Source organism: Capra hircus, chromosome 22 (genome assembly GCF_001704415.2).
Source record: "Capra hircus breed San Clemente chromosome 22, ASM170441v1, whole genome shotgun sequence".
Classification (NCBI taxonomy): Eukaryota; Metazoa; Chordata; class Mammalia; order Artiodactyla; family Bovidae; genus Capra; species Capra hircus.
Window position 1 is genome coordinate 12,071,521 of NC_030829.1, and position 144,179 is coordinate 12,215,699.

The 144,179-nt window shown below is 43.3% G+C and overlaps 1 protein-coding gene, 1 non-coding gene and 1 pseudogene across 2 annotated transcripts; 2 read left to right on the plus strand and 1 right to left on the minus strand.

Annotated features, from left to right (window-relative positions):
- SCN11A (sodium voltage-gated channel alpha subunit 11) lies at nt 23,218-101,246 on the minus strand. Its single transcript, XM_018038483.1, has 26 exons — nt 100,980-101,246; nt 97,892-98,010; nt 96,822-96,923; nt 93,990-94,118; nt 92,284-92,387; nt 87,907-88,074; nt 87,057-87,120; nt 82,410-82,551; nt 81,435-81,632; nt 80,383-80,556; nt 76,571-76,700; nt 75,336-75,574; nt 71,020-71,202; nt 67,885-68,253; nt 65,046-65,468; nt 62,634-62,747; nt 61,806-61,920; nt 59,135-59,289; nt 53,189-53,362; nt 47,012-47,113; nt 46,273-46,542; nt 45,546-45,599; nt 44,105-44,246; nt 38,399-38,499; nt 31,161-31,431; nt 23,218-24,708 (listed from the first exon to the last, which is right to left on the minus strand). The coding sequence occupies exons 1-26, from the start codon at nt 101,244-101,246 to the stop codon at nt 23,681-23,683; spliced, it is 5,337 nt and encodes a 1,778-aa protein (XP_017893972.1). The 3' UTR covers nt 23,218-23,680.
- TRNAC-ACA lies at nt 52,230-52,301 on the plus strand. The gene has a single exon. It is a non-coding gene; the product is annotated as a tRNA-Cys (tRNA).
- Nucleotides 126,537-127,093, plus strand: LOC102177385 (annotated as a pseudogene).

Below are 144,179 nucleotides of genomic sequence, written 5' to 3' on the forward strand. Positions count from 1 at the left end.
GCAAAGTGATTCAGTTACAAATATATATTCTTTTCCATCTTAGATTATTCCGAGTTACTGAGTATAGTTCCCAGTGACAATCAGTAGATCCTTGTTGTTTATCTTCTGTATATGTAATAGTGTATATATGTAATCCCAAATTCCCAGTTTATCCCCTCCTCATACATTTCCCCCCCAAATTCCCAGTTTATCCCCTCCTCATACACTTCCCCTTTGGTAACCATAAGTTTGTTTTCTATGTCTGTGAATCTGTTTCTGTTTTGTAAACAAGTGATTTATAATAAAAATAGATATTTGATTTTCATCCCCCTGTTTCTGGCACAGAGCTCATAAAATCCTTGGCATTTCCTAAGTGATGACAGCCATAAAGGGGTCTCCTGTTATGTTAATGAGGTGACTTTTGGGATGGGACTGGTTGCAGGGAGAACCATCTGTGGATTAGAGGATTGGACCTTTTGGTCTCACTCCTAACCTCTGGGGAGGAAAGAGGGCTAAAGGTTGAATCAGTCCCCAATGGCCAACAATTTAATCAGTCATGCCTCTGTAATGAAGCCTTGATAAAAATAAAAATAAACTCAAAAGGATGGGAACTGGGGAGGTTCTTTACTGTTGAACACATGGAGATTCAAGAGAGTCGGGCTGGGAGAGGGCATGGAATCTCTGTGTCCCTTCCTCATATCCTGACCTGGGTATCTCTTCCATCTGGCTGTTCCTGAGTTATATCCTTTCATAATAACTGGCAATCTAGTGAGCAAATGGGTTCCCTAAGTTCTGTGAGTCATTCTAGAAAATTAATTGAACCCAAGGATGAGGGTGGTAGGAACCTCTGCCTGTTGGTCAGGAGGGCAAGTGACAACCTGGGCTTGCAATTGGCCTCTGAAGGAGAGGGCACTCTTGCAGTTCTGAGCCCTTAGCTTGCAGAATCTGATGCTATCTCTGAGTAAATGGTGTCAGAGTTGAGTTGAATTTTGAGACACCCAGTTTATTGGGTGTCAAACACAGACTTGCTTGTTGAATGTGAGGGAAAATTCCGCCCCCCTCCACACACACACACACACATTGGACCTGGGTGCTCATTTGTAGCATATCAAAGGAGAAGAATTATTTTCCAGGAAGCAGCATATTTTGCAAAGATTTCTTTTGCTCTAGACAAACAGAGAATTTTCACCCCCTCTAACGCAATTTCCCCTTCATCTCAGGAACCTTCCTGTACTGAGTAGACACCTACAAAGGTCTTCTTCCCAAATCCATTACTACCTTCCTTCTGTGTTTCATATAGCTTGTGCTCATCTCCCTAAGAAGTTTTATTTGTGCTCCTTGAGAAAAGTGGGACTGTCTCTTCTGGCATGCTTCACAGCGCTGACAGCACAAGTAGGTCAACAAAGACCCTTCCTTTGAGGCTGGGAGTCCCTCCAGGGCAAGGTCCAAGGACTTACGCCGGGTCTCCAGCTTCCAGCACCCTGCCAGTGGATAGAGAGGTGCTAAGCTCAGACTAACTGACGGAACAGAGGAACTGCTCCTTTTAATCCATCGGTGAGCTGTCATGCTTTCATTTATCTAATTGTTTTGAATACAGGTGATGTGTTTAGCCCGCTATTGCACCAACTCCTTACATGTACAAGGGCTTTGTCGCTCGCCCTTACTTTGAATAATGATACTTGATAGGTCACTGGTGGATCAAATGGTCCTTGTTTTACATGTGAGGAGACTGGGTGTGGAGAGCTTGACTCCCAGCTCTGCAGTCTGAGGACAAGGATGGGAACTCAAGGTCTCCCACTCCAAGGCTCTTGACACCACAAGTTCTTCGGATGTGACTCTTGCTTCCTTCCGTGACTGTTGCGTAGACAAACCAACTCCTTCCAGGCAGTAACCATCCCTGGGAATCATGGCAGCGGCGAGACGCAGTGGAAGAATCACTGCTAGCTTCTTGGTTCATCTGCTCTTCCTTCTCCTCCAAGTCCCCACCATCCATCTCTGTGCCCGTGAAGTGCCCTGGACACAGGCTGAGAGGGTGAGGAGGAGCCCAGGGGCGAGGGCGCTCTGTGGAGTCTGGCCTCCCTGTCAGAACTCCAAGCACCAGGGAAGGGAGAACAGCTTGGTTTCCATGGCGACCTCCCACCCGGTCCCTGCAGCTGCAGCCCCTCTCTGGCCCTCTGAGGAGGGGGGCTGCGGGTGACCTGAGCCAGGCCTGTGCCCATGTCGGCCCCCGCCGGGTTCAGGCCCAAGGCAGGCTGTTCATTCTGAGCTGGAGTTTTGCCTGACATGGTTCCCATGGGGACGGCTGTGGGCACACGCTGCCTGCGGTCAGATCATCAGGTCAGAACTGCCTTGCAATTCAGGCAGCTCTTCTTCAGGCTCAGAGACTTTGAAAGAAAGAATGAGTTTCAGATGCCTTGGTCCTTTAACCCACCCCTCTCCAAAGATAGACTAAAGAACTTGGCACTGTGGGGCTGTGCCAGGTACAGGGCATTCCCTCGGCGCCAGGGCCTGGGGACACCAAGATGACTGAGGCACTGTCCCCACCCTCAAGAGGAACAAGGAAGACAGTCCATCAAGCTAGTAATCACAGGGCAGTGGGGGCCAGCAAAGTGGGACTAAGAACAAGAAACCAGAAGAATTGCTCAACTCTGGGGAAAATTTAAGAAGGGGAGTGGGAGGTATTCCAAACAGAGGCAGGAGCTCCTGCAAAAATGTAAGAGGAAAGAATATGCTGTGTGAAATACCAAAGTTCCACGTGCTGGGAAAAGAGGGACTTGGCTTTTTCCTACAGGGACGGGGTGTGTGTGCTCAGTTGTGCCCGACTGTTTGCAATCCCAAGGATGGTAGCCTGCCAGGCTCCTCTGTCCATGGGATTTTTCCAGACAAGAATACTAGAGTGGATTGCCATTTCCTCCTCCAGAGAATCTTCCTGACTCAGCTCTCTTGTGTCTCCCGCACTAGCAGGTAGATTCTTTACTACTGTGCCACCTGGGAAACCCCTTCCAACAAAGAGGAGTCATTTTACACAGGAAAGCAGGGTGACTGGATTTAGAATGGTCACCAAGGACGCCATGAAAGGACAGATTTAAGGAGGAGAAGATTAGCGGTGGGGAGGACAATGAGGTGACTGCAGAAATCCTGGTGAGGTCGCAGAAGCTAGTGACTAATCTCTTAGTGTCAGGGGCCTCCTGCCCCACTGGTGTGTCCAAGGGCATCAATTCTATACCTTCATGTGGAGATGGCGGGAACCTGAAGCCTGGAGATCTGGCTGTCAGCTGACAGATGCCTCGCTCACATCCTGCCACAGGTCAGGAGGACTCAGAGAGGGAGGTCAGCCTGCAGAGGAGAGCACCTGGGTCAGCACCTGTGAGGGAAGGGGCGGTGGCAGGAGTGGGCAGGAGGAGAGGTCAGCTGTGACTGACCCATGGGCAGCTCAGGAGTCCAGATGCTCTTTGGAGTCATCCTGCATGGGGCACACGGCTGTGCCTTTGTCCCCCCGCCTCAGTGGGTTGCTGGAGGTGGGCCATCCTCAGGACACAGGACCTGGAAGCAGCTGCCTGCTGCCAAGACGTCCCAAGAGCTGACGGCTGCATCCGCCTCCAGGGCTGCTGGAGCTGGGCAGTGGGTTCTCACTGAAGGGGATTTGTGCCCTCTTCAGACCTCATCCACATTCAAGGCTTCTCCCTGGGTAGCTCTCCCAGCTGGAAAATGGACAGGCCTGGACTAGGAGGTCTAGAAAGTCCTCTTGTTCTTGGTACCTCCCGAGTCAGGGAGATGTTAATATCAGTAAAAAATAACCATCATTATTGAGTGCCGATAGCACTAGAGCAGACTCCAGGCCTTCACACTCTACTTACATCATCTCATTTCATCCTGTGAGACAGGCAAACCTACTGTCCCACTCTGAAGAGGAGATTACAGGGGTCAGAGAGGTCTGCAGCCAGGTCTGCAGCCCCTAAGTGGCAGAGTCTGGCCCTTGTGCACAGTGTCTCACCTCCAGGAGGAATGCTCTCCTTCCTCATAGCTGCTCCCAAGTTGCACGCGAAGATTAGGGGATGATGATGTGACCATCATACAAGTGCTCGCCAGTCGGCAAGGTGCTGCTCTCTGCCAGGAGCCACAGGTATCAGGGTGAGGCTTACAGCACTGCCTCCTCACCCGCCTATGGCCAACTCAAGCTTTCACGGCAAGGGCCTGGGACAGTGACATATAAAAAAAAGGATACCTCCCTCACTGATAAATGCACTCGTTGGGTTTATAAGCAGAGATCTACTCTGTCAGAGCCGGGGAGGAGTCAGGAGCCAAGTATTAAGAACCTGAGATGTAATTCACTAGGTAATCTTCCTCCAGTGTCTGCATTCCCTTTCTCTTCCCTTGCAAGCACCGTCCATGGGGCAGACTCTGTTCCTCCCCCTCCACCTCCTGACAGCTGATTCCTTAGCAAGATGGCCCCATTTACTGGCAGCCAGGACAGGCCAGGCTTATGCCCCGACATCATCTCACTTTCACAGCAGCCATGGGAGATGGACGCTATCTTCCCCATTTCACAGAGGGGTAACTCGAGCCCCAATGCATTTAGTCACTCATCTGAGTCACACAGCCATGGTGAGACAGGACTTGAATCTAACCGGTCTGTCTGCCCACCCATGGTGCTGAGGGGATCGAGACGGGGTTCAGGTAAAGGGGCCTTCTCTAATGAGAAGGATGTAGTCTTGTGGGCCACAGCAGGAAGGAGAGGAGAGGCACGCAGAGCCACTGGAATGTTGGGACTGGTTGTTCCAGAAACCACAGCAAGGGGAGCTTCAGAAGCAGGATCTTGAGAAGGGGATCTGCAGGAGTGGGCAAAGGGCCATCCAGATGAGCGGCCTGGTGACCCATTCAGGGGGTCTTAGAGCGGGTTTAGAAGGCACTGCTGAATGACACCCCACTGGGGACTCAGGGAACCTGGTCTCCTGTGGCTGAGTCTCTTTGGTATAAAATGGCCAAGGAGGCGGTGTAGGGGAAAGATGAGATGAGATGGTCTAGAACATGGTTCTCAAACTGCAGTGTGCATTACAATCACCTGGAGAGCATGTCTCACTTGATTCCTGGGCTCCACCCGAGAGGTTCTGACTCTGGAGGGGAGATCAGGGGCAGGTCATATTCTCCATTTCTAATAATCACAGGGGATGCTGATGCTGCAGACCCCAAGCCTAGCATAAGGAGCACTGGTTTGCCTTTCTGAGACTCCGAGACTGGTTTCCCCAGCAGGGCACCCTCCCTGGGGCTGACCACTGCTGATTCAGGCAGGGGAGAAACGACCCTCTTGCTCCAGGGGCCATAACTGGGAGTGGCTGCCATGTTCAATATGCTTTTTGCACCAACTTTAATACAGAGAATGAGCTTGGATATCAGAGACATGGTCTGAGAGTTTACACAGCTAAAAAGTGTTAGAGCTCAGATGAAATTTTGGAGCTCAGCTGAGATCCAAGAGGAGAAGGCATGGGCACTAAGGAGGCCCTTCAGGACCTGGAATGCCCACTGCTCTGTGGGAAGGTATAACAGGATATTTGTTTGGGAGGTCTGGAGCTCTGCAGCCCTGAGATCCATTGAATCACTTCCCAACCAAATTCCTGAGACAGGAAGGTCAATGGGATGAAAGAAGGACACTTTGCCCAGGGTTTAGGAGTTGTCTGGAGAGAAAAGGATTGATACCAAGACTTTCCCCCTGGGGTTCCAAGTTGATTGAGGGACTAAGTACAGTGAAAGCACCATTGAGATTCTTGAACTCTGCATGAGCCAGTGGCACTAGAGAAGAAAGACACCCTCCCTGGGAACAGAACAGAGCTTGGAGTTATGTGAATCTGAATACTAAAGGAGGTGTGATTTTATTTTGTACCCAAGCTCCTCGCTACAATAGGTTGGATGGGGGCGGTGCTGGCAGGAAAGGCATGCTCCTGCTCACATTGTCTCTGAAATAGAGGCACATTCATTAAAATGACAATTGTCTTAGAGTCATAATTGATACCTGCTTTCATAATTTTAAAGTAAGAGAAAAAAAACAGGTAGAAGAAAAGATGCCTATAACAGTGAGGGCAGTGAAATCAGAAGGCACCAGCCTGGGACAATGGCATTTCACTTCACGAAACTCTGTTTAGAGGAAAAGGCATCGCCTGATGTGGATTCAGTAGAAGTCTGCCAGAGAAATTCTTATAAGAAAAGAAAACATTTGGGATCTCGAACCTCTTAGCCCTGGGCTGGAAGGAAGACTTGAGAGCTGGGTTGGAAGAAACAGGGTGTGCTCTAAGAGCTATGTCATGCCCTGGAGAATTGGGAGCTCGGAATACGACTTAATCTAAATGGACAAAGGAAATACAGAATGGATGTTAATGGATATTTCAATCCAAGATGAAATATGACTCCAAGGAGCATTTCAATATAATATATATTTAATTGAAATGAACTACAAATCTTAAATCAAAACTGATGTTAGTGATTCCATGCAGAATGAGAATTGCTCTGTGACCTTCATTTTCTCCCTCTTTAATGCATATTTGGGGAGAGAACTGCTGGCTCAAGTATTTGCTGAATGAATGAGTGAATGAATGAAGTTGCATTGGCAGAAGCGTTAGTCATTCAGTCGTGTCTGACTCTGTGAACCCACGGACTGTAGCTCACCAGGCTCATCTGTCCATGGAATTCTCCAGGCAAGAATACTGGAGTGGGTTGCCATTTCCTTCTCCAGGGGATCTTCCTGACCCGGGGATTGAACCTGGCTCTCTTGCATTGCAGGCAGACTCTTTACTGACTGAGCCTCCAGGGAAGCATTGGCAGAGGAGGTTTCTGAAACTATACTTTTAATAATGCAATTAATTTCCTGTGCTTTCCAAGTTTTCTACAGTGAAAATAAATCACTTCGATAGAATAAGATTGGAATTGACTTGGGGACTCGTTAGGAATCTGTCCTCTTGGGGGAAAACTTCCTGAGGGGCCAGTGAGATACTCACTCTCCCAGGCCAGAGATGGTGCCCTTCTGACCTTTGACCCAACTACGGATGAAGACAGACGCTGGTCAGCAAGGCTGGAGTGGTGAACCATCTGGGACTGAGTTTCTCTGTGTTAGGGGTTGTACGTGGAGCTGGTGTTCCAGGGGAGGCACTCAGGTGGCCTCTCCCTGAACACACAGTTTTGGCTGTGAAGGTTCATGCACTTGTCACATGTAATTCTAGAACAATCTGTCTGGATCTGTGGCCAATAAAACAGCAGAGCTGCAGCTAAGCTAAAGAAGAATGGCTGGCAGATGGGTGGGAACTGTGTTGAGAAACAGCTGTTAGTGCAAAGGAGAAAGGTGCGTCCAGGCCCACAGCTCCTCTCACTGGTTAGAAATGACTGGAATGTGACAAACCAGCTCAAACCTCCCTAGAGTAAGTCCCTCAGATCTTCCTGGAACTCACAGCAGAACATTCATCGAAGGACTTCACTGGAGTGGAGGTCACAGTAGGCTGGAGCTTTCCTGGAAGGCGCAGGACTGTATCTGAGGGTCCTCTGGATGGGGAGGGTGGAGAGCAGGGATGGATGGAGACCCAGCAATGGACCAGCGGAGTGGCCGCCAACTGTCATTGGCAGTATCCTGTCCAGCAGCCCCGGAGTGATCCTAAAATGCGTAGTCCAGAGCCCTATTCCTAGAGATTTCTTCCTCTCCTTTTGTAGATTTGGAGTTGTTTCCAAGAATCTGCATTTTTCACAAGTACTCTGGATGATTCCAGGGCAGCATGTCAAACATTAGACTTTGGCTACTATGTTAGCGTGGGCTGTCATGACAAAATACCAAAAGCTGGGTGGCTTAAACAACAGCAGTTTATTTTCTCACAGTTCTGAAGGCTGGGAAGTTTCAGACGGAACCTGGCAGCGTTGTTTCTGGTGAGAGCTCTCCTCCAGGTTGTCAACGGTCACCTTCCCGCAGTGCTCCCACCCGGCCTTCTTCTGTGCGCTTGCCATCTCGGGGGTCTCCTCTTCTAAGAAGCCCAGTCCTATCAGGTTAGGGCCTCATCCTGTGGCCTCATGTAACTTTGGTCATCTTCTTAATTATCTTCCATCTCCAAATACAGTCACATTGAGAGTTTCAAACTATGAATTTGCATGGGTTCATGCTCAGTAGCTAAGTCATGTCAGGCTCTTTGCAGTCCCTGACAGACTCCTCCGCCCATGGGATATTCCAGGCAAGAATACTGAAGTAGGTTAGCCATTTCTTCCTCCGAGGGATCTTCCCGACCCAGGGATTGAACCTGCATCTCCTACACTGGCAGGCAGGTTCTTTGCCTCTGAGCCACCTGGGAAGCCCTAATTATGAATTTCAGGGGACACAAACCAGTCACAGAGGGTACCGACTCCTATGGGAAGAGGAGTGGGTCCTGGTTACCTGGCTGATGATGGTGGAGGATGTTCAGTGAGGCGGGCCAAGATTCTGGCAAAGGATCCTTTGCAGGGAGGTGACTGATATCAGATCTGTCTCCTCTTTCAGACCATTTGATGATCAGCACATAGCAAGCAGGGGTTTTACTACACTATGACACAAGTAATGTTTTATGACTTTATTTTTCTAATATTAAATGGCATATGTCTGTGAGCCTCCAGCCCTCCAGGAATAAGAACTTTCAGTCATCCCTGGGTGATTCTTCTCTCTCCCTCCTCCCAGGGGTGAGTGATCTCTCTAGGCTTCCTTACAAGGTCTGGAGCACCTAGAGAAGGTGCCCTGGTCTCGCACCACACCAGTGACCATGGCTGTGCTGTTTAAACCTGCATGGTCTCTTGAAGGTGGCAAGTGACTCCTTGGTGTCCTGCTTCGTAAGACATCTTTTGCCAGGGCTGGGACACCCAGGACCTGGAATGCAACTTCCCTTTAACATGACAAGGTGATTTTCCTCTGGTTCTGCCCTGACTCCTGAACAGCCTCATTACTCCTCTAGCTCAAAATTTCTCCCCAGACAAACTGAAGAAGCTGAACAAAAGACTGATGTCTCTAACATGCAAAATCCCCTTCGTGGTCCCAGGGAACTTCATTCTTAGTCCCAGGTCATTGATCCTACACCACTCCATGCCTTCCGCTCTGGGACTCACGAACTTCCATGATCTGTGCCCAGTAGGTCTGTGATGGAACAATGCTGTCCCTCGTTCTTGGTTGGGGCTTGGGAGGAACAGGGGAAAGCTGGGGATCTGGTGGAAGCTGAGAGCTTGCCTTCCAGAGTTTAATGGCCTATCCCAATCAGCTCCCTTGGAGTATTCAGGTCTCCAGAACATGATGCTTAATATGCAGGCTCTCCCAACCCTGGAAAGCAGGAAAGGGCCAGAGGGTATATTTCCTGTCTGAAAGCAATGGGGTCAAAAGAGATGGATAGCATGTCCATCAGAATGAGAGGATTCTAGAATGTCAATGCCGAAGAGAACTGAGAGCTCATCGAGTCAGTTTCCTTCTTTTACAGATGAGGAAACAGAGCCCAGAGAGGGGAAGGGACTTGCCCAAAGTCTCACAGCAGGCTGGTTCCAGGGCAGGAACAGATCCCCCGGACCCATGAGTCCCACACTGGCTCTGCTTTTCTCCTTCTCAGTGGATGCGGGCCTGGTTCTTCTGCTCCAACTGTATCTTATTATTTACCTGGTTCTACTAACCATACAATCACTATGTACTTCATCAGAAAATGTGTAATAGATCCTAAAGCCCTAGGGAAACTACATATATCCATATACATACACATATGTGCACACACTTCCAGACTTCAAGGTAACCCCTGTCAGCACTGGGAAATACGTTCTCCCAGGACAGGGGGAAAATCCCCAGTTCAGGGGCCTGGTGCCCAGCCCGTGGGACTGGCACCTAATGACAAGTGTGGACCACAGCAGCCAGCCCTCACCATCAAGCTCAGAATGGGAATGGGTGGCCACCAGAAGACAGTGGAGAAGATCCATAGATCCCTCCGTTAGCAGTGTTAAACCCACAGCGCTTAGCTGAGACCTCATCTGTGAGCCATTAGGAAAGTGGGGAGCATACTTGGGTATTTCTTTGAGACCCGGAAGCCATGTGTCCTGCCCTTGGCATGAACATAGTCGGCACTGACCTCTGCAGTGAGCTGTTCAGACCCAACGAGGAAGGCTGAGGCCATGACGGTCAGTGAGAACAGAGAGAACAGCACCAGCGTTAATAGCGACAATAGCCAACACTGCTCATTATGTGCCAAGAGCCTTACATGGTTACTCCACTTCATTCCCAGAATGAAGCGAGGACAAAGGTGGTGGAGCTGCAGTAGGGAGAAGGGGGCTGCGAGTGACATGGGGGTGGGGTGGGGCTGGGAGGGCAAGGAGGAGCATGAGCGGCCCCTGCGTTCCTCTGATGAAATGTTCCAAGCAAGTTCTGGCCCTCCCCTGAACTCACCCCCAAAACCCTTCAGCCATCATCTCTGAGCCTCTACTGGTTGGGAAAGCAAGTGTGTGAATGTGTCCTTCTGGCCACAGCTCTATAACCAGGGTGGAGAGACAGCAAGGGAAGGAGGTTGATTCTGGCCCCCAAATCATGCTCTCCTCTCCTTCTGATACCCAGGGGCTCTTCCTGACCTGGCTGGTGCCAGGACAGGTCCCACCAGGCATCGGGGGCACAGCAGGGCTTCCCTTATATGCCTTTCCAGGTGGTGCAGTGGTAAGAATCTTCCTGCTAATGCAGGAGATGTGGGAGACCCAGGTTTGATCCCTGGGTCGGGAAGATGCCTTGGAGAAGGAAACAGCAACCCACTCCAGTGTTCTTGTTTGGAAAACCCCAAGGACAGAGGAGACTGGTGGGCTACAGTTCATGGGCTTGCAAAGAGGGGGACATGACTTAGTGATTGAACAGCAACAACAAAGGTTCCCTTGTGCAGGTATTTCTGTGGGAAGAAGCGCTGAGGCGCTGCCTTCACTGCCTTGTCAGGGAGTGACTCATTCACTTGGGTGTCAGTTTGCCATAATTATTCATGTGACCCGCCTTCTTCCTGCTCCTCTAGGCCCGGCACCAAGGCGGGTACTGGATTTCTCCATGACCAACCTTCTGAGCAGCAGCAGGGGGCCAGGCAAGTGGACTCTCAGCCAGAGAAGAAGGGCCATGTGAGAGCCGCACCCACAAGTACACTCACCGAAAGCAGGGTGGACACTGACTGTCCCCGAATGAAGGGCAGCACGCTCAGCCTCTCACCTGCAAAGCTCCGGAAGCTGCTGCAGCAACCCCAAGTCACTAGTGGTTTTATCTTTCTCATTCTAACACCAAGCAAACTGACTTAGGGACAAAATTTTCTAAGTCAAAATGGAAAGACCAGGTGAAACACTGAGGTGACCAGTTCCTTAAAGACCTCTGCGTCATTCAGGACACTAGAGATACCCATTCAGAACTCACCTTGGAGAGTCCCCAGGGACCCTGGGAAATGGACTCCCAGGAGAATGTCCATCCAGAGGCTTGCGGGGCTGGGTCCCAGGATACAGGCCCACACACAGAGTTGTTTCTTTGGCAGCATCCAAATGATTTCCTAATAATGAAAGGCAAGCCACAGGAGCCAAAGAATGAGGAGTAAAGGAATAAGATTGGGGTTCCTTGAAGGAATAGGACTACTCTTTTATCATCTTTGTACCCCTATCCTGATCCTTCAAAATCTAACAATACACATTCAATAAATACTTAATACATAGTGATGTCAATACTAATTGAACTGTATCTCACTTAAGTTTCATAGTTGCCTCATGAAATAGGCATGGTCATTACTTTCCTCATTTTCAAAATGATTAAAGCTCAGAGAGACTGAGGGCTGGCTCCAAGGTCACCCCACTGCTATTGGATAACATGGATGTGAGATCCATGCAGCTGCCGTTGTGTGACATGTTTTTGGCCCAGAGAGAGCAACAGAGTCCTTGCAATGAGGATGGTACAGAGTTGGGAGCAGATTGTAATCACAGAACCAGTGGCACCCTCTCTGGCTCACCCTGCTCAAATTTATCTATTTCTGGTCATTTTAAATCCAATTTGAATTCCATTATTTCATTCTGGGAATGGAATACATAGGAAATGTTGTGTCACCCTTCAAGGTTGTTGACAGAACCATTGCATCAATTAGAAATTCCCCACAATTGCTTGAAACAGAGGCTTAAAGATTGGCTTAGAGAGTCCGCATCTCTCTTTCTCTAATGTACTTGGGATGCAGCAGTGGGTGGTTCAGCGCTAGCGCAGCACAGCCACTGTCCTGTCAGGTCGCACACTCTTCTCTTCCTCCCCTGCCATCCTGAGGATGTAGCTGCTATTCTTTAGTGCGCCCCGTGGTCACATCATGGCTATTAAAGCCCCACTATCACATCTGTATTCCAGGCAGAAAGGCAGAGGAGGTGGTAAAGGAAAAAAAGGGCATATATCAACTGATTTAGCCCCCTCTTTTAAGGAATTTGTCTAGAAGACTCTTTCAGCAATGCCCACCATAACTTATTGGCCAGAACTTACAGCAAGTCTATTCCTAGCTTCAAGGGAGAAATAAAACTGTGTATTTTTAAGGTGAGCACTTTGACACCTCTAATATAATCAGATTTCTTTTACTAACAAAAGAGGAGAGAGGGTTTTGGGTGAGCCCCTCACCAGTTCTGCTGCAACTTTGCCTTCATTACTTTGGTCTCGGTAGTTAAGGACAGCCCTGGGGCACACCTCATAGCGACTAAGCTGTAAGTGACTTGACCTTGAGAAACCTGGGGTGAGCCTGGCCCTGCTCTAAACTCTTCCCAGCAGCAGCCTCAGTAGCACAGCCTGTCTGGACTGGCCTCAGGTAGGAAAGCACCTGTGTTGGGGGAGAATAAATACCTTTGGCTTGACTATGTCCTGTGGCTGCTGTGAGCTCAGGGGAGCCTATGAATGTGATACTACCTCAGAGATTGTGATGGCCAAGATCTCACCACTAAGAACCAGCAGTACTGGCATCATCGGAGAGCTTGCTAGAAATGAAACTCCTCAGTCCACCCCACTCCCCACCCCCACCCCCCGCCCTGCAGCCCTACTGCATCTGTATTTTCATCAGGCTGCAGGTGATTCAGGTACTAAAGTTTCCGAAGCATTTTCCTCTAGCAGCTGTCCCCAACCTTTTGGGCACCACAGACCGGTTTCGTGGAAGACAATTTTACCATGGTTTCAGGATGATTCAAGCATATTACATTTATTGTGCACTTTATTTCTATTTTTATTACATCAGCTCCACCTCAGATCATCAGACAATAGATCCTGGAGGTTGGGGACCCCTGCTCTAAAGCAGTAGGCCTGAATCATAAGGGAGTCCAGGAGACAGGTGAGCTCACCTAAGACACTTCCTCCAGCATGATGAAGTATCTTGGGAAAGTCACTCTCCCTCTCTGAGCTCAGTCTTCCCACTGTTAGAGAAGGGGTCTGCACCAGACCCTTGCTCCACAAAGTGTGGTCTTGGATCAACTGCATCAGCATCGCCCTGGTAGACATGCAGAAATTCAGCCCAAGCAGAGTGACTAAAGAAGAGTCTGCATTTTGACAGCTTCCCCAGCTGAGGCATCTGTACATTACAGTTGGAGAAACCCTGCCCTAGATGCCCTCTGTGCTCTAAAATGAGAATTCAAAGTCATTTTAGGCAACTGGTCCCAGGGTCCCAGTCTATAATGTGAATGATGGGAGACCACTGATTCCTGAAGCTTCTTAGGTTGGGCTGAGTGGAGACAAATTCCCTTTGAGAGTGCAGTGGCTGGCAGAGCACAGGGTGGCAAGCCATGAGGCTGGCACTAAGGGTACCTGGGCTAGGTCTAGAGCTGGGATCAGGCTGGGGCTTCCTTATCAGGGATTTCTCCTTTGGAGATGGATGGGTACCTGGATCCAGAGGTGAAGCTGCAGAGAGTGCTCTGGGGATGACTCCGGACCACACCTCCTTCCTCCCCTTCTCCCTCTCCAGGGCAGAGGTGGGCACACCTGAGGTACACAGGTGAGCAGAGAATGTACCATGAGTCAATGCTGCCAGCTTTCAGCAAGAGGGGGAGGCAGGGCCCTACCTCACCAATCTTCTTGCCGCTGGGCGCTGCGTTATTAAAAAGAATCCTTTAAAACTGCTGGATGTTTTAGACTAAATAAAGCTGTGCTCCCACTCGGACTGAGCTTATAATGGAGTCTAATTTTATAAAGAAACCAATTAATGGCTTTGTAAATATAAAAGAAAGGATCCCTGCTTTTTTTCTCGACCAAAAGGCCCCAGAAGCTGGTCCTGTAAAAACGTCAAATCTTGCTTTAAAGAATGGCAGGACTTCTCCGAGGAGAATAACAGGAAATGACTCACAGAGGGTGCCCCGAGGCCACTCAGCTGTACAAAGGGGCCCCCTGCGCAGTAATGCGAAGCTGCTGACCCACCGACTGCCGGGAGGAGAGTGCCCCGCCCACGGGAGAGGTGGGGGGTGGATGTCTTCTTTAGGCTGGGGCTCTCTGAAGGGCCCGGGGATGCTGGAGCGCTGGTGGTGAGGCTGAGAGTCTTCTACAAGATCTGGCACCTTGAGGAAAACTCACCTAGAAATAATGCTAAGTTAACCACACACAACTGCCAGTCCAGGAGCTCTTACCTTTGCTGGACTTGCTCTGGCTCTTATCTTGGTCTCATTTGATGAGCTGGTGGAAACCCAAAAGATGTCTTCCTGGTTTCTTGTGGATTGACTCAGGCCTTAATCTTCTGTTCTGCCATCTAGCTCCCTATCTGTTTCTTTTTCATTTCCTTTCTCCTCTTTCCTCTTCTCCCCTGTTCCCCGGGCCCTTTCCCTTCTCAATCCATAGGCTTGCCTGATCCAAGGCCCTTACTAAGGACAGCAGCTCTGCTCCAGATGCCCAGATCTTCCGGGGATGCACAAATCAGAAGATATTCAGATGGAACACATCAGTATAGCCACAGCAGCCGGGGCCTGGAGCAAATAGAAGGCCTGTGTTATTTTTTGTTGTTCTTAAAAAATAGAAGCCATCAGTTTTGAATATTTTCTATGCCAGTTGTTGAGTGGCTGCTGCCTTGAGCCCCTGTACTAGTCAGAAAGCAGAATCTACCTCAGATGGTTCAGGAAACATGAATGAAGGACTGTCTACGGAGGTGTGGATGCAATTGCTTTACTTACCTATTGCTGTGTCCCAAATTGTTGTTGTTGTTTAGCTGCTGAGCTGTACCTGGCTCTTTGCGACCCCCATGGACTGTAGCTGCCAGGTTCCATTGTCCATGGGATTTTGCAGGCAAGAATACTGGAGTGGATTGCCATTTCCTTCTCCAGGGGATCTTCCCGACCCAGGGACTGAACCCACAACTCCTGCATTGGCAGGCAGATTCTTTACCACTAAAATTACCTTAACATTTTACATAAACCAATATACATTTGTGTTTTCATGTAGTTTTTCAGGGATGAAAATCTGCGAGCTCCTTAGCTGGGTGCCTCTCACTAATTCTGACTCTGATGAGGTTGCCACCCAGCTGTTCATAGGGGCCACAGTCATCTCAAGACTTGGCTAAGGCTTCATGGCCCATTTCAGAGCCCATTTAGGGGATTTGGGGCATTTTGCAGAACTCCTGAAGACCATCTACAGACCTCCAATCTTGAATGTGTCTCCCTGTTCTTTCTCTGCTCACTCAGAGATGAGGGGCTGCAAGGGTAAACACAATGAGCATACATCTCAGAGCATCCAAAGTTAGGGCTCATAGAGGGCATCGGTGTTGCTCAAGGTCACAGCAATTTGGTGGCAAAGCAGAGCGCAGTCGCCGGCTGCACTGTGAGGAAGGGCAGTGAAGTTTTCTCAGCATCTCGTCTAGGGAGCGGGAAGGCAGCTGCAGGCCCCAAAGGCTCTGAGCAAAGGCTGTTGTGGGGCTCCATAGAGCGTTCTTAAGTGTAATTGACTTTTAGGCATTAAACTTTTACCAGGATGAGCTCACAAGGTCTGTAGGGAGAAGGAGAGTGCCTGGCATTTCCTGCCTCTTGGGGCAGCGTCTTGGTGCAGAAAAGCCCATCCTCCAGGCTGCAGGATGGAGCCCTCCACTGGGAAACAGAAGAAGGGTGAAGCCCCTGAAGAGACTGAAGGCCAGGACACTGAGTGTTCAGTGGCCAATGGGTTCTAACTAAATCTGGGGGGTAGGGGGCTGGGGATAAGATCACCCACTCAGTAGCCCTCCTGTGCAATGTGTCTACTGTAGGGGTGGGGAGAAGAGACAGAGGACTCAGTCCCCTCTCACAGGGAACGCCCCCTTCTCACACAGCCCCCTGACCATGTCCACTCACATTTTTTTCCCTAAGTCTGCCCCATGATGGACCTGGTTTAAATCACGACCAGTCTCTGGTAATCAGTTTTCTCATCTGTATAATGAGGAGTTGGAAGGATGATGTCCTGAAATGTTTCACCCTAATGAAGGAGTTGTTGTTCAGTCACTAAGTCATGCCTGGTCCATTTGCCACCGCATGGACATAGCCCTCCAGCCTCCTCTGTCCCTGGGATTTCCCAGTCAAGAATATTGCAGTGGGTTGACATTTCCTTCTCCAGGGCATCTTCCCTACCCAGGGATCAAAACTGCCTCTCCTGGATTGCAGGTGGATTCTTTACCCTGAGCCAACAGGGAAGCCCCAGTGGCGGTGCTAGTGGTAAAGACCCCACCTACCAATGCAGGAGATAAGAGATGCAGATTCAGTCCCTGGGTTGGGAAAATTCCCTAGAGGAGGGAAGGGCTACCCACTCCAGTATTCTTGCCTGGAGAATCCCACGGACAGAGGAGCCTAGCAGGCTACAGTCCATAGGAATGCAAAGAGTTGGAAACAACTGAAATGACTTAGCACATCCCGATTCTTATCCCAAGGTTTCTTTCCAAATACACTGAGGCAGCCACTCTGAATCCCCAGGCAAAATATCACCTTTGTTTGATGTGTCTTCCCAGCAGCCTCCTCCTTTAGTTTCAGGACTAAAATAATAGTTCCAGAGGCTTATTGAGATTTCTATTAGAATTCAAAAACTCAAGGGTTTTATTTTAACAGGCTTATTAAAGTATAATTGACATACCACAAACTGCAGATATTTGAAGAGTACAATTTGATAAATTTTGACACAAACTATTCATTTGTAAAACCATCAAGTTTCACAAGTGAAAACCACCACTATCAAGATGGTAAACAAATCCGTCATCCCCCAAAATTTCTTCATGCCCCTTTATCCTCCCTTTTTACCAACTCTTCCCCACCCCCAGGTTACCAGTGACTTACTTTCTGTCGTAACAGTTCACGAAGTTACATTTTCTTCTTTCAAAAGGAAAAGGCAACCTCCAGAATGGTAGAAAATATTTGCAAACCATGTATCAGGTAAGGCGCTAATGTCCAAAACAGATAAAGAACTCACACAACCCAATAGCCAAAAACCCAAACAACCCATTGAGAAATGGACCAAAAAACGTGAGTAGACGTTTTCCAAAGAAGACATATATATGCCCAGCAGGTACATGAAAAAGTGCTCATCATCCCTAACCATCAGGGAAATACAGTGAGATATCACTTCATACCTATTGGAATGACTATTATAAAAAAGACAAGACATAGCAAATGTTGGTGAGGGTAAGGAGAAAAGGGAACCCTTGTATACTGTTCGTGGGAACAAAACGGTACAGCTAAGATGGAAAACTATATGGACGTCCCTCAATTTCAAAACAGATAACCATGTGATACAGCAAACCCTCTATAGATTATATATCCAAAGGAAATGAAATCACAATCTCAAAGACATATCTGTACTCCAGAGTTCATTGCAGCATTATTAACAATTGCCAAAGCAAAGAAACAACCTCAACGTCCATAAAGGATGAAGAGATAAAGAAACCGCCATGTATATATGTGCAGTGGAATGCCATTTAGCCATGAAAAAGAAGGAAATCCTGTCCTTTGCAACATGATTGAATCTGGAGGACATTTTGCTAAGTGAAATATGCCAGACACAGAAAGCCAAATGCTGCGTGATCACACTTATACGTGGAATCTAAAAAAGTCAAACCCTTAGAACCAGAGAGCATAAGAGTGGTTACCAGCAGCTGGCAGTGGGGATGGGGTGGGAAAATTAGAGAGATGTTGGTCCAGGGGTACAAACTTTCATTATAAGATGAATAAGTTCTGGTAAGTCTAACATACAGTATAGCGAATGTGGTTAATACTGTCCTGTACACTAGAAATGAGCTAAGAGAGTAGATCTTAAGTTTTCTCAGCACAGCAGAAGGAAAAAAAAAGGGTAACTATGTGAGGTGATCAATATGAGAATTAACTTGACTGTGGGAATCATTTCACAGTGTATATGTAGTTCAAACCATCATGCTGTACACCGTAAATATATACAACTTTCATGTGTCAATTATACCTCAGTAAAGCTAGGAAAAAAATAGAGTTTAAGCTATCATTGTGATTTGGCTCCAAAAGTGATTTTAAAATACAGAAAGAGCTTAGAACATGGGAAGGAGGAGGGACTTGAAGCTGTAACTGCAGCTAAAAATGCAGAAGACATAGTGCTTTTAGTTGGACTGTATGCTTACTCAGGGTGGCTTGGGATGGGGGACTGATGGAGATTAAGGAAAACTAAATCAGCACCATCACACCTCTTGATATCACCATTGTCTGACTAGCACACCTGAAGTTTACATTAATAGAAGTATATTGTCCAAAAGCGGGGAATAGGTTCCTTCTGGCCCTCTGGGTGCCAGGGGCTAGAGGAGATAGATTACCTGGTTTGCCTGGAAAAAGAGGGAGAAAATGATAAAAGGATTGAAGTGAAATCCAAGTATTAGGAAATGGAGTACATCGACAGAACTGAGGATGCTGACTTTTGAGACAGAACATAGCCTCTCCCATGCAGAGCATGTTTCCACAATGTAAGAACTTTGAATACATGCATTGCCTCCAGAGGCCAAGAAACGGATGGTGAAAGATCCACAGATATTGTTGTTCAGTCGCTAAGTTCTGTCTGACTCTTTGAGGCCCCGTGAACTATAGCACGCCAGGCTTCCCTGTCCTTCACTATCTCCCAGAGTTCTCGCAAATTCATGTCCATGATGCTATCTAACCATCTCATCCTCTGCCACCTCCTTCTCCTTTTGCCTTCAATCTTTCCCAGAATCAGGGGCTTATTCCAATGAGTTGGCTCTTCACATCAGGTTGTCAAAGTATTGGAGCTTCAGCATCAGTCCTTCCAAAGAATACTCAGGGTTGATTTCCTTTAGGACTGACTGGTTCCATCTCCTTGCTGTCCAAGGGACTCTCAAGAGTCGTCTCCAGTTCAAAAGCATCAATTCTTTGGTACTCAGTCTTCGTTATGGTCCAACTCTCACATCTGTACATGACTACTGGAAAAACCAAAGCTTTGACTAAATGGACCTAAGCACAGACATAACCAGGAAAATTCTGCACTCTCCCTTCACTTTCAACCACATCATCTCAGTGTGGTACGGTAGTGATAGCTTAAGCGCTGGAGCCAGATTGCCTGGGCTTAAATTCTGTCAGGGCCACTTATTGGCTATGTGGCCTTGAAAAAGCCTGTTATTTCCCCCACATGCCTCAGTTTTCTCATCAGAATAATGAAGATCAAAAATAGTTTCTCTTTAATGAGCTATTGTGAAGATTAAACAAGGTAATACTGGGAAAGTGGCTACTGAGTCCAGAATAAATGTTCAGTAAATGTCAGCATTTGTTTTCTCACTGCCTCTTTGATGACTCCTGGGCAGGGAAGGACAGGATTGCCCACTGAATGAACCTGGAGGTTCTATCTGAGTTGCCAGGCAACAACCTTCAGGGACCAGCGGCTCCCTCTCCTAGAGCAGGAGGAGCAGTATAGGCTTTCAGCTTCCCTAAGGGCATTGGGCGCCAGAAGCTGACATTCCAAAACAGCTCCCCGGAAGAGCTGACTCCTGAGTCTGGATTATTTATAAGGCAAGCTCTCACACTTGTTCCATGAAAGGGTAGGGATCCCTTCCTGGAACACCATGGCTCTGTGCCGTGGCTTCTTGCACGCTTCCTGGTGGGAGAGATGTTAGGACCAGGTAGCTCATCTTGTCATCCGTAACTTTCCTGTGAAGCCTGCTCTGTGCCCACATTGTGCGTCGTGGTATGACCTTCACCTATCTCCCCACACCCTTCTTTGAACCATCTCACTCCTCACCTTTATTCTCTGAAAGCACGACCCCCAGGGTGAGTCCTCTGCCTCCTTCTAGAGCTGGATATGCTCACTCCTCCGTGATTTCTTCTGCTCCCAGGTTTTCAAATATCACCCTTGTTCTGAGGGTTCCTGTCCAGGCCATGTCCCCAAGTTTCAGGCCTGGCCAAACACTGCCACTTGGACCTGGCATCCTTAAAATCTTCAAAATGTTCAAAACTGCACTGGCTTTTAGATTTCTTCTTCCTTCATGACAACAAACAAAAACAAGTGAGAACAAGTCTTGTCCCTCCTGGGCATTAATTTGGTAGCTTGTGCTGCCACATTGTCACCCTGGCCCCAAATCTTAAGGTTCCTCCCTAGACACTTCGCCCCATGGACAGGCACTCAGCGCAAGAATCTGATCTCACTGCACCCCTCCGACCTCAGTGCCTCCTCCACACCAGGAACAGCATTCTGGTCTCCTTCTCCCGCATTCCACCTGAACACTCAGTCCAGCTAATTTTCTCCCCTGCTCAAACACCACCAGTGCTTCCTTCTTTCTGATACGTTAGAACTCTTCACTGCGGCATTGGAGGCTCTCCACAAAACTGTCCACTTCTAGATTCAGTTGCTGCTGCTCCACTATCTATACTCTGAGCCCAGTCAATGGGGGAGCTCACGCTCCCTTCCACTTCTGACACTCCTTACCCTCCAGGATGTGGCCGCTATTGTCTCCTCCCCTTTAAAACACCCTCCTGAACCACCTCTACCCATCACAGTCCCACGCATTACCCAGCTCATCTCAGATGCTCCCTTCTATCTTATGAAGTCTTCTTGTGAGCCTGTCTCCACTCAGCTTTGAGAAGAGAGCTGTGTCCATGCTCTTGTTATTTTGCATTCTGTTTATCATCACACAAACACCTATCTAATGCTCCTCCCAATTAGCACATATGCCCTTGAAGACATGTGGTGAAGACCCATTGGTTAGAAGCAGTCTGCACAAGGCAGTGTTGCACTGGCCCTCCAGAACTTGTCTGTTGACTGAACTGAGCAGGGACTGATTTGCCTGGGGAAAAGAAGTCTCAGAAGACAGGGGGCTGGCTTCCTGTGTCTGCAGGATTGTCTACCATGAACAGTCTCAGGAGAGCTGAGCTCAGACCAACATCTCTGCCTCTTGTGGGTATCCTGGATCCTTGCACAGTGACAGCCATCTCTGTGAGTTTTCTAGCACCCATCCAGGGTTAATTCACCACTTCCTTCACCCCTCTTTAACCTTCTGGCTCTTTGAGCGGCAGGCTCATACCGAGAGATGCTGTGCTACTTTTAGAAAAGAGCGTGTCGGGCATTTGCTGCCATCTAGTGAGGAGGTGAGGCTCAGCCTCTTGCAGAAGCCAGAGGGATCCTGTGCTCTCCCCCAGGAGCAGGCTCCAGGAATCCAGCACCAGTGACATGGACCATGTGGGGATGGACAGGTGTGTGTGCCAAGGGCACAAGTCATTGCACAGAACAGATAATATTCAAGCCCCTAAATTGTAATCTGGAATAGGCAAGACCATATCCTTCCAGACCCTCCCTTACCTCCAGCCAGGTGGTGTCCCTATTAGAATCATGACCAACTATCTTTTCCAGAAAACTTGGTAGGAATCTGTAAACACCGAGAGTTCGTAATTGGAGGCCTCTTCAGGAAGCTGTAGATAATCCCCAGGGCCTCAAGCAGGACTGGTTGTGGCTTTAGAACTGGTGATTTCCACACAGCTCTTGCAGTCCTGCCTGGGAGTCCCTCTGGCCCTGTCTCAAAAGTGCCCTAGTTCTGGGAACAAGCACTCCTCTGCCCCAGTATGGCACAGATGCCAGGGCTCCACCTGGTGAGTGACTGCACACACCCTGGGTTATTGTAGGGAACAGATGAGATTATGCATGGCAAATGCTTAGCCAGTGTCTGACCTGCAGCAAAGGCTAAGTCTATTAGATATTGATAATGATTAGATAATGATGTTACTACTTGTACCAGTGCTCCAGAGCACAAGGCTGCCTACAAAACTCACAAAATTTAGGCCCTGGACATGAATACATTGAGTCATGGTTAGATCTTGTGTACACTGAAAATAAGTTCCCTCTTAATATGCCACAGCATCCAGCTTTGGCCTTACCTCCACTGGACAGTGAGGGGCAGGGCAGAGGCTCAGGGCTCAGACTCCAGGCTGCCGACAGGCACATCACCTCCTCCAGCCTGTCAGAGATACAGGATTCCAGGGCTATTTCTGCGGGATTTTCCTGAGCCTAGATTATTACACTGTAGTTCTTTGCCCCCAGTCCAGCTAATGTCTTGCTTGGCCTCTGGGAATCTCCAGTTTTTAGGGAGGTCCTGGGCTACTCCTGGGGCCAGGCCCTTCTGATTGACTTGGTTGTTCTCTGGGCTGTGTTTCATGCATATATTCAGCCAGAACTGAATGTAGGGCTCATCAAATGACTGAGGTCTCTGGCTAACCATTATGTCTTATGGCTCCCCTGCCCTGGGGTCCAGGTGTTGTGCTAAGTGGGGTGCACTCTCCATCCAAGGTGCCCACTGCAGATATTTCACCGGAAGTGAGACTGTCTTACTGGTTCCAGTCAATGGTGTGCTCAGCCAGCTCTAGGCAGCTCACGAGAACTGGCTGTGGACATCTTCCCCAACTCTACATTCAGAAACATCATGTTGGTAGCTTGAAATTGGTCATGAAGGGAGTACTCACCACAGAAATCAGTAAACACTACAAATCACGGCTTGTTTCTTTTTTCCTGAAGAGCAGTTATTATGCACTTATCAGCACACCACTGGCGATCGCCTTTAATTCCAACTTAGGTACCGCATTTAAACCACTACTCACACAAGCACCAAACAAAAGGATTTTTAGTGTATTATCCGAATGAAATGCAAACTGAAAGCTTCATTTATTTATTTTTTCCCCACATATATATAACAGGTATTGCAGCTAGTGAAAGATAGGGTAGTAACTGACACAAATCATGATCATGCTTTTAGGTTTGAAATAAACTCAAAATATTCAACATTGGCTAAAAAAATCTGCAATAAGTATTTATTGGCAGGTTTTGAATTCTCACTTAGCATGCGAAAGAGCTATATGTGATAAGCCACATACTTTTACTGGGGAAAACATCCAACAAAGGTATTGGACACAGTACTCAGGAACACATGGGAAACATAATTTAAAACTTTAATGTGTTTTTTTGTTTCTTATTCTTTTGACATAATTCGAACTGTGCTTCGATCCTCACATTAGTATGTCTTCTATAGACCTTTCTAATGTCTTTTTCTTTGTTAAAACTGTACTGGTAGTAATAGTCAGGCACCCTTATCTCGATAAGAATCCTTTGATGTGAGCTTTAAAATATTTTCTTTCAGCCAGGAAAAAAAAACAAACAAAAAAAGGAATGGCTAGTTCGAAGAGCTCTAGTTTTGAGTACTTGTTTGTACACAGAGCTGTGGATGGCTTGGAGCTCAAGAGGCCGGAGGCAAGGCTTGGAGGCTGTGAGGTATGGGTGGAGGTGTGGGGCTCAGTCATAATGGACCTTGCCCTCGGCCACCCCAGAGCTGGGTAAGTCTCCATTGGAGAGTGTCTGGAGGGTTGAATGAGGCCTGTCTTTCAAGGTACACTTGGTCTTCATCATGTACTTTCGAAAGGCCTTTTGAATAACAGCAGCACATCTTTCCTCTTCCTTCCTTTTGGTGGTGGTGACTATGGGTTCATATAACTTCTTGAAAGGGTTTGCCTCCATGAATTTCTCCTCTATCGCTGCTTTCATGCTATCCAGGCCACTGGACTCACCAAGTACCCTCGTGGTGAAAGCGAAGAGAATATCCAAGCAATGGAGACGATCTCCACTCACCATTGGCAAGTCCATGACTAAAAATTGGTATTTATTTGGCTTTGCCACACGCAGAGGCTCAGGAAGGGCATCAGCAAAGTCAGAAAGGGCAGAATATTTGATAAACTGTGTTGCTTCTGGGTCAAACTTTTCCCAGACTTCATAGAACATTTCAAAGTCATCTTCACCCAAAGGGTCCTCACTTTCTTCAGTGGCTACATTGAAGTTTTCTAAAATCACAGCAATATACATGTTGACCACAATGAGAGAGGAGATGATGATGTAAGTGACGAAGTAGATTATGGCTATGGTAGAGAGGTGACAGCTCTCTGTCTTGGGGTCACAGGAATTATTTGATTTTAACATGGGGCTGAGGAGGGCATCCCAGCCTGCCGTCGTGGTTATCTGGAAGAGGCAGAGCATGCTGCTTATAAAAGTTTGGAAGTTGAAGATGTCATCAATTCCAGAATCTTCCTTCACTTTGCGAAAAGAGTTCATACCAAAAATGGCATAAATAAACATAACCAGAAAGAGGAGAAGACCAATATTAAATAGAGAGGGCAGGGACATCATCAGAGCGAAAAGCAGAGTTCTGATTCTTCGTGCCGCTCGAACAAGTCTCAGGATTCGGCCAATCCGAACCAAGCGAACCATTCTGAACAGTGTTGGAGGGAAAGGAATCTCGGCCTGGGTTTCCAAGGCAGAAACCACGGTACCTAAAGACAAGGAGGAGGGTCAATGAATTTCCAGCAGACAGATTGATTTTAGACATATCCTGTCTCTCCTGCTTTCAATCTGAGTGAGACCAACTTTTTACCATTACTTTTCAGCTTATGTACAAAATTAAGAAGTTTTTTACCCATATCAGGGAAAAAATATATATGTGCCTTAAACTGGAGAGCAATCTTCAAGGTTCATACAATTTAGATAGGAATTTAGATGGGTCAGGACATCTAAAAAGACCCTTCAAAGAAAAGAAATAAAATGCAGTTTATTACTATTTTGTAAGTTACCTAATGGACTTGAAATACGTTATCATCTATGTTGGTCATTTAAAATTACTCATGGGGTAGCAAATATAACAGTTTTCCATACTTATTATATACATAGAATGGAAAACATATAAACTATTGATGGAGTCATTTAGATTACAATGCAAAGAGAAATTTCTGCTACTGAAGGTTGGCTTGAGTGTGAGCTATCAGTGGAAGTTGTACACCCCTAACCCCAAGGTTTCTTAAACAAACAGGTTCTCACTGTAAAGAAATTTGAACACAGCCTGCTGTAGGCAAGGACAGAGCTAGAGAAAGAAGGTAGTGTTGCGTGGCTTGTCTTTGGGCTAAAACCGCCAGAGATTTCTCATCTTTGTCAATACGCTCATTCCAAGGACTTCTGGAAGTCCAAACTCAAAAAGCTACAGGAATAAATTGGAGACAGTTTCTCTGTTATTGTAAATATCCCAGAAGTGGCATCTCAAGCAGAAGTTTCTGCAGACTGCTGAACATTTGGCCTAAAACATCATCCTGTTTTCTCATTGCTTGCTTGCAAGCAAGCGATACAAGGATTTAAAACAACACACATTTTGACCCAAATATTACAGAATGGCTTGAGCATGCTTGCCTCATAGACACAGGGCCTTGTTCTTCCTCTGAGGATCCTCCAAGGTCGTTAGGTATGATGGACAGCCACTTTTTTTGAGATGTGGAATTTTTACCATTTCAGCAACAACTGGAGGAGGTCCCTCCTTTAAGGTCCGCTTCCTCTGTGAATATTTCTTTGAGTCATCAAGCTCACAGTCATTTGTCTTTCCTGTGAGCTCAGTTCTTTCGCGCAGCAAGTGATTTGGGGTTCAATTAATTTCTCTGTCTTTTTCTGATTCCTTAATGTGGTAGGTCTTAATTTTGTTGTTGTTCAGTCACTCAGTTGTGTCCAATTCTTTGTGACTCCATAGACTGCAGCATGCCAGGCCTCCCTGTCCTTTACCATCTCCCAGAGTTTGCTCAAACTCATTCCATTGAGTTGGTGATGTCATCCAACCATCTCATCCTGTGTCACCCGCTTCTCCTCCTGCCTTCAATCTTTCCCAGCATGAGGGTCTTTTCCAGAGTCAGCTCTTTGAATCAGGTGGCCAAAGTACTGGAGCTTCAGCTTCAGCGTCAGTCCTTCCAATGAATGTTCAGGGTTGATTTCCTTTAGGATTGACTGGTTTGATCTCCTGGCTGTCCAAGAGACTCTCTAGAGTCTTCTCCAGCACCATAGTTCAAAAGCATCAGTTCTTCAGCACTCGGCTTTCTTTATGGTCCAACTCTCATATGCGTACATGACTACTGGAAAAACCATAGTTTTGACTATGACCTTTGTCAGCAAAGTGATGTCTCTGCTTTTTAATATGCTGTCTAGTTTTGTCATAGTTTTTCTTCCAAGGAGCAAGCATCTTGTAATTTCATGGTAGCAGTCACTATCTGCAGTGATTTGTGAGCCCAAGAAAATAAAGTCTGTCATTGTTTTCATTTTCCCCCCATCCATTTGGCATGAAGTTACGGGACTGGATGCCATGATCTTCATTCTTTGAATGCTGAATTCTTAAGTCAACTTTTTCACTCTCTTCTTTCACCTCCAAGGGGCTCTTTAGTTTCTATTCACTTTCTGCCATTAGGGTGGTATTATTTGCATATCTGAAGTTATAGATATTTCTCCTGGCAATTTTGATTCCAGCTGTGCTTCACAGCCCAGCATTTCACATGATGTACTCTGCATATAAGTTAAATAAGCAGGATGACAATGTATAGCCTTGACGCATTCCTTTTGAAGCAGTCAGTTGTTCTGTGTCCGGTTCTAACTGTTGCTTCTTGACCTGCATACAGGTTTCCCAGGAGGCAGGTGAGGTGGTCTGGTACTCCTATCTCTTGTAGAGTTGTCCACAATTTGTTGTGATCCTCAGAGTCAAAGGTTTTAGCGTAGTCAGTAAAGCAGAAGTAGATATTTTTCCAGAATTCACCTGCTTTTTCTATGATTCAATAGATGTTGGTAATTTGATCTCTGATTCCTCTGATGTTTTTAAACCCAGTTTGTACACCTAGAAGTTCTCAGTTCATGTACTGCTGGAGCCTAGCTTGAAGGATTTTAAATATAACCTTGCTAACATGTAAAATGAGTGTAATTGTATGGTAGTTTGAATGTTCTTTGACATTGCCCTTCTTCGGGATTGGAATGAAAACTGACCTTTTCCAGTCCTGGGGCCACAGTTGAGTTTTCCAAATTTGCTGACACATTGAGTGCAGCACCTTCATAGCATCATCTTTTAGGATTTTAAATAGCTCAGACAGAATTCCATCACCCCTATTAGCTTTCTTTGTAGTAATGCTTCCTAAGGCCTATTTGATTTCAGACTCCAGGATGTCTGACGCTAGATGATGATCACACCATCATGGTTATCTGTGCCAAGAAGATCTTTTTTGTATAGTTCTTCTGTGTATTCTTGCCACCTCTTCCTAATATCTTCTGCTTCTATTAGGTCCATGCCATTTCTTTCCTTTATTGTGCCTATCTTTGCATGAAATGTTCCCTTGGTATGTCTAATTTTCTTAAAGAGATCTCTAGTCTTTCCCATTCTGTTGTTTTCCTCTATTTCTTTGCATTGATCACTTAGGAAGTCTTTCTTATCTCTCCTTGCTATTCTTTGGAACTCTGAATTCAGATGGATATATCTTTCCATTTCTCCTTTGTCTTTCGCTTCTCTTCTCAACTATTTATAAAGCTTCCTCAGACAACTGTTTTGCCTTTTTGCATTTCTTTTTCTTGGGGATGGTTTTGATCACTGCCTCCTGTGCAATGTTACAAATCTCTGTCCATAGTTCTTCAGGCATTCTGTCAGATCTAATCCCTTGAATCTCACTTTCACTGTTTAATCATAGGGATTTGATTTAGGTCATACCTGAATGGTCTAGTAGTTTTCCCTACTTACTTCAATTTAAGCCTGAATTTTACAATAAGGAGCTCATGATCTGAGCCACAGTTAGCTCCCTGTCTTGTTTTTGCTGATGATACAGAGCTCCATCTTCAGCTACAAAGAATATAATCAACCTAATCTCAGTATTGACCATCTGGTGATGTCCATGTGTACAATCATCTCTTGTGTTGTTGGAAAAGGGTGTTTGCAATGACCAGAGCATTCTCTTGGAAAAACTCTGTTAGTCTTTTCCCTGCTTCATTTTGTACTCTGAGGTCAAACTTGCCTGTCACTCCAGGTATCTCTTGACTTCCTACTTTTGCATTCCAGTCCCCTATGATGAAAAGGACATCTTTTTTGGTGTTAGTTCTAGAAGGTCTAGAGAAGGTCTTGGAGAAGGAAATGGCACCCCACTCCAGTGCTCTTGCCTGGAGAATCCCATGGATGGAGGAGCCTGGTGGGCTAAAGTCCATGGGGTCGCAAAGAGTCGGACACGACTGAGCAACTTCACTTTCACTTTCTAGAAGGTCTTGTAGGTCTTCATAGAAGCATTCAACTTTATACTCTTCAGCATAGTGGTTAGGGCACAGACTTGGATTACTGTCATGTTGAACAGTTTGCCTTGGAAACGAACAGAGATTATTCTGTCATTTTTGAGATTGCACGCAAGTAGTGTAATGCATTTCAGACACTTTTGTTGACTTTGAGGGCTACCCCATTTCATCTAAGGGATTCTTGCCCACAGTAGCAGATATAATGGTCATCTGAATTAAATTCACCAACTCTGGTCCATTTTAGTTCATTTATTCCTAAAATTTCAATGTTGACTCTTGCCATCTCGTTTGACCACTTCCAATTTACCTTGATTCATGGACCTAATGTTCCAGGTTCCTATGCAACATTGTTCTTTATAGCACCAGACTTTACTTTCACCACCAGACACATCCATAACTGGGCATCATTTCTGCTCTGGCTAAGCCTCTTCATTCCTTCTGGAGCTATTTCTCCACTTCTCTCCAGTAGCATATTGGACACCTACTGGCCTGGGGGTGGGGTGGGTGTTTACTCTCTCAATGTCGTATCTTTTTGTCTTTTCATACTGTTTATGGGGTTCTCAAGGCAAGAATGCTGAAGTGATTTGCCATTCCCTTCTCCAGTGGACCACATTTTATTAGAACACACCATGACTCATTCATCTTGGGTGGCCCTACACAGCATGGCTCACAGTTTCATTGAGTTATACAAGGCTATGATCCATGTGATCATTTTGGTTAGTTTTCTGTAACTGCGGGTTTCATTCTGTCTGCCCTCAGAGGGATGAGGGTAAGAGTTTGTGCAAGTTTCCTGATAGGAGGGACTGGCTGCAGGGAAAACTTGCCCTGCTCTGGAGGGCTGTACCTTGCTCAGTTAATCTTTAATCCAATTTTCTGCTGATGTGAGGGGCTATGCCTGTAGTTTGGCCTGAGGTGGCCCAGTCCTAGAGTCTTCAGTCTCTATGGTAGGCTATAGGCTGTATGCTGCTGCCGCTAAGTCACTTCAGTTGTGTCTGACTCTGTGCAACCCTAGAGAAGGCAGCCCACTAGGCTCCCCTGTCCCTGGGATTCTCCAGGCAAGAACACTGGAGTGGGTTGCCATTTCCTTCTCCAATGCATGAAAGTGAAAAGTGAAAGTGAAGTCACTATATGCTGCTGCTGATGCTGCTAAGTCACTTCAGTCGTGTCCGACTCCTAGCGACCCCATGGACTGCAACCTACCAGGCTCCTCCGTCCATGGGATTTGCCAGGCAAGAGTACTGGAGTGGGTTGCTACTGCCTTCTCTGATAGGCTGTATGGTAGGGATAATGGTGACCTCCTTCAGTTACTGTGAGCTCTACGATGCCTGGCACTGCCTGGAAAAAGTTCAGCAAATAGTGGAATGAATGAGCTGCTCTCTGCATATTGGAGGAAGAGCTCTTTAAGTGCTCAGATGGTTGCCAGACTCATCATCATTTTCTAACTTTATTGTTGCTGTCAATTTCACCAGGACTTGTGCTTGAAACTGACTAATAAAGATTAACAGTCTATTTAACCATAAGCATGTTGAAAGATCTATTACTAAACCTTATCTACATAAGTTTCCATGGCTAAAAAGTAGAACAGACTATGAACTGTACCATTTCCTTGGTCCCTGAAACATCTGCATTGTTGCTATCATGTTAAGAACCAAAATATTTTGATCCAGCATATCTGTTTATTGCACCCTTTCTGAGATAAAACAGAAGCTTCCGCTTGTGAAATCCGTTTCACTGCCTTCATGCTCTTTGAACAATGAGAAGAATCCGTAGGCAGTTTTACACAATTATGGTTAAATTATCAGTTTAATTAAAGCAGACTTCAAAAACCCAGAGTAAAATCTTATAGCTTAGTCATGAAGAATTTACCTTCAAAGTTAATGTATGTGCATGTGTGTGTATATGTTTCATGAAAAGGTGTATGGCAATAACCCTCTTTTTCTCCCTATTCTTCTGCTATAAACCTTAAGGTTAATTTCTGTCCACAGTTAAGAAAAATATAGTGATTATAGAGTGAAGCTAGTTGGTGAGTGAAACCCAAGCAGTTGACACACTATGTAGTTTCCACTATAATTTAAGTTAACATGAGACACAGAATAAAGAAAAAGCACTGTTTGTCCTTATGACACACTCTTGCAAGCCCCATCCAGGCTTAGCCATGGAGGCCCTCTATAAAGAAGAGGTACGGGAGGGCCCAGCAATGTCACTGGGGCACAGTAATTGTGATCTGACATCCAAAAGGATTTTGAACTAGGGAAAAAATGGAAACTAAATGCCAAATCCTTAAAACAAGAAATGTTCTTTAGGCCTCATAGTTGTAGAAGAAAATGGAACTTTGACTCAGTTCCCTGGATAAAGCAGGTAGCCCCACAAAAACTTCTAAGTCATCTTAGTTTCATCTATCCCCATTGAATAAATGATCCACATAATTACTTAACTCTATTTCAATTGTGTAGATAGTCAAGGGAGTAGAAATTACTCTGTATTTTCTAGCAACTCCCCAAAGAGAATGGCATTCATTCATCTTTTTTTTTTTTTTTCCCCAAAAACCACATTAACTTTAATTTTCTGCTCTGTGGCTACTCTGGACAAAATTCCAAAAGATAAGACTTACAAGTTTACTTCTTGCTCTCATACTAAAGCCCCTCTGGTTGCCAGTTTTACTTACTAACAATAGAAAGGACCACGATCACACAATCAAATAAATTCCAGCCATTGGTGAAGTAGTATTGCCTCAAAGCAAAGATTTTGATGAGACACTCAATTGCAAAGATGACCACAAAGGCCAGGTTGAGACACTCAAGTAAATGTTTCATGGTGTCCGATTGGTCATGTGATTCAGCCATCATGCTCAGCATGTTGAGGAGAATGAGGATGATGATAATGATATCAAAGACCTGGTGTGTGACGAGGTCAAACACAAAGCCTTGGCATTTGTTCTGAGGAAAAAGAAAAAGGAATCATAAACCATTTGGAGTTGTAGGAATGAAATCACATACATTAAGAGGCACATACAGTAGCATTTGTCCTCTCTTACATTTAAAGTAGTTTCTTGGAAAATGCACACTTTTATAGGGCAAGAAATTCTTCTAATAGATATTTTTAATTTCATTTTATTAAATTTAATTAGAAACTGGTTTTAAAATGTAGGCATACAGCTTTAATTCCATTTTGAAACTAAATAAATATGTAAATTTTTAGTAACAACATAACTTTGATGTGGTGGATGATTTGTTTTTGTTGAAATAAAACAGCTCATGTTGGGTTTAATCATTAAAAAATGAACTTTGGTCTGTATATTTCACCTACGTCTGTATTTTGACTTTAATAATGTTAATGCAGAGGATACTTGCTCACATAATTTTGTTGGACAAGACAGAATTAACATCTCCAAGGCTCCATTTGTTAGTTTAGAATAATCAGACCTTATACTTAACCAAAACTCTGTATTCAAGCAATTCTTGAAAGCCAATTTCCTAATTCTTGTTCACTTGACGATAAGGCTAGATAAATGGGATTCTGATCCGATGATTACTAAAACTGGAAACAGAAAAACTGATTATTTCACATGAGTACTGGTGGTGACCTTGCATACTGTTTCGTATATGGCTGACCTGCTCCCAGGGAAAGATGTGCTGGGTGCTCTAGTACAGCTTCTAACTCAAGTTTGCATGCCTTGTCTACCATGTGCAGTGCAATGCCTCAACTATCCCACTATTTCCTTTAATCTCTATAAGGCACAGCTTTGTTGTTTGCTTAAGTGGAAACTGTTCTTTAGCACAAACTCAGACACTGATATTGTATGGCATTCTTGACTATACATTGGTTGTTTATGTGTAATATATATATATATATATACCATATGTATATATTAGATTATTTCATATTATATATCATCTAATCAAAGTATGCACATAGTGTTCTATTTAGAAAATGCACAGACCCCTACCAATTCATCTTTATAGTCCCAGGCATCTGTTAGGGTAATCCGGGCAAAAGATGATGTTTTGTGGTGGTAACAGTACAGAAAGACATGAGTTTTTAGGTTTAAGAACTAATATGGAAGTAGAAGCAGGAGTCCAAGAGTGTTCTAATGGAGTAGGTTATGGGAAAGTTAAGGCTGAGGTTCTAATTTCTGCTTGGTGGTGCATTCAATCAACTGGAGAACAGCGATGAGAAGTTTGGGGGAGAGATGATGGATGTATCCTGGGCACACTGGGATTTGAGGTGCCCAGTGGGACATCCAAGGGACATGGGCAGGTAGAGGTATGGGTCTGGAGCTCAGGCAGAGAGCTGGAAAGCAAATGTGGGGTTCTATGGCCTCAGAACTGATATGAACTAACATCAAGAGAATGAATGCTGTCACTATGGGAGCAAGGGCAATGAGAAGAAAAAGGGTTGGAATAGCAGCAGAAGGGTATTACATGTAAGTTGATGTCTTTGAAACGTTGCTCCAGGAGCTCTAAAACTTTTATCAAGGAGTCTGGAGAGGAAACTTGAAAGTCAAATGCATTTCCTATGTGAGAATGCATCGTGGAAGTCAGAAAGGACCTGGAGAAAAGATACTTTTAAGGATGCTCTCCAAGAAAGCAGAATAAAGGCTGAGAATAAATGTAAGGGCATGGTAAGCACTGGCCTTACAGTTCAACTCTAATATTGAGAAAATGGAGAAGATTAAAAATATAAGCTACCAAATGTGATAGAGGATCAAAAAAACACTATGTTATTTTAAGATACATTCTATGTATTTTAATGTATTATACATACATTCTATGTCATTTTACAGTGACTTCTATACCTCAGGATAATTCTTAAAGCCTGTAATGAAGCTACCTTGTGGGAATGCTTTAGGTAGAAATGATTGCAGATCCCTTGGTCTTACTGCTGGAAAGAATATCCATCACTTCTCAGGTTAAAACAGCTGTACTTCCCTCTCTATGCAGTTGCTACTCCAAGGCTCAAAAGATAATATGTAGATTTTAGAAGTTAAAAAAAAAAATCTATGAGGAGTTAAGGGCTAGCGTGTCTAGACTATAACATGCTCAGTCGTGTCTGACTCTTTGTGATCCTGTGGACTGGGGCCTACCAGGCTCCTCTGGCCCTAGGCTTTCACAGGCAAGAATACTGGAGCAGAGGACCATTTCCTTCTCCAGGGTATCTTCTTGACCCAGGGACTGGACTCATGTCTGTTGTGTTTCCTTCATTGGCAGGTGAATTTTTTACCATTTGCACCACCTTGGAAGCCCAGTTAAGGGCTAACAGCTGATTCAAAGTCTAAGCTCAAATTCAGACACCAGGGGACAGGGTTTTGTGTTTACCTCATGCAACACTGCTCTCTGGAATATAGAGTTTAAGATAAATGCTGGGCATTAACTGAGCTGCACTTGGTTGTCGGAATCACTCACTGTGAAGCCATGATTGGAGAGCCACGCAGGAACGTCTCTGGGGTCACACCTACTCCCCGATGAGACATGCAACTAACAAGCTGTAACAGAGTCAGGAGTGGAGGCGGCAGCACCCCTGTGGGAGCGCAGTCCATGCCCACTTCAAGTCCACCTCTTGCCTTCTGACACGTCCAGCGCAGCATGTGTGTTGGGTGCTCAGTCACGCCCAACTCTTTGCAGCCCCATGGACTGCAGCCTCCAGGCTCCTCTGTCCATGGGATTTTCCCCGCCAGGCAAGAATACTGCAACAGGTTGTCATGTCCTCCTCCAGGGGATCTTTCCAATCCAGGGATAGAACCTGCATTGGCAGGTGGATCCTTTTACCACTGAGCCACCTGGGAAGCCCAGGGCAGTGGAGAGGCCTAGAAGCTGCATTATGTGCCCCTGCAACTTCTGTTCAGCTGTGTGCAGCACTGCCAGCTTCACATCCTTCATGAAACAAACTAGTAAATGTGTGTCTCATGAGTCTTTTAGTTAACTCCAAATCTGGGACCAACTGGTACTGAATCAATGGCTGCATATCAGGCACATATAAATAAAAATTCTCTTTGCCTTTCTTGTTGGCTCGAGTTTAAATAAGAACTGCAAAGTGTTTGCTGTTGTTCAGTCACTAACTCATGTCTGACTCTTTGTGACCCCATGAACTGTAGCATGCCAGGCTCTTTCCGTCCTTCACTATCTCCTGGAATTTGCTCAAATTCATCTCCATTGACTCACTGATGCCATCCAACCATCTCGTTCTCTGCCATCCCTTTCTCCTTTTGCTTTCAATATTTCCCAGGATCAGGTTCATTTCCAATGAGTCAGATCTTTGCATCAGGTGGTCAAAGTTTTGGAGTTTCAATTTCATCATCAGTCCTTCCAATGAGTATTCAGGGTTGATTTCCCTTAGGATTGACTGGTTTGATCTCCTTGCAGTCAAAGGGACTCTCAAGAGTCTTCTCTAGCAATACACTTTGAAAGTATCAATTCTTCAGCACTTAGTCTTCTTTATGGTCCAGCTCTCACATCCGCGTATGACTCCTGGAAAAACCATAGCTTTGACTATAGAGACCTTGTTGGCCAAGTGATGTCTCTGCTTTTTAATACCCTGTCTAGGTTTGTCATAGCTTTCCTTCCAAGGAGCAAGCGTCTTTTAACTTCATGGCTACAGTCTCTGTCCATGGTGATTTGAGAGCCCAAGAAAATAAAATCTGTCACTGCTTCCACTTATTCCCCTTCTATTTTCCAAGAAATGATGGGGCTGGATGTCATGATTTTTTCAGTGTTGAGTTTCAAGTCAACTTTTTCACGCTCCTCTTGTACCCTCATCAAAAGGCTCTTTAGTTCCTCTTCACTTTCTGCCATTAGAGCGGTATCATCTGCATACCTGAGGTTGTTGATATTTCTCCCAGTAATTCTGATTCCAGTTTGTGATTCATCCAGCCTGACATTTTGCATGATGTACTCTGTGCTGTGGGCTTCCCTAATAGCTTAGTTGGTAAAGAATCTGCCGAGAATGCAGGATATCCTGGTTCAATTCCTGGGATGGGAAGATCTGCTGGAGAAGGGATAGGCTATCACCTCCAGTATTCCTGGGCTTCCCTTGTGGCTCAGCTGGTGAAGAATCCACCTGTAATGCAGGAGACCAGGGTTCGATTCCTGGGTTGGGAAGATCCCCTGGAGAAGGGAAAGGCTACCCACTCCAGTATTCTGGCCTGGAGAATTCCATGGACTGTATAGTCCATGGGGTCATGAAGAGTTGGACACACCTGAGCAACTTTCAGTTTCATTCTGTGCTGTGCTTAGTTGCTCAGTCATGCCCAACTCTGTGGGCCCATGGACTGTAGCCTCCACATCAAAGTTAAATAAGCAGGGTGACCATATACAGCTTTGTCATACTTCTTTCCCACTTGGAACCAGTCAGTCATTCCATGTCCAGTTCTAACTGTTGCTTCTTTCTTGACCTGGTTTCTCAGGAGACAGGTAAGGTGGTCTGGTACTCCCATCTCTGTCAAAGGCTTTAGCATAGTCAGTGAAGCAGAAGTAGATGTTTTTCTGGAATTCCTTTGCTTTCTCCCTAGTCCAGCGAATGTTGGCAATTTGATCCCTGGTTCCTCTGCCTTTTCTAAATCCAGCTTGAACATCTGGAAGTTCTTGGTTCACAAACTGCTAAAGCCTAGCTTGAAGGATTCTGAGCATAACCTTGCTAGCATGTGAAATAAGCACAACTGGAACATTCTTTGGGATTTCCGTTCTTTGGGATTGGAATGAAAACTGACTTTTCCAGTCCTGCGGCCATGGATGAGCTTTCCAAATTTGCTAGCATATTGAGTGCAACACTTTAACAGTATCATCTTTTAGGATCTGAAATAGCTCAGCTGAAATTCTATCACCTCCACTAGCTTTGTTTGTAGTAATGCTTTCTAAGGCCCACATGACCTCACATTCTATGAAGTCTGGCTCTAGGTGAGTGACCACACCATCATGGTTATCTGGGTCATTAAGACCTTTTTTGTATAGTTCTTCTAGGTACTCTTCCCACTTTTCTTAATCTCCTCTGCTTCTGTTAGGTCCTTACCATTTCTGTCCTTGTGAAGTCACTTCAAAGTGAAATTAGTACTTGAAAATGAGTATGGTACTTAAAAGCTAGATTTGACTTAGATAAATTGAAGTTCCACACACTGTTGTCAGATGAAAACTCTACAAATATAATTTTATCATTAAACTTATGGTAAAAATTTTTCACTGTATAAATTCTAAACAGTTGTCCTGACATTTATAGACATTTTTAGTGCAACACAAATGTTTAAACCTAGGGGGATGGATTTTGTGCCCTAAAACATACTTCTTTATTCAACAAATCATTGAAAACATACTTAATGCCTGGCTCTATTCTGATTGCTGGGAATAGCAGGAAATTAAACATACCTTTGATAATTTAGGGCTTCGCTCATAGCTCAATTGGGAAAGAATCCACCTGCAATGCAGGAGACCGCAGTTCAATTCCTAGGTCAGGAAGGCCCGGCTGGAGAAGGGATAGGCTACCCATTCCAGTATTCTTGGGCTTCCCTGGTGGCTCAGCTGGTAAAGAATCTGCCTGCAATGTGGGAGACCTGGGTTCGATCCCTGGGTTGGGAAGATCCCCTGGAGAAGGGAAAGGTTACCTACTGCAGTATTCTGGCCTGGAGAATTCCATGGGATCACAAAGAGTTGGACATGACTAAGCAACTTTCACTTTCACTTTGATAATTTGGGACCTCATGTTTGAATGAAAATCTCCAGGTCCTCTACATGCATCAGATATCAAGCCCCTCTTCCATACTGCTCTCTCAGACTTTTCAGTGCCCCTGACCCTCCTTGTCTTGAAAGCCTCCAAACTCACTTCTCAGAACTACCAACAATGCCTGTTGTATGCCTTCATGATCTAATGTTCTCAAATTCCAGCTCCTCAATGGACTGTAAGCACAGAGTAGTCCTGCAAGTACCTCGTAAGGCAGGATTCAGCAAACGGTGGCCCGTAGGCCAAATCTGGCCCATCACCTATTTTAGTATAGCCCATGAGCTCAGAATAGGTTTTACTCAGAATGAGTTTTGGGGGAAAAAACTCAAAAAGAATACAATTTTGACACATGAAAATTACATGAAATCCAAATTTTGGTGTTTATAAATCAAGTCATACTGGAGCACAGCCAAGAACATTTGTTCTCTATCTATAATGATTGCTTTTGTGCTACAACATCAAAGTTGAGTAGTAACAGCAGAAACCACATGGCCTGCAAAGCTTAAAATATTTACTGTCTGGCCTTTTACAGAAAAAGTGTGTCCGCTCCTAAGATGGAAAGTTTATCATAAATACTTGTGAAGTGGAAGTGAAGTATGCATGACCTCAATTTCACACCAGAGAAAGGTGGTAAAATATATTATAAATACATTTTAAATTGGCCAAGATTACATTCAAACAAGCTGCTAAATTCACATCACTGTAATGAGTATATACTGAGCAGCTCCTATGCATGCATGCATGATAAGTTGCTTCAGTAATGTCTGACTCTTTGCGACCCTATGGACTGTAGCCTGCCAGGCTCCTCTGGCCATGGGATTCTCCAGGCAGGAATACCGGAGTGAGTTGCCACGACCTCCTCCAGGGGATCTTCCGGACCCCAGGATCAAACCCGCATCTCTTACATTTCCTGCATTGCCAGGAGGGTTCTTTACCACTAATGCCACCTGGGAAGCCCGAGCAGCTCTCAGGTGCTCACGAAAAAGTAAATTTAAGCTGTTGCCCAGGCATTTATTATTGAATCTGAATGTCTGATTTTCCTAAGAACTTGAGTCATATACCAGTGTACCTCGGTTCATATTGAGTTCTTAGGTCAAGTCTATAAATTTAAAAATTAAAGGAGAATGGCACTACAGATATCTGAGTTCCTCATCACCACTTCATGCATCTATGTATTTAGAATCAATCAAGTGCTCTCACCTGAGGCCTTGGAATGGGCCTTTGAGGTTTTTTGGATCCTAATTTTTTCATTGCATTATAATATTTCTTCTGTTCTTCTGTCAGAAAGACGTCTTGGCCACCTAAGTATGTCGAGAAAATGAGAGCTAATTATCATTAACAGATCTTTGGAAATGAATTCTGAATTTTCAGAAATAGTTTTAAAGTTATATTGCATTTCTATCAACAATTCCTAAAATTCCATTTGAAGCAGAATGAGACTATAAGGAAAGGCCTAAAGGAAACAGGGTTTAAATTAAGGAATAAGGGAGAAATGTTACTTTTATCAGTTATATTTCTCTTTTTATAATATAAATAAGACTACAAATTCTTTGCAAACATCCACAGAAGCTTTACAAAAACTGAACATACTTCAAGTTGTGTAAATCAAACTACAGTGAAACAAACATAGAAATTAGTAATAAAAATCTAAATGAAAAGTCCTAAAAAGTGACAATTAAAATTCTCCTAAATATACACTGCATATATTACTAATAAAATTTCCAAAAGCATCTGTCTAGAGCCATCCTTACCAAAAAAAAAAAAAAATAGAGAGCTTTAAGTGTCTTCACCACTGAGTAATAAAGAACAGAAAAATGAAGTAGGATTTTCATGAAATTGGGTGAGAGAAGTGGTAAAACATCTAGAAATGCTGGATAAAATAGAACAGAATTACTTTTAAAAGATATAGCTGAACTTGCCCAAAAAGTAAGGAAAATTTCCATCATCTGAAAATCAAGAGAGAGAAAAAAGAGAAGTAAATTAGTCCTGAAGTCATGGCTTGCCTAAGGGCATTTGCTAATTTCTGCAAAAATGAGAATCTTAGGATTTAATAACTACAAGTGGGTCATGGGGAAAAGACAGTAGGGTTAGTCTAAGAACCCTGTGTGTTGGTAATGGAATTCTCCAAGTGCTGCCATTAAAGAGTGAAGAAGAAAACCAAACATATCTGTTGGGGAGAGAAAACAACCAGGACATTGTCTTAGTCTATACTCCTCACTGATAATTTGTGAATCTAAGCCTGCCTTGATGAGGGTGTGGGGTTTAAATTTACACCACAGTATGGACCAAAAAATACAGTCCTAGAACAGTCTTTCCAACAAATAGCGCCAGGAAAACTGGATATCAACATACAAAAGAATGAAGCTGAATCATTACTTAACACTATATACAAAAATTAACTCAAAATGGATCAAAGACATAAATGTAATATCTAGAACAATAAAATTCTCAGAATAAAACACGGAACAGAAGCATTAGATTTGGTAATGATTTCTTGGATATGACACAAAAGGCAAAAGAAAAAACAGACCAATTGGACTTCATAATTTTAAATTTGGGGGCATCAGAGACACTCTCAATGAAGTAAAAAGACAACACACAGAGTGGGGAAATATTTGAAAATCATATATCTGACAAGGGATTAATATTATATAGAGGACTCTGAAAATATAAAAACAAAAAGACAAACAACCTGATTTTTCAAAGAGCAAAAGGTTTGAATAGATATTTCTCTAAAGAAGATATATGAATGGCCAATAAGCACATGAAAAAATGTTCAGTGTCACTAATCATTAGGGAAATGCAAATCAAAATCAAAATGAGATACCACCTCACATCCATTAGAATGGCTACTATCAATAAAACAGCAAACAAGTGTCTGTGAGGATGTAGAGAAATTAGAAACTTTGTATACTGTACATATCACCACATGATACAACAATGCCACTTCTATATAGACCTAAATGAATTGAAGCAGGGTCTCAAAGAGATGTTTGCACACCCATGTTCATAGGACCTTTATTCACAATAACTAAAACATGGAAGAAACCCAACTGCCCATCAATACATGGTTGAAAGAGCAAAACATGATATATACATAGCCTTAAACAAGAAGGAAATTCTGCAATATGCAACAACATGCATGAACCTTAAGGACATTATGCTAAATGAAATAAGCTACTCACAGAAAGACAAGCACTGCATGATTCCACTTACATGAAATGCTTAGAATAGTCAAAATCATGAAGACAGAAAGTGGAATGGGAGCTGCCAGGGGCTGGTGGGAAGTACAGGGAGTTATTGCTTAATGGGTGTAGAGTTTCAATTTTACAAGATGAAGAGTTATACAGATGGATGATGATGATGGTTGCACAACATTATGAATGTATTTAACACCACTGAGCTGTAACATTAAAAATGGATAAGATGATAAATCTGATGTTATGACCATTTTGTTACAGTAAAAATAAAGAAAGAAAGAAAGAAACCAACCCAGCCCTAGAAGTTAACCAGGTTTTTTCACGATGCCTGGCAGATATTAACTATCTTCAATAATCACATGCATCATGATAGTATTAATACTGTTATTATGAGACTGTCCTTTGTGTGTTGTGAGATAAATAAAATGAGCAGCTTTGGAAATTTTAAAGGCTATCATCTTCTGTATCCACAAGAACCAGCTTTCTTAGTGTGGAAAAGAGGAGATACAGATGTACTAGTTAAGTGAAAACTTTGTCGTCCTAAACTTGAAGTATCTCTGCCCACTGCAAAAGTCTCAAAATAATCACAATGAGCATTCTAGATTGCGGTCTTAGAACACTACCTCCCAGAACTCCCTAGAGAAATGGCTGTTTCCAGATCTGGAGCAAAAAGTGTACAAACAATGCCTAGAACATACTGTGAATCCAGAGAGCAAGGAAGTCATCCAGTGCAAGGACCTGATTTGAATCTTAATTTGAAAAGAAGCAAACTTTAATATAATCAATCAACTAATCAGTTAAAGAATGAATAAATATTTTGAGAATATAAGAGACTGGAGGAAATTTGAACATTTGACTGGATTTTTGATGAATTTAAAGAACTCATATTAAACTTTTTAGATATGATCATGAAATTGTAGTTATGTTTAAAAAGAGATATGTTCTGAAAAACTGGTGGATGAAATAATGTGATGTATATGATGCTCTATAAAAAAATCCAGTGGAAGGATCCAGTGGGGAAAGACACTGAAGGTATAAGGATGTTCTTAAATCAATAAATGTTGTGCTGGGTGCTGGGTATTTTAGGTTCATTTTACCATATTCTTGTGAGTGTTTGAAATTTTCTATTATAAAAAGTAAAACAAAATAGAACAAAAATGCTATGGACTGATCAAAACAGCGATTTCAAATGCAAGCTTAAATCTAAAATCGCAAGGCCTGACATTCAGATTGTAGGTATTGGTTGCAATCAAGCTGCATATTACAGAGGTGACTCCACATAGCACACTCCTGAGTAACAGCAGCCACGTAGTTGCCTGGGACTGTGAATGACTCTCCCAGCAGACACTAAGAAAGCTCAGCAGTATCAGGACACATTTTAGATGGATTTAAAAAAGCTCAACAGAAAAATAAAGAAGGTCACAAAACAACAAGGGAAAAACCAAAATGTTTAGCCAGCTGATTTTAGGATTGAGAAATGCCTTCAGTATATAAATTCAAGAAAAGAGGGCAAAAGGACAAGATTGAAAGCTTGACTTCATACATGTCTATAAATTTAAAATGTCATTACAAAAATGTAAGAGGTAAGTCAAATTGAACATACTATATAAAACCATAAGAAAAAATGATGATATCAATTTTAAGAAGAGACAAAGAGCATATAAACAGAAAACGCAAGGAAGAAATAGTTATGGCCATCAACCTGTGAGAAAGTGTTTGACTTCAGAAATGGTCAAATGAATGAATGTAAAACTGCGAGATAACACTTTTACCCATCAAGCTAGAAAAAATAATTTAAAATTACAAAAGTCAGAATGATGAGAACAGAATAAACAAGCACTTCATGTCTTACAAAAGGAGGGTACCCAGCCAGCATAGCATTTCTGAAAGGTAATTTCACAGTCTGTCTTTAATGCCTTAAATTCTAGGAACTTATCCTGAGGAAATAATCAGAGATATACAGAGAGTATTTCAAGAATCTTCATGATTATTTTAGAAGAGCAAGAAATTTGGAAATGACCCAGATGTCCTTAAAAGGGGGAGTGGGGGGAATGGTTGTAACAAATTATGATCTATCCATAATATGGGATGTAATTCATCCATGAAAATTCTTATAATAAAGATGATCTCATGACATGAACTCATAACTAATGGAGAAGACAGTTTAAAATATTATATAATCTCAACAGTATAAAAGAAACATTTAGTATTATTTAAAAGTGACTTAGCAGCAGCAGCAGCAGTTCAGTTCAGTTCAGTTCCTGGAAAAGATGGTACCAAAATGATGAGGCTTAATCTAAAATAGTTATCATTTGGTGGTCACCTTATGGATGATTTAAATTATCTTTTTGTCTTCATCTTTTTTCCACATTTACTACAATGCTCCTATGGATTATTGAATCAGAAAAATAAATATGTGTTTGTCACAACACACGAGGGAAAAAAACCTGTCTCTTCCCCACCATCTTCTTTCCAAGTAAGTTCAGTAAATCTGCTGAGACTTGGGTTTTGAGAGGCAGGATGCAAGTTTATGGAAAGAGGAGAGTTTGTAGATTTTTCCTGCACTTACAATGGTTATACATCCTGATAAACCCATGTTAAGTTGAAAATATTGCATGTAACTTGAAATGCATTTAATACACTTAACCTGCTTAACATCACAGGTTAGCCTTGCCTACCTTAAACATGCTCAGAACACTTAGAAATTAGCTTTCACATGTGTGTGAAAGTTGCTCAGTCATGTCTGACTCTTTGTGACCCCATGGACTATACAGTCCTTGGAATTCTCCAAGCCAGAATGCTGAGGTGGGTAGCCTTTCCCTTCTCCAGGGGATCTTCCCAACCCAGGGATTGAACCCAGGTCTCTAGCATTGCAGGTAGATTCTTTACCAGCTGAGCCACCAGGGAAGCCCAAGAATACTGGAGGGGATAGCCTATCCCTTCTCCAGGAGATCTTATTCGATTCCAACCCAGGAATCAAATTGGAGTCTCCTGCATTGCAAGCTATCAGGGAAGCCCAGAAATTAGATTACAGTTGGGCAAAATCATGGAACACAAACGCTATTTGAAAATAAAGTGTTGAATATCTCATTTAGTTTATCAAATACTGTACTGAAAGTGAAAAACAGAACGGTTGTATGGATACAGAATGTTGTAAATATATATCTACTGCTTATCCTCAGTGAGCGTATGGATGATTGGGAGCTGTGGCTGCTGCTACGCAGTGTCACAGGAAAGTATTGTACTATATATCTCTAGCACAGGACAAGATCACAGTTCAAAACCTGTAGTAAAGTTTCTACTCAATGCATATCACTTCTGCCTCATCGAAAAGTTGAAAAGTCATGTAAATTGAACTATCCTAAGTCAGGGATTGTACTCTTTTTATCCTGAATAACAAGATACACTCGCAAGGTTACTAAAATTTGACGTAAATACTAATCCCGATATTTGTTTTTCTATTAGAGTTCAACCATGTCCTTTGTTTAAGAGGGTAGAGTGAAGAATAAAAACGATTAATAAAACCCAGCTGATGCAGTCCCTTTTCAGCCATAGCCTCAAGACTCTTTTCTAAGAGGCTCCCTCTCCATTCTCATGCAGATGATAAAGGCTACTTTGCACAACAATCTAGAACTGATTTATGCTCCATCCAAGCTCTTTGGAGAAATGAGGAGGTAAAAATACCAAACAAGGACAATCCCCATACTTATCTTTTTCTGCTGTTGGTTGAAGTTGTCAATAATAACACCAGTAAAGAGATTCAGAGTGAAGAATGAGCCAAAGATGATAAAAACTACGAAGTAAAGGTACATGCAAGAACGTGCCTCAAACTTTGGCTGTTGTCCTTCCTGTTAGGGATTGTTTTAATGAAAGAAGAAAACGGTTACTGGAGAAAAATATGAGCCATCCTAACTGCTTGGTAGCAGCACCATTAACCACTCAGCCTCCTCCAGTGAGCCATGGCCCTGCAGGGAGCCCCTTTCCCCTCTTTCAGTTTCCCCCAGCGCAGCTTGAGTGCTGCCATACAGTGGGGAGGGGGTGGGGTGGAGTATCTGGACTTTTCTTTGAAGCGATGGAGAATCACTGAAGGGCTGTGAGGCAGGAGAGCAGCACGATTGCGTATGTCCTTTGAAAACGTCTCGAGGATGTCCATATAGACACATAACTGGAGGGAGCCAAACTGAAGAGGGCCACCAGAGAAGGGACATGTCCATTTCACGCAAAGGAGCTTAACTACCAGTCCTTGCTGAACATCTACACCGTCCCCACAGAGCCCGCTACACGATGGTATTTAGTCTGTGCTTGTGTTCTGTCACTCTTGAATCCCCAGTGCCTGGCATAGCTTGTGGTGTGAGGTTCTCCACACACATTGAATCAGTGTATGAATGAATGATCAAGCTCTGGAATGGACAAAAATGGACTACAACCAAGCTGGCCTAGCTCGAGGTATGACCAAAAGCATCCAAGACCCCTTCTGCCCAAGTTCTTCACAAGGCTCCGGTTTTATTCATTTTGGGGATAGGGGTAGGAGCGCCTCTCTTTTCTTTCCTCTAATCATATTCAAAGATAGAGATGAGTGTTGATAGCTCTATTATCTGCTCAAAGTACTTATGATATTTGTTATTGAACACCCGCCATAGAAACCACTGTATTGGACATAAGTATTTGAAACAATTATTTTTTTCTTTTGCCTTGAAGAATACCTAACCTTAGTCCCACTTGGCTTCAGGCATCTACTTGTTTGAATTAAGGGTAGGCACTAGTCTGGAAACAATATAATAGAAAGAATTAATATTCAGTTAATTTAACTGATAATTTAACATAAGATTATGCAGCAAGCTGATAATCTTACAAAGGGAGGTTCAGATAGAAAGAGGAACAGAGAAAAGCTCAGCTCACTTGTACCCAGGAAATTGTCAGAAAGAGATACAGAACATCAGAGCTGTGAGCATGCTAGGATGTAATACGCAGAGGAAGATGAATAAGAACCCTTTTAATCCCTGTTTCATAGTGTTTGTCTTAATGTAAAAAAGGTAGAGAACCCTGGCCACTGGAACTATGATGAGGGAAGTTCTGGGCTGGCCATGAAGTCATGGTTCTCTTGATTTGATCCTAGTACTCTACAGCATGGTAGAACACAAGCTCACCTCCGTGGAATCAACAGCTGCATACATAATATCCATCCAGCCCTTAAATGTTGCCTGCAATGAAGGAAGGGAAACGTGAACACCATTATTGACTTGTCATCAACATACAAAAGCCAGCAAGTCCAGCGGGCAGATGTATATAAGATGATGGTCCACCCCTCCTGGACAGAATGCCTACATAAAGGAACAGCTGAAAAAAGTTCATGGGCATGTGTTTTGTATTATTTTTTCTTCATTTTCACAAGATAAAAAGTTTAAAAACAAGAGAAATTTCTGCCTTAAAAATTCCTAGAGAAGTTATGGACCAGCTGATGCAAAGAACCTGATTAAGGTTCTTTCCTGATGCCACATCTATTTGCACTATCTGTCCAAGACCTTGCAACCACAGTTTGACACGGGACTGTTCCCACAGGGAACTGTTACTACAGGTGTGGCTTGGCATCTGAGGCTCCACGTCTCTCTGGCTGGAGCTAAGGAGAACAAGGCACCACAGGACAGAGTGCAAGGTCCAAACCCTTACAGGGTCTTGGAGGTTGAAGCTCAGTAGACAATCAAGTTGGCGATGCTCAGTGGGGAACAATTCCAGAGGGCATTAGCTCCCATGAGGAAACTGGGGTTTGATTCCATTATTTCAATGGGGTCATTATATTTTTATTAGCTGAGAAACAGTTTATGATTCTTTTCAGGGTTCTTTCCCCAGAGTGAAAAACAAACCGACACCACTTACCACTTGCAGTAGCGCAAGGTAAGCCATTAACACATTGTCAAAGTTGACATGCGGGGTGTGCCAATAGAAATTTCCACTTTCACATTGACTCCGGTTTGCAACAATGTTATGATCTATGACTGATTTTACATCTGTTGCATTAACACATCTTCCAAATCTTCCAGAAAACAGACTTACTCCCAGGATACAAAATATGAGCCAGAAAATGAGGCAGACAAGCAAAACATTCAGAATAGCAGGTATGGCACCTATGAGAGCATAAACCACCACCTTAAGGAAACAAAGCAGAAGAAAAACATAATAGATGTGTGAGACTCACCAAGCTCTTAATCTTCCCAGGATGGGTCTGATGTGTGGGGCTGCATTTCTTGAAATCTCATCTTTACATTCCAACCCTGAACCCCAACCCCATGGCAAGCCCTGCTCTCAGCTCCCTACATTACGGGTCCTTTCGGTTGCTACAGGATCGCTTGAGAAGTGTCTTCTGATGATGGTGTTTGAGACACCTGCCCTAGGACTGAAGGGAAGCCAGAGCCCAGCTCGACTGTCACAGAAGTGCTTTTAGGTGAAGACTATATCTTAGACTTTTCTCTACCTCTGAATTCTAAGCAGTGGGCCAGATGGGAAGGAGTCCAGGAAAAGTCTGACAATTTAAGGGATGTCCAGCCCAAGAAGAGCAGATGGCTTCTCTATCTTTCCCTGCTAGCTGACTTTCCTCCATTCCGCCTAAAGAACATACCTTCATTCCTTCAAACTGGGACAATGCTCGCAGGGGCCTCAGTGCTCGAAGAATCCGGAAGGACTTCAAGCCCATTAAGTCAATGAGACTGGTCACAGAGACCTGGTGGGAAAAGAAGCTTTGGGTAGTACATCCAGCTTGGTGACCAGAGAACCCAGTGGGTGTTAAGAGGCATCTTTCTGAGAGGCAAAGGCATGCCCACAGCAGATTATCCAGACACAGAAACCAACAAGACCCAGCTGGAAGGGCGGGGAGGGGGAGCAGGTTAGAGGCAAGTTTTCTTGCCTGGCAAAGCTCCAGCCCAAATGGGTGAGAACAGTGCGTTTACATTTGTTTAATGAAAGACAAAAAAAAAAAAAAAAAAAAAGCTGAGAAACTGTTGTGAATTCAAGGAAACCAGAGAGACATGGAAATGACTGTCATGTGGGATCCTGAATGGGATCCTAGATTGCGGGGGAAAGGCGGTGGTAGGCAGGTAGGGTAAATTAGCCATAAAGGACCTTGTGACAACTGAGAACATTTGAAAATGGATGTGGGTTTTAGTACTGCTAAGTTGCTTCAGTCGTGTCCAACTCTGTGCAACCCCAGAGACGGCAGCCCACCAGGCTCCCCCGTCCCTGGGATTCTCCAGGCAAGAACACTGGAGTGGGTTGCCATTTCCTTCTCCAATGCATGAAAGTGAAAAGTCAAAGTGAAGTTGCTCAGTCGTGTCCGACTCTTTGCAACCCCATGGACTGCAGCCTACCAGGCTCCTCCATCATGGGATTTTCCAGGCAAGAGTACTAGAGTGGGGTGCCATTGCCTTCTCCAAGGGTTTTAGTACTGGATCATGTTAAATTTCCTAAGCTTGATTATTGCTTTGTGACTGTGGGAGATAATATGCTTGTTCTTTGGAAAAACACCCTGAAATGTTGAGGGCTAATGTAGTGTGATCCCTACAACTTAATCTCAAGCAGTTTAGGGGAAAAAATACAGGAAAAACTGATATGGCAGATGGGCTTAAATATTAATAATGGGTGAATCTGGGGAAAGAGTACAAGGGATTCTTTTGCAACTTCTTGTAACTTTTCCATAAGCTTCAAATATTAAAATAAAAAGTTACAAAGAAATAATTCTAAAAAAACAAGAATGAATGAATGAATGAATTCCTTTTGGCTAATATGTTCCCTCATAAGAACAGCTCCTTTTTGGAGAATTAAATCCAATTTTCTCTCCTAACATGCTTCTTTACAGCAGGATATGACAGAGGATTGGAAAACTCTATAAACACACTAAAATAAAACTCAACAAACTGGGACTTCCCTAGTGGTCCAGTGGTTAAGACTCTGTGCTCCCAATGCAGTGAGCATGGGTTCAATCCCTGCCCAGGGAACTAGATCCCACTGCCACAACTAAGACCTGGCACAGCCAAATAAATAAATAATAATTTTTTTAAAAAGCTCAATAAAGATGCTGAGCTTAAGTTGAAGACACTACTTGCAGATTTTCAGCCGTTCTTATTGATTATACAGAGCCTTCAGAGGCTCAACTTAGATGGGGAGTGCTCAGCAGGACAGGAAGTGAATTGTTGATACTCCTGACTTAGATGATGGCAAAGTTCACTGGTATCTAAAAACACCTCCCACTAGCCAATCTCATTGCAGTAGTAACACATTTGCAGAGTAGGAGAAATTGAAGGACTATGGCAGAATGACCAGATTCTTAAATTCATAATCAATTTTTAAAAATCACCATCGATTCAAAATGTGCTTATTTATAATGGCTTTTTCCAATAAGCTGTTTTGTTCTTCTGCGTGTGACAGCATTGCCTGTTGGGAGAGTTATTGAATCAGCTTTTGCACAAATACGCCTACCTTGTTCCTGTGGTGGTGGTTTAGTCACGAAGTTGTGTCTGACCCTAGCGACCCCATGGACTGTTGACCTTGTTCCTAACCAAAGGGAGAAGGGTTGTAAAGCTTAGCAGTTCTGGCTTTACTAAGTGACTGTTAGTGTAAATGGAGAGGATATTCCTGGAGGGACATTGTACAGCTTTTCACCTGGAACCTCACCCCTAACTGAAACATCCATGAGAAACGCTGACAAGAACATATCCCCGTTCTTCTCTACTCTACGGCATTCTTCCATAGAAGTTTTCCCTAGTTTTATTTTATTCCCACCTAATTTGCATTAATCTCCCTGTACTATGTTTTTGAGATTCCTATCATGTTATATATATTCTTATGATTTTCTCCTTTTGACTGTTATGGAATATTACAGCATATATTTATATTTTATGAATTCATTTCCCCTTGGTGAATACCTAAGTTGCTTCCATTTCTTTGTTGCTATGAACAATAGCAAACTAGACAGACGTGCATTTTTCCTGGGTACATACACAAGAGTTTTCCTTAAATGTATAAAAGAAGTGGTATTTCTGGATTTGTAAATTGGGTTCATTTGTAATTTTAACTTAATGGTGCAAAAGTTTCTCCAAATGTCTTGTATAGCAGTTAGCAGTGATTAGAAATTCCATTTTCCTAAATCCTTCTCATGTTAGATATTATCCAACTTAAAAATTTTTGTCTGTCTGATAAGTAAAAAGAAGTCTCATTTTAATACGTATGTCTGTGCTAACTGGTGATATAACTAGTGTGTATTTCTTCGTACATTTATTAGCAACTCAAGATCCTGCTGTGAGTTGCCTGTTTGCATCCTTCTCCTGTTCTTACACTGGGTTGTCTTTTTCTTGTTGATCTGTTGAGGGTATTTATTTACAGTGGATCATAACTATCTGTTATGTATGCACGTGAGCTCAGTTACTTCAGTCGGGTCTGACTCTTTGAGACCCTATGGACAGTAGCCCACCAGGTTCCTCTGTCCATGGTATTCTCCAGGCAAGAATACTGGAGTAGGTTACCAGCCCTGCCTCCAGACACAAAACCTGTGCCGACCCAGGGACCAAACCTGTGTCTCCTGCGTCTCCTGCACTGCAGGTGGCTTCCTTACCCCTGAGCCACCCGGTAACCTCAACTCTCTGTTTTATATGTGGTATATACTGTCTCGAGGGTCTAGCCTGTCTTTTATAATCATGGTGTTGTTGAACAAAAAAAAGGAAGTCTTATATTTTGATATATATTTGTGGTTGTGTTTGCACTTTCTATTCCAAAATTATAAAGATCATTTTATTTAATCTTGAGTAACAAGCAACATAAAAATATTATTCACATAACTCATTTAATTCATACAATAATGTTCTGAATGATGCAGTGGTGTACATCACTGCTGGGCGTCCCATATGGTCCTAGTGGTAAAGAACCTGTCTGACAATGCAGGGGACTTAAGAGACATGGGTCCAATCCCTGTTGGGAAGATCCCCTGGAGGAGAACATGGCAATGCACTCCACTATTCTTGCCTGGAGAAACTCCTGGACAGAGGAGCCTGTAGGCTCCAGTCCATAGGGTCTCAAAGAGTCAGACACGACTAAACTGACTTAGCACACACACACATAATGTCACTACCACATAACATCTCAACCACGTTACAGACATGAACTCTGAAGCTCAGTGGAGCAGCATCTTGTTTCAGATGGAACTGGGTCTGCGTAGTGCTAAGGCTGGTTAACAGTAATAGTGGACCACACTTGGTACTTTCTCTGGGATTCATAAAGCTATATAGTTAAAAGATTATATCTTCTCTTGCTCTACTCATTCTTGTTCCATTCAGATTGTTATCAAGGTTATGTTTGTCTCATTAAATAAGTTTGCATGCCTCCCCTCCTTTTCTGTTCCTTGTCTTAATCTGAGTAAGGTTGGGATGCACTGCTTGTCTTAGTTCAGGCTGCTATATCAGAATACCATACCATAGCCTGGATATATAAACAACAGAAATTTCTTACAGTCTGAAGGCTGGAGATTCCAAGATTAAGACGCTGGCAGAGTCAGTGTCTGGTTGAGGACCTATTTCCTGGTTCATAGGCAGTCATCTTCTCCCTGTCTTCACAGAAGGAGTGAGGAAACTGTGGAGTCTCTTTTATAAGATCATTAATCCTATTTATGAGGGCTCTGGAGTCAATGCTCTTATGTCCTAGTTGCCTCCCAAAGGCCCCATCTCCAACACACTGGAGATCAGGTTTCAACACAAATTTCAGGGGCGGGGTAGAGGGACACAAACATGTGGTCTATAGCACTGCTCCTTGGAAGGTTGGTAAAACTTGTTTTCAGAACCCTGGACCTGGTGTCCTTTTTGAAAGTGTGGCACTCGACTACTGTTTTGATAGTTTAAATAGTTATTGTTAGCTGTATGTTTTCCATTTTGTATCTGGGCAAATTTGGGCAATTTAGAGTCTACACTCTCATTTATATCCATTTGGAAATTGATGTCAAAACTTAAAGCACTCTGCTTGAGTTTTCACAGAAAGAGAGTAAAGAAACAGCTTTAAAATCAGTGTCCTACACAGACTTGTGGACACAGGAGGGGAGGGAGGGGATGGGACAAATTGAGAGAGTGGCACTAACATATACACATTGCCATGTGTGAAACAGATGGTGAGTGGGGAGCTGCTGCGTAACACAGGGAGTCCAGCCTGGTGCTCTCTGAAGACCTAACGGGACAGGGTGGCAGGGAAAGGGGATGGAGGAAGGCTTAAGAGGAAGGCTTAAGAGGAAGGGGATATATATATATATATATAGTTATATAGTTATATAGTTATATAGTTATGACAGATTCACTGTGTTGTATGGCAGAAACCAACACAAAATTTTAAAGTAATTATCCTCCAATCAAAAATAAAATAAGAATTGGTCTCCTAAGTTTAGGCCAGTAAACCACAGGTCCTAGATCAGAGATACCAAAAGTCTGTCCATTGTCTTAGGCATCCTTCATTACAGTCAATAAGATAACAGATGCACAGTGACTAGCACTCTGGAACCTGATAGGGAACTGCGTGATGCTCCTGGGAATACTTGTGTTGGAGCTCCGATGGCACCGGTGACTTTCTGAAATGCTTGACCCACACGGCCTATTTGTATCCGCCAACAAAACGCTGGCTCTTCAGTGTGGTGTGCTGAGCACACAGTTTGTACTATGTATTTGTCATATCTACTTTCTTAAATAGCAGGGACAAAGTCTAACTAATTAGGTATTATAGAAGGCTATAGATGTTAAAATCAAGGACTTTGCAGGGAGGCTTACTAGATTTGAGTCTCACCTCCTTCTTCTTCCCAGGTGGCTCAAAAGACTTCCCAGGTGGCTCAGATGGTAAAGCGTCTGACTACAATGCAGAAGACCCAGGTTCGATCCCTGGGTTGGCAAGATCCTCTGGAGAAGGAAATGGCAACCCACTCCAGTACTCTTGCCTGGAAAATCCCATGGATGGAGGAGCCTGGTAGGCTACTGTCCATGGGGTTGCAAAGAGTCGGACACGACTAAGTGACTTCACTTCCATCTTCTAGCTGGGCAACCTTCAACATGTTTCTATGACTTAGTTTACTCCTATTTATCTGGGAAAAATAATAACTGCAACATGGAAACGCTGTGATAACTAAAAGAGAGAATGCATAAGAGGCATACGGCAGAGTACCTGGTACCGAGAAAGCAGTCAAAAAATGTTACCTACTCTTATTGCTATTGGCCTTGGCATCCTACAGACCAAGGTGTGAATTCCAGTCTCATCTGAAACAAGCTGCTAAGCCTCTGAGCTTCAGGTTTCCTTGTCTGTAATGTGGTAGGCAATACATAGGTCTGCCTAACTTGGAACACTGTTGTTCAGATTAAATGGAAAAAAAAAGTATGTGAATAATCCTTGTTGCTTGATGATCAAGATGGGAGACCAGCCTAATCTGCTGGCTGCTAACCTGCTTTGAGAAGTCTTGAAAAGAAATTAAAAGTTGGAAGGAGCAGGAAAAGTAGAGAATGTGCAGTCATTCTAGATGTGCATCAGACATAAGCGGTGCTTATGGAGAGAAGTGAATGAGTACCATCATGGAAAGGGTTGAGACGGGGAGCATATGAAATGCAGCATATGAGGAATGGGACCAAGGAAAGGCTGGACTGCTGAGAGATAAATGTGAAGAAAAATATTCTGGAGAGGCACTCGTATGAAGCACATGGGAAAAGCAGCTCCCATGTGATCCCCTCCTCCACCCCAACCCAGCCCCCCTCAATCCCACCTGCGCATGACACAGAGACGGTAAACTTACAATCACAATGACGAAATCGAGCCAGCACCAGACACTTGTGAAATACTTCCCAAATCCAAAGGCCACCCATTTCAGACCCATCTCCAAGATAAAAATGTATGTGAAAATAGTGTCAGTACATTTAAGTAATTCTTGGATTTTGGGTTGTTTATCAAGGTTAATATCTTCAAATACCTGAAATGATAAAGCACAGCCATAGGTCAGGTTGAACTCTCTGTTGACTTTATTTTTTATTGTTCTTCCTTATTTGAATAAACTAGGATCTCTCTTGGTGATGAGATTTTGCTTAAGGCTGAACTTTTCCAGTAGAAACAATTCCTTGAGTAAGTAAAACAAAAGAAGGAAAATCCTCTTTCTAGATTTCTGTTGCCACTATAGTTTCCCAGAGTCTCATCAATGGCCCCTGGAATATTAAAAAAAAAAAAATCTTCCTAATGGATCATCATACTGTCTCCTGGTCTTCCTAATCCTTTCAACTCTTGCCAACAATATCTTGCCAACTTTCCCAGAACCTCCCAGTGGCATTCACCATTTCTTTCATCCTCCTACTTACCTGGGTGGCTCTATTCAGTGGCTGTTCATTGCTTACAACATCAAGTCTGAAAACCTTAGTTCATACTCTGGATCCTTCCAACACTGAGGCTCACCACCCTCCACCACAAACAGCATTATCCACTTATCCCAGTGTTCCCTACAGATGTGACCATTTTTGTATTTGAACCATGATGTGCAAAAGTTTGGAAAGCACTGGGCTCCCAATGTAAATTACATTGAATGTTGCTAAGTCGCTTCAGTCATGTCCAACTCTGTGCCTAACCCTAACCGTATCCTAACCCTAACGTTAGGTTCTGTGGACCGTATCCCACCTGGCTCCTCTGTCCATGGCATTCCCCAGGCAATACTACTGGAGTGGGTTGCCATTTCCTTCTCCAGGGGATCTTGCCAACCCAGGGATCGAACCCAAGTCTCTTATGTCTACCTGCATTGGCAGGCAAGTTCTTTACCACTAGCACTACCTGGGAAGGCCCAAACATTCATTAAGTGTGACAATGAAAATTAGACATCTAAGTTTTTGGAGAGACCCTTTTTCACACTACATCCAAACATCTCCTTAACCCGAAATATGTGTGTGTGTGATTCTTCAGGGTCTGTATTGCTAGGCTGTAAGCTGTCCTTTTGGCCTTTACAGTGTTCCTGAGGATGAAAGGAAGGAGAGAAGAGGCACTAACCCTGCCAAGTCATTTGGGAAGGCAAGAAAGAAATCAGCAATGCTGTTAGGAACCAAGGTAATCTCACAGTCCCACAACCCTAGAGAAAAAGAATAGAGAATAAAAGTCTTACTTTCAACCCCCAAGTGGGCTTTTGACTGAAGAAGGCCCTTCATCTCCTCCTCTCCCCCACTGGCTCCTGGTCAGCCTTTAAGATATCAGCTTAGCTGATACCTTCTGTAGGAAACTGTCCTTCTTCCACAGGAATGGGTTAGGTGCCATCCTACATGATATGTTGTTTCTCTTGAGTGTACCACTATGGCCCTAGTTATAGCTGTCTGGACTCCATCTGTCTTGCCTACAAGCCCCCAAGCTCTTGAAGGTCAGGGGTTGTCCGTTTGCCTCTTTCAGTTCAGTCACTCAGTCCTGTCTGACTCTTTGTGACACCAGTACACCAGTCACTCTTTGGGACTGCAGCACGCCAGGCCTCCCTGTCCATTGCCAAGTCCCAGAGCTTGCCCAAACTCATGTTCATCAAGTCGGTGATACCATCCAACCATCTCATCCTCTGTCATCTCCTTCTCCTCCCGCCTTCAATCTTTCCCAGCGTCAGGGTCTTTTCCAATGAGTCCATTCTTTGCATCAGATGGGCAAAGTATCGAAATTTCAGCTTCAGCATCAGTCCTTCCAATGAATATTCAGGACTGATTTCCTTTAGGATTGACTGGTTTGATCTCCTTACAGTCCAAGGGACTCTCAAAGGTCTTCTCTAACACCACAGTTTAAAAGCATCAATTCTTCGGCACTCGACTTTCTTCATAGTCCAACTCTCACATCCATACGTGACTACTGGAAAAACCATAGCTTTGACTAGACAGACTTTTGTTGACAAAGTAATGTCCCTGCTTTTTAATATGCTCTCTAGGTTGGTCATAGCTTTTCTTCCAAGGAGTAAGCCTCTTTTAATTTCATGACTGCAGTCACCATCTGCAGTGATTTTGGAGCCCCCCCAAATAAAGTCTCTCACTGTTTCCACTGTTTCACCATCTATTTGCCATGAAGTGATGGGACTGGATGCCATGATCTTCATTTTTTGAAGGCTGAGTTTAAGCCAGCTTTTTCACTCTCCTCTTTCACTTTCATCAAGAGGCTCTTTAGTTCTTCTTCACTTTCTGCCATAAGGGTGGTGTCATCTTTATACCTGATATTTCTTCCAGCAATCTTGATTCCAGCTTTTGCTTCATCCAGCCCGGCATTTCTCATGATGTACTCTGCATATAAGTTAAATAAGCAGGGTGACAATACACAGCCTTGACATGCTCCTTTTCTTATTTGGAACCAGTCTGTTGTTCCACATCCAGTTCTAACTGTTGCTTCTTGACCTGCATACAGATTGCTCAGGAGGCAGGTCAGGTGGTCTGGTATCCCCATCTCTTTATGTATTGTCCACAGTTTGTTGTGATCTACACAGTCAAAGGCCTTGGCGTAGTTAATAAATCAGAAGTTGCTGTTTTTCTGGTATTCTCTTGCTTTTTTGATGATCCAATGGATGTTGGCAATTTGATCTCTGGTTCCTCTCCCTTTTCTAAAATCCAGCTTGAACATCAGGAAGTTCACAGTTTACAAACTGTTGAAGCCTGGCTTGGAGAATTTTGAGCATTACTTTGCTAGCATGTGAGATGAGTGCAATTGTGCAGTAGCTTGAACATTCTTTGGCATTGCCTTTCCTTGGGATTGGAATGAAAACTGACCTTTTCCAGTCCTGTGGACACTGCTGAGTTTTCCAAATTTGCTGGCATATTGGGCGGAGAACTTGAACAGTATCATCTTTCAGGATTTGAAATAGCTCAACTGGAATTCCATCACCTCCATTAGTTTTGTTCGTACTGATGCTTTCTAAGGCCCACCTGACTTCACATTCCAGTATGTCTGGCTCTACATGAGTGCTCACACCATTGTGGTTATCTGTGTCATGAAAATCTTTTTTGTATAGTTCTTCTGTGTATTGTTGCCACCTCTTAATATCTTCTGCTTCTGTTAGGTCCATACTATTTTTGTCCTTTACTGTGCCCATCTTTGCATAAAATGTTCCTTTGGTATCCCTAATTTTCTTGAAGAGATCTCTAGTTTTCTATCTCTAGTCTTCCCATTCTATTGTTTTCCTCTATTTCTTTACATTGATCACTGAGGAAGGCTTCCTTATCTCTCCTTGCTATTCTTTGGAACGCTGCATTCAAATGGGCATATCTTTCCTCTTCTCCTTTGCCTTTCACTTCTCTTCTTTCCTCAGCTATGTGTAAGCCCTCCTCAGATAACCATTTTGCCCTTTTACACTTCTTTTTCTTGGGGATGGTCTTGATCACTGCCTCCCGTACAATGTCATGAACCTCCATCCATAGTTCTTCAGGCACTCTGTCTATCGGATCTAATCTCTTGAATCTATTTGTCACTTCCATTGTATAATTGTAAGGATATGATTTAGGTCATGCATGAATGGTCTAGTGGTTTTCCCTACTTTCTTCAATTTAAGTCTGAATTTGGCAATCAGCAGTTCATGATCTGAGCCACAGTCAGCTCCCGGTCTTGTTTCTGCTGACTGCCTCTTTAGGAGAGACAAATCTGAATGGTGGTGAAAGCTCATTTCCCCTTTCATTTTGGAAGCTTAGCAACAAGCTGGCTCAGCAGATCTGAGTTTGCTCAAAGGAAGAGCAGGCTGATATCAGAACTGAGCATTGGAAGCTCCCGTAATATAACTAGGCCTAATCCAGGATGCTCCCATTTCTATGTAGCTACCCAAATCAGAGCTTCACAAACTCTAATGAGCCTTAAACCACCTAGCATCTGATTCAGCAGGTCTGGGGTGGGCCCAAGACTCTGAATTCTTAATGAGCTTCCAGGTGATACGAGGCTGCTGGTCCATATACCACATACGGTGGTCGGGGACTAGATGTTTCCTGTCTCCATTTCTCTATAAATACAGGCAGTGAAATAGGGCCTGCGTCTCTCCTGGAAGCCTCTGCGTTGTGTGTTCAGTCTCACTCTGCCCAGCCTACCCTTGCCTCATCTGAAGGCCGATGAGAACTAGGAGATCTGTGTGCCCTCTGCTGCTTTCCTGATTGTGAGTTTTCTCACACAGGTGTCTGTGTGACCTTGTGACAACAACATTGCTTTTCCACTAAATAGCACAGGGCATGACAGATAACGGTGACTATTTGTGGAATAAGTGCAAGAACCTTGTCACTTGGAAGTGTAGATAGCTAATGAAATCTAATCACCAGAAGATTACAGGGAAGCCTACAGGATGAGTGATAAAAAAAATTAATCAAGGCAATTCTCTGGGATTGTCTTAGAGAAATTTGCTTTTTTGTTTCAGGAATAATGTACATAGCAGTAAGGAGGTAAATGGGCTTCCCTGGTGGCTCAATGGTAAAGAATACACCTGCCAATGCAGGAGACATAGGTTTGAACCCTGGGTTGGAAAGAAGAACCTTCTGGAGAAGGAAATGGCAACCGCTCCAGCATTCTTGTGTAGGAAATCCCATGGAGAGAGGAGCCGGGCAGGCCATAGTCCACAGGGTTGCAAAGAGTTTGAAGAACGGCAAAGAAGGTAAATGGGCTGTCTGTTGATCACAGGCTCTGGTGGACCCCAATGCATGCTCATCTCCTCTCATCTGGAGATTACACAGGTATAAAGCACTAACCAGGAAAGTAGGGGTGCCTTTGTCCCTCCTAGCAATTTATTGTGAAATGTTCTGTGACTCTAAATCAATAAGGGGAACTCAGTACTCCATTCACTTGGGATGACAAATACTAAGAGTTTTACATTATGGCCATATTAAGAGGAAATACAAGACATAATGGGAGGGAGAGAGAGAAACATGTAGGTGATAAGAAAGAAAATACTGTTGCTCAAGGTGAGGGTATGTGTGCAGAGGAGGAAAGAGGGACAACAAGGTGAGGAGAGAGAGCAGAAAGGAGTTCATGACCATATGGCTAGGGAGGGTGATTGATTCAGTTACTTCCAAAGCTCATCAGAACTCACAACATACCTCAATTTGGAAGGATCTGTCATACACATAAAACAGTATCTCTTTTCCCTCCTCTCAAAGGATCATGAGTGGTGAAAAATACCAAGGCAACTTATATCCTATTCTAGCCCCTGTAGACTTCTCCTCCTAAACGTTTCATCTTTTAGAAAGCAACACGAGGGCCACCAGGAAAAAAAGAGAACAGGAGCATTGCCATCTAGAGGAGGAAACATGTAGGATACGCTGAAAATGTCCAGAAATCCTCCAGGAATGACAGACAGACTTGGAGTTAAGGTCAAGACTCCAATAGCCACTTTAAAGTTCCAATCTGGGGACTTCCCTGGTGGTCCAGCGGTTAAGATTCTGTGCTTCAGTGGCATGGGGCACAAGTTTCATTCCTGTTCAGAGAACTAAGTTCTCACATGCTGTGTGGCATGGCCAAAACACAAATAAATAAATAAACACATAAAAATAAAGCGCTGACGTGGGTCATGCTTCCCACAGGTAAAGCATCTTCAGCTGGGGATTTCCCAGATATAGCATTTCTTCAGAACATGCTGGCAAAATCCTGTCCCCTAAGGGGATATACCAACAGAAATCCCACTTCTTCCTAGCTTCCCCACATTCACAGCTCCTTGAAGGGCCAAGTCGGAATGAAGCCACCCAGCTGCCTTGCCCCCCAATGTCCCCACAAGACCATGACCATTTACCAGTGCCCCACTGCTCAGCAGAATCACAAAGATAATAAAGCTCTCAAACCAGCTGTGTTTCACTATTTGGTAGCAGGTTTTTCGCAGGCTCCACCAAGTGATCCAGGAGGACTTTCTCTTGTCCACAGTACAGCATAGAGAGCAGCAATTCAGGCCTACAAGGAAGCAGAGAATCACTATCACGAGTGTCTATAATACACGTGCATTAATAGCTCAGCTCTTCACCCTCCTTGTACACACCATGTAACTTTGCAAATCCTCCAACTAAAGAGCTAGAGTCTTTTTCCAACACTTTGAATCTGGGTTCAGCCACGTGACAACATTTGGACAACAGAGCAGAATAGGGGTCATCATATGCCAATTCAGACTCAGTGAGAACTTCAACAGAGATAGAGAACTAAAGAAAGTATTAAAAAGAACCAATAAGAACTGAAGAAAATAATAACTGAGATGAAAAGAAATACAACACTGAGATGAAGAATACAATAACTGAGATGAAACCGTTTAGAGGATGCAGAAGAATGAAATTACTGATCTGGAAGACACTAATTACCCAATCAGGATAGCAAAAAGAATTTTTTTAAATGTGAAGAGCTTAAGGGATCCCTGAGACAACATCAAGTATACTAGCATTAGCAATATAGGGGCCTCAGAAGGAGAAAAGAGAGAAAAGGGACAAAAAAACTTATTTGAAGAAATAATGACTAAAAACTTCCCTAACCTGGGGAAGGACACAGACACCAAAGTCTAGAGATGGGAGCACAGAGATTTTCAAACAAGATGAACCCAAAGAGATCCATGCCAAGACATATTATAATTAAAATGTCAAAAATGAAAGATAGGGAATTCCCCAGTGGTCCAGTGGTTAAGATTCCATGCAATCAATGAAGGGGGCATGAGTTTGATCCCTGGTCAGGGAAATAAGATCCCACATGCTGCAAGGCATGGCCAAAAAAAAAAAAAAAAAAATCATAAAAAAACTAAAGATAGAGAATCTTAAAAGCAGTAAGGGAAGAACTAGTTACATACAAGAGAAACTTCATAAGTCTATTAGAGGATTTTTCAGCAGAAACTTCACAAAGCAGAAGGACTGGCACAATATATTCAAATTTTTGACATTTTAATTATAATGTGGACTGCATTATTATCATGTTATTGAATTCTTGCCCACATTTTCTAAGTCTTTGTTGAAATTCTTACTAAAATGAAGTTCTCCATTTTCTTCCCTACTTTGGTGAAAACTCTTATGATCACCTCTTTGAATTCTTTACCAGGTAAATTACTTAACTCTGTTTCTTTAGGATTTTTCCTGGGTTTTGTTTTTCTTTAGGGTTTTGTTCTTTCATTTGGAATATAGTCCTCCATATGCTTATTTTGTTTGAATTCTAGTTTTTGCTTCTATGAACTAGGTGAAATGGCTACCTATCTTGGTATTCAAGGAATGGACTTGTGCGGAGTGTCCCCTGTGTAGACAGCTTGCACCTGGTATCTTCAGCGGGGTTATAGGGGCTGAAGCTTGCCAGGGGCAACTCCTGGGGAGCACTTAGGTATCTGAGGCCACCTAGGCACAGCAGCTGAGGTTAGAGTGGGCTTGGGCTGGAGTCAGGCCTTGGGGAGTGCTAAGTCCAAGGCTACCTTGGTGGGGTAGCTAGAGCTGGAGTGAATGAGGGCTGGGGAGAGTTCTGGGGGTGAGGCAAACCAAGGTGCTCTCTGCTGCCTCTGACCCCACAAAGGGATCCAGCACTTCTCTGTGCATTTGGCAGAAGCTCTAGGGTTAAAACACGGATTTTCTTCCTCTGTTCATGAGATTTCCCAGGCAAGAAAATGGGAGTAGGTTGCCATTTCCTCCTCTAGGGGATCTTCCTGACCCAGGGATCAAACCTGGGTCTCCTGCTTTGCAGGCAGATTCTTTACTGTCTGAGCCACCAGTGAAGACCTGAGTAGCACTCTAGGGTTGGTATGTGGATCTCTTTCTGGTATAGTCTAGATAGCCTTTAAACTGCTGTTTTCTTGCTGATCCCAAGGTGGGTGGGTCTGTGCTCTGGCCCTGCAACAATATCCCTTCTTACTGTAGGTCACTAAGTTGAGGGTGCAGTTCCCATGGATACCATGTCTCCATCTTTCCTACCTGATCTATATGTTCTATCTATATGTAGTAGCTGTTTTATAAGTCCTCGAGTCTTTTTCAGGGGAAACTGCTCTACAAGTAAGTGTATATTTGGTATTTCCATGGGTGGAGGTGAGCTCATGGTCTTCCTACACCACCATCTTGGATGACTTCTCCCAGAGAAAAATCTTGAGAGATGAGTTGAGGGCCTGGCCAGGGCTCTAGCCAACCCCAGATTTAAGGTCAAGTTCTCTTGATCTATGACTTCAAGGATATCCTGACAATTGATGTATTGGGAACTCTACCAAGTGGTAGGAATACTGGCTCGGTGGGGTTTCTAGAAAAGTTTTCCCAAGTTTCTACTCTAGAAGTTGGGCTGTATGAATTAACTTCACCTGAATCAAGAATTTCCTGAAATGGTCTCCAGAATCCAGGGGAGACTCTCTTCACTTTTGTCTCCAGTAGAATTAGAAAGAAAGGATCTGTCAAACTACAGAGCTTCAGAGAATAACAGAAAACCATCCAAATGTTCCGTGAACTGAATGTAGGAATATTGCCACTTACCTTTGGGCAAACACCTCTCTGGTTCCTTTTTGGGAACCATTTCAAGTAGCCGCATAAAGGGATCCTGTGGACCAATGGTGCTACATTCTGAGAGCACACTCGTAGCATCAGACTTCTATACATCAGAACAAAGGAAAGGGGGAATCATTTTCCAACACTCTCTGTCACCATGGTTAATACCTAATATCTTATTTTAGGACTTCTAATGCATGAAACTAGGTAGGTATGAGGGTTGTCTAGAAAGTATCCCTCTTGTTAGGTTCTTTCCTAAATGCTCTGACCAGCCCTGACTCCAAGACAGAATTCTCTAATTCCTCTCCCTTGGATGATGAAAGGTAAAAGCACATGACACAGTATCTCAGCCTTTTCCTCCTTCCCAATCTTACCTCTGATCTGCTGACAAACCATACCTACAGAAGCCAGGTGATGAGGAAAAGGCCACTTTACTGACAATGAAATTGTCAGCTACCTCAAGTCTCAGAATAATAGGCCTAGAACAGTGGTTGCATTGATTTTACTTTCTAGGAGACACTTTGGCAATGCCTAAAGACATTTTTTATTTTTGCAGTGGCAGGGGGGATTCTATGGGCATCTAGAGGGTAGAGGCAGGGTGCTGCTAAACACCCTACAGAACAGTCCACCATAACAAAGAATCTGGGCCCAAATGTCGTACTGGAGAGGCTGAGAAGCCCTGGCCTAGATCTTTGCCTAATAAACTAATTTTGACAGTTTGCTCTGTACTAATCTTGATATTTTTCCATAGTGGCTATTTTGAGCAAGGTAAGTGGATGAGCTATGTTTCTTCTGGGAACACCCTGGGAAAATTACCTTCCGAAGATTCTGCATTGACATAGGAGGATCATCTTCAGAGAATACATCAATTTCCACACTCTGAATTCCTGGACTAGTGAGATCCTTGCTCTTCTGATGAACTTCACTGGCCTGACACTGAGAAACCAAGAGTAGAATTAATACTCCTCCTGGACATCTCACTTGGGATGAAACAAGTTTGAATTTTATTTGGTTTTCTGTTCATCATGAAAATTTTGACATTATTTAACTTTTTCTCTTTACTTTTAAAAACTGCTCCTGAAAAAACTCAACATAAAATAATTCTGGAAAAACTATTATAGGAAACATATAATGAAACTTACTCATAAGTAATATAATCAAAACAACATGATTTGATACAAAATTCAGCAAATAATTAAGAAGTGAATCTTACTGTAATCTTTCAATTCAATGGCTAAATAATAAATTGTTTAATAAATGGTACTGGTATAATCAGTTATCCCTGAAAAAATACTACAATGCCATAATACAGTAAAAATTAAAATCGATAATCACTTGATATCCTAATATAAAAATACATGAATAAAACTATTAAAAGAATAATTTGGAAAATAATTTTGTATTCTTTTAGGTACAGAGGATTGGCTTAGCAAAATAGGCAACTGAAAGGTATAAAGAAAATATGAAAATATATTATAATATAAAAATAAAAAATTAATTTTGTCTGATGACCTGCAGCTAAATCCAAGGATATGCAAAGTCACATCTTAAGAAAGGTTTCGTCCTAAAATATATGTGAAGGTTCTTGTGAATCTGACATTGTGTGGGCATAATTTAAGAACGCTGCTCCCATTGAACACATATACACAAAAAAACAGGTACACATTATCTATGGACCAGACACAGAACAAAAATGAAGTAATAACAATTTAAAGCATGCAGCAAGTAATGGTGAATAAAAGTGTCCCATGTGAAAAAGGAAACCAGAGTTATACCCAAAGCTTGAAACTCTGGGCTGGGCTGAAGTTCTTATACTTAAGAGAGAAAGTTAAAAGAAGTTGTGGCCAATGCTTGGGGTTACAATCATACAAAGCTGCATACCTAGGGAGGCAGGAGGAAGTACAGCCTCAGAAATAAGATCTGGGCAAAGGGAGCTACTGGCTTAGTGACTGGATCTGCAAAATGCCTAGTATCACTATCAGAGAAGAATCAGCTGCCAAGATAAGACTTAGTTCTGAAATGGACCCCTTAGAAGGGTCTATTAAAGACACCACAAAACTTAGACTGCAGGGGGAGTGACAGGCCCTCCCACAAAGATGAACTTTCACATTTATCTTCCAAAGTGTATGACGAGACAAACATAAAATCAGTAGTCCTCAAAAATTAACCACAGGGAGGTCAATTTACTTGAGGAAAAAGAACAAAATTAGTATCATAATCTAAAAATGTCATTAAAATTAATACATTTATAAAAAAGATATTCAGAGTGCTGCTTCTTAGATGGTAGAATAAGGAGCTCTGCAGAATGTTCCACAGTAAAATGAACATAAATGGTGGAAAATATTTGTAAAAATACATTTAAGGTTTCTGTGAATTGTCCTAAGGGCATACAGCAAATGAAGAAATATTTACTTTTTTAAAAAATCTATGCTATTCAGTAACAACAGCAGGAGTCTATGGCACTTTAGCCATGACCTGCTCTCTCGCTTCCCACTCCCCCAACTCAGTTTGATGGAAGCTCCACTTTAGGCAGATGTGCCCAAGAAGATGGGGCTCCCTCTGCCCTTGGCTCCCAAGGAAGAGATATATATCTCATTAGAATGTGCAGGTCACAGCTTTTCTCATCTCCTCCAAATCTGAGTTGAAGAGGCTAAATTTCTGGTGAATGTGGTCAAGAAGTTGGATTTCTGTTTTCATTTTAGTTACTACTCATAGGACAGAGACTCTATTCCAAGTTCAAAAGCTTGATAATACTGGGGCCCTGATCTTCCTTACTCCAGCTAGTTTGCAGGGCAGAGATTCCATGCAGGAAGAGGGAGGCTGAGAGATGAGAGACTACTGCCCCTCCGAGTATTCTGGGTAGTGGCTAAGACATCTTCCCCAGGGTGGCAGGCAATTCATAAGAAACAAAATCTCAGTTTACGCTATATTCACTTCACCTTCCACACTCCTTTTCTCACCTTTCAGTCAGTTCTAACTCTATATTTCTTTAGGTGCTCCACCGAAGGCATTTGATGCCCTCATTGCCCCAGCCCACTCTGAACTCCCCTGGTATCTCCCCCCTGTGCCACATGTGCAGACCATGATTAGAACCAGCCCCAGAAGTGCAGCCACCACACTGTACACCTTTATCATCTCCGCATAGTGCTCAGGACAGGGCAGGCGACCAGTACCCCATGGCAGCTTCCGCTTTAAACGATCTCTGAGTCTATGTATGAACCTGCATACCTGTTTTCCAGCCTCAGGTTGTGCGGCAGCCTGTCCCTTATCTTCACCAAGGGATTCAGCGTCATCTTCTTCCTCTGCAAGTGGGGCCAACCAAGTCCGATCATGCAAGGTCATTGGTACAGAAGTTAGTACACCAAACTCCTCCCAGATCTCTGGGCCCTTTTTCATCCCTGTGACCAGGGGAATGATATCTTTGCTCTCTCCAACAAGGCCTTTTGTCACCTCTTTTTGCTTTGATAAATGTTGCCTCCTGCACCGCTTCCTGAAAAAATGCTCAAGAGTATGTATTACAAAACAAAAAGCCCGGCGGAACCGATCCAGGGCTACCTGGACTTTGGTTTTCTTGACTTTTCCTTCCAAGTGTCCATTTCTCTCCTCATTGCTGAAGGAATTGAGTAGCAAGGCAATGAAGAGGTTGAGCACCTAGGAAGGAGCAAAGGGAGAAGGACATAGGGAAAATTTAGCAAAGGAAAGAATACAGTAGGGTTCTGCAACAGCTTTTCCCCAAGACTGGAAACCAAATCAAATGAAAGTTCTATGTCCTTCTATCTCCCAAGAAAGTTCATCTATAAAATAAAGAAAAGGAGAAAAGATTGAGGAAGTAATAGAGACATCAAGATTAGACCAAAGAAAATTGAAGTTAAAGGGTGCAAACAACCAGATGCAGTCTGTCTGTGTATAAGCAGCGTGTATTGTAGAGCCTGGGCAGGGTAAGGCGAAAGGCATAACCATGTGGCAAAATCAAAAGTGGATATTCCGTGGGGATCAGCCAGAATCATGAGGTTGGACTTTTGCTGGAATTGCCCACATGGATATGAGTCTAATGTCTAGGACCGCTGAACTCTGAGGTCCTCTCCTAGCTGCACAATTTGAGAGATGGCACACTTGTGCAGGGTTTTTACCTCTTTTGTTTGTGGCTCTCACCAGTTCAAAAATATACAGCTTTCTGGGGGAAGAGTTTTATGGATGTTAATGGGTCCAGTCACACTTCCTCAGCTTCACAATGAGAATTCCCAAGTCTGAATCTTTGCTCAAGTTACCCTCTATTTGCTAAGTCCTCTTTGCCTCTGAAGTGCCTTTTTCAAGTACCGTGTCTCCCATAGTCTTTCTTAGCACTCCCTTCCCACTCCCTTGATCTTGCATATCTCCTGCTGTCTACTAACACCATTTATTAGATACTGAGGACAGTTAATTATATTTGTATGAGGATCACTAGTTATATTTGCATGATAGTCCCAACTCAGTTCTGAAGATCTTATGCTCAGGTATCCTTGTCTGTCTCCTGTCTCGTCACACCCTCAGTGGTGTACACTTAATTAGTTTCTCCATAGAGTACCATGTTTCCAGCTGTAAGTAACAGATACAGGGCAAGCTTACATAAAAAGAAAATGCCACAAGACAAGATGTTTGAAACTAGAAGACGGGACCAATTATGCCTTGACAGTAGGCTTGTTCCACCTTCAGTCTACCTTCCTCAGTGCTGACTTTGTCTTGCTTTGGTATTTCTCATGGTTGCATGATGTTTGCGGTTCTACCAAGAGTCACAGTCATAAAAGGACTGGAGGAAGAAAAAGGACCACTTTTTTCATCATTCCTCCTTCCCCCTCTCCTCCTTCTCCTTTCCTCTCGTCCTCCTTCTTTTAAACAGCAAGAAACCTTACTTTGCGGACATTTCTTTACATCTTTGTTGTTATTGTTCAGTTGCTCAGTCGTGTCTGACTCTTTGCAACCCCATGGACTGAAGCATGCCAGGCTTCCCTGTCCTTCACCATCTCCCAGAGCTTGCTCAGGCTCATGTCCCTTGAGTTGGTGATGCCCTCCAACCATCTCATCCTCTGCTGTCCCCTTATCCTTCTGCCTTCAGTCATTCCCAGCATCAGGTCTTTTCCAATGAGTCGGCTCTTCCGTTCGGGTGGCCAAAGTATTGGAGCTTCAGCATCAGTCCTTCCAATGAATATTCAAGGTTGATTACCTTTAGGATTGACTGGTTTGATCTGTTTTCAGTGCAAGGGACTCTCAAGAGTTTTCTCCAACACCACAGTTTGAAAGCATCAGCTCTTCAGCGCTCAGCCTTCTTTATGGTCCAACTCTCACATCCGTACATGACTACTGGAAAAACCATAGCCTTGACTATACAGAGCTTTGTAGACAAAGTAATGTCTCTGCTTTTTAATATACTGTCTAGGTTTGTCATTGCTTTTCTTCCAAGGGGCAAGTGTCTTCTAATTTAATGGCTGCAGTCACCATCCACAGTGATTATGGAGCCCAAGAAAATGATAGCAGTCACCGTTTCCATTGTTTCCCCATCTATTTGCCATGAAGTGATGGGACCAGATGCCATGATCTTAGTTTTCTGAATGTTGAGCTTTAAGCCAGTTTTTTCACTCTCTTCTTTCACCTTCATTAAGAGGCTCTTTAATTCCTCTTCACTTTCTGCCATAAGGGTGGTATCATCTGCTTATCTGAGGTTATTGATATTTCTCCCCACAATCTCGATTCCAGCTTGTGCTTTATCCAGTCTGGCATTTTGCATTTTACATCTATGGACCAAATTAAGTAAAATATCCCTACCTCAGCCAATCAGTGGTGATTTGAATAATCGCTTGGAGTAGGATAGACATTGGGGCATCTTTAAAGTACTGCATGACAGGTTTTCTTTCATGCTTACCATACTGTCTTCAAACCAAATTCAAATGCAGATTTTTGAATATTATATAACATTAAATTTATAATACTATATTTAAATAACAATTTTCACTAGTAAAGTGCTGGAAAAGAAGCTAATGCATTTGTTTAGCCCATGCATTTAAAACAACAATAACAAAACTGAGACACTCACCACAAGTTTTCCAATCACCATGATTGACAGAAACACAATAACGCACAGCCTTGGGTTAGCTTCTTGCATACATTCCCACATGTTTTCAATCCATTCGCCACAGAGGATGCGGAATACCACCAAAAAGGAGTGGTAGAAATCCCCCATGTGCCAGCGTCGTAAACACAGGACTTCAGGGTCACAGGACTTTAAATGATTCTTCTTGTTATTGAATCTAGAGCCGAAAAGCTGCATGCCAACTACTGAGAAAATAAAGACCACAATGGCCAAGACCACAGTCAGGTTTCCAAGGGCTCCAACAGAATGGCCAATGATCTTAATCAGTGTGTTTAAAGTTGGCCAGGATTTGGCTAACTTGAAGACCCTCAGCTGTAAAAATAATAATAATAATAATAATTTTTTAAAAAACAATAAACAAAAATGGAAGAAAAGCCAGTTAGGACAAATTCCACCTGCTCAGCTATAATTCAAATGACTTGTTCCCAAACCACAGCATTTATAACTTTCAAAAATCTTTTCAAAGCCAAATCCATCTTAAACATGGTCAGCAACTCCATGCCCCAATCTGATATTCACCCATATCTATTTTTTGTTTTAAAAATGAAACATTTGGTCTAATTTTTTTAAATGATAAAGACTTTGGGATCATGATGGTAGAACTGAGCATGCACATTAATTAAACAAAATGAATATATTGGAACCCTGTATAATATTGGTTGTTGCTGTTATTTAGTCATTAAGTCATGTCTGACTATTTTGTGATCTTCATGGACTGTAGCCTACCAGGCTCCCCTGTCTGTGGGATTTCCCAGACAAGAATACTGGAGTGGGTTGCCATTTCCTTTTCCAGGGGATCTTCCTGACCCAGGGATCAAATCTGCATCTCCTGCATTGCAGGCGTGTTATTTACTGCTGCACCACTGGGGAAGCCCCCAGTATGATGTTGTTCAGTTGCTAAGTCATGGCCAACATTTTGTGACCCCATGGACTGCAGAATGCCAGGCTTCCCTGTCCTGCACTATCTATACTAAGGGTCAAAAACTCTGGGCCCAGGGCCAGATCCATCCCATTACCTGCTTTCATATGGCCTGAGAGGTGAGAAAGATTTTTATATCTTTAAATGGTTGGAAATAATTTTTTAAATATTTCATTACACATTAAAATTGTATAAAGTTCAAATTTTCATGTCTGTAAATAAAGTTTTATTGGAACACAGCCATGTGAATGTGTACTCTAATGTCTACAGCTACTTTTGTGCTATGATGGCAAACTGAGAGGTTTCTATAGTGACCATATGGCCTGTAGGACTGAAAAAATTTACCATCTGCTTTTTACAGACAAAGTTTGTTAATTCCTTCATTATATAATTGAGCTTACAAATTGATGTACTGTGCCTAGGAGGACTACTCAAGACACGTTCTTTTTTTCCAGAGAGAAATTCTCTCCGTGGAAACTTATAGACCTTATAGGAGACAACAACAGAAAAAAGCACAGTAACTAGTTTCACAGATTATTTCTTATGTTAACTTTTAATGTAAACCAATGGTTTCACTCCAAAGTACAATCCTGTTAAGTGTCAACTTTGGAGTTGGCCCAAAAGTTGACTTGGGTTTTTCATAAGATGTTAAAGAAAAACCTGAACAAACTTTTCGGCCAACCCAGTATTTGTGGAGGGGCAGGGAGATACTGCAGGTCAGTTAGACTTCTATCACAAGAGAGGGGCCACTGCTGTCTACATAGAGGGGAACTAGGGGCATCTCAGGGAGAAAATGTGGTTCTATTCTTGTCCACAGACAAACTCATAGAACTCCTTGCCTCACAGCATGGCTGTAATAAGCCTAACCATTAGTAAAGCACATGTAATTTTGCTCACCCAAGCACCAATAAAACTTTAGGGAGCAGCCTAATAATGCCTGCTTTTAAGCAGTGTGATTTTCTAATATATGCCAACTATAAAATGTATGCTTAAGTAACTGAAACGAACGTCTTATTCCACGTTTAGAAATCCTATCCACATAGAAGGAGAAATAATCCAAAAATAAATTATATAAATGAACTTACTTGAAAAGCAGAAAGAGACTCACAGACTTAGAGAACGAACTTATGGTCGCTGGGGAGAAGGATGAGGGGTGGGGGAGAGGGATAGTTAGGGAGTTAGGGATGGACATGTGCACGCTGGTATATTTAAAATGGATAACCAACGAGGACCTACTGTATAGCATATGGTACTCTTTTCAATGTTATATGGCAGCCAGGATGGAAGGTGAGTTTCGGGGAGAATGGATACATGTACATGTATGGTTGAGTCCCTTCACAGTTCACCTGAAAATATCACAGTATTGTTAATCAGCTATACTTCAATATGAAATAAAAAGTTTTTAAAAAGAAAAAAAGAAATCGTATCCATGTCCCCTCCAAAAAGCTAAATTTTTGAAAGAGGACGAGAGGTAACCTTTTGTGGTTTCCTGATTCCCTTCCCAGATGTGATTTCTGCCCATGCCTCTTATGGGGTCTGCCGCATGGTCATTTCTGGGCCATGTCTTATATTTTGCCTAGACCACAAACTCCTTGAAGGCAGTGCTTCCCTCACCTTGCAGTCTTCCCGCATACGTATCAGGTACTCGGCAAAGGCTACGGGGTGCCTCCAGTGGTTTGTGGATGAAGGGCAAAGACTGCAGAAAAGGGCTGCGTTACTGGGAGCAATGAGGAGGGACCCTGAGGACAACACCTGCTGGCAGCGCCTGCCCCCATCCTGGGCTCTGCAGTGCATTTCCGCTTGGTAAGCCCAGCTGTGAGGGTGCCTGGCTCAGAGTTCTGTGGGGGGAAAGATGGATGGGGGGGTTGCACACACAGCAGGGAGCACAGTCCTGACACCAGAAGACATAATTTTGGGCCTAGTTGCCTGAAGGGTCATCTTGTGGCAGGGGAGGGAGGAGAGTAGGGGTTCGACTGAGAGAAGACCGCCTGGGACTCACAAGTGTATTATAGACCTGGTTGGCAGGAGGAGTGTAGTTTTGGTTCTCAGATTGAGGTAAGATGGTAAGCTTCAATCCGAAACTAGCTATTGAACTCACTGAAGACTCTTCAATCCTGGCCGATAAGTTATTCAGTAAAATAAGAAAGTAAGTGCCTTACCACTCTTAAGGAACGAAATGATATCGAACTTTTTCCTGAAAATATATGGTATACTATCACATCTGCCAAACTCAGAAGAGCAACAACACTGTCAAAAATGTTCCATCCTCGACGAAAGTAGTGGTAGGGATCCAGCGCAATGATTTTTAGGCACATTTCAGCCATGAAAATGCCAGTGAAAACCTACAGTGAGACAGGAAAAAAAACGAGAAAAAGAAGGTATGTCCAAGGAAATTACAGAGGTTACAAAGAAATGAACTGTATTCTCATACTTGATACAATATACCCTGCAGTCCATGAAAAAGAAGCATTTACCACTGCAGCATGGACTTCACTTTACCTTTTCCTCTCTCCCCACGACCCCACCCCACCACGGCCTCCACTACAGTACCACCAAGCTAACAGGCATCAGGATGGAGAATAAATATATTTTCCATTCTGTTAAAAAAAAAATAAAGCAAAATTGGCTTCTTGGTAGATGGCAGAGTAATAGGAAGTGTCAACCAATTCCTCCTCTGAATTCTCTTTAAGATACTAGTAACTCCAAAGTGAGGGGAGTACACAACACCTCTGAAAAGTAAAGATAAATATCATTCATAAACCAAAATACAAAAGCAGTTTATCTAAACACTCAACCTCGATACTTTGGTCAGAAAAAAAAAAAAAAAAAAAAAATTTAAGGGCCCAGAACAGAGAATTGGAAATCACTACCAGATAAAAAAGAGTCTTTGAGCAACCTGATATAGAGGATAAACCCTGAGTTGGTTATGGTTGAAAGGAAGATTAGTGAATCAGAATATAATCTTAAAAACTCCCTCAGAATGCAGGGAACATTATTCCAGAACAAAATATTAAAGAATTAAAAGGAGGGGCAAGAGTTTAAAAAGCACTAAACTATGTCTTTTCCATGGGAAAAATAATTCTTTGTCTTTAACAATTAGATAAATACAGGCTTAAGAAATTTGCAAAATGTTGCACAGTAGCCAAATTCAAAGTTAAATCTATCTCCTATATCTTTGCAGAAAATAAGGCAAAGTGTTTCTTCATAGCAAATAGCACATTCTCTATCATAAACACACAGAGAAATTAAGCAGAAATGAGGAAAACCATAGTGTGAAAATAATACAGTAATATAAAAAGGGGTTTTTTTAAAAATAAAAGAGGGTTGGGCTTCCCTTGTGGCTCAGATGGTAAAGAATCCACCTGCAATGTGAGAGACCTGGCTTTGATCCCTGGGTTGGGAAGATCCCCTGGAGAAGGGAAAGGCTACCTACTCTAGTATTCTGGCCCGGAGAGTTCCATGGACTATACAGTTGCAAAGAGCCAGACACAACTGAGTGACTTTCATATAAAAAGGGTTAAAATCTTTTAAAATGTTGTTCATTATAAGACTCTCCTCTTTAATTCTGGAAACAACAGCAACAACCTATAAATGATTAAATCATTTTATTAAAGGTAACAGGTGGTCTATTTTTATAAATAATGAAATGACTATTTATAAAATATAACCCTAAAATAAAATGACACAAGTTAAAATAAAAGGATGGGCAAAGTTAAACCCCAGATAGGCAAATAAAAAGAAATCAAGAGTGGCAAAGAAAAATCAAAGCTTATATCTATTTTTCCCTTTAAATATTGCTGCCTGTGTGCATGAGTGTGCTAAGTCTCTTCAGTCTTATCCAACACTTTTCAGTCTTGTCCGACTCTGTAACCCTATGGACTTTAGCCCACCAGGCTTCTCTGTGCACGGGATTCTCCAGGCAAGGATCCTGGAGTCGGTTGCCATGCCCTCCTCCAGGGGATCTTCCTGACCCAGGGATCAAACCTGCGTCTCCTGTGGCTACTGCACTGCAGGCAAATTCTTTACCGCTGAGCCATCAGGGAAGCCCCCAACATTCCTCTCTATCCCCAAAATGCCACAACCAGTGCCTAAAAGCATGCAGTGTTGTGTGTTCCAGTTAATTGTGCAGGATTCATCTCAGTCACCTTTTGACCCGCTCTTCCTCCTCCTGTCTCCTTCAGGCTTTAGGTGTCTTAGCCTGACAGCATCACTAGATGCCTGGGGAACCATCAGTTTTGCAATCCAATTCAATTGCTACTTATGACTTCTCAGGAGCTCAATGGACTCCCCTTGATTCAAGCAGTTCTGAAGCCTAGAGAGCCTGTTTCCACAGAACTCCACAGGCCAGCTTTATCCGGCTCCACCCATCAGAGGAAGGAAGTTTGGATGTGTTCCTTCAAGCCCAGGGCTCCAAGGCCTCCCATCATCACCATCATGGGGGCACAACAGAGGGAGGTGACTGCTCCCTTTTTTGCATGTGTAGCGAATGGGGTGCATGGAATGGATGCACAGGCTACATAAGCAGCTTTGCATGTTTCTCTTCAATTTCCAGGACCCAGGGTCCAGCTGCTGCCTGTGTTTTCAGACACCATCAATGTCTCTCTGCCTCCTTTGGCCTCTGGAGAAGAATGTCACTTAATTAGCCACCTTCCAACTGCAAAATGCAACTTTACCTCAGTACCTGGGATGCCTGGTCAGTGGGAAATATGAGAGGTGGGCTTTGGTTACTTTTGCTAGTTGGATCAACAGGAGAACTGATGGATAGACCACCTTTGCAATTGGGAAGCCCTGTCTATGGAGACGATGCTGTCAGAGACTTTTTGAGTATTCTCTGGAACTTATCCAATAACTCTGTCTACCAGGAGGTACTGAAAGATGGGTCCTGCTGACCCTGTTGGGGTAGGTATTGTGGCCCTGAGGTCACATAACATTCTCCCTCCAAGTGAAACAACCTTGTCAGGCCATTCTGGGACACCTCCACAGGAGAGAACTAAACACCCTGGCCTGGATCATCCCAGAAGACCCAGCCTATTAGAAGGTAATCTGTGTGTCAGGTTCATTGTGCAACATGGAATCTAATCCAACATATGCGTACCCAAAGGGCACTTCTCCCTAAAGTATGGGAAAAAGAACTTAAATACAGACTATCTATAAGGAGACCCACCCTGGTCTTATACTGCAGTTCCCTGCTCTTCTTCATGGGAGGTGGAACCGAAGGTGACAGGCACCTGTCTACAGTTCTACACTATCCTAAACTTGATGCACAGAGGCAGCTCTGTGGACCAACTCCTGATTCAATAGGTACTTTGGGTTCTTGTCAATGTAAAAAAAAATTTTAAACATCCACATACATACATACTTGGAAATATTCTGATGCTAAAAATGATCATCTTTGCTAGTGAGACCATAAGAAATTAGTTTCTTCTTTGTATTTCCCTTGTTTTTAAAATTAAAAACCAAGTGTTGCTTTTTAAATTAGAAAAATAACATAAAACTTTAAGAAGAAAAGATGTGACATTATGATTAGGTTTTTAGCTAATGAACTCATTAGCAAATTAGGGTAGAACATTCACTGGGTACTTACTATTTCTGATACTTGGGAAACTAATTTACCCTTGGGGCCTTCTGAGGGAATTATGAATTAAAGTGAACAGTTCTTGAAAAGTCTGTTCCCCTATCTTAGTTTTCCCAATTTAATTGAGACTACTGAAGCAGGCTCATCTGAAACCCCACCCCAGCTCACTCTCCACCTCGCAACCCACTCCTGGGAAAGTAAACCTCCTACAGCTTCCAGGCCCTGACTCACCTTTACAGGGAAAATAACACTTAGCAATGGCAATCACATTATTTTGTGACAAATGGTGTCATCAACATTACTAGGTACCATGGTACTCATTACCATGGGTCCTTGGATATGGTTAATATTTTCTTGATTATCCAAAATAGTTGACTTTTTAAGATGTCTACTTGCAGACTTCCGTGGCTGCACAGTGGATAAGAATTTGCCTGCCAATGTGGGGGACACAGGTTTGATCCCTGGTCCAGGAAGATTCCACAAGCCACGGAGCAACTAAGCTCATGAGCCACAACTACTGAGTCCACATGCCCAGAGCCTGTGCTCAGCAACAAGGGAAGCCCCCACTTCTCACCACATTGAGAAGCCTAGGCACTGCAACAAAGAGGAGCCCCTACTCACTGCAACTAGAGAAAGCTATAGAGCAAAGCAACAAAGACGCAGCACAGCCCCCCAAGATGACTAAAGACATACCTTAACATACTAGAGAGTGAACAGGGACCCATTGAAAGTTACTGAAATGGGTAAAAATAAAATTCTAACAGTCATTTTTTCCCTCTACTCCACCTAAGAGGACCAAAGACCCATGTTTGGTTAGACCATGCACATAATATCTAGACTTGAAAGAGTCATAATTCAAAGTTTGAAATACGTTCCATATTTTTAAAAACCTAGAATTACCAAGTTCCCTGTGTACAATATATTCTCAAAATTCTGGTCCATTTTGTAATGCTCCATGGCCAAGAAGACAGTGTTGATTATGATGCAGATGGTGATGGCCAGCTCAGTAAAGGGATCAGTCATCACAGTTCTCAGGACCTTCTTAATGTCTAGCCACCAGGGGCTACAGTCCCACACGAGGTATTTGGATGCCAGATTTTCCCCACATGGGAGGCAAGGCTCCTGTGATTTTTCTTGTTCTGGAGAAGAAGAATGAAAAAGCCCTTAAGGAGTTGGCTCTGCGCCAGTCTGGCTGCTCTTTGCCTGTGTGTCTTTCTTCCCTCTTCCCTGGCATCTTCTGTGCTACGACATGATCAGTCAAGAAGAGTACTGATGTGTAGCTAAAAAGGTTTCCCACACTCAGCTTTCACGTGGCATAGTCAAGTAAAAGTCTTTATATGCACATTGAGCACCTAGGAGCAGGGCTGCACTGTCAGAGGTACAGATGGGAAAGTCAACACTGACTGGCTATGAACCCATGAGAGAGACAGACATGAGCCCAAGTTCCGTTCACCCAAGGTGGACCAAGGTAATGGCTATATCAGAGCACAGCAAGCTTCCAGGGCCCAGGGGAAATGGGGATATTCAGGCAGGGCCATCTATAAGCACTGAAACAAAAGGCATGCAATCAGTTGATCTCAGGTCAGAAAAGGCACCCTGATTTCTAGGGCATCATGAGGGGACTCAGAAGTGCTAAGAACCCATTTAACCCCATTCTTGCTAGAACCTGAGTCCTGCCCTTGAACACCAACCCCTCAGTTTGGTCCCCATTACCTGTTGTAATCAGGTCCCTCAGATGGTACCAGACCTGCATGCACAGGTCTTCTTCTATTGTTCATGACAGATTCCTATTCTAACTTCAATGACAACTGTCACCTCCTGGAAACTTCTATGTCTTCTCTCCTTTGGCTAACTATCATTGTCACTGAAACCTCCTGTGACTGTGTGGCCTGAACAGGAAGTCTTCTTGGTGCTCTTGGTCCCACCATTACCCAAGTGACAGCTCAGGGTGGGCCCGTGGGGAACGCCCGCTTCTTAAAAGCCAAGTTGCTCACGTGCTCCGAAGAAGCACTGGGAGTCACTTTGCAGAAGTACCCATGGTGGGTTGCAGAGGGCTTCTAGGGGGCTGGAGAGAGGGAGAAGGGAAGGACATCATTGAACTTAGGCTCCCGCTTGGCCTGGGAGGCGCAACTTACCCTGCATGGTAATGGTAAGGATGCTGACAGCACTCAGGGCTCTCTGCCTTTGGAAGGAGTCTCCATGCTCATCACAGTGGTCCACTGACAGATTCTGGGACAGTCGTTTGGTTTGCTCAAGGAGGTGTGGCTGTAAGAGAAGGCATGATGGACCTTCTGAGGGAAGGGGCAGCCTCTCCTCAAAACTTCACAAACTTTGTTTCAATGCCACATGCAGTGAGGATGCTCAACTCACTTCATGTTCATTGCAAGCCAAAGGTTCAACTTTCTTAATTCACATTTACTACATAAGAGGAATATGGGTTGAACATTCATATTTTTATGTATGCACATTTCTAGAGTCTAGAGTCATACCTACAGAAACATTTATTTCTCTGTGTTTTATTCATTGTCAACAAAAAGCAAAAAAAAATTTTACAAAAACTAATGCACAATGGTTTGGGGTGTGAAAGCAATAAAAAGTATAATTTAGGAACAATGTTTGCAAGGGGCAGAAGTGGGAGATAAATTCAGAAAGGTGAATTGAGGCCAGACAGTGAAGTGCCTTGAGTGGCTGTCTAAATAGATTTTGAAACAGACAGTAACTCAGAATTTCCTAGTGTTCCAGGGGTTAAAACTCTGAGCTTCTAATGCAAGGGGCATAGGTTTGATCCCTGCTGGGGAACCAAGATCCCACATGCCATGTGGCAAAAATACCAAAAACAAACAATAAAAAACCCCAAAACAAAACAAAAACATTTTGTAACTAAGAAGGACAGTCATATAAATATCACAAAATCCTTATATTAGTAAACTTCAGGGACTCTTTCAGCCTGTGTCTAAGAGTTTATTGATTTTCACCTTATCTAAAATTCTAAAGTATCTAGAAATTAAAAGACATAACCTCACAAAGCTTCAGCTATCCAGAAAACTCAGGTATCTGTAATTACTTAGTCCCCCAAAAGCTCTGACCAACCATGGCCTTATAGGGAACTATCCCTTTGTGAAAAGCTGTTCTAAAGGCAGCCTGTAGTCTTGCAATAGCCATTTCTTATTCTATTAACAGTTAAAGGGAAAAGACATTTTATGTTAAGAATGAGGAAAAACTTCCAAAATATTAAAAAATACATGCAATTTCTTGACTATGCTGTGATCTGACAGCAAAGAAGCCTAATCTAAGCCATGGGCTCTCACCCTGTCACTCCACCAGGGAACCGCTCACAGCAGCGGGGCAAGTCCGTCCATCTACTTCAAAGGCCCCTGAACTCTCTTTCCCCATTCCAGGCTCAGATATGCACACCAGCTTTCTGCCTCCTTCATCTTTCTAGCCACTATTCCCTGGCCCATATCTCCAACATCTTCCTCTCTTCTGATTTCTCTTCTCCAGAATTAAAACATGTTCAAACATCCCCCGCCTTAAATAAGATTGTTTTTTCTATATCACATCCTCTCATAGCTTCTTTTCTGCATATCCCACTGCCTAAACAATAGCCTGGCTTGAATGCCCCATGTTGTTGTTGCTCAGTTCCTAGTCATGTCCCACTCTTTGCAACCCCATGGACTGCAGTACACCAGGCTTCCCTGTCCTTCACTATCTCCCAGTTTACTCAAAGCATGTCCATTAAGTCAGTGATGTTATCCAACTAACTCATCCTCTGTCACCCTCTTCTCCTCCTTCCCTCAATCTTTCCCAGCATCAGGGTCTTTCCCAATGAGTTGGTACTTTGCATCAGGTGGCCAAAGTACTGGAGCTTCAGCATCAGTCCTTCTAATGAATATTCAGGGTTGATTTCCTTTAGGACTGACTGATTTGACCTCCTTGTTGTCCAAGGAATTCCCAACAGTCTTAGTTAGCACCACAATTCAAAAGCATCAATTCTTTGGTGCTCACATCACATCCAAATATGACTACTGGAAAAATCGTTTCTGTGCTAGCTAAGTCACTTCAGTTGTGTCCAACTCTTTGCAACCCTGTGGACTGTAGCCTACCAGGCTCCTCTGTCCATGGGATTCTCCAGGCAAGAACACTGGAGTGGGTTGCCACGCCCCTCTCCAGGGGAATCTTCCCGACCCAGGGATCAAACTCACATCTCTTGCGTCTCTTGCACTGGAAGGCACGTTCTTCACTAGCATTACCGGGGAAGCCCTTAACTCTGACTTCACGGACCTTTGTCAGCAAAGTGATGTCTCTGCTCTTTAATATGCTGGCTAGGTTTGCCGTAGCTTTTCTTTCAAGAAGCAGGCATCTTTTAATTTCATGGCTGCAGTCACCATCCGCAGTGATTTTGGAGCACAAGAAAATAAAATCTGTCACTGTTTCTACTTTTCCCCCATCTATTTGCTGTGAAGTGATGGGAGCAGATAGCATTATCTTCGTTTTTTTTAATGCTGAGTTTTAAGCCAGCTCTTTCACTCTCCTCTTTCACTCTCTAGGCATCTCAAAATTGGTATGTGCATAACTTAACTTGCTATCTTCCTCGCCCCCCAGAATATGCTCTCTGCTCATCTCAGTAGATTACTCACCAACAAGCCATAAACCGGCATCATCCCCACCCTCTGCATATAGTCACTTGCCAAATCTTTTCCTCTGTAGATCCACTGTAACCTGTTCATCTCTCTTCATCCTCACTGCCCGAACCATAGTTGAAGCCATTTCCACCTCTTACTCGGATCATTGCAACAGCTTTTTAATTGGTGGCCTCCAGTCTCACCCTCCTCCAATCCCCTGTCTTCGATGAATCCAGGATTTCCACAAAGTAAATCTGGTCTTATCACTCTTCTGCTTAAAACCTTTCCATACTGCTTATCCCTTGCATATAGGGTAAAGAATGAACTCCTTGGCTTGGCTTCAAGGCCTTTTACAAGGGTCCACATCTTACCACTAGAACCTCTTGCCACCATCCCCACCAACTTCACACACACACACACACACACGTGTGTGTGTGTGTGTGAGTGTGCACGTGCACATCTTCTACTGGGTCATGTTCTGCTCTCCTTTGCTTCCAGGCCTATGCATGTGCCATTCTCTCTGCATGTGGAGCTTCATTCTTCCTCTAACCTGGTTAATTCATCCTTTCAGCTTACACACTGCTTCCTCTAGGAACTTTTTTCTGATCCACTGCTCTTTTCCCAGTCCCCATCAAGTCTGGGGCTGGTGGTCTGAAACAGATGTTACTGTTGGTCCTACCCACACATCCTCAGGCTTTCTTTGGAAACCCAAATAACTTTTACCCTAACACATAGCAAGTCATAAATTATTGTTTCCTGACTCCAGAAGTCTTGAACCAACGATAGACCAAAGGTAGTGTATAAATAGTGCCCTCAGTCCAAGGAGATTAAACTGACTTAATAACACATTAATTGACCACCTTCTCTTCCACGTATCACCTCTCCCCTCCTTTCTCAGTACTTCCTGCGATCACTTCCCAAATAATCTCCTTGTACTCTAACATCTCTAACATTTGCCTTGGAGGAAATAAACACTGCCCCTAAGACACTGCTCCTGCTCTGCTCTCCCTGTGACTCATGCTGGTCATCACACTGAACAGTAACTGCCTTCTTGGCACTGTGCCTGCATTATTAGATGTCTGTGTTATATATCCCATGTATCTCCAGTACCTACTCCAGTGCCAAATAAACACAGTCAACACTTTACACAGATATTTGTAAATAAATGGATAACTGAATAGACCCAAGGATGCAGGGAAGTATGTGCAAATGGATGAATGGATAAATCACTGACTGACTGAATGAATCCTTTCAATTAGATGGACAACTTGATCTGTCCCCCTGAGCAGTGCTCAAATATCATTAATTCTTTGGCCAAAACTTGCCTTTTTTGAAGAATCTTCATCAGAATCTGATCCTGGAATCTGGTCTTGCCCAGACTGTCTTAAAAAGAAGGATTTTCTTTTCTTACTACCAAACAGCTTTCTCTTCTTTGGGGAAAAAGATGATGCTTCAAGGGAATTAAGTGAACTTCTGTCAATTCCCATGGCAACCAGAGCCTTAGAAAGTGAACAAAAGCAATTAATTAACAGATCACACTCCTCATGGAACACTGCAAATGACTTCCACTTTGGTGAGCATTCTCCCCTCTCTTCTGGTAGCCCTGGACCATTTCAACTGCAAATTGCCCAACTGGAGTATGATATCTTTATCCTTGTTTATGTGGGGAATGTGTCCTGTTTGTTCACGATATTGCAGCCCTTGAAGGCAGGGTTGACTCTCCAATATCTCTGTGCCACTAACCCTTAGCACAGTGTCCTGTATATGCTAGGTACTCACTAAATGTCTGTGTTTAATGATGCAGATATCAAGCACTTAAGAGGGGTTTCCTCCTGACAAATCTCTGCAGAGGATGGGAAAAAGCATAAAACATGATCCCTGCCTTGAAATCTTAAAACTGAATCTTGGAATTTAAGAACTGAAAAAAAAAAAATCAAGATGCCAGGGAGACAATAAGAAGGAATTACAAGAAGGGAGAGATGATCATGACTATCATCTCTACAGCCATCATGATTGCTTTCCAAACGCTCTCAAGCAAAGTCCCTGGACACAAACATCTTCAGCTTCCCACAAGAAAGCCTAGAGCAGAGCCTTCCTTTTCACACACGTATATCTAGCCAGCAATTTTGGATCTGTCTTTGAAGGCTCATGTTCAGAAAGCCAAAGATCATCAAAATCCCTTTCTCAAGAGCCCTGGGCCTGGGCATCTTCATGAGAGACCATAGCAGAGCCAGCTGCAAGGGGCTTAAAATTTCTCAGAAAATCACCAGTTGGGAAAGCATTGTACAGGCCTTGTACAGAAACCTTAAGCGTCAGACCCCACAGCCTCTGGGATGCCCCCAAGCAGACCCCACTAACAGATATCATGTGCCCCTACCTCCTTCTCCTCCTTCAACAGTTGCTGGGCTTCCTGAAACATCTTCTCCTTGGCTTCTGTTTCGGCAGCTACATTCTTGTTCTGCTCCTCATAAGTCATGGTGACAACAGCCAGGGTTAAGTTAACCAAGTAGAAAGAGCCCAGGAAGATGACCACCACAAAGAAGAGGACCGAGATGAGCCCTGAGGTACGCACGGTCTGCAAGGGACAGAACACACGGGGTGACTTCACCTGGGGCAGAGATTAGACAGTAGTCATTGGTCTCCCCAGATCTTACTGGCTCAGCTGCCCACAACCTCATCTATTGCCTCCCCCATCAACTGGAGCTCCTGATGCTCTGTCCCTCAGTAAGGAAATACCATCTGCATGTTCACACAGAAGTCCTAGTGACCTGACTATGACTTTCTCAAGGGTATTTGTGTTTTTTACATAAAAATGGCAAGAGAGAGCAATGCAGCATGAAGGCTGAAGTACTAGTGGTGGAACTGCAGTCAGTGGGGAAGCTGGTGAGGGGTGACATCTCTAGGAAGCATTTTTTGTACTCTTCTTCCAGATATCACATTTATAGTCTTTTTGGTGTTTCTAATGGAATTCTAAAAGAGAATTTAACAGTACACTTGTTAAGGATAAACAATACATGACACAGGATGCTCAGGGCTGGTGCACTGGGATGACCCAGAGGGATGGTACGGGTAGGGAGGTGGCAGGGGGGTTCAGGATGGGGAACACATATACATCCGTGGCAGATTCATGTTGATGTATGGCAAAACCAATACGATATTGTAAAGTAATTAGCCTCCAATTAAAATAAATAAATTTATATTAAAAAATACATGACAAAGGTGAAGGAGAGATGGTTGGTTATAAATAAACGATAGATAAGTGGTAGAAAGGGAGAGAGGGAGGCAGGGAAGCAGGGGGCAGCAGGGGGAGGTGGAGAGAGAGAGAGGGAAATAGAATGAATAAATAAATAACCTGTCGATAAAGCTTCTCCCAGGAATCTTGGGTCATAAGCCGGAACATGGCAAGAAAAGACCAGCCAAAGTTGTCAAAATTTGTGTAATTATAGTCAGGATTTTTTTTGCTATCTTTGCATTTATATTGTTCAGGACAAGCCCTAGATATTGGAAAAAGGAACAGAGAAAGAATTACATACTCTGCAGCTGAGTTCCCCCCACCACACACACACCCTGCCCAGGGCACTGGTTCTTCCAAGAACAATGGGCTCACACTCAAAACTCCTAGGTGAAGAGAACATTTGTAGAGTGTCATCCCTCATCTTCCAGACCTCCCAGTCTATGTCTAAACATGGGTATTCATAGTCTCTTCTCAAACAGATTGATTAGAAAGTTCACAGTGGCAGTTTTTCATTAAAAAATGAAGTGTAGTGACTTGGTGAACAATTTACAGTAAAAAAAAAAAAAAAAAAGGACATACAGTGAATTGATGTCTCCCTCTCTCCCCAGATACCCAGTCCCGCTTTCTAAAGGCACAAATAGACAGTTACTTTACTAATTTTCCAGAAGTCTTCTATGACTACAAAAGCACATGTCTATCAATACACATCTTCTATAATACATGAACATGAGCATTCTTTAACCACTCTTTTGCACTTTGCTTTTTTCATGGAATGATACTGCGTGGAGGTCTTTCCATATCAGCATACAAGGAAATGTCTCATTTTTGTGTGTGTCTTACATTTCTGGGATTTTTATAAATGCTTTGCTAATGCTGAATATTTAGATTACAATTGTTATCAGTCCCCTATTATTACAAACATTTGGGTTTTACTTTAAAAACAGTAGATACCTTGCATATGGGTCTTGCCCACATCACCAAAACACACCTCATTGATTGCGTTTATCAAATACACTAAGAGTATGTACTTTTTTAGTTTGAAATATAGTATTCTTATCAAAGTAACACATGCTGTGGTTTTAAAAACTCACATGGCACCACAAAGCTTGTAAGGAAAACCACTCCAGCATTCTTCAACTGTCATTCATATACCTCCAATTCAACAACTTTTAGCTCGTTCAGGTCCATATCTCTAAATATGGTGCTTTTACTGGGAGGAGATCAAGATGGCAGAGGAGAAGGATGCTGAGCTCACCTCCCCCAGTGAATACATCATAAATAGGTCTACAGGTGGAGCAATTCTCAATGAAAACAAACTGGACACTAGCAGTAAACTGGATATAAGAGTGTAAAGAAAGATCCATACAGAGGCAGGTAGGAAGGGAGGGGAAGCAATTAGGTTGGGACTCACACCCACAGGAAGGGACACAGAAGAAAGGGATATCAGAGGCTCAGAGATCCTTCCTGGGGGGGTAAAGGGTTCGAATCACATCCTGGGAAGGCCAGCCCTAGGGTCTAACACTAGGACAAAAATCTCCCTTAGCTGGTTTGAAAACTAGTGGGATTTACAGGAGGGCTATAACAAACTGAGACTCTGCTCACAAGGACATACACATGTTCGCTTAATCTCAGGAATAAGGTGGATGCCCACTCTCACCACTTCTATTTAACTTGATATTGGAAGTCCTAGCCATAGCAATCAGCCCAAAAAAAAAAGAAATGAAAGGCATCCAAACTGGAAGAAAAGGGACTTCCCTGGTGGTCCAGTGGCTAAGACTCTACATTCCCAATGCAGGAGGCCCAGATTTAGTCCCTGGTCAGGGAAGTAGATCCCATGTGCCACAGTCAAGAATTCACATGCCTCAAGAAAGATGGAAGACCCCTAATTAAACATAAAAGCTTTTGCACAGCAAAGGAAACCATAGCATTAGTCGCTCAATCTTGTCTGTCTCTGAAACCCCATGGACTGTAGCCCACCAGGCTCCTCTGTCCATGGAATTCTCTAGGCAAGAATATTGGAGTGGGTAGCCATTTCCTTCTCCAGGGAATCGTCCAGACCAAGGATCGAACCCACATCTTCTGTGGCCTTTACCATCTGAGCTACCAGGGAAGCCCAAGATGAAAAGACAACCCTCAGAATGGGAGAAAATAATTGCAAACGAAGGAACTGACAAAGGATCAATCTCCAAAATACACAAGCAGCTCAGTAAGCTCAGTATCAGAAAAACAAACAACCCAATCAAAAATGGGCAGATCTAAACAGACATTTCTCCAAAGAAGACATACAGATGGCTAATAAACCCATGAAAAATGCTCAGCATCACTTATTATGAGAGCAGTGTAAATCAAAACTACAGTGCAGTATTACCTCACACCAGTCAAAATGGCCATCATCAAAAAATCTACAAATGATGCCGGAGAGGATGTGAAGAAAAGAGAACCCTCTTGCACTGTTGGTAGGAACGTAAATTGATTACAGCCGCTATGGAGAACAGTATGGAGATTTCTTTAAAAACTAGGAATAAAAGTACCATATGACCCAGATATCCTACTACTGGGTATATACCCTGAGAAAACCATTCTAAAAAACATATGTACCCCAGTGTTCATTACAGCACTATTTACATAGCCAGGACTGAAAGCAACCTAGATGTCTACTGACAGATGAACAGATAAAGAAGCTGTGGTACATACATACAATCGAATATTACTCAGCCATAAAAAGGAGTGACTTTGAATCAGTTCTAATGAGATGGATGAAACTAGAGCTTGTTATAGAGAGTGAAGTAAGTCAGGAAGAGAAATGCAAATATCATATATAATGCATCTATATGATCTAGAAAATCTACAAAAATGGTACCGATGAACCTATTTGTAGGGCAGGAATAGAGACACAGACATAGAGAACATACTAGTGGACACAGCGGGGGAAGGGGAGGGCAGGACTAATTGAGAGAGTAGCATGGAAACATATACATTACCATATGTAAAACAGATAGCTAGCATGAATTTCCTGTATGACACATGGAGCTCAACCTGGTGCTCCGTGATAACCTAGAGGGATGGGATGGGGTGGGAGGTGGGAGGGAGGTTCAAGAGAAAGGACACATATGTATAGCTAAGGCTGATTCATGCTGATGTATGGCAGAAACCAACACAACACTAGAAAGTAATTCTACTCCAATTAAAAATAAATAATAATTTTTTTAAAAAGATGGAAGATCCTGTGTGACACAACTAAGATCTGGTGCAGCCAAATAAATAAATATTCAAATTGGAAGGGAAGAAGTAAAACTGTCACTATTTGCAAGTGATATGATACTACAGATAGAAAATTAAAGTCTTCATCAAGAAAATGGTTTAGAACTAATAAATGAATTCAATAAAATTTTAGGAATCAAGATTCAGAAATCTGTTGCATTTTATATACTAAAAATGAACTGTAGGCATGTATGTCCTCTTGAGGATCATTCTAGAGAGCTCAATAAACCTTGTATTAGATTAAAGTTTAATATGTCTAGTAAGTCTGACCTAATCAGAACCTGTGACCACTACAAGACTTCCCTAATTTTACAGACAGGGTTACATCTCTGTTATTTCTCTCTGTATTTACACTCATCACACTTTCAAGAATTTACTGTACACCTCTCTTCCCTGAAAGATGTCAGTTTCAAGAGGATAGCACTCCTTTATATGTACTTGGATTCCTAGGACCTAAGGCAGAGTTTGGCACACTGTTGGCCCTTGATACATATTTGTTATTGAGAAATAAATGTAGTCTATTTCATCAGAGTGTCTAGCATATTATCTTAATTTGAAATACACTCAGACTTGCCTGGTGGTAAGGAGATAAGAATAGCCTGCCAATGCAGGGAACATGGGTTCAATCTCTGGTCTGGAAGGATCCCACATGCTGAGGGGCAACTGAAGCCCATGCACCACAACTACTGAGCCCACTCTCTAGAGCCCGGGAGCACGACCAGTGAGATCGCTGTGCCCCAGCCACTGAAGGCCGTGCATCCTCGAGCTGCACAGCACAACTACTGAGCCTGTGTGCTGCAGCTCCTGGAGCCTGAGCACTAGAGCCTGTGCTCTGCGACGAGAAGTCACCGCATTGAGAAGCCCGCACACCACAATGAGACGATAGCCCTGCAAACCACAACTAAAGGAAGCTCGTGCACAGCAACGAAGATCCAAGGCCACCAAAAGGAAACAACATCACCAGAAAGGAAGACACTCAATAAACCTTCACAGAATCTCTCAGCTCAGAGAGGACTACCTACAATAAGGAAGGGTATCCCCAGAGGGCTACCAGCTGCTGAGGTGAATGTGCATGAACACGCATACAGCAGTGTGGGCAATCGGGGCAGTGGTGGTCACAGATCCACAAATAGAAGATGCATGCTGAGATGTCTTGCATCAGGGCCATGTCACTGATCAGGAAATAGGTCTAAATGGGGCTTTCAGTCACAATATCCTTTCTGACCTTTGATGGTCTTGAATATCCACTCCATAAAGTTGAAATATCACTATGTTTTCAGTAGGTTTCTTACCAGATACAAATTCAACATAATTTGGGGGAGAATACAGTTCTAGACATTGGGAAATAATTTTTAATTTAGTAATGCATGTCAAAATTTGTTTAGACACTTGAAATAATCAGTGGTATTTGAGAACTATCACCACTGTTTGCATAAGTCATTAGATGAAGACTGTTTGCCACATCACTTCAAATAGATAGAATGAAGAATATAAACATCTTACCTGTTGCCCATCCAGACACCACACATTTTGAATTCAGTGGACTCTTCTTTTTTAAAGCAATAGTCTGAGGGGGAAAGAATTATAAACTCAGGTTGAAACAAATAACATTGAAAGGAAAGAGAATAGCAAATATACCAAATTATGCTAGAAAAAGATGGTCCAGAATCTTCCAAAATGATCAAGGTGATCAAAGTGATCTCAGTGAAATGATCCAGAGAGAAACTAGAGCCTAAGCCCTCAGGATGATGCAAGAAAAGAAGAGGGAGGAGAAGGAAGCAGAAATAAGAGGAGGAAGCGGTGACACGATAACCACTTTGCTGCTCAGTACATGGAACTGAACCAGAGACCACCCTTGGGAGAAGCTGGACACAAGGTCAGCCCATGAGAAACTCAAAAACCAAGACAGACACGGAGAAAGTATGGCCACATGAAACTCAGGACACATGAAATTGATACACGGTTGACCTCAGAGTGGAGAGGGTGCAACATAAAACGAGCAACATCACTGAAAAAAATACTTGGGTAGAGAGAGGCATTGTGGGAAGTTGCTGGTCCCCTTTGACCAAAGCCAGGCACTCTGAAGACATCTGTAAAAGGTGACAAGGAAGTGGGCAGATATGAAAGCTGACACCACTGTTACAGATGTGCAACTTCAGGCTTTTCCTTCTCCATGACAACCCAGAGAAAGAGGCAGTTCTCTAAGAAATTCACCTGCCCACATGAGAATCCTAGAGGAACAAGTCATCCAATGCTCCTAAGACATTCGTAACACAGACCAATAGATAGTACAAGTGGGGATAAATAAAAAGTAACCATGCACAAACCAAGAAGTGAACGGTGGGGTGCTTACCTTGATAGTCATCGTTACAGGAATTACTGACACATTTGTAGCTCAGGTTTCCCATGAAGAGCTGCTGACCTACCAGGGCGAAGATGCTGAGGCAAAAGAGAGTCAGGATCATCACATCGACAAGCTTCTTCACAGAGTGCAGCAAGGCCCCAACAATGACCTTCAAACCTGAGGAAGAAAACAGGTGTGGGGAGAAGACAGACCCCTACTCACACAGACACTTAAGACACAGGCAAGGAGCAGTAAGGCTTCGAAAGTTGTCTGATTGCGGGCTGGCATTGGAAACTGGCCTGACCTGGGATTCTGAAGCTGAAAGTTCTAGTTCCAACCCTGTGCCTTATTTGCCATCAGAGCCACCCACTGGTCTAGGACTTGGCCTCTTTATCCTGCCCTATAGATGCCACAGGGTTGCTCTGAAGGGCAAGTGAGAAAACTCTGAGCAGACACTTGCCACAGAGACATAAGACATAACTGGATGACAGTTGTGCAGTCACTTCCCTGACTGGGGGTCACAGGCAACATTAAGGCCAAAGTGAGGAATTGAAGCTGTATTTAACATTTGGTAGCTACTACCTACAGTAACATACACAAGGTGCCCTGAGATATGGCTAAATTCGGGGGGGAAGGTTGCAAAGAAAGCTGGAGGAGGGAGCTGTGCCTGGACCCCAATAATGAAGATATCTTAGGGAAAAAAAACTCAGATTACTACTTATAATCAGGGCTTTTTAAAAATTCATTCAAGAAATATTTACCAAGCACCTTCAAGGTCCATGATACAGTGTTTGGCTGCCAAAGTTACAAAATAAAAAGGACACAGTCATGTAGTATGTCAATAAATGTTTAAAAATCAGCTTTCTGCAGAGAGGGGAGGACACAGGGAAAGTCCTCCTCCGCAGCATTTACAAAGGTCCTGGCTCGCTAAATTCTGGAGTGTAGACCCCTTTTCTCCCTCCATGCACGCCTCTCCTGCAGCTGCTTTCAAGCTACCAACATGACATCCCTGGACACACAGTTGGAAACAGTCTACTGGGGAATGAGAACAAGTCAGTCCCAGTACAATACTGATTCACAGGCTCTGCTCTCAATGGGTTCTGCTCTCTGGAGAAAGAAATTGGCAGGTGGCATCTATAATGTGTGGGATGACACTGAGTGGCAAAGTTTCAGCTGATCAGCATAAACCATGAATGGCAGACTTGAGAACACAAAGCAGCATCTGATGGGAGGCCAAGCCCGCTGTGATGACCTTCCCACCAAGGGTGATGCTACGTGAGGAGGAGACTTTGGGCCGAGCTGGGACATTCACTGGCTTCACCACTGCACTCATGTTCATGCCAAGATCGTGCTTTCCCTGCATGGTCAGGGGCACCAAACATGAAAATACTCTAACCTCATCTATGCTTGATTTTTTATCTATAACAAGAGGCTTGCTTGTGTCTTTCCCAAAGCAAGATGATTTGGGTATAGGGTAGTTGTGATTCCAGAATTATTTTTACATAGCCCCATAAAAGATCTTATACTCTTCATTCCAAAAAAAGCACTGGACTCAGTGGAAGGAGGTAAGGGTGGGATGATTTGAGAGAACAGCATTGAAAGATATACATTATCATATGTACAGTTACCATCACGGCTCAGTGGTAAAGAATCTGCCTGCCAGCACAGGACACACCAGAGAACACAGGTTCGATCCCTGGATCAGGAAGATTCCAGAGAAGGGAATGGCAATCCACTCCAGTATTCTTGCCTGGAAAATCCCATGGACAGAGAAGCACAGCGCGCTATGGCCCGGGGGGTCGCAAAGAGTCAGGAATGACTGAGCATGCGTGCACCATATGTAAAATGGATGACCAGTGCGAGCTCAGTGCATGAAGCGGGGCCCCCAAAGCCAGTGCTCTGGGACACACTGGAGAGATGGAGCGGGGAGGGGTGTGGGAGAGGGGTTCAGGGTGGAGGGATACATGTATACCTATGGCCAATTCTTGTTCATCTATGGCAAAAACCATCACAATATTGTAAAGTAATCATCTTCCAATTAAAATAATTCAAATTAAAAAACAAAAGTATCCAGGGATCTCACGTGGTTCATGAGTCAAAATGGAGAGTGTGTTTACCTGCTCAGAGATGGAGAAGGGAACACAAAAAGCTGCTAAGTGACTGCCTGAATGTATATTTATATTTTATCCACATGAAATATGAGGGGCTCAGCGCAGACAGAAACCCCCAAATCCACCTGGGAAACCAAGGTCCACCTTGCAAAAGAGGAAGGGAAAAGGAAAGAGAGGCAAGTTCTACATAAAGTATCCTCTGTCAGTTTCTTTGTCACTAGCAGTTGTTTTTCTGGAGTTTCCAAAAATAGTCTACCACCTCTGTATGAAAAAAGATTCAAATTGCCTGGAGCTCTGATAAGAGACTAGAAGAAGAAGGGAAGAAGAAGAGGGGAGGGAAGGAGTCCAGAGAGAGAATAACTTCTAATACTATTTTGTAGAGGACAGGGGAAGGAGTAGAGAAGACTCTGCCACAATCACCTCATTTCTGATAAACTGGAATTTTACAACCCATCCTAGGCTTCACCCTGATCGCAGAGCTGATTTGGCTTCCAGGAGACCACTTTTCCTCTCCTTCCTACTTTACTGGTGGCTCCTGCTCATCGCCTTTGCCGGTTTTTCCTCTCACCCCTCCCCTTTAGGGTCTCAGGGCCTCGTGGCTGTCAGTCCTGCGTCCTCTTCTACTTTCCATCTCTGCTCATTTTCTTCGTAACCTCATTAGATTCCATGGCTCTAAATCTCATCTATAGTCTTCTAATCTCCGAAATGATATCTGCAGCCCTGAACATCAGCTTGTATTTCTAACTGCCTACTTGATACTCTGACTTGGATGCCTCACAGCCATCTCAAACAGAATGTGTCTGAAGCTAACCCCCAATCTGACCCCTGAGGCCTGCTTCTCCTACAGTCTTCCTTTTCTCATTCAGAGATGATTCCATCTTTCCAGTCACTCAGACAGAAACCTTGACTCATCCTTGACTCCTCTTTTGCTCACATCATGTATACAATCAACCTGCCAGAAAGTCCCATTGTTTCTACCTTTAAATTTATGCAGAATCTGACCACCATTCCCCTACTCCTCTTCTACTGCCTGATCTGAGGGCACTGCGGCTTCTTGCTCGGATTATGGCAGTGGCCCCATGAGTCAGTTTGGGCCCTCTGAGAAGTAGACACTCTGAGACCAGATTACAGGAGATTTGGGGGGAAATGCCTGTGAGGAATAGTCTGAAGGGAGGGAATGGAGGGCGGAGAGAGCCTCAGACTGTGACCCGGAGCTGACATCTGGAAAAGGGGAGCAGGAAGGAAGCAGGATAGATAGGAAGGGCTTCAGACTGCAGTGCATGTGGGAGGTAGTCTCACCCTGCTGAGAAGCCCCTGAGTCAAAGTCCCCCAGAGAGAAGTCCCATACCCTTTAGGGGCGGGCCTGCACTAGCGCTCCCCAGATGCAGGGAAAGCAGATCTTGGCATGAGCATGAATGCAGTGGTGAACCCAGAGAGGGGGCAGTGGGACCATTCATCAGCTGCGCTCCCTGCAGCAGGAGATCTGAGCAGCATGCATCCATGGCAACCAACATGCCGCCTGCTTGGTCTTCCTGCTTCTACCTTTGCTCCCCCGAGTTCTGTTCCCCACACAACAGCCAGAGTAATCCTTCTACAGCCATCAGTTCATGGGACTCCTCTGCTCAAAGCCCTTGTATGGCTCCCATCTCTCCCAGAGGAAACCCCAAGACTTCCTGGGACTTAGGGGCTTCCCCTTCACCTCTGTGGCCCTTCCTCCCCCACCTAGTCCCTCACTCTGTCTGCTCCAGCCCCATCCACATCTTTCATATCCCTTGGTCTGTGGACTGGCTGCTTCCTAGGCTCTGGATACTCTTTCCCATATGTCTGCTTGTGAAACCTCCTCAACAACTTCAAATCTGCTCACATCTCACCTTTCCAGTTGACACCTATACTAACCACCCCACTGAAAACTGCAACCTGTTTCCTTGAACCCCATGACTTCCAAGAGCCATCATGTTACCTACTTTTCCATTTCATTTTGGAAAAGCATGCCATATAATTTACTTATTTATTATAGTTATCGCGTAAGTCCATTTCCCAATCCCCCACCTAAAATGTAAACTCCATGAAGGCAGGGAACTTTGTCTGTTTGCTCACTGATATATCCCAGGCAGGTAGCACAGAGGGTATCAGGGGCTCAATACATATTTGTTGAATGATGAAATAAATGAATAAAGAGCATTGTTTGTTAGGTTTTGATTTACATATGACATATTTAGAAATTTTAACTATTCTCTGCTGCTAAGAGTCAACGTTGAAAGTTAGAGTGACTTACCTGAAATTACTGAAATTGCTTTCAAAGCTCTGAATACTCGGAAGGTACGTAGGGATGACAGACTGAAGCTGCTGGCATTGATATATGGAGAATATGACACAAATCTATAAGACAAAGCATGAGGAAAGTCCAGGCTTGCTCAGTCATGGATCTGTCCTACACATCTCCACAAAAGCCACAAGTAATTACAGCCTGGGTTCTGTCCACCAGCATGAAATCTGCAGCCTCCCCTTCCAGCCCCACCATCATCTCAGGACCTGGCAATGTCATTCTCTATTGCTGTGGATCCAGGGACCATAGATTGCACAGGAGACTATTCTCAGCTGATCTTTATATTTGGACATAGTTGGGGATTCCTTGAAATAGTTGTGGCAGCTGTAGCTACATTCATGGATAACAGAAATCAACTTAAACATTTATTGATTTGCTACCAAGTTCCAGGCCCCAATACACTTCCCTAAGGTCTCAACCATGTGGCCAAGTCCAGAAGGAACCTAGGCAGTCTGGCTCCAGAGCCCATATTCTTCACCATTGCACTATACCACCTCTCAGTAACATCTGACTATTGACCTTGAAATGTAAAACTCTGAAATTACTAGTACTTACCTCAAAGGGCTTTTGTGAATATTAAACAAAAATATATGCAAAGTGCTTAAGACAATGGGCTGGTACTAATTAAATAAGGTTGGGTTTATTATTACTGTGCTGGCAATGGGCCATTGTTTCTCTTGCTTTTTAGTTTGCTCATCATTCAGACGCCAAATTGATGTCCTCTCCTTCAGAAAGAACTTCAACTCTCACTCATGCTATACACAACAACTAACTCAAAAGGGACCATAAACTTAAATACAAGAGCCAAAATGATAACACTTCTAGAAGGAAACATGACAGAAACTCCTTGACCTTTCAGTAGACAGAGACGTTCTAGACCCCTTTGTTCCTCCCCCATCTTCTGAGAGCCAGAATGACGCACATCCTATGCCAGCACTGACTGTAGCAGGTTTAATGGTCATGCTTCACTGGACTTCCCTAGTGGCTCAGATGATAAAGAATCTGCCTGCAATGCAGGAGACCTGGGTTTGATCCCTGGGTCAGGAAGATCCCCCAAAGAAGGGAAAGGTTACCCACTCCAGTATTCTTGCCTGGAGAATCCCATGGACAGAGGAGCCTGGAGGGCTACAGTCCGTGGGGTCTCAAAGAGTCGGATACGCCTGAGCGACTAAGCACACACACAGATGCTTCACTTCCCCTCTGAATTGCGAACAGAGTGAGAATCATGCATGATATTTTTTCATTATCACAATGCTGGGCCCACAGAGCCTGGCCCCATAACAGGTCAGTGTTTGGTGAGTAAATGGCTGAAAAAGTAAGACCATGAGTGTTGGACCAGAAATGGATTTGTGGGGGATTCCCTGGCAGTCCAGTGGTTAGGACTCAGCACTCTCACTGCCATGGCCCAGATTCAGTCCCTGGTCGGGGGGGAAAAAAAAAGAGATAGAAAGGATGAAGTGGATTTGTGTGTGTGAAGTCCTCTGGCCAGTTGGCTACATGGTGCAGTTCAGTGCCAACCAACACTGCACTCAAGAGTTCTAGGCTTTACTTGGCTGTACTCAGCCACACATGTGGATCCACACAGAACCCAGATGGAAGCCAAAGGGCTTCTTTCCCACCCCTAGTCTCTTCAGCAAAAATCTTAACATTCTTACGCTGTTGCAATGACAATGGAGTCCAGCCAGTTCCACGGATCTCGCAGGAAAGAAAACTCATCCAGAATAAAACCTCTTGCCAATATTTTAACTAATGCTTCAAATAAATAAATCCCAAGGAAGACATACCTACAAAGCAAATCATCCAGAAGAAGAAATATGATAAGTGATGTGAAACACAGAGAGCCCCTCTATCTGATCTGACCTTCATGAGGTTTGATTCCATTTTAATGTGACATTTAACATTATGGTCTTAGCAAATCAGAGTTCAGAAAGGCAAGGTCCTCAAGCAAGTTCTGATATTTGGGATTTCTGATAAACAGGTCCATGAATAAAGTTGCAAAGCTGTTTTTAAATCACTAGCTTCATAGCCATTTTCTTGAGAAAAGTTTCAGCCAACATGGACAGTCTTTTCAACAAATGGTACTGGGACAGCTAGATATCCACATTTACAAGAATGAAGCTGGACCTTTACATCATGTACAAAAATTAAGCTCAAAATGGATTAAAGCTAAATGTAAGACATGAAACTATAAGAGTCCTAGAAGGTAATATTTGCAAATCATATATCTGATGAGAAGTTAATATTTGGACTACATAAAGAACTCCTACAAATTCAACAACAACAAAATCAAATAATCCAACTTTAAAATGGCCAAGTGACTTGAATGAACATTTCTTCAAAGATTATATACCAATTGCCAACCAGCCTATGAAAAGATGTTCAATATCACCAATCATCAGAAAAATTCAAATCAAAACCACAGTGCGATATCACTCATACTCACTAGAATAGCCACTTTTTTAAAAAAATAGAAAGTAAGTGTGGGTGAGGATGTGGCAAGATTAAAACTCTTATGCACTAGTGGTGGGATTATAAAATAGTGAAAACACCATGGAAAATATTTAGCATGAAGAACCTTCAAAAGAGTAGAATTACCATATGATTTGGCAATCCCACTTCTACATATATATACAAAATAACTGAAAGCAGAGTCTTGAAGAGATACTTGCATACCCATGTTAATAGCAGCAGTATTCACTATAGCCAAGAGGTAGAAGCAACCCAAATGTCCACTGACAGATGAACAAATTAATAAAATGTGGTACATACATACTATAAAATATTACTGAGTCTTGAAAAGGAAAGAAATCCTGTCACATGCAACAATATGGATGAACCCTGAGGTCATATACTAAGGGAGATGAACTAGTTTAAAAAGACAAAGGTTAAATGATTCCTTTATATGAAGCACCTAGAGTAATCAAACACATAGAGACATGAAGTATAATGTGGTTTCCAGGGGGAGGGGAAGGCAGAATGAGGAGTTATTATTTAATGAGTACAGTTTCAGTTTTGCAAGATGAAAAATAGTTGTGGAGACAGAGAGTGGTAATGGTTGCACAACTGTGTGAATGTACTTAATACCACAGATCTGTACACCTAAAAGTGATTAAAATGGCAAATTTGTGGCAATGTGTACTTTATCACAACTTAAAAAAAAAAACTATTTCCATTTTATTCCTTTAGTCCATCATGTTCTGTCTTCTAATTTACTTCCCTTCTTCCCCTTCCTCCTCCTCCAAAACATAATACCCTATTTCTCTTGTTATAATTCCAATAAAAAGTGCTGGTTGGTGTGCACACACATACCATACACATACTGGTCCCACATCTGGGACAGAAACAATTCATTTGAACAATCTGCTGGTTCAAATTAAAAGAAGTGGACCTTTTCTGGTAGAATATCCAGTCATTGTTAGCCTTCAAAGCTAAAGAACTAAGGTCTTAGGAACTTGAAAAATCCTAAAGCAGCTAATTACAAGAGCAGAAATGGTCATGAGGCTGCCTTGGGAAAGAGCTACTTCCTGCCTCAGCTTTTCCCTGAACTGCTCACCTTTCAGGTGACAAATAAACACAGAAGAGTAATTACTGTGTACCCTGAGATGCCATCTTTTAAACTCAGGTATAATTTATAAAAATTATGGGTCTTTTTAAAAAAAGGCTGTAATTGCAGATATGGAGGATTCTGCATGGAGAAGGCAATGGCACCCCACTCCAGTACTCTTGCCTGGAAATCCCATGGATAGAGGAGCCTGGTAGGCTGCAGTCCATGGGGTCACTAAGAGTCAGACACGACTGAGCGACTTCACTTTCACTTTTCACTTTCATGCATTGGAGAGGGAAATGGCAACCCACTCCAGTGTTCTTGCCTGGAGAATCCCAGGGATGGGGAAGCCTGGTGGGCTGCCGTCTATGGGGTCGCATAGAGTCGGACACAACTGAAGTGACTTAGCAGCAGCAGCAGCAGCAGCAGCAGCACGATTCTGCAAGTTTTCATCCAGATCTCAAACAAATGAGACAGCCACCTCTGACTGCAATTTCTGTCTAGCCATCTGGCCCTCCACCTCACACCCTACCATTCTCTCTTTTCTAGCAGAAGCCTGGCCAATGGTGGGACATGCAGACCAAAATGATAGCTGCTGTGGAGTAGAACCATGCCCACCAGCAGGAAGAAGTGCTCGAGTTCTCCATGGGAGGGAGACTTCACCCCTCCAGGCAAATCAGGCCCACTTGGGTGTGTCACTGTCAATTCAACCATAGTTAGGGTATCCAGTCAGGGTCATGGATGTCCAGCTAGTAAACCCACTTCTAAGACTCTATTCTGAGAAAGTTGCAAAATGAAACTGATTCTGCCAGCATTGGTGTTGGGGATCTGGGATTATGGGTGGCTTTTCCTTCTCTCCATAGCCAAACTCTGATGTAATCATGATTCTTTAAGGTCTATTTGCTTAAAAACATAGGATAAATGTGTGCAGGAAAATACTTACTCAGCATTGTCAACATTCAGGCTAATGCTGCCCTTCTGATGAGCTAAGGCCATGAACACGCAGTTGATGATGACAGTAGAGATGATGAACATGCTGAACAATGTGAGCGGGGCTGTTAAGGCAGGTGCACTGCAGGATGGCCCATGTCACTGGTTATTGTCGTAGAGGCTGCAGGGGTCCCTGCAGGGCCCCCTTTCTGCAGAAGCATCTGTCTTTTGTGAGTGTTGACTGGAACAACCCACAGCCACCCCCTTTCTTGAAGAATTGTCCTCAAATGGCAGCCTCTCACCCTGCAAGGCTACATGCCCTTGCCACACGTCTGACCTACAGACTTGCAAAAACTCGCCCTCTGGCTTTCAGGTGGGGCAGCTCTGTGATACAGTCCATGCTCTGAAGATCCCTGTGGGCTCAGGCTGATGCCTGATGTAGACTCAGCTAAGGCCCTGTCCTTGTTTGGCTCCTCCTTTTGCTCCATGATGTTTCCCGTCTTCCTTTTCCAGACGGCACTCCTCCACTAAATCACTTAATTAAGAATCCCATCTCAGGCTCTGCTTCTAGGGAACCCAGCTTAAATAGATATTCCTTCCCGTTTTCCTCAGTACTTCATTATGTCTACCAACCCACGCCTGTCTTTTTCACATCTCCCCCGCCTCCCATCTGAAACTGCCAGGTTTCTTCTCATCCCCTGTAAATCTGTACTTTTAACATTAGAAAGTGTTTCCAAAAAAGCTTTAAACACTGTAGTTCTACCACAACTCATTTATCAGCTAAACTCGGTGCACAGGTTGCCAGTTTACAAACTTTACTTGGGTCTCAGCTTAGATGTTCCATTCTTCAGGAGGCCATTCTTGATGCCTCCCAAGCCCAGTTGAGCCTCTCGTCTCCTCCGAGGCCTCAGAGTCCCAGACGGGGGCCAGCCCCAGCACAGCCCTGCCTGCCATGCAGTGGGGCCACTCAGCCAGTATTTGTTGAAAGAATGGGTTGTTTCCACTCAACAGACACACGAACCCCTAGAGCTTGTGCATGCTTCCCACGACCTGGACTTAGTAAAAGAAGCAACAAAAGGATATGAATGGACTGAGATTCTAATGGCCAAACTTCTGATTGAATTGAAAGGCCCCAAAATGAACAAGGCACGTTTGGCGCTGAAGCGGTAGATTGTTCTCTTTTTGTTCAACACCATAAATGTCTGCCAAAAAAAAAAAAAAAGGCAAAAAACCACACAACAGGAATTATATGCAGCGACAAAACAATATTCATCATGAGTTTATCTTGGAGAAAATTCAGTGGAACCATAAGTTGAGGTATGGCTTGTCATATTATGACAGCAGCTTCTGATTGGAGAGTTACCTTCTGAAGCCAGAGGTACTTTCTGAGCAGCTTACACTGTCACTTTGGAAGCCAGTAGATCTCCCCCACCCACGTGGCTTGGGTCTCTCTCAGAGCCCCAAGACTCTGATCTGTTGAAAGTCAGTCCTTACATCTAAAATAATTGTTGAGCTATGGACTTTTCACCCAGTGACATACTCTGGAGGCCACAGAAATGAAGTGCATGGGCCCTGCAAACAAATAAAAAAGAGATAAAGAGTAATAACTGGGTCAAATAAAACCCTTTGTATTGTACTATTTATGGAGATGAGAATTAGAAGAGAACTTGAAGAGACAGTAGTAGAATTGAACATTCACTGGAGTCTGCTGCCTTGTCATGGGTATAACCAGGAATGCCAAATCCAGGAAAGACCCACCAAATGGTGCACTTCTCAACCAAAGTGTTCAGCTGGGCCCTGCTGAAAAACACCTGCTTCCTCCTTGCATCTCTTCCTGGGCTCTGGGCATGAAGCTGCCTCTGGACAAAACCAACGACTCACAGGCTTCTAACATCAATCTTCAAACCATCCCCTTTCCATATAAAAGTCATCTGCTGTCCCCTTATGGGTTCCCAAGGCTGTTAGTTATAAAAGCCTTCATAGAACTAGGGTCATTCCCGTCTCCCATGTCACTGTTCTTTTCAGACTTGCAGAAAGTACTCCCTGACATGTAATTCAGCATGTTCTCGGACAGGGAAGACAGGTCTTGTCATCCAGGCACAGAAACAGCGGGTTAGCTGCCACCTTGGTTGAGGGACCAGAACTTCCGTCACTGCCAAGCATCAGCTTCCTTCACTGAGCTATGGAACTTGTCTGCTGGCCATCTGGCAGCAGGGAAAATGTGGACTAGGATGTTTTCTTTTTCCTCCATAACAAAATGAAATGGGCTACAGGATTCCTTGAAAGCTATGAGCCCCGGAGTCTAAGACTCACTTTGGGGATTCCGTATACTTCCTTTGGACAGAAAGATGATTTTAGGGCAGAGAGTAAACCTCTCCCTGAGGTGGGTCACCCAGATTAATAGGTGGCATGATATGGCTCTATTTCTGCGCCCTTTGATCTTGATGTTTTATTAATGCCTCCTCTGACTGCTTTAAATATTTCAACTAATGGTGTATTTAACTACACTTGCCAAGGTTTTAATGATTTAAAATATAGGTATTTCCTGTCTGCTTGCTGACACATCTCCACCCTTTTCTCTTTCAAAAATGGAAGCTTTGAAAGATAAGAAGTGACCTGTGACTACAGAAAGAACACTTGGGTTTGAGTCCCAGCTCCACCACTAACCGGCTGCTTGACCTGGTGTAAGCCACTTCCCCATTAAGGCTTTGTTTCCTCATCTGTAAGGTGAAGTGCTAATGTCGCCACCCATAGCTCACAGGAGTGCTGAGAGCACTGGCATGTGAGGCTGTGGGCGTAAGAGCTCTGAACAAGTATCATGTCTCCTGATTTAAAGGGAGGACCTGGATTTAGAAGAGATGGTCCTAGAACATCCACCCCAGCTGGAACAGAGTCTGTCCTCCCAGGACTGTCCATAACGCACCAAGCTGCTGCCTCCCTCCTGGGTTCCCTACCCAGGCTTGAGGCAGAAGGAGGTCTCCTGGAGTTAACTTATCTCCAATGACTCTGCCTCTAAGAAGTTCCTGGAATCCTGGGGCATTAGGAGAAGGAGAGATATTGAAGTGTTTTTGTTCCTTCATCTCCTTTCTCCTTTCTTGTTCTTCCCACTCATACCGCACTTTCCTCCATTACACAGTCCTCATTTGGCCTGGTAATCCCCAGTCTGTTCAGTTCAAGGACATACAAACCAGGCAGTCTTCCTTTGGAGAAGTCAGTTTCTCATGGGTGCCCACAAAGGATGCCCTCAGCATGCCATATTTTCCAGGACTTGCCCCAAACTCCTCAGCTTCCTTCCTCCCTGTCTTCAGTCTGGCAAAGTAGGTTTTCCATTCTCTGCTGGATCATGCAGTGAAATGATGATGGCAAAGTCTTCTGAGTCTTTCCTGAAAGGGGATGGCTTATAGAGGACTTTCCTCACTGCCCTGGGTTTTCAACCAGCCATCAGAAGAGCCTGAGCTCACACTTCCTCATTCAGGAACCTCTTTGAGAAACTTTTATTAGAATTTCCCTACATCTAGGTAGATAAAACAGCAAGACTATCACATATTGGCATGGAGTTTACATATAATCTGCATGTGCCCACTTGATTACAATATTCTTAAACTTTATTGAGCTCCTCTTATGTGTCAAGTGTTGGTTTGGGGCTTTGACCTTCATATTAATAACCTAAAAAGCCTACTGGTTAAGAGTTTCTCAAGGTAAACTCTAGTTGCTGAAACAGACATTCATGGACAGTGGTATTAATCCTTCATATCAGCACAATGTTTTATAGTTTATTAAGTGCCTCCATCGCATGTCTATGCTGTAATGAAGGGAAAGCAGGCATTGTTCTCATTTTACTGATTAGGAAAGTGATAATTAGTGAAATTATTTGCCAAAACTTATAAATTCAAGCACTTGAAATGGTCTGTATTCAACCTTTCTGATTGCTAGCCCAGTTCTTTCCTGACACCATTATACCCTTCTACTGCTCCTAGTCCTTATCTTCTCCAAGATATGCATTATTATAGAGAGAAAATTAGTACTGAAAGCCATTCTTAGGACTATGAAATCAAAGACAGGGTGATAGCAAAGGAGAAGTGGGGTCTGGCCTCTTTATAGCCCCCAGAAGATCCTTGCAATGCCAGTTATACTTTGTGGTGAGAACACTCCCGTCTCCTCACAGAGGTACCTTGTGATTGCTGTAGAATGGGTCCAAGTCTTCTAAGGGCTTTGCTATCAGGTCACGGGGAATGTCACCATAAAGCTTGGGCAACTTTCTGGAAACCTTTAGGTCGAGTTGAGGTCGAGGCTCAGGTTCTGCTGCTTTCCAATCTTTGGACTTCTTTTTCTCCTTTTGGATGGCAATCCGCTTCTTGATTGCAGCCAAAGAGTCAGGAGTGAAGGGGCGGAAATTCCTCCCATCTGGAAAGATCACTGGGTAGCACCTGTCATCCATCTTCACCCTCAGGACAGAGACAAGCAATAAATAGATTCTCAGAGAGATCTGGGAGGTAGAGATCACACTCTAATTTCTGCCCTGATATTCTACTTTCCATGGATAGAACCATGGAGTCTACAGAGTTGAGACTGAGATGGGGGGACTTGGGAGCTCACTAACTGTGGGGGAAATCAGGAAGGTGGACCATAATTGTGGATATACCAAGAATTGGGGGCATACGTGAGACCAAAGCAGAACATCATTCCTGAAGGACCTGGGAACAGGTGGGAAGCTGAGTTCACGATCAATGAGCAGAAGAAGAAGCTCAGTCTGTAAAACTGAGCACCAAGCAAGACAATAAGACTAAATCAGCTGAACTACTGAAATAGGACCTACTAATGGTAGACAAGTGGTCACAATATGAACAGGAGAGGAAGGAACAGGGAATCAAATGGACCATAACTGGGGGTTGTAAAATCAAAACTATGAGTTCATGAGTCTTTCTTCACCTTTGGTCAGCAAAGTTCTTGAAATGTGATGGGATAGAAACAAAAGAGCCATAAACACGGGCATGAACATTTATACTATCCTCTATGATCCTATGCCAGCTCCCTTATTTCTGAGATCCAGACTAGGCAGAAGCAAGACTCCAAGAAAGCAAAAAGGGTTTGCCAAAGCCAATAGGGTCACTCTATCATAGGATAATAGCTCTGCCAGCCCTTATCCCTGATAGCACTTTCTACAAGGACTTTCTCCACGCTTCAGGCTTAAAACTAGACTCAGAAAAAAAACACTGTGTTTCAGTTGAATGCATTAATTCTCCATATCAAGCATCCTTTTCCTTTCTAATTTACTGAATGACAATCTAGGACTAATTCTTACACCTCTCCAGGGAATTACAATGGGGAGTCCAACATAGGACTGGTGTCTTCATTCAACAACCATGTGTTCAGTGCCTGTTCCAGGCACAGTGCTAGGTAATAATGGTGAAGAAACCTCCATTGCTCCTCCAGGCACTACAGTTATGCTGCCCTGCTGTAGTGGAGAAGACAGATAAAAGACATGAAATTATAACAGAGTAAGACAAATGCTACTCTAGGAAAGTAATAGAGGATGAGTATCTAAGCAGCTTTGCAGAATCAGGGATGGGTTACCAAAGCTTTAATGTCTGAGTTGAGACCTGAAGGAGATGTAAGTCTCAGAGAAGAAAATAAGGGACATCAGAGTGTTGCAGGGAGAGGAAACAAGCATGAACAAAGACACTTGGTTGAAAAAGCACACTATCCATCAACAGGTCTTGTTTGCCCAGAATGGAGATTTTTGTGAAGCATGATGGTCAGTCAGCATCAGAGAGCATGTGGGGGCTTATAATATTTAGTAAAGATCATGAACTTCACCCTGAGGGTAGCGAAGGGTGCTAACATTTGAGTTATTACTATTACAGAGGCGTAACACTATCATTTTTTAATATCCCTCTTACTGGTGAGAATGGATAGATTTGGGATAAAGGGATGAAGGAGTTGAGAAGGCTAGAAGAGGAGAAGTGAGCTTAGAAACCGTTGCAACGGGTCATAACCACCGAGGATGACCTAATGGAGTAGATGGATTTGAGAGTCATTTAAGAAACAACTGGATTTGAGGGCTAGGAAGGAGCCAAGGCTCCTGGATTGGGCAAGTGGGCCAACAGTGCCACTCACTCACACAGAGAGCACTAGGGAAGGAGAAAGCTACGGGTGAGTAGATTCAGTTTAAAACACATGGAGTTGAAGCTACCGACAGGATCTGCAAGCAGAGAGAATCAAGAAGCACTTCAGTACAAAGAAATCACAGCTTATACACATCAGGCTCTGAACACAGCACATTTAAAATTAAAAAAAAAAAAACAAACACTGAAAACATGGCCAAAATTTCCCTTGAAAATCCCTTGCTGCTGCTGCTGCTAAGTCACTTCAGTCGTGTCCTTCAGTTCAGTTCAGTTCAGTCGCTCAGCTGTGTCTGACTCTTTGCGACCCTATGAATCGCAGCATGCCTTAGGGGGGTACCATATTGAAGAGGCATCTCAATTCATTTGCCAACAAATTCAGTACTGCCAGTTTTCTCCCAGTGCCGGAACAAGTCACTCTTTCTTCAGTGAAGAAAGTAGCTGGATTGTGTTTAAGAGTCATAATAAAGGCAACATAAATATGTCTTTAAACACACTAAGGGTAATGTAATATTCACAAGGTGTGAGCTGTATGTCAACAGAAACCCAACCTGAGACCATAGATTCAGAGGATTCTGCCCTCCACTCATTCAGGGCCAAGCTCGTAATAGATGTGCCCAGATGATGGAACTGGCCACACTATTTAAATTACTGTCTCTTCTCTCCCCGTCCCTCCATTCCTCTCCCCTTCTATTTCTCCCCTCTCTTCTCTCTCATAAACGTGTATAGTTGAATTTATATAAATGAAGTAAGCATATATGATACTCTACTGAATTTAGCTCTAGAGCTCACAAAAGACATTTAAGACAAGCATAAAGTCCTTTGCCGTAAATAGCATATGAATTTTACTTGATCCTATAATATGGTTAAGCCAGGTAAAGACACTTGATGACAAAAACTAGACTTCATGCTAAGTTGCAGCAAGAAATACAGCGGAGGGCTCTTGACATGATAATGAGATAATAATAATAATGACATAATAATAAATAACACAAATGAAACTGACAACCTCCTGAAACTGCACACATCAAAATTTGTTACAGACGATGTAATAACTAAAGAACTACATCTTAAAGGTAACACTGGGAGGAGGGGGGAAGTATGAAACCATTAGGGAAAATGTAATCAGAAGAATTTTCTGACCAACAATAATAAATATGTATAAATCAGCATTTGCGTCTATAGAGGATAATTTCTCATGAGCTTTGGAAAATAACCTGGATATAATGACACGTATTCAAGAGCTGTTCAGCACAAGTTTTAGATTCAAATCTTAAGCCACAATTATTTTGGCATTCTTCTTTTAAATAACAACAATTAAACTAAACTGTCTAAAGAAGAAAAAAAAAGGTAACACTGAAAACCACAAAAACTGACCCAGGAAAAAAGAAGAGTTTATAAAAATTATCGACTCAAATCTGATAAAATAAAATCACATGCAGTAAAATTTTCTTATTAACTGAAAAAAATTGATGGACAAATCAAATACTCTTTAACAGAAGTAGACTCAGGAAAACTGGACTGTAGAAACAGAGGCTGCAATGCAAAATTAATTAAGGTAATGAATTAATAAAATCAATATGGCACAAATTATAAATGATAAAATTTGGAAACATTCAAATACAAAAATATTTACTTCTGAAAATTTCTGTACAGAAAATAATTTCATTGCATGGAAAATTCATTAAAGAATTAATTTGTGTGTGTGTTAGTTGCTCAGTAGTGTCCAACTCTTTACGACCCTGTGGACTGGAGCCCTCCAGGCTCGTCTGTCCATGCGATTTTCCAGGCAAGAATACTGGAGTGGGTTGCCATTTCCTTCTCCAGAGGATCTTTCTGACCCAGGGATCAAACTCAGGTCTTCTGCATTGCAGGCAGATTCTTTACCATCTGAGCCACCAGGAAAGCCCACAAAGAATTAAATTAGCTAAGTGAAATTTTTTCCTAAGCCTCATTAATACTCAAGCATGGAGGCAAATTTTTCTAGCATTAAATGATTGGTTACCCAAAAAATTGAGTATATGTTCCCAAACAGCAAAAAGAGAATCAAAAAATGGAGGATGCATGGGCTCCAAGGTATACTGTATCCAACCCAAGAGCGCAATAAAACTATTCCAGGATATCTGTACCTCAGTGGTCTTTATCCAATGAGAATTAGAAATCAGAGCACCATAAGAGAAAGTCTTCAAGAATAAAGAATAAATTCTCTCTAATAAAAATATATGATTAAGAAACTAGCTTATTAATAAGTAAGAAAAGAAAGATAATTAGAAATTTCATGAAAATAAAATGTTCTTCAAAAAGTCATGTTTTACACATGAGGCCAACTAAATGATCTGAGCAGCCAACAGATTATAAGGATAGGGAAAAAAAGAGAGTCTATGTGACCTGACACTTAGAACATTCTCCTTCATGCAGCAGAAGGTCAGTGATATCAGAGTCTATCCCCTTCTTTAAGGGTCCAAATATAGTACTTGGTTTTAGAGACTTGTAGCTACAAAAATCATTATATCATATTAGTTTTTTTTATTTTTAGCAATCATCTGATACATAAAGAAAAATTAATTATAATTACAGGATAGACTTCAAAATGTTATAAATGTTATAAAATAATGTAACAAGCTGAAGTTGGAGAGAAAAGATGAAGGGAAGCTCAGAGGCACCAACTTCCTCATCCTAAACACATAAGAGAATTAAGACATTCTATGGAAGGTCAACGCATCAAGCAGTACAAGTCTATCCCTTAAAACTACACAGGAAATTAAGTGGAAAACCAAATTAGAAATACAGGGAACAAAAACTGGAAGAAACCATGAGAAAGGCAGAAGGGTTACTGTAAGGAATTAAATCCTTCATCACACACAGTCACAATTCAATAATTTTTACTTAAACTTGATCAATCAAGAAGTAGACATATAAGAGAATTATTTAGAGTTAAGTGAGACAGTGATCAGAAGACTGAAAAAAAAACTGAAATGGTTAAAAGTAAACTAGATATATAGGTTAAGGTGGAAACATTTCATTTTTCATGTTCGATCCTTCCCAACATTTCCTCCACCAGAGCTATCTGAGTTATATGCATGCATGTGACTTTCATAGGATTGAAAAAAGATTGTAAAAATTCTTCAAGGGCTCAAAACATTCTCTAATTCAAAATAGAGAGTCAAAGTATCAGGTATAAAGACAGGCTCTAAATCTCCTAGAGTCAGAAAGGAAGCAAGCTTAATCTCAATTTATAGTCCTAAACCAGGAGACTGTGTGAATTATGATTTGACACAAGGCAATCCTGGAGACTGGGAGCCCCGTGAGAATGCTCTGCCAGACCCCCATCAGGTGATAGGCTAAACTGGCCAGTAAGGTGGGGAGCCGTTTGTCAGGGCCTCTGAGGGCCTGTCTGGGCTCAACAGGCTCATGGGCCCACTCCCACCAAATAGACAGAAACAAACACTCACCTAGAAGGAGGGCAAAGGCCTCACTTCCGTTAAGCAGAGACCCTAAATTCATTAGGAATCCGCTCTCTGTTAAGTAGCTCCAGACCTTAACTCAAATCTATAGCTTTATAGAGTTATTTAGATCTGAATTCCAATTGTTCGTTCACTCCTGTGCTGGGTCTTACAAGCCCCCAGGGTCTTACAATGGTGTGGGGAATCAAGTAAGTCAAGCACGAAGGATGAAGCCACACAATGAGAGCGGCTGCAGTAGACGAAGCACCAGGAGCTTTGGGAGCCCAGAGGAAGGCATGGTTATGAAGGCTAGAAGTCGGAAGAGTATGGTGTGAAAGCACTGAGGATAGCAAAAGGCTTTTCTTTCTTGTTTATGATTTTACCTATAATTACAGCAGCTACATAATCTTACTGTGCTGGCCATCTTAGTTTGCTCTACAGGTCTCTCCCCATCCTTTCCCACCCTACTCAGTGTCCATGAGCTGATCTACATGGAGCCCCCTTACTGGGGTCCCTTGAACTCTGGCTTCTGGTTGAGCTTGGCCAATCGGAGGCACCGGCAAGAGACCCAGAGAATGGGGAGAATGGGGTCAGGGATTTCTTTCCCAACTCTCTTCCTGATGGCAGCATGCGGCACAGTTCCTGTCAGCTTCCCTTCTGGTTCTATCTACACAGCTTCACTTCCAGTTCTATAGCACATTCCCCTTCCCCGTCAGATGTAGAATATAATGTCACCCTACTCTCAACACACCTGAGAACAGCACTCTAACGTGTTTCTGTTACTGTAACTCTGTCTGAACTTTTATAAAATGTCTCTTCAATAAAACATCCTCAAAAATGCCCAGTTTGAATGTGCCATCTGTTTCCTGCTAGGGCTTGGGCTGATACAATCATCCATTAAAGAAAATTTAGAAAACAAGGAAATGATCCCTCACAAACCAAAGCTACTGACCACATGCAAGTTTTAACAGTTGGGGGGGATTTCTTTTCTGTAGTCTTCTTGTGGATATATTTACATAGCGCTCATTGCGATACATATGCTATTTCACCCTGTGAATTTTTCAATTTACATGACATTTCAAACATTTTCACAATGATAGATGTCATTTAATGATGTCTATCTTGTTCCAGGCAAAATTATTATCTCATTTAATCCTCAGAGCAATCTGATGAGATAAATATTATCCTTGGGGGATTTCTGAAAGGAAATATTCATCTGGAATTAAGCCGAATCCTTCTCTTAAGAAACAGAGATTTTAACCTTACATCTTCCTTTGACTAGTGTTTCTTGCTAGTTTTCTCTAGGAGCTCGACCCTCACACTTTTCCCTAATCAGTGAGAGGAAGTCACAAAAGGATTGCAGCTGTACAGCCAGAACCTTTTGGCATGGATCTGGTCCACACAATCTAAAATGCCAAAGGTCCATCCTGAGGTTAATAAGAGTCTGAGCCATGGGCTAAGCACTGTCAAACACTTTAAATGGATTATCTCTCATAATTTCCCAAGAGAGCTACAGGGTAGATATTATTATATCATCTACATTTTACAAAAGAAAACAGGGCTTACAGAAATGGAAATACTTGCCTATCATCCCATAAGTGCTGGAGAATCTCAATTCATGCAATTCTACCTATCTGCCTACTTTGTTATACTTAAGCTAAGACATTCCAAGAAGGTGACAGAAGGAAGTCAGGAGAAAAAAGCCACACAGCTACCAGCTGAGCTGGGTGGATGGCACCCTCACTGTGTGTGACGTTCTTTCCTGAACATCAGCCTCACTGCTACCATTCACATGCATCCCACAGGCATCCCACAGGTCCCACCATGACACCCTCCCACTCACCCAAGCCCGAGTCCAATGGTGACTATACTCTACAGGATGCCCTTTCATCCATTTTGGGTGGTGGTCCCCATAACAAGTTCCAACTTTTGTGATGCATAAGTCATATTCATTAATGCGGGTTTCAAGAATATATACATACTCTTCCTCCTTCATAGATCCCATAAGAAGATCAGAAAGAAAGCAAACATGTACAGACTTTAACACAATTTGATCTCCATCCAAAGCCAATCCCAAGCTAGGTACTAGCTCTTCTAAAAAAAAAAAAAAAAACACCCTCATGTATATCAATTTCTGATTAAGTTAACTGGCCACAGGGAATTCAGAAAATGTTTGGAGGATTTGCACCATAGCCTCAGATGGAGACCAAGACTTGAACACATCATTTCTAGAAAAGCCTAGTTTCTGACTCAAAGTCCAGGGTTGCAAGCACCTACCAGGCCAGCCAGCTGACCATCTCCTACCCCATGCCCTCTCAGAGCACTTGAAAGGAGGAAAATCACCTGATGGACCCTATTGCCTAAGCCGTGTATCCTGGTACCTGGTCTCTGCCTCTGATTTGAGCAGGAAAATGTTACAAAAGACCCGTACTTCACCCTGATGAAAAAAACAGCAAGTTCCATAGTGGCAGGTCCAGCCTTGAAAGGACAGAAGAACAGGGCTGCTCCCAGCCCGGAAGACTTACCTTCCTCCTGGTAAGGTAGCTCCAGGCAGCAGCTCCCGTGGCACCTCTTGAAGCTCTCCACAGAGCAAGTCTCTCACAGAGTCCAAGCTCCTGCTCCTGACAGTTGAAGCCCTTCTGGGAGGGGCGGCTCCAAAGCTGGGTGGAGAGCATAGAGGAAGGCAAATGGGAAGTGAGCCAAAGTGATTTTAAAGAATCGTGTAGGAAACCCTGTAACCGGAGAAGTGACTGAGATGATACTTACATTTATACTTTGGAAGCATCTGCCTTTAATCAGTGCTTAATCTAACTCTGCAGAAAGCATCATTAATAAAGAAACAGGTTGTTTTTTTTCTTTGGCCTCATCCAAGTGGGTGAGAAAATACAGAAAACTCTATCTGAAAAGCCATGCTGTTTCTGCATTCAGCTTAGCTTGCAGGTCAGCTAACTTGGGGCCGTAGGGTCTTATCCCCCAGAACCTACCAAGGTCCACAATGTGAAACTGTTCACAGGGCACCCATTCGGTTCCTCCAACTTTCTCTTCTCTTGTGCCATCAACACTGGGGTTCAGAACTATGAAAATACATGCTTGCTTATGTATTTATCATAAGGGACACCAATAAGACCCCTTGGCCACCAAAGCAACTCCACAATGGACCTGTCACCAAACTCAAACTCTCCCATGTAGGCTTCTGTTTTGTTAATTCTTGGGGGAAAATGAAATCCTGCTGGGAAGTGTCATACCATAAGCTTTTTTTAGCCATTGTTACCTTTCAGAGGCCAGCTGACAGCCAACTGAGGTTAAGGACACAATATGAGTGTTTATAAGGAAGTAGGAGGTAGGAAGCAATTGTTTAAAGGAGTGTTGGATTGGAATCACAAGCAGATTTTTCATCCTGCCAGAAGAGGCACTGAATTCTGGTCAGAAGAACTAGGCTCTACTATTCAAAGCTGTGTGATATTGGACAGATCACTCAATTGCTGAGTCCTTATTTTCTCCCTATAAAATGGGATAATCGTCTGAATCTTCTTAGCCTCAGGAAGCAAATGTGATTGTATCTGTGAAAACACTTTGCAAACACTAGATATAAGTATCTTAATTTAAGAGAGAACAGTCCTGGTTGTTTTTCTCCCCCTACTGCCTCAACACCTAGACCCCATGGAGAGGATGAAATTGCACATGTGGGATGAGATTAGCACCAGGCCTGGCACAGTGTATATGATCATTTTAAACCCTTGTCTGATTTTAGGGTGACTCTCAGAGTAAGAGAAGATCAAAGAATAAGAGAAGCGCTCAGAGTTAACAAGCATTTTTCCATGGATAGAAATGTGCGCATTTGAAGAGGTAAAGGAGGCCTGTAAATCCATTATCTTAAGAGGCCCTGGCCTTTTTAATATAAACTCTTTGCAAATATTATTTTCCTAAGCTATTAAGTCAGATTCAGACTTCCCTGAATCTGAAGTTTCAAAGAATCTTTCTAGCTCCATCTTCAAGGAATTGAAAATTATTCCAGGGGTAAGGACTTAATTGACTAAGAGAACTACACAAACACAGGCCGCCCAAGTAGCATGCGGCCTGCATTCAGGACTTCCCCCAGACTCACCTTCCCCGTGGGGAACTTAGGGAAGACAAACATGCATTTGAAAAATTGAGCAGAGGGGCTTCCCTGATGGTCCAGTGGTTGAGACCTCACACTTCCTTGTAACATGAGATCCCAATGCAAGAGCACTCACATTTGCATACCTCGAACCATATCGCATCGTCACCTCCCTCAAATGCTAGTAGGCAGCAAGACCTTGCCAGTTTCAGTCCCACCATCTGATAAGGTGATCCACTTCAGCATCAGTGGTCAAGTATGGTGCATCAGTTTTAGCAGCAACCATGCCTCCCATCTGCTGATTTTGCAAAGATGACATTGAACCTCCACTATTTCAGAGTACTTGGAAATACTATAATGAGATGTGGGCCCTTGAGCAGTCTGCAGTCTCTTTATGAGAAAGAGACTTCGTGTGTCCAAAGAACTACAAAACAAGAATGGGAACATCAAAGGTCAGCAAGCAAGACGCAAACAAAGAACTTCAAAGCATAGAACAGAGAACTACTCATTCTGGGAAGGATTCTAAGAAGAGGTGGGATTTGAACAGAAGCTCAGAAAATGAGTAAGAATGGGCTTTTCGGGAAAAGCATAAGCCATGTCACACCATCCTGGAAGGACAAGACTGTGTAGAGAATCTAAAGTGGTTCCATGGGGATAGCTGAGGGGGAGGCTGAGATGAAGGGAAGCTTTGCATGGCCTTGCACACCAATTCAATATTGCCAAGCTTGAACAGGAACTTGTACTAGCCAAAGGCACAACTCTGGCACTGTCTTATGCTTCTGATTATTTTATGTATAACCACCAAGTCCTTTGTTTCCCTAAGGTGCACCACTGCTATCTCACTGACAATAAGATATCCATGTAAATGAGTGATGCTCACAGTGTGATGTGCAGCACAGCAGAAGGTGAGAGCAGTCAAAGGGAACAGAATATTTTGTGGGGAAACTTAAAATGAGCAAACCAAGGAGAATTGGTTGTGACTAATTCTGGGGACACACGTCTGAGGAAGTCCAGAATCCATTTCCAAGGATGTACTTGCCTTTAAGGTCCTAAGGGAGATTCCCAGATATATCCCTACAGAAAACATGCTTGTTGAGGAAATAGTTTCATGATCTTATTCACTGTTATGGCCATATTCTTATAACTGTATATATTTACTAGGTGCTTAATAACTATTTGCAAATGAATAAAAGAACTACCAACCTCACAGTCCTTTCTGAAACCCAGTGCAGGCTCCTCAGTCCTATCTATCTGGCTCTGATGTGTCCGGCTCTGTACGATCTTGCTCTTCCTTTCTAGCCTTCATTTCCAGAGGTAAAGCCCTTCTAACCTCTCACTGGACTGTCACAACAGCCTTCCCAATGAACAGTCTGCCCCTGCCCCTTCCTGGGAGACTGCCCCATGCACTGACCACTCCTGCTCCAGCCACATCCCTCTTCTTTGCCCCCTGCCTCACCCAGAGTATTGCTAAAGCTGCCCTCCTCTTGCCTTTCTTCTTGCCCCTTCCCCTAGTCCCTCCATTTCTCAATTCCTGCTGCTTCCATGAAGTTTTCATGACCATGCCATCCCTCTGTGAGCTTCCTCTACATGATTTGCCATCAATATCCCAATAGCACAGTACATCACCTTTGTGATTGGCTCCACACCATTTCAAGATTATTTTAGATACTACCTTTGTGTTTTAGTTTGTTTTAGTTCCTCCAAAAGCATTAGACAAGTCCTTCAGTGAAAGTTTGTTTGGGAGGTGGATCACAGGAAACAGGCATGAGGGAAAGAGAAATGGAAGGCTCAGAAGGAGGAAAAGCCAATAAAGGGTGTACACTTCAGCTGATATGGCAGATTGGAGGTTCAGCCTCTCTCAGGAGTTTCTGAGGAAGTGCAGAATTTATTTGAGAATTATGAAGCTGGGCATTTGTCCTCTGGCTTATAGCCCTTAGTGGCTGAGGGTTGCTCACAGGGACATTATGAAAATCAGCCTCCAAAATGGCCTCAGTGACCCTTACCTCTGATAGTCACATTCTTAAGTGGTCCTATCCCAAATTGAGCGGGTATAACCAACATGATATTGCAGAAGTGACAGTGCGTAATTTCTGAGTCTCAATCACAAAAGGCAATGTGGCTTCTCCCTGTTCTCCTGGATTGCCCCTCTGCAGGGAGCCAACAGCCACCGTGCTCTGAAGACACTCAATTAGCCCTGTGGAGACTCCACATGGGAAGGAACTGAGGTGTCTTGCTGATAACCGGCACCAACTTATCAGCCATGAGAGTAAGCCATCTTGGAAGTAGATCCTTCAGGCTCCATCGAGGTTAATTTCTCTCTGACCTCCAGTCTCTGGGTTATGCTTGCTCATGGGCTGAGAGAGCTCCCGTGGCAAACCACTGAGACAGAGAAGCCAAAAGAAGCAAGACAGAGCATTGAGGTGGAATGCTGTTAGAGCACAGGAGCGGTCCACCACATACTAGCTGAAATCGGAGGTAGTCTGAGGGAGTGTAGCATGGGTACCAAGAGCATATGCTAGGCTTGAAAACTTGCCAAAAGATGGCTCCTGTGTATACTTCTGTCACATCCACAAGGTTTGCCAAATGGTTACATACATGTAGGTTGTGAGCAAGGCTTCAATGTCCAGCTCATGAGATCTCCTGCAACAAAACAGCAAAAACTACTCCATCCTCTAACTCCTATTATTCACTTCTTGTACCTATATTTAGCACTTAGCTCACTGCTTCCATTTTCTGATATGCATTATTGAAGATTATTTTGGTTGCAAGTAAGGAAATCCTAACCCTAGTATATTGTATAAGCAAAAAAGAGAGAAATAGATTTTATTGGTAAGGAATGGGAATGTCATACAGAATCCAAGGGAAGAGAAGCTACTGACTTTCATGGAACAGAACCACAGAATGAAGACCTGCAGGATATTCAGGAGGTTCTGCTTCTCCTCATCTCTTGGTTCTGTTGCTGTTCCCTAGGCTCTTTGCTGTCCTGTCTTACCGTACACTGGCTTCCTCTGGTCCTAGCTGAGTTGACAGAAAATGTTGTTGTTGTTCAATCACTAAGTCAAATCCGTCCTTTTGCGACCCCATGAACTGCAGCACGCCAGGCTCCTCTATCCTCCACTATCTCCCGGAGTTTACTCAAATTCATGTCCATTGAGTGAGTGATGCTATCTAACCATCTCATCCTCTGCTGTCCCCTTCTCCTTTGGCCTTCAGTTTTTCCAAGCATTGGGGTATTTTCCAATGAGTCGGCTCTTCACATCAGGTAGCCAGAGTGTTGCAGCTTCAGCTTCAGCATCAGTCCTTCCAATGAATATTCAGAGTTGATTTCCTTTAGGATTGGCTGATTTGAGTTTCTTGCTGTCTAAGGGACTCTCAAGAGTCTTCTCCAGCACCACAGTTTAAAAGCATCATTTCTTCTGTACTCAGCCTTCTGAGTCCAGCTCTCACATCTGTACATGACTACCAGAAAAACCACACCTTTGAATAAATGGACCTTTGTCAGCAAAGTGATGTCTCTGCTTTTTAAAATGCTTTCTAGGTTTGTCACAGTTTTTCTTCCAAGGAGCACATGTCTTTTAATTTCATGGCTGTAGTAACTGTCCACAGTGATTTTGGAGCCCACGAAAATAAAAATCTGTCACTCTTTCCACTTTTTCCCCTTCTATTTCCATAAAGTGATGGGGCTGGATACCATGATCTTTTTTGAATGCTGAGTTTTAAGCCAGCTTTTTCACTCTCCTCTTTCACCCTCATCAAGAGGTTCTTTAGCTCCTCTTCACTTTCTGCCGTTAAAGTAGTATCATCTGCATGTCTGAAGTTGTTGATATTTCTCCTGGCAATCTTGACTCCAGTTTGTGCTTCATCCAGCCTGGCATTTCACATGATGTACTAAACATTTAAGTTAAATAAGAAGAGTGACAATAATACAGCCTGTCATACTCCTTTCCCAATTTGGACCCAGTCAGTTGTTCCATGTCTGGTTTCTAACTGTTGCTTCTTTCTTGACCCTCATACAGGCTTCTAAGGAGACAGGTAGGAGGTCTGGTATTCCCTTCTCTTTAAGAATTTTCCACAGTTTGTGGAAACTGAGCCACACAAAGGCTTTTGTGCAGTCAGTGAAGCAGAAGTAGATGCTTTTCTGGAATTCCCTTGCTTTCTCCATGATCCAACGAATGTTGACAATTTGATCTCTGGTTCCTTTGCCTTTTCTAAACCCAGCCTGTACATCTGGAAGTTCTCAGTTCACATGGTTCTGAAGCCTAGCTTGAAGGATTTTGAGCATAACCTTGCTAGCATGTGAGATGAGTGCAACCGTATGGTAATTGGAACATTCTTTGGCATTGCCCTTCTTTGGGATTGAAATGAGAACTAACTTTTTCCAGTCCTGTGGCCACTGCTGAGTTTTCCAAATTTGCTGACATATTGAGTGAAGCACTTTAACAGCATCATCTTTTAGGATTTTAAAAAGCTTAGCTGGAATTCCATTACTTCCGCTAACTGTGTTCATAGCAATGCTCCCTAAGGCTCACTTGACTTCACACTCCAGGATGTCCAGGTCTAGGTGAGTGACCACACCATTGTGGTTGTCCAGGTCATTAAAACCTTTTTTGTATAGTTCTTCTGTGTATTCTTGCCACCTCTTCTTAAACTCTCCTGCTTCTCTTAGGTCCTTACCATTATTGTCCTTTATCGTGCCCATCCTTGCATGAAATGTTCCCTTGATATCTCCAATTATCTTGAAGAGATCTGTGGTCTTTCCCATTTTGCTGTTTTCCTCTATCTCTTTGCATGTGATTGGTTATGTTCTTTGCAGTCAAAGATGGAGAAGGTCTACATAGTCAGGAAAAAAAAAAAAAAAAAAAACAGACCTGGGCTGACTGTGGCTCAGATCATGAGCTCCTTATTGAAAAATTCAGGCTTAAATCGAAGAAAGTACGGAAAACCACTAGATCACTCAGGTACGATCTAAATCAAATCCTTATAATAATTATGTGATCAATCTCTTTGTAAAATTTCTCTGAGCCTCAGTTCCTTCATCCATAAACACCTGGATATACAGTGATAACACTTACTGTACAGGAACCCATGAAATTTAAATGACTGGGGATAACCCTTTGCAGGGTACAAGCTAAAATAAATGTTTGTGGCTGAGGCAAGAGGCAGTGTTTACATATGTGATCTTCCACTGTGTACCACGTTCCTGCCCCTCACATGGATACAAATACACACACATTTCAAACTCTTTATACTCACCATACTCCCAGTTACATTTAAGCCCCAGGAGGTAGTAGCTACTGAGGACTGCTGACTTAATTGTGCAGGGGGGAGGGAGAAGAGGTGGTGGCAAGAAAGGAGGGAAGGAACAAGGCAGGCAGATAGGCATGCTGCCAGCCTGAGGCTGGGATAGGTGGCCAAGTCTATATGGAAGCCCAGTGAAGGGACTGGCTGGAAGTCAAAAAGGATATAATTAACTTAAGAATTGCAATAAACTTGTAGCCACACTTAATAGGTTTCAAATATTTTCTCAATTTACCCTGGCTTCATTCTTCTCAGTTTGGTCTTGTTAGGGAGGAAGGGAAGAAAAAAGGCTAGGAAAAGTCTTAAAGTGACAGCACCATCAAGCTTGTAAAAGGGAAGAACAGGTCTAGGCTTTGAACAAAAGCTCAATGGCCTGCATGGCATCAGATATCTGCACAGTCACTCCTTGGGGATTACAGAGGAAAGGAACTGAGCTGCAGTGACAGGAAGAGACACAGCTGACCTGACTGTGAGGCTGCCTTCCCAACCCTCTCCCTTACCATCCTCCCTTCCTTCCCCCACCCCACAACCCCTTCCCATCATCCCTGGAAGGCTGAAGGTGGTCCAGGGGCTGTAGTTCAGTATCCCTGAGATGACACTTCAGCGACTAGGCATAAAGTGGATATTGGTATTTCTAGAGCAAATTTAAAGACATCTGGAAATGAATTCACAATGTATATAGAAGAGAGACAATATCCACTGAGGTTTAAGCTCAGAAACAGAATGACTGTCACAGGAGACGGAGGAAGACCTTCCTCCTCAGTTTACCACGTGGCCTTGGGTTAACTGTTTCATGTCAAAATCTAGACTGGATGAGATTCAGTTCTCTTTCTAAAATCCCAAGCACAGAAGCTCACTGGCTACCTCTGTATAAAGTGGCCCAACCAAACTCCCCAGGCATGCTTGACCCTGTGGCCATCCGTTACCATGAAAAGAACGTGTTCTTTGATTGGACCACAGACATTAGCTGCCTGTATGCACCTCTCTGTGACTTGGATCCAGTCCTACTGCCCCTCATTTCCGGCCCTGGAGGATCTCCGTTGGCCTTCTCCGACTCCACTGGACTCAATTCTTTCTATCAACTAAATTTCCTACTATCTTACCTCTCAGGAATGAGGCAAATTTCTTTTGATGCCTTGAGCATAACAGTTTCAAAGATGTCCCCCTCTTTTTTTACGTGCATGCCCTTGGGGTCTCACCCTCTATATCAAGCAATTTCTCTGATTTTTTTTTAAACAAATAATATGCTATCCCCAGGAGACGTTTTAGTAAAGAAGTATGTCTCCACCTCATTGGATTGCCCAGGACCACAGAGCCATCATTTGGAATTAAAGACAATATTGTCTTATTTTGCTTGCTCTCAATTTCATAAATTAAAATGAAATCTTAGGGAATATTTTTTCCCCCCTGAGGTCTAATTTTTAAGACATTTTAGCCTGGAGACACTTTGAAGTGAGCATGTGAGGACAGGTTCCTAGATGCCTAGACAGTCAGACCATGGGGTCCCTACGTCTTCTCCCTCCAGGATGATCAGTGCCCTGGGCAGTCAAACCTGTTAGCACTTTGGCTCCTTGGTAGGCCAGTAAGACTCTTTGCCCAATATACTGATTCCTTCTGAGCAGGGGTTAGAGCACTGGGCTGGGCACTCCCAGCCCATGTGACCCTCAACATGCCCCCAGAGCCCTAGGACCTTGCTTGAGAGGAGGGTGCTCCCTCAGACCCGCCGAAGGTCTAGGCTTCCCATCCTTAGTCCCATCTTCCACCATCAGGGAGCCAAACAGACCTCAGGTAGGGACAGATCTGCTCTCAGGGCCTCTGTCAGGGGCCAAGGGTTTCACAGCCTCAGTGACTCAAAGCTATGGCCCCTGCTGCCCTAGCTCTGTTATTACCACCCTAGCTCCAAGTCCAGAAACACAAGTGTCTCACAGAGTCCCTGAGAGCCAAGGTGTTCATTCCTCAGCATACTCACTCACTCATATACACATACACAGCCCAACAGAGCACAGCCATGAAAGTAAATAGACCAAGAAAACCTAAGGCTTCACTGGGGCCACTGTCTGATTTCTTCTGTAAGGGGCTCTCTACACCCCAGAAACCACAGGGTTAAGAAAAAGAGGCTCACAGACCAGGTGAATTCATAGAAGAGACCAACTAGCAAGCAGGCAGACAAAAGACCAAGCACTAGGCTGGTTAAGGTTCACCTCCCTGACCTCACCTCACCTGCCCTCACCCTGGTTTTTGCCCAAATCCACACCTGTGCCCACCTCCAGGCCCTGTGTGAGCTGCCCTCTCCTCTACTTTCTCCCCAAATCCACACCAACATTCAGAACTGGTTTCAGTCCTTTCCTCCAGGGAGCTTTCCTTATAGCAAGGCCTTACCTGGCTGACACTGACAAATTCTGTCCCCTCCTCTGACCACTTCATGTTGGGTGAGCCTCACCCCACCCCAGTTAGGTTGAAAGCCAGTCCAGGGCGATGACTGTATCCTTTTCCCTTGCATCTCTCAGCACCCAGCCTGGAGTTCATGCTCACATATTAACACTCAAGTTCTCTATTAAATGGGACAAGGATGCTAGATGACAGGTGGCTCAGCTGCTTCCAGAAAGACACTGGCGCTTCAGAGCTCAAGGCAGGAGGAGGGAGGGAGAGTGGAAGGGAGGGAGGAAAAGCATGCACTAAAAGCTTATGGAATACACTAAAGAGCTGAGCATCAGAACAAAGACTCATTTAAAAGGGCAAAGGAAACACGAGATGGCTGTTAATGGTGAACTGAATATGATAAATTATTACTTAAATCACTTGGTTTCACTCCTTGTTGTTATGCACAGTTAATTGGAGGAAACAAAATGCTGGGCCTGGGATGGGGAGGGGAGGTGGGAGTAGTCTCCAGCTTGTAGCTTCCCCAGGACCACGGAGCCATCATGCAGCGATGATATGCAGAGATGACTGGGCCAACTTCCCTCCCCAGCATCCCTCAGTGGCCGGGTCCCATCACCCACACTCTGAGGCTCCTTTGGCTCAGGCAGTTGGCAGCCAGGTGGCTAAGAAAGAGAGTCAGAGGGCTGGGCCGAGTGACAGGAAATCACTTGATGATGCCCTGGGCTCTGAACACTAACCTTGCCCCTGCTGGGCCCCACTCAGACATCTTGCACCCTGAAGAAAGCCCGGTGGCCTCAATAGCAGATTTAATTGCTACTCAAGCACCTGGATTTTGATTCTTTTTTTATGTTTCTATTCTATTCATTACATTTCTGATTTCTATTCATTACATTCCTGAGCTCCTATGAAATTATAAAGCACTTAGACCCAGAAATGAGTAAGACATAACTTCTACCTTCACTCATTTGGGAGTGCAGATACAAGCATATTGAACTCATTGTGGACTGCATAGACAAAAAAAAAAAATTCTAACACTTAAGACAAAGAATGTGTTAAGAGTCTGGGAATAAATTAATAATTGTATAGAGAAAGGGAGAAGAGGCAGACAATGTAAATCTGATAACACCAAAATCAAAGAAAGAAATTTAGAAATATACAGATCTGCCATAGAACAGAATTTCACAAGTAATGCTTATATGACAATTACTAGCAAGGCCTAGAGAGTTATAGTTACGTGATATGGCAGACAGTGCTCAAAGGTGGAAATTTACATCTATAAGACAATTTAACAAACATAATGCTGTGCTTAGTCACTCAGTCATGTCCGACTTTTTGCAACCCCATGGACTGCAGCCCTCCAGGCTCCTCTGTCCACAGGGACTCTCCAGGCAAGAATACTGGAGTGGGTTGCCATGCCTTTCTCCAGGGGATCTTCTCAACCCTGGAATTGAACCCGGGTCTCCCGCACTGCAAGCGGATTCTTTACCAGCTGAGCTATCAGGGTTAGCAAAAGATATTTTTATGTTACAGAAAAAAAAAGGAGTTGTAAGACATAGCACAGGTGTTAAGTTTGAAGACCATGTTCTTTTTCCTAATTTAAATTTATATTTATGTTTAAACACTATTCTCATCCTTCAGTTTTATCACAAGAAAAAGTTAGTTGCTATACTCCTTTCCATGAAACTTTGTGTAAATAAATATAATCTCAAGAAAAAAAAATCTTTCACAAGCCTGTTAATTAGAGGCTCACAGGTTCTATTTGAAATCAGGAGTCACTACTAAAAATATATATGTGTATGTATATATATATATAATGGTTTTTATATAAAGAAAATGTGAAGCTTGAAGAGGACTCTGGAATGACATAGAGAGGTAAATACTCTATATAATTTTGCAACTGAAACAACTAAAATACTAGAAAAATATTAAAAGATGAAAAATTAAAATATTTAAAAGTTCTGCTACTGCTAAGTCACCTCAGTCGTGTCCAACTCTGTGCGCCCCCATAGACGGCAGCCCACCAGGCTCTGCCGTCCCTGGGATTCTCCAGGCAAGAACACTGGAGTGGGCTGCCATTTCCTTCTCCAATGCATGAAAGTGAAAAGTGAAAGTGAAGTCACTGAGTCGCATCCAGCTCTCAGCGACCCCATGGACTGCAGCCTACCAGGCTCCTCCATCCATGGGATTTTCCAGGTAAGAGTACTGGAGTGGGGTGCTATTGCCTTCTCCGAGGATGCTAGAAATAAAGAGAAAACAGAAACCGCTGGGTGAAAGAGAGTGTTGGAATGACCTTTATTTAACGGACCTTTGCCACATCCTCAAGACCATAATTATGCAGCCTTTTAAGTGGCTGCATAGAGTGTGGAGCAGGAGAGACAGTCTGGAGGTCTCTAAAGTGGGATATTTAAGAGGAGTCCACTGTGTAAAACTGAAGCAACAAAAAACTACACCCACAAAGTAAGGTGAACAAGAAATAAAACTGCCTCTTGAAGGAGGCTAGCAAAAACAACACAAATTGCTTCTGGAGATGTTTCACTCTGATCCAGGTATTAAGCAATTACCACAAATAAAGTTTTAATAGAAATTAGCAGTTCACAATCAAAATCACAAACATCAAAAGAAGTAAGTCACTGTCAATGAGACCCAGACAAAGAAATGGGCAATACAAAGATTTTAGGTAGCAGAATTATCAGACAGAAAATTTAAGAACCAACAGGGAAAAAAATATCAGGAAACAAGAGACTGTAAAGAATGATCTTGGCAAAATTTTAAATGAACAAAATAGAATGTCTACAAATTAAAATATTTAGCAACCACAAGTAGAAATGCAGTATGCAAGTTAAACAGCAGATTAGACACATAGGCAGAGAAAATTTTAAAGCTGGAAGATACATAGAAAGAACTTAAACCAAAATGCAGCAAAAAACACAAAATTATGCAAAATAAATAAGAAGGGTTGGGAAACATGGAGGACAGACCAAGAAAGCCTAATGTAAGTCCAATTAAATGGGTATCTAAGAATACACAGAAGAACTGTACAAAAAAGATCTTCATGACCAAGATAATCACGATGATGTGATCACTCACCTAGAGCCGGACATGCTAGAATGTGAAGTCAAGTGGGCTTTAGGAAGCATCACTACTAACAAAGCTGGTGGAGGTGATGGAATTCCAGCTGAGCTATTTCAAATCCTAAAAGATGATGCTGTGAAAGTGCTGCACTCAATATGCTAGCATATTCGGAAAACTCGGCAGTGGCCACAGGACTGGAAAAGGTCAGTTTTCATTCCGAACCCAAAGAAAGGCAGTGCTAAAGAATGCTCAAACTACCGCACAATTGCACTCATCTCACACGCTAGTAAAGTAATGCTCAAAATTCCCCAAGCCAGGCTTCAGCAGTACGTGAACCATGAATTTCCAGATGTTCAAGCTGGTTTTAGAAAAGGCAGAGGAACCAGAGATCAAATTGCCAACATCCATTGAATCATCAAAAAAGCAAGAGAGTTCCAGAAAAACATCCATTTCTGCTTTATTGACTATGCCAAAGCCTTTGACTGTGTGGATCACAATAAACTGTGGAAAATTCTGAAAGAGATGGGAATACCAGACCACCTGACCTACCTCTTGAGAAATCTGAATGCAGGTCAAGAAGCAACAGTTAGAACTGGACATGGAACAACAGACTGGTTCCAAATAGGAAAAGGAGTATGTCAAGGCTGTATATTGCGACCCTGCCTATTTAACTTATATGCAGGGTACATCATGAGAAACACTGGGCTAGATTAAGCACAAGCTGGAATCAAGATTGCTGGGAGAAATATCAATAACCTCAGACATGCAGATGACACCACCCTGATGGCAGAAAGTGAAGAAGAACTAAAGAGCCTCTTGATGAAAGTGAAATAGGAGAGTGAAGCTGGCTTAAAGCTCAACATTCAGAAAACTAGGATCATGGCATCTGGTCCTATCACTTCATGGCAAATAGAGGGGGAAACAGTGGAAACAGTGGCTGACTTTATTTCTGGGGGGCTCCAAAATCACTGCAGATGATGACTGCAGCCATGAAATTAAAAGACGCTTACTCCTTGGAAGGAAAGTTAGGACCAACCTAGACAGCATATTAAAAAAGCAGAGACATTACTTTGCTAACAAAGGTCAAAGCTATGGTTTTTCCATTGGTCACGTATGGATGTGAGAATTGGACTATAAGGAAAGCTGAGCAATGAAGAACTGATGTTTTTGAACTGTGGTGTTGGAGAAGACTCTTGAGAGTCCCTTGGACTGCAAGGAGATCCAACCAGTCCATCCTAAAGGAGATCAGTCCTGGGTGTTCACTGGAAGGACTGATGTTGAAGCTGAAACTCCAATACTTTGGCCACCTGATGCGAAGAGCTGACTCATTGGAAAAGACCCTGATGCTGGGAAAGATTGAGGGCAGGAGGAGAAGGGGATAACAGAGGATGAGATGGTTGGATGGCATCACCGACTCACTGGACATGAGTTTGGGTAGACTTTGGGAGTTGGTGATGGACAGGGAGGCCTGGTGTGTTGCAGTCCATGGGGTTGCAAAGAGTCGGACATGACGGAGCAACTAAACTGAACTTATTTCCATATCTTGGCTATTGTAAATAAAAATATATCATCTTTTAGGCATAAAGTTGCATATTATTAAGTATTTACATTTTTGTGAGACCAATCTGGAGAACTCTTTTCATTGTGTAAAACTGAAATTCTATACCCATTAAACAACTCAGTGTTCTATCCTTCCCCTGGCCCTGGCCATTCAACTTTCTCTTTCTGAATTCACTATTCACAGGTACCTTATATAAGTGGAATAATAAAGTATTTGTCATTTTGTGACTGGCTTATTTCATTCTGCATATTGTTCAACAGGGGCTTCCCAGGTGGTGCAAGGGGGTAAAGAACCGCCTGGCAATGCAGAAGACACAGGAGACACTGCTTCAGTTCCTGAGTTGGGAAGATTCCCTGGAGGAGGGCATGGCAATCCACTCCAGTATTTTTGCCTAGAGAATCCCATGGACAGAGGAACCTGGTGGACTATTTCGCAGTTATAAAAAAGAGTAAGATTCTGCCATTTGCAACAATATGAATAGATCTTGAAGGTATTATCTTCTAGTGAAAAAGGTCAGATGGAGAAAGAAAAATTTCATATGACTTCATTCATATGTGGAATCTAAGAAAAAAAAAAACAAAATAAAACTTGTAGATATAGAGAACATAGTAGTAGTAACCTGACACCACCCTTACGGCAGAAAGTGGAGAACTAAAGAGGCTCTTGATGAAAGTGAAAGAGGAGAGTGAAAAAGTTGGCTTAAAATTCTTTCAGCATTCAGAAAACTAAGATCGTGGTATCCGGTCCCATCACCTCATGGCAAATAGATGGGGAAACATTGGAAACAGTGACAGACTGTTTTTTAGGGGGCTCCAAAATCACTGCAGATGGTTACTGTAGTCATGAAATTAAAAGACGCTTGCTCCTTGGAAGAAAGCTATGACCAACCTACATAGCATATTAAAAAGCAGAGATATCACTTTGCCGACAAAGGTCCATCTAGTCAAGGCTATGGTTTTTCCAGTAGTCATGTATAGATGTGAGAGTTGGACTATAAAGAAAGCTGAGCACCGAAGAATTGATGCTTTTGAACTGTGGTGTTGGAGAAGATTCTTGAGAGTCCCTTGGACTACAAGGAGATCCAACCAGTCCATCCTAAAGGAAATTGGTCCTGAATATTCATTGGAAGGACTGATGCTGAAGCTGAAACTCCAAAACTTTGGCCACCTGATGCAAAGAACTGACTCATTTGAAAAGACCCTGATGCTGGGAAAGATTGAAGGTGCGGGGAGAAGGGGACAACAGAGGATGAGAAGGTTGGATGGCATCACCGATGTGATGTACATGAGTTTGAGTAAGCTCTGGGAGTTGATGATGGATGGGGAAGCCTGGTGTGCTGTAGTCCATGGTGCTCAAAGAGTCGGACACAACTGAGTGACTGAACTGAACTGAGAGGAAGGGGTATAATGAATAAAAGGGGTGAACTGTATGGTGATGGATGGTAACTAGACTTGTGATCAGCATCCACACTCCTTCCATGAGAGTTGATTCTGCTCCATGTTTGCAATTCTTGCCATTTCTGCCTACCACCTGTATGACTATTACTATTTTTATTTAAATCAAGTCAATTTTTAATTTTAAATATATATATATTTTAAATCTTTACACATTAAAAATTAATAATACTTGCCATAAATAGAAAGTAATCTTTAAAGCAATACAGCGAAGACAACATGATGTGGTTAGATTTTAAACATGATAAGCAACATGATAAAGACAAGCCTCTTACCATGGCTCACAGACCCAGAATGGTCTGGCCCTGCCCACTCCAGCTGCCTGTTCCTTCTTTCTTCCCCTTGCCTTTTCCACTCTGGCCACAACAGCTCTCTTTCTGTCCTTAGTGCTCTCAATTCCTCCTGTGGCCACAAGGTATTTGCACATGCTGTCCTCTCTGATCCCCCCAGACCCTCTTCCTTGGCCTCTTAGCTCACTTAAACTCCTTCCAGCTTTTCAAATATCAGTGCAAGAAATTTTCTTACTTCATCAGTTCAGTTCAGTTCAGTCACTCAGTCGTGTCCGACTCTTTGCGACCCCATGAATCGCAGCACGCCAGCCCTCCCTGTCCATCACCAACTCCCAGAGTTCATTCAGACTCACGTCCATCGAGTCAGTGATGCCATCCAGCCATCTCATCCTCTGTCGTCCCCTTCTCCTCCTGCCCCCAATCCCTCCCAGCATCAGAGTCTTTTCCAGTGAGTCAACTCTTTGCATGAGGTGGCCAAAGTACTGGAGTTTCAGCTTCAGCATCATTCCCTCCAAAGAAATCCCAGGGCGGATCTCCTTCAGAATGGACTGGTTGGGTCTCCTTGCAGTCCAAGGAACTCTCAAGAGTCTTCTCCAACACCACAGTTCAAAAGCATCAATTCTTCAGTGCTCAGCTTTCTTCACAGTCCAACTCTCACATCCATACATGACCACTGGAAAAACCATAGCTTTGACTAGACGGACCTTTGTTGGCAAAGTAATGTCTCTGCTTTTCAATATGCTATCTAGGTTGGTCATAACTTTTCTTCATAGACCTCCATGATTGGGCCGGATTCTCCCACTCTCAGGCCTTAGAGTACCATAAGTCTCCCCTTAGCACTTTTTCCAAGGGCAGTTTTCCATTCATTCAAAGGATAGATTAACATCTGTCTTTTCCTCTGGATTCCATAAATCCCACCACAGCTATGACCACTCCTGGTTTTGCTTACCAGTGAATTTTCAGAATGGTGCATGTTACATTGTAGGCACTCAATGGTATTTGTTGAGCAAATGAGTGGATGAATGAATGAGTGAATGCATGATACTTGGATTTTTGAGATACACTTCCTTGTGGGTGTAACTTCTCATTCAACTTCTGTTTCCAGTTTGATAATGAGGCATGGGAGACACTGCAAGCTTTCTCCAGTGAGGACAGAACTGCTTCCTGGGACCACAGAGGCACAGCAGGGTATATGGCTCACAACTTTTGAGAATCAGAGCTTTCTGAACCTTATGGTCCTCCAGACACTGCCATTTCCATGTTCATTTTCTGCAAACCTCTGCCATGTCATTCACATGAGACCATGGCAGGCAGGGACTTCAACACATAAAAATAAATATATACCTAATAAAGTTTTAAATGGACTTCCATGAATCTTTCAATCTTCGCCCTTCAGAAGAAGGCACACCTCTTTGCCAATTCTGCAAAGTGTTCCTCCAAAATCTCTTCTAACTGTTTCTCCATCTCCATTGCTAGCCCTGCTCTCATCCTCTGGCATTTGGACTGTCACAATAGATCCCTCCAGCCCTTGTCTTCTCTAGTCAATCTCTACACCATCAAAAAATCATATATGGGCAGGTTGCTTTTTAGCTGAGAAAGCCAAAATCTCCCAATTCCCTACGAAATTCTTCAAGAATTTCCCCAGCAAACATTTCAGATCCTCCTCAGCCTGGCCCTAACCTTACCATTCAGCCTCTTTCCTTAACAAGAAAGCTATACTGTGGTCACTCTGAGATTTGACCCAGGCCTGCAGCATGCCAGTAGCCTACTTCCAGAAGCAAAGTGGTTTTTAAAACATCTTTCCAGGAAAGGAAGTTAATGGGTGAGCAGTGCAACAAAATACCCAGAATCAGTGCAAGCAACTGTGTACAGTGATCTCAGTCATTAGCAGAAGTCAGGAGTGATAGCTACTACACAGGAGCCCAGGCAGGTCACTTCCCTCTCAAAGTATGCAGTATGGAGACTACAGATTGAACACCATAAGAAAGGCAAGAGGGAGAACGATCTGTTATGGCAGCTGGGATGTTGGGTTTGTGCGGCCGCCGCCTTTTGGCAGTAGTGGCGACACAAGGGCTCCCGGCTGCCCATGTTCGCTGGGAATCCAGCTCCTCCAGGGCTGTGATCGCCCCGTCCACTCTGGCGGGAAAGCGGCCATCAGAACCGACTTTACACTGGCAGGAGGACCCAGAACCCGAGGACAAAAACCTCTATGAGAACAACCCAGACTCCACGGTTATGACAAGGACCCTGCTGTGGACGTCTGGAACATGTGGGTTGTCGTCTTCTGATTCACCATCATCTTGGTCCTTGGCAGCACCTTTGTGGCTTATCTGCCTGACTGCAGGATGCAGGAGAGGGCCCGCCGGGAAGCTGAGAGGCTTGTGAAATACCGAGAGGCCCATGGCCTTCCCATCATGGAATCCAACTGCTTTGACCCCAGCAAGATCCAGCTGCCAGAGGATGAGGACTTACTGGTTGCCAAAAGGGCCATAAAAAGCACCACGTTCTCTACCATGCCTGCCATTCTGCCCTCTCCTCAGAGCCCCTAATTAAAGGGACTGAAAGTGGAAAAAAAAAAAAGAAAGAAAGGCAAGAGGATAAAGAGAAACATGTGAGAGGCTTCAAGCGTCTCTGAAGGCAAGAGACTTGGGAGATTTTTCAAGTTTCCAGTAGGTGGCTGTGTCTAGCAGGAAGGAGCTCATGGATGAGTCAAGTCAGACCCAGAATCTTGTCCTCAGCTTTAATGGATCAGAAATAGCTCATCTATTTAACAAAATAGATTAACAGGATTTCAGGGAAGCAAAATTAATAACCAGAACTTTAGTCACTAGGGGTGGAAGTGAACCAAAGGGGATCAGGTAGTTGAAACATTTTTTTTTATAACCAAAATCTATATGAAGCCTGACATTTCTGATGCAGTACAGAGCTGGTTTGCCTAGAACCCAGGGGGAGATATGCCAGAATGTCAGACACAGTGCCTTACTCTCTTGGCTGCAGCTGAACAACCTTGGAACGGTTTGTCGCCAGTCTTCCTTTGTCTGCCCTCTCTGTGGACTTCCATCCTTCTGCCTACATCTGTTTTTGTATGTCATAGTTTCCAAGGTTACAGTTCATTTTATGTGGCTTCTTATCTTCCTCATTTGGAAAAACCCTAATTTCATCAACTTCAAGGCTTCTCTGGGGTTGGACTTTCCATCTATTATGGAAATTCTTATTATCCAGGAATGTCACTTCCTGACCTGACGGCAAATGCAAAGAGTGCAATCATCTCCCCTTGCACTTTAATTACGTTTCCAAGAAGCAGTTCAGAAAAACAGACCTGGAAAATGGCTTGAAGTTGGCTCCAACAGGAAGTAGAGCTCTGTCAGCTGAGAAGGACTGAAAAAGCAGGAACCCTGGAAGCCAGGGGGAGCCAGCGCCTCCTGTGCTGGGCCCTGGGGCCATGTCCTTAGAGACTGGCCTGCAGTTTGTCTTCTGCCCTCTTCATCTGTGGCCTCTGGAAAAGGCAGCAGGCCATCTGACTTTGACAGGTTTTGAGGTCAATTGCCACAGTGGCAGTGCCAAGACAAAAGAGGGGGTAACAGAGCAACCCATAGGGAGAATTCCAGTCCAAAACCCAGGAGGGACGGAGAAGTGGCCCCATTCAACCTCAGACGTTGAAGTGAGGGTGATGAATCTGACAGGAAAGGTGAGGCAGTATTAACTCAGAGCCATGAGAACAAGCACAATTCAAAACTAGAGACTGAGGCCAGCACCGGGCCCTGTTTAGAGTTATTAGGGCCCCAAAGTCAAGTGCAGAGAAGGCAATGGCAACCCACTCCAGGGTTCTTGCCTGGAGAATCCCAGGGACGGGGGAGCCTGGTGGGCTGCCGTCTATGGGGTCTCACAGAGTTGGACACATCTGAAGTGACTTGGCAGCAGCAGCAAAGTCAAGTGCTCATGAAGAAATGGTAGTCCTGTTGCCTGTTCTGTCGGGATCACACCTGGATCAGCTCAGGGTGCAGAATTCCTGGAACCTTTAATAAGTGTAAACAACATTTTCCACAGAGCAAGAGGAAATTAGCTTCACTCTCAACAAAGTGCATAAATTGTCCTGGCCCATGAAGCATCGTTTTTCTTAATGGTTTAATGGTCCTGGGTAAACAGTAGGTGAGCCCTTGACTTAAAGGGAAAAGTCTGAGTATGTATAATACAGGCCCTTAGAGTTAATAAAAGGCGTGGGGAGCTGATTCAAAACTGCTATTCCTACCTGAACTTAAAGGCAGATGAAAGAACCTTGTGGATTGTTCTACTGGAACAAACTTAAAGAAAGGTTTCATTTATCAAGGGAATCAGCAGAAATACTGCGGCATTGATTTCTTTCATCAGTGTCTTATAGTTTTCTGTATACAGGTCTTTTGTCTTCTTCAGTTCAGTTCAGCTCAGTTGCTCAGTCATGTTCGACTCTTTGCAACCCCATGGACTGCTGCACACCAGCCTTCCCTGTCCATCACCAGCTCCCAGAGCTTACTCAAACTCATGTCCATCACGTCGGTGATGCCATCTAGCCATCTCATCCTCTGTCATCCCCTTCTCCTCCCACCTTTAATCTTTCCCAGCATCAGGGTCTTTTCCAATGAGCCACTTCTTTGCATCAGGTGGCCACAGTATTGGAGATTTAGCTTTAGCATCAGTCCTTCCAATGATTATTCAGGACCAATTTCCTTTAGGATGGACAAGTTGAATCTCCTTGCAGTCCAAAGGACTCTCAAGAGTCTTCTCCAACACCACAGTTCAAAAGCATCAATTCTTCGGTGCTCAGCTTTCATTATAGTCCAATTCTCATATCCATACTTGACTACTGGAAAAACCATAGCTTTGACTAGATGGATATTTGCTGGTAAAGTAATGTCTCTGCTTTTTAATTTGCTGTCTAGGTTGGTCATAGCTTTTCTTCCAAGGAGTAAGCGTTTTTTAATTTCATGGCTGCAGTCACCATCTGCAGTGATTTTGGAGCCCAAAAAAATAGTCTCTCACTGTTTCCATTGTTTCCCCATCTATTTGCCATGAAGTGATAGGACCAGATGGCATGATCTTAGTTTTCTGAATGTTGAGTTTTAAGCCAACTCTTTCACTCTCCTCTTTCACTTTTATCAACAGGCTCTTTAGTTCTTCTTCGCTTTCTGCCATAAGGGTGGGTGTCATCTTTGTATCTGAGGTTATTGATATTTCTCCCAGAAATCTTGATTCCAGCTTGTGCTTCATCCAGCCAGCATTTTGCATGATGTACTCTACATATAAGTTAAATAAGCAGGGTGACAATATACAGCCTTGACATACTCTTTTCCCAGTTTGGAACCAGTCTGTTGTTCCATGTCCAGTTCTAAGTGTTGCTTCTTGATCTGCATACAGATTTCTCAGGAGACAGGTCAGGTGGTCTAATATTCCCATCTCTTTAAGAATTTTCCACAGTTTGTTGTGATCTACACAGTCAAAGGCTTTGGTGTAGTCAATAAAGCAAAAGTAGATGTTTTTCTGGAATTCTCTTGCTTTTTTGATGATCCAGTGTATGTTGTGGAGAAGGAAATGGCAACCCACTCCAGTATTCTTGCCTGGAGAATCCCAGAGACAGAGGAGTCTGGTAGGCTGCCATCTATAGGGTCGCACAGAGTCAGACTGAAGCAACTTAGCAGCAGCAGCAGCAGTATATGTTGGCAATTTGATCTCTTGTCCCTCTGCCTTGTCTAAATCCAGCTTGAACATCTGGAAGTTCACAGTTCAAGTTCTGTTGAAGCCTGACTTGGAGAATTTTGAGCATTACTTTGCTTGCATGTGAGATGAGTATAATTGTGTGGTAGTTTGAACATTCTTTGGCTTTGCCTTGTCTTCTTAGATAGGTTTATTCCTAGGTATTTCATTCTTTTTGTTGCAATGGTAAATGGGGTTGATCCCTTAATTTCTCTTTCTGATTTTTCATTGTTAGTATATAGGAATGCAAGTGATTTCTGTGTATTGATTTTGTATCCTGCAACTTTACTAAATTCACTGATTAGCTCTAGCAATTTTCTGATAGTATCTTTAGGGTTTTCTACATACAGTATCATGTGATCTACAAATAGTGAGAGTTTTACTTCTTCCTTACCAATCTGGATTCCTTTTCTTTCTTTCTCTTCTCTGATTGCTGTAGCTCTTTTCTCCCACTCCTTTTGTTTGTGGTACCCAAGCGGCTCTTGTAGCCTATGGGTCTGTGCCCCCTGGATTAGATGGTGTCAGTGATTTCTCCTCAATCTTGAGAGTTGCTGTTCTTTGCTCCATGTCACCCTGCCCAGAGTGGTCAGGGCATTCACCAATATTTAGGTCTCAAGCAAAGGGTCCAGGATGTTGGGCTCCCCCAGTTGAAGACTTCTAAGAAGCAGGAACATTGGGGATGGTCATTGTCCATGAATGGTCATTGTGTTCAGTAAGGTCATTGTGCCCTATGACATAGAGTTTCAGTGGACACTGGGCCCTCTGCCCTCCCTGTGCCAGGGGCTTGAGTCTAACTTGAATGGAGAAAGGAAATAATGGAGACATGAACAAGGAAATTCTGAAACCCCCAGGGATGGTGCCAGGACAAACAAGGACCCACTCATCCTAGGAGCAAGACAAAGTAATTACTTAACCTCTCTGTGCCTCAATTTCCTCACCTATAAGTTAAAAATAGCTCCTACCTCTCTGGAGGATTGTGAGAAACACAGTAAGAAGCCCTCTGGGTTACTAAGGACTCTATGATGTAGTCCTTTGGCCATCATGACTCACCACTGGTTTCAGGAAAGAACAATCTATCTTTATTTAAAAAAACAAAACCTGGAGAAGGAAGTGGCAACCCATTCCAGTATTCTTGCCTGGAAAAGTCCATGGACAGAGGAGCCTGGAGGGCTGCAGTCCATAAGGTTACATGACTGAGCATGCATGCATGCATGCGGGTGGAGGGAGATGGGTTCGTAGCAATAAACTGGTAGAACTAAAAACAAAAAACAACAACAAAAAAAACCACTTTCCACTTAAGCTAAGCTTGTATTGAATTTTACCCACCAGAAAGTTAGACAGAAATTACTTAGAGATAAAATTCCACATTACAAGTCTTTCAGTTCTACATGCTTTTTCAAATGTTCTCTTTCTAAATGGGCCTCTGGTGAAGATAATGATTGGTTCATTGACTTGTTCCCAGGAGAACTGGGTAAAATGAAGTCCTGTTCATCACATTTTTAATTATTTTTTGTCTGATTACTTTGGAAATGCTTCTATACCAGTTATCCTTCTCCAAGCTCTCCCTCTTTACCCTCGCCTATGATCCCTCCTCAACTCTCAGGCCATAGGAGGAATCATAGGGTGGTATTGCTCTATGAGGTCCATTTCAGTAAGATTTCTCTCAGACCACACTCTCCAAGTTGGTTTTACTCTTTTTTCAACTGAGGTCCCTCTACTGGGCCAGGTGCTATGTCCATCTGGAGACCAGTATATTCAGAGCTGCCTGTTATACGCCTCTTCTTGGCTTTTCAACATTGTCTTCAATCAAATGAATCTCCCCTCAACCTCCATCTTCCCATAATTGCTATTTTTTAATTAATTAATTTACTTATTTGAGAGCTGTGCTGGGTTTTCCTTGCTGCTTATGAACTTTCTCTAGTTGCGGCGAGCAGGGGCTATTCTTCAATGTGGTGCACAGGCTTCTCACTGTGGAGGCTTCTCTTATTGTGGAGCACAGGCTGTAGGCATGTGAGCTTCAGTAGTTATGGCACATGAGCTTAGTGGTTGAAGCTTGTGGGCTCTATAGCACCAGCTTCAGCAGTTCTGGTGTGTGGGCTTAGTTGCTCCATGGCTTGCAGAATCTTCCTGGACCAGGGATCAAACCCACATTCCATGCATTGGCAGATGGATTCTTATCTGCTGCACCACCAGGGAAGTCCCCATAGCTGCTATTTTAAATAGGAAAAAGTTGGTTCCTGCTGCTTGCAACCTAAGAACCCTAGTTCCAATACGGTACCTCAGTGGTGAGAACAAGGGAATAAATGTTAAAAGGGAAGTGTTTATATCTGAATTTCAAAATGGTGACAGCAGAGCATTAAACCAAGGATGATGCCTCCTAGATGAAGGTTCCAGTGTGACTGTACAGATCACACACACGTGAAGCCAGGCCTGTCTGCCTGTTACTTCCCCTGAGGGTACAGCCCCAATGCCTGCCATTGACATTTATGTGGCCAGTCTCCCTATATGTCCCCTCCAGCCCTGGGCAGAGCCACACATGACCCCAAGGAAAAAATATTTTTCCTTGCTCATCTTACTGTCTCTCTCTCTCTTACTCTCTGAGCCTAGGAAATTTGATCTTCCCACCATCACCACACACCCCCATCCAGGCATATGTTCTGGTCTCCATCCTCAATGTTTCTGGCCTATTTTATGCCTCCTCTGAACAGTTATCTTCCTGTCTTGGGCAGCAGTGGTATCCTTGCAGCTCATGCATGACCTCTTAAATCACCGTCCAGTCTTTTCCTGTCTTGGGTGATCCTCACACACTCCTCTCACCTTAGCCTACCCCTACTCCATCTCTCACCATCGTTCTCAGGGCCTTGCCCCATTTTTCTCTCTGTTGTCATCAAGTTTCTGCCACACACGAGTCCTGCCTGCATCTTGGCAATATTTCAATCCCTTATCATAATCCTGTACAAAGCTGTATAGGACAGCTATATTTTAAAGATATTTTATACAAAAAGATACATACACCCCTTTGTTCATCGCAGCACTATTCACAATAGCCAAGACATGGAAACAGCCTAACTGTCCACTGACAGATGAATGGATAAAGAAGATGTGGTACGTATATACAATGGATATTACTCAGCCACAAAAAATAGTGAAATAATGCCTCTTGCAGCATGATGGATGGACCTACAGATTTCTATACTAAGTGCAGTCAGTCAGAAAGATTAAAAAAAAAAATACCCTATGATATCACTTACATGTGGACTCTAGAATATAGCACAAACAAACCTATCTCCTAAACAGAAACAGACTCACAAACATATAGAACAGACTTATGGTTGCCAAGGGAAGGGTTAAGGGTGGGATGAACTGGGAGTTTGGGGAGTTAGTAGATCATTGACTCAAAGGACATGAGTTCGAGCAAAGTCTGGGAGATAGTGAAGGACAGGGAAGCCTGGTGTGCTGCAGTACATGGGGTCACAAAGAGTTGGAACCAACACGATTTAGTGACTGAACACCAAAAAATGCCAACTACTGTATATAGAATGGATAAACAACAAGGTCCTACTATATAGCACAGGGATCTATATTTAATGTCCTGAGATAAACCATAATGGAAAAGAATATAAAAAAGAATGTATATCTGTGTATAACTGAATCACTTTGCTGTACAGCAGAAATGAACACAACCTTAGAAATCAACTATACTTCAATAAAAAAATTTTTAAAGATATTTTACAAGTGACAAAAGATACCTAAATGTTTATTTTATAATAAATATCTTTATCAATGAGAAAACAGAAATTTGGATGGGTGAGATAACCTTTTCCAAGGTCACACAGCTAGTTAGTGGCAAAGCCAAGGCAGGATGCTAGCACCTGCTGACTTCACAAACAACTCCTATGTCATTAAGGATTCACGGAGTCATAAAGGAATGAGGACATAAAGGAATAAGACAATGTTGTGGTTTTCAAAAACAACAGCTACATATTCTTCAGCACTAGTAGGAAGTAGGGTCTGTGTTCCTTCCCTTATGACTGCTTTGACCAACAGACTGGAGTGGAAGAGATATTAGGTCTTCAGAGGTCTGCCTGGGGATTTCCCTGTTGGTCCAGTGGCTAAGACCCTGTGCTCCCAATGCAGGGGGCCTGGGTTTGATCCCTAGTCAGGGAACTAGATCCCACATGCCCCAAACTAAGAGTTTGAATGCTGCAACTAAAGATTTCACATGCCACACTAAGACCCACCACAGCCAAATAAATAAAATTTGGATTCCCCCCCCCCAAAAAAAAATCAAACATAAAAAATAAAAGATCTGCCTGGTTCTCTTGGGAGGTTCATTCTGGGGCAAGTCAGCCTCCATAGAGGAGTATCAAATACCCTAGGACTGTCTTGCTAGAGAAGACGCAAGAGGTGCACTGGTCTACAGCCCCAGCTGAGTTCCCAACTGACAGCCAGCATCAGCTAAAGGCCATGTGATGAGCAATCCTGGATGTCCAGCTACTTGAACCCTCAGAAGACTCTAGCCTCCAGCTGTGAAGTGACTCCTTGCTATATGTCTTCCCAGCTGAGGCCCCAGACATCATGGAACAGACAAGCCATCCTCAGTGTTGCCCTGCCTGAATTCCTGACCCACACGCTCTGTGAACATAATAAAATGGTTTTTGGAAGACAGTTTTGGGGTGATTTGCTATGTAGCAGTAAATGGAACAGACACATACAACTCGTGCATCTGTCCAGTGATATTTAAGTCATTAATTTCACATGACTTCCTCTAACAGCTTTTCAGAATTCTCTTAGCAGGCACTGAGAAGGTGCCACTTTCGGGGAATGTGCTTAGAGAGAACAGAGCTCCCCCGCCTCCTCATCCATACTCCTCACTTCAGTGAGGTCTGCTTTCTGAAAGTAGAAAGGCAGGGGTATTAACTCCAGTGTCATGTTAACCTCTCTTTAGTTCCATTCCTCCTCTCTCAAGTGAGACATGGAGAGTAATTCATGGATCTGCTGGGCGACCCAGGAAAGCAAAGCTGTGAATCTGCTCTAGGAATGCTTCGGTGTACTCTAAGGATAATCATGGAGGCCACAAGGCCTAGCCTGCTTCCCTCTCTGCCCACTCCAGAGCCCCTCCTTTTGCCTTCATGTCTGGTAGATACTGTCTGACTCTGCTGAAATAACTTTCTCAGCCCAAGCTATTAGCTCTACAGAGCCTCACACAGCTGCCATCCTTCCCCTCTTGTTTGCACCTTTCCAATAAAAGCACTGCCTCTTTTGATTACAGGAGAATTCTCCACTCTAATTGACTTCCAGGCATTAAAGTTTTACTGAGATGATCTCAGAGGCTCCCTGGGGAGAGGAGAAGTGCCGAGCATCACCGCCCTTAGGGCCCTGATGCTAGCAGAGAGCTTCTAAAACCGTATGCTCTAAATTTTGGCAAGACACCTTCTGGTGAATATAAAGAGCAGCTCAAAGCAATGGCAGCTGGGTCCCAAGGTCCCTGACTTCTCACTGACCTCTGCGACAGCTGGCAGAGTAGGACACAGACCTGGAGATCCTCGCACCTGTATCCCTGTCTACCTCTGTTCATGGGGGTGCCTCTGCAGAGACACAGAGAAGCGGGAGGTGTGGCGACTGCCCTAGACAGGTCAGCAACGCACAGGCACACATGACCCATGCTGAGACAATGTGAGGCGATATAATTAGGTGCCAGATTCAGTGGCTTCATCATCACTAAAAGAGGTAAGTTTGGGGAGGAGACAGAAGCAGGAATTAAGGATGATTGAGGAAGGTTTCCTAACAGAAAGGAAAAAAAAATGTTAGGCCTTAGAGAACAATGGTAATAGTGAACACCTATAAATTACTCGTGTGTGTGTGCACGCTCAGTCATGTCTGACCCTTTGTGACACCATGAATTGTAGCCCACCAGGCTCCTCTGTCCACGGAATTCTCCAGGCAAGAACACTGGAGTGGGTAACCATTTCCTCCTTCAGGGGATCTTTCCAACCCAGGGATCGAACTCGAGTCTCTTGTGTCTCCTGCATTGGCAGGCAGACTCTCTACCACAGTGCCACTACTTGTTTGGTGCCAAATCCTGCCGCGTGGACTTCAACATATTTATTTCTTGTAACAACCTTTTGAGACAGATTCTGGTTTTAATGAGTTTTCTTAAACATTTTTTTTTCTTTTTTTTAATGTGGGCCATTTTTAAAGTCTTTATTGAATTTGTTACAATACTGCTTCTGTTTTACTTTTGGGTTTTTTGACCACAATGTATGTGGGATTCTAGCAACCCAATCAGGGATTGACTGCACTGGAAAGCAAAGTCTCAACCACTGGACCACCAGGGAAGTCCCTAAGGCCCTTTTAATAGATTGGAAAATCATGGCATGGAAAGCCCAAGTAACTCAGTTAGAGTCAGAACTAGTAAACAAGAGAGCCAGACTGTAGAACCAGAAACTCTGACTGAGATCCTGTGTTTTTCTGTACTGTGCTGCCTTTCAAGGCATTTGCATCAGGACGAAGAAGAAGAGAAAGGCCTTCCAAGCAGGAAACACTATAGACAAAAAGGCACAGAGTTGGGACTGTGCTCTCTGTCCAATGGCCAATCATTTTTCCTCTAGCTCCTGGGGGGAAAAAAAGAAATAAATCACATATGTGGTTTTTATATGCTTAGAAAATTTCTGGAATAACAGCCAAAAAATTTAACAGTGATTACCTCTTAGAAATGGAAATAGAGGAGAGGGCAGAAATGGGAAAATAGTTCTTACGTTTTATTTTATACTCTCCAAATGTTAGAAAATTTTGCCTCACTTAGACAATTCCATACTGTTTTGTTAAAAAAAAAAAAATGAACAAAAGAGACTCTTCTTGCATTGTCCCCACAATTCCTCTAGGGAGTAGCTGCTAAGAGGACAAGCAGATGAAGTCAGAGCCAGTCCCTGGGCTATAGGAGTGTGCTCAGAAGATATGCCTCTGCATCCTGCCCTCCACCCAGAGGGAGGTGTGGACCTACCCTCCTGCAGTAAGAGGGTCCATCCAACAGGCCCAGGATCCCAGGCTCCCCCCAATCCTCTTCTCTCTTTTCTGAGCTTCCCTGGCTTTCCACTCATCACCACGTGTTTGCAGAGATCCCCAAGAAAGCTGCAGATCCATGTTTTGCCATTTTATTAAATTGAGGACTTTTAAAAATTGAGAAATTCCATATAAACATCAAGATTTCTTTCTTCTTTTGACCAAACCAGAAGATCTGGAAACTATAGGTCTGTTTTCTCACTGGGCTCCTTGAAGCTGAGTTGAGGCTGCTGTCCCTTTTGAAATAACACAAGCTGTTTGCCTCTGTCTTTGTTGTTGTTGTTCATGTCTGACTCTTTGCAACCCAATGAACTGCAGTGTGCCAGGCTTCCCTGTCCTTCACCATCTCCCAGAGTTTGCTCAAACCATGTCCATTGAGTCAGTGATGCTATCTAACTATCTTATCCTCTGCTGACCTGTTCTCCTCTTGTACCCAATGTTTCCCAGCATCAGGGTCTTTTCCAATGAGTCAGCTCTTCACATCAGGTGGCCAAAGTATTGGAGCTTCAGCTTCAGCATCAGTCCTTCCAGTGAATATTCAGGGTTTATTCCCTTTAGGATGGACTGGTTTGATTTCCTGGCTGTCCAAGGGACTCTCAAGAGTCTTCTCCAGCACCACAGTTCAAAAGCATCAATTCTTTGGCACTCAGCATTCTTTATGGTCCAATTTTCACATCTGTACATGACTATGGGAAAAACCATAGCTTTGACTATATGGATGTTTATCTGCAAAGTGATATCTCTGCTTTTTAATATGCTGTCTAGGTTTGTCATAGCTTACCTTCCAAGGAGCAAGCATCTTTTAATTTTATGGCTGAAGTCACCATCTGCAGTGATTTTGGAGCCCAAGAAAAAAAAATCTGTTACAGCTTCCATTTATTCCCCATCTATTTGCCATGAAGTGATGGGACCGGATGCCATGATCTTAGCTTTTTGAATGTTGAGTTTTAAGCCAGCTTTTTCATTATCCTCTTTCACCTTCATCAAGAGGCTCTTTAGTTCCTCTTCACTTTCTGCCATAAGGGTGGTGTCATCTGCATATGAGGTTGTTGATATTTCTCCTGACGATCTTGATTTCAGCTTGCGCTTCATCCAGCCCAGCATTTCACATGATGTACTCTGAATATAAGTTAAATAAGCAAGGTGACAATATACTCCTTGATGTACTCCTTTCCCAATTTTGACCAGTCCGTAGTTCCATGTCTATATCTGTTACTTTCTGTCCTGCATATACGTTTCACAGGAGACAGGTAAGGTGGTCTGGTATTCCCATCTCTTTAAGAATTTTCTACAGTTTGTTGTGATCCACACTGTCAAAGGCTTTAGCATAGTCAATGAAGCAGAAGAGCTCTTTTGGAATTCCCTTGCTTTTTCCATGGGCTTACCTGGTAGCTCAGATGGTAAAGAATCCACCTGCAATGCAGGAGACCTGGGTTCACTTCCTGGGTTGGGAAGATAGCCTGGAGGACTACATGGCAACCCACTCCACAAGTGATGGCAATTTGATCTTTGGTTCCTTTTTACGACTCCCTATATTCTCACATGTAAGTCCACTGTCATTTATATGCATACATACAATTGCTTTCTTATAAGTGACAAGCTCCCTCAGGTACATCCCCTGCTCGGTCCTGGTAAGCAGCCAGATTTGCAGTCTGTAGTTTAGATTGCAAAATAATTTCCAGTTATTTCACAGTTCTGTTCCCCCCAAGATCCTTTAGTGCAGGAACCAAGTCCAACACAGCCTTTTCATTTCAAACAACCTCTCACAGTGAAGATCTCATTTCCTTTGACAGCCTGATGAACTGATATATCATAGTTAAGATACAGAATAAAGACCTGGATTGCAATCCATCCAAAACTGGCTGTAACCAAATCATTCATGTACCTCAATGCTCAGTCCTCAAGAATGGGTTGTGCTTTTATGCCTGGAAACATGGATAGAAACACACTGCTCTCCCCTCAGCCTGTAGTTTTACTAAAAGTAACTGCTGGTTTCTCTTTTATATCTTTATAGACAACCTGTATTGCTCTGGCTGATCTTTCTTCCCTCCTTGACAATCAACTTCCGATCACATCACTCTCCTGCTTGTACTTACTGCATGAATGATACAATGAAAAAAAGGAATCCCTTTACCTTCTATTTGATAGAAGATAAAAGTGAAAAAATAGTGGGAAAAAAAGTGAAAAAAAAAAAACCTTTCCTGTCATGCTAAAATTCTTTCACACCTTTAACCTAACTTAATCCTTACAAAAACCATAAAAGAAGGATTTTCTGGTTTTAAAAATGGGCTTCCCCCTCCCTTAGAATTAACTCACTTTATAAAATTTTTTTAATTTATCACTTTTTAAAATGTGGCTATTGTGCTATAAAGGAAGGATGAGCAGCCAGTTATATCAGCAGCTGAATTTCTCATAGACCCCAGAGAGCAGCTTCTGTGAGCCAGTCCAGCACTTCCATGATTCAAGTCTGGAGCAAGTAGATGTAGCTGTCATGGGGAAACCTCACTCCTCTTGGAGAAAGGAACAAGGCCAATGATCTGGACCCAGGTTTGCAATCTTCACTAACCAAAACGCAGCACACCTAGAATGTCTTCATGCCTAGGGACCCTATAAGCTCTTCAGTTCAGTTCACTCAGTCGTGTCCAACTCTTTGTAACCCCATGGACTGCAGCATGCTGGGCTTCCCTGTCCTTCACCATCTACCGGAGCTAATCAAACTCATGTCCATTGAATTGGTGATGCCATCCAACCATCTCATCCTCTGTCATCCCCTTCTCCCACCTTCAATTCTTCCCAGCATCAGGGTCTTTTCCAATGAGTCAGCTCTTTACATCAGGTGGCCAAAGTATTGGAGTTTCAGTTTCAGCATCAGTCCTTCCAATGAACATTCAGGACTGATTTCCTTTAGGATGGACTGGTTGGATCTCTTGCTGTCCAAGAGACTCTCAGGAGTCTTCTCCAACACCACAGTTCAAAAGCATCAATTCTTCGGTGCTTAGCTTTCTCAATAGTCCAACTCTCACATCCATACGTGACTATTGGAAAAACCATAGCTTTGACTAGATGGAGCTTTGTCTGCAAAGTAATGTCTCTGCTTTTTAATATGCTGTCTAGGTTGATCATAGCTTTTCTTCCAAAGATGGGCACAATAAAGGACAGAAATGATATGGACCTAACAGAAGCAGAAGATATTAAGAAGAGGTGGCAAGAATATACAGAAGAACTATATAAAAAGGATCTTCATGACCCAGATAATCACGACAGTGTGACCACTTACCCAGAGCCAGGCATCCTGGAATGTGAAGTCAAGCGGGCCTTAGGAAACATCACTATGAACAAAGCCAGTGGAGGTGATGGAATTCCAGTTGAGTTATTTCAAATCCTAAAAGATAATGCTGTGAAAGTGCTGTACTCAATATGCCAGCAAATTTGGAAAACTCAGCAGTGACTACAGGACTGGAAAAGGTCAGTTTTCATTCTAATCCCAAAGAAAGGCAATGCCAAAGAATGCTCAAACTACTGCACAATTGAACTCATCTCACACGCTAGCAAAGTAATGCTCAAAATTCTTCAAGCCAGGCTTCAACAATACATGAACTGTGAACTTCCAGATGTTCAAGCTGGTTTTAGAAAAGGCAAAGGAACCAGAGAGCAAATTGCCAACATCCGTTAGATCATCAAAAAAGCAAGAGAGTTCCAGAAAAACATCTATTTCTGCTTTATTGACTATGCCAAAGCCTTTGATTGTGTGGATCACAACAGACTGTGAAAAATTCTTAAAGACATGGGAATACCAGACCACCTGACCTGCCTTCGAGAAATCTGAATCAAGAAACAACAGTTAGAACTGAACATGGAACAACAGACTGGTTCCAAATTGGGAAAGGGTTACGTCAAGGCTATATATTGTCACCGTGCTTATTTAACTTATATGCAGAGTACATCATGAGAAACGCTGGACTGGATGAAGCACAAGCTGGAATCAAGATTGCTGGGAGAAACATCAATAACCTCAGATACGGGCACAAAACTCTTACAAAATAGAATTAAGGAGTTCTTAGAAAAAAGTTTCTGAGGATAATTAGTCCTAGGGAGAGGTTACTTTAAGAGAATTCACTTAAATGGGAAGCAACATTTTAGAGCAATGAGTGTGTGTAGGGGTGTGTGAATTGGGGCTTCATCTCAAAAGGAACTAAAAATCATGATAGTAAATTTATTTTATTTCATATGTAATCACATTTTGATCATATCAGCAAAAAATAGACTAATTCTTAAAACACAAAAATGAATCAAGACTTGTTCGGGGCATGTTTTTTCTGGAAAAATATTATATGACAGCAAAATATGACATCAATCATTTCTTACTTGACTTTCACAGAAAGGCTTCTTAAAAGAGAAGTCTTGTAAAATAGTCAAGGGCTTCATCACTTTTTCCCAGGACCTCTCCAGATCCTTTGAATTTCCAATCATCTCCTACTGAAGCATTATCTTCATTGATTCGCTCTTTTTCAGTTGTAACCAAACTCTGCCAGACTCTCATTTCTTGGAGGTTTTCCAGCAATTATTCAATCAGTCCTCCATCATCACTTTCTTTGTCTTAGTGAAACCCTGCAAACCCTCTTTTGCAAGATTGGCAATTTTCACTTTGCAGCTGGTACGCACAGTAAACACGGTGACATTCTGACACTAACGCTGGGTGTGGGGTAGAGGCTATGTGAAGCCAGAAGGAGGTGTGAATGGGGACGAGCTTTTTAAAGATCGATTTGTTCGTGAACATTTCCTGTTGGGACGACCTTTATTTCCCAACTTGTAATTATGGGTATTCCAATAGTAAGAACTCTGATAATGAAGTTCCCTTGCACTTAAAACACGCATTAACATTGCAGGTTCAGGTGAAAGGACTCCACTAGGAAAAGTGTGATGAGTCTACTACTGGTCAAGGTGGTCAACTGTAAACTGTGTGATGCTGGCTGAGGGAATGACTAAGGGCCCTCGAGGCTCTGGTTTCCAGACCCAGTGTGTTTAAACCCTAAAGGTGTGGTCAACAGCTAAAGCTAAAATAACTGAAAAGAAACACAAATATCTGCTTTGTGACTACTGCCACCTACTGAAATTAAGCTTCATTTCCAATTTTATCTCTATTACTATCATCAACACTACAATTGACCCTAGGGAGCAGCGCATTGCAGTCTATTACTTGGATAGGTTAGCTTAGCTCGAGATCTCTTCAAGAAAATTAGAGATACCAAGGGAACATTTCATGCAAAGATGGGCTTGATAAAGGACAGAAATGGTATGGCCCTAACAGAAGCAGAAGATATTAAGAAGAGGTGGCAAGAATACACAGAAGAACTGTACAAAAAAGATCTTCACAACCCAGATAATCCCCATGGTGTGATCACTCACCTAAAGCCAGACATCCTGGAATGTGAAGTCAAGTGGGCCTTAGAAAGCATCACTACAAACAAAGCTAGTGGAGGTGACGGAATTCCAGTTGAGCTATTTCAAATCCTGAAAGATGATGCTGTGAAAGTGCTACACTCAATATGCCAGCAAATTTTGAAAACTCAGCAGTGGCCACAGGACTGGAAAAGGTCAGTTTTCATTCCAATCCCAAAGAAAGGCAATGCCAAAGAACGCTCATGTTCAGTTCAGTTCAGTCGCTCAGTCGTGTCTGACTCTTTACGACCCCATGAATCACAGCACGCCAGGCCTCCCTGTCCATCACCAGCTCCCGGAGTTCAGACTCACGTCCATCGAGTCAGTGATGCCATCCAGCCATCTCATCCTCTGTCGTCCCCTTCTTCTCCTGACCCCAATCCCTCCCAGCATCAGAGTCTTTTCCAATGAGTCAACTCTTCGCATGAGGTGGCCAAAGTACTGGAGTTTCAGCTTCAGCATCATTCCCTCCAAAGAAATCCCAGGGCTGATCTCCTTCCGAATGGACAGTTTGGATCTCCTTGCAGTCCAGGGGACTCTCAATAGTCTTCTCCAACACCACAGTTCAAAAAAAGAATGCTCAAACTACCGCACAGTTGCACTCATCTTGCGCACTAGTAAAGTAATGCTCAAAATTCTCCAAGCCAGGCTTCAGCAATACGTGAACTGTGAACTTCCAGATGTTCAAGCTGGTCTTAGAAAAGGCAGAGGAACCAGAGATCAAATTGCCAACATCCACTGGATCATTGAAAAGGCAAGAGAGTTCCAGAAAAACATCTATTTCTGCTTTATTGACTATACCAAAGCCTTTGACTATGTGGATCACAATAAACTGTGGAAAATTCTGAAAAAGATGGGAATGCCAGCCCACCTGACCTGCCTCTTGAAAAATCTGTATGCAGGTCAGGAAGCAACAGTTAGAACTGGACATGGAACAACAGACTGGTTCCAAATAGGAAAAGGAGTATGTCAAGGCTGTATATTGTGACCCTGCTTATTTAACTTATATGCAGAGTACATCATGAGAAACCCTGGGCTGGAAGAAGCACAAGCTGGAATCAAGATTGCTGGGAGAAATATCAATAACCTCAGACATGCAGATGACACCACCCTTATGGCAGAAAGTGAAGAGGAACTAAAAAGCCTCTTGATGAAAGTGAAAGTGGAGAGTGAAAAAGTTGGCTTAAAGCTCAACATTCAGAAAACGAAGATCATGGCATCTGGTCCCATCACTTCATGGGAAATAGATGGGGAAATAGTGGAAACAGTGTCAGACTTTATTTTTTGGGGCTCCAAAATCACTGCAGATGGTGACTGCAGCCATGAAATTAAAAGACACTTACTACCTGGAAGGAAAGTTATGACCAACCTAGATAGCATATTGAAAAGCAGAGACATTACTTTGCCAACAAAGGTCCATCTAGT

Excerpts from the sequence above, each read along its gene's own strand:
- SCN11A (XM_018038483.1), bottom strand. The coding sequence starts at position 101,246 with ATGGATGACAGGTGCTACCCAGTGATCTTTCCAGATGGGAGGAATTTC. Across the intron at positions 88,075-92,283 it reads AGCAATTTCAGTAATTTCAG|GTTTGAAGGTCATTGTTGGG; the intron begins GTAAGTCACTCT and ends TTTCTTCCTCAG. Across the intron at positions 38,500-44,104 it reads CCAACAGCAGAAAAAGATAA|GTGGCCAAGACGTCTTTCTG; the intron begins GTATGGGGATTG and ends CGACATACTTAG.